Raw genomic sequence first — 122,353 nt, 5'->3', positions numbered from 1 at the left:
TTAGTTGAAAAATCATCGAAGGGAATGGGACTAAAGCCCATTGGAAATTAAAAATCACTACAGTGGATACCCAACCTAGCTGACTGGAGATCCCAAGATCTAGGTTCAAAAGGGAAAACCAAACTGTAGAGATTAGTTCGGATCACTGTGGGGAGTTCCCCAAGTCCATTCCTATGATAAAAACCAGTGATACCCGTAAAGGATGAGGTTAAGTTAAAACTTTTAATGATTCTTATGCGTCGAGAAATCGAGCAGAGTAATGCGGGTTACTCTTAATTAAGAGATCACCTATGCAAGAGAGAAGTGGGGCCGCTTCTAGGGGAGTTAATGAGGGCATAACTCTTATCAAACTACTTGCAGAACCAGACGTGTGTTCCATGGCCAAAATGGGCACAAAAATGAGAACCGAAGTGTACCAGGGAGACTCCTGTGTAAAGTATGTTATCATTTACACAAATGACGAATAGTTCAAAGACATCACGTCTACTATTTAGTTAGTAAAGTAAGCATACTTTTATAAGGGAATGTTCAAAGGGTCAAACCTACCTATCCTATGCAGGTTTCAACCGTAGAAATCTATCACTAAATTCTATCGAGTCTTTGGTGGCCAATTTCATTCATGTGGGGAATTGTTGGAAAAATAGTTGGAAAAACCATTTAAAACCAAATTTTAATTGATTAATTAAATTAAGTTAAACTTATCATTAATCAAAGATGAACATAGATTTGAGTTCTCCATAATGAGGGCTACAAGATCATATGTTTCTTTGTGTAATTTAGTTTGTGGGTGAATAAGAAATTGTCACTCAAAGATGGCTACTTAGAATGAGGAAAAGGTATTTGTCCCACATTGGAAAAGAGAAGTGTTGAAAAGACTTTATATAGAATCCATTGTGTATGGATTGTAAAGTGTGTAAGCCCCCTTATACCCTCTCGCGCACGCGCAGGGGGGGTGCAAATCCTAGGTCGCAAGGGAAACTCGTGTATGCCCGTGCGACCTGCGGACACGAATGCAACACCGAATTGAGGGTCGGAACGCAGATTCTTTTTGCATTTCCGAAAATTCGGTTTTGACTTTTCAAATTCTCTTGACTGTTCAAATTCTTCTTTTGTAACAACTGAGTTATTGTGTGTTATGGAGAATTATAATAGAATTGAAATCAATGTTTGTAACATATGTAACTCATATATGTTATGATTTTTTGATTTCTATAATAGCCATCTTATTAATTGCTGATTGCAAATCCTCACAGTATAAATAGCCACCATCATTTCATTGTAAAATCATCCCATTCGAAACACATTTCTCTCCCACTCTCAAAGTTCTTAGTTCTTCTCTGGTGATTGATAGAGGTACCTTTCGAGTTCGTTGAGGGTTCTAGTTAGTAGTGCAACTTTCTAGAATTGTTTAGTCGTTATATCCTGAGAGACAAGCGCCAAGCATCCTTGCACCGGTAGAGGAGGCGTAAACGTCTTAAGGACAGTGTGGTATCACACACGTCTCGACTAGTTCTTCCATCATAAATCGTTCGGTATTTTTGTTGAATTTCTTTTCGTGTTCTTCATTTCTGATTTATAATTATTTATAATTCAGCTTATTAAATTATGTATGCAATATATCACTGTTTTTTACAACAGCTACATATCTCACTTCCAAGTTCCAGCTAGTTATCATGCATGCATGAAGAACTAATACTAACTAACAAACCATAAACAAAAACAAAAAAACCAAGTTTGAACAGGCTTTTAGGAATGGATGGAAATGGGAAGGAAATCACAGAGTTAACAGAGTCGTTGTACAGCTTGAAGAACAGAGTAGCTAGGATGAGTAGATGATCGAGTTGAAAATCATACTCCAAATTAGGAGGGATGAAGTAGGCATGTAATTGCGTGGTAAGCGACTTAATTGAACTCAAGGACTGAAATATCCATAATTTCATAGATATTTTCGCGAAAGTTTTCATTTTTTGGCATATGGATATATCCGTTACACACAAGCATTTTTCGATGGAAATTTTCGATATATCAGAAAACTTTCGAAATTTTCCGATATTTTCATAATATCGTTACGTGTTAGGCCAACTTTAAATAAAATAAAAAATCATTGGATAAAAGAATCGAACTTGTGATCCATCCTTTTACAAACACAAAGTTATAGTCAACTTTATTACACAAACTTATTGTTATATATAGATTTTTTTATTATATATTGCATTCCATGTCTCAACATTCACCTAAAATTTAAATAAAACCGAACTAGTTGTTAATGGGAATCAAACTCCTTTGGTCTAGGAGGAAGCAATGATGGACTTTACCCTTATGGGGGAAATTAAACATGACTTATCCACCATATTTATTTTCTAATGAGATGCAATCAATTGAAAACATATTGACACAATCTGATGCACAATCTTCACAAAGCGATGGTTATGGACAAAGTCGAGAAATACTTATACCAAATGAGAACTACCAGTACCACAACCCACAGTTAATCACCCACGAACCCTACGGTTGACATATAAGTTAGTATATGCAAAGTTAGAAAGGGTTGGTATCATTTAATGACTATTTTTCACAATATACTCATGATTTTACTCAAAGACATGATGAAAATAGTGAAAATTTTGTACCTCGTAGATCTTTTATGTGGTTCTAAATCACTCATATAATTTTATGTTTCATGTATCATATGTAAATAAGGCGTGATGAGCTAGCCTATTTTTGGGTGTATATATATATTTATATATTTTCAGTAGATTTTTAATAATGCTCGACGATTATTTCACCTCAAATTACTATAAATCACTATAAACTAATAGCTATATAATAATTTCTTATAACATATAGTTGATAATTGATCAAATAAATATTTCTCAAAGTTTCATTTAAAATTTATATGTTTTGATATAAATTTCCATTAATTTACTTAATTATTTTTTTTAATCGAAATTTCCAATTTTTAGATACTCGATATTTCCATTCTTGCCAAAATTTTAGTCCTTGATTGAACTTGTCCCGGCCGGTAACTCGAAAATTTCAAGGGGTAAGATTACGAGTAGCCATTAATTTTCGAAGATCTCCCCCAACGATGCATGGTTTGCCAAATGGTACTTCTTCCCTTCCCTCTCTTATTCATACTTCATAGCCATCTTGAACTGTAAAGACGATGAGGCAGAGAAGAATCAGAATACTAGAAGCAATTATTGTGTGTTTGATCGAGTTCAATAATTTATAGGGTAAATTCCTCTTGTGGTACCTGATGTTTGGCTACTTGGACAATTTAGTACCTGATGTATGAAAACGGACAATTTGGTACCTAAAGTTCTCAAATTTAAGCCATTTTGGTACTTATGTCAATTTTGACCATAATTTCAGGGTTATTTCCGTCATTCTATCTCTAGTTTACTTCATTTTTTCATAATACCTTCAAATTGCCTCTAAATTATTACTAAAAATTTGATAACTCATCCACTTAGTATATGTAATGATTTACGTATATGATTTTTCATAATGTAGTTATCAATCTAAATTAATTTTAATTATAAGTAATTTAAAAAATATATTTTAATAAAAATTTACAATTTCATAAAGGCAATTTATTTCCTTTGCAAAAAATAATTAGGATAGAATAAGTATATTAAGAAAAAAATTTATTTTCCATATATGCGAAGTAGATGCTAAGTGAAGTAGATATATCAATTTAATTATCTCCAAAGAGAGGTAATTATAGGAAGAAATGAAGAAAAATGTGAATTTAATGAGTTTATGGCTAAAATGACGGAAATAACCCTAAAAATATGATTAAAATTGATAGAGGTACCAAAATGGCTTACAAATGAGAACTTCAGGTACCAAATTGTCCGTTTTCATATATTAAGTACTAAATTGTCCAAATAGCCATACTTTAAGTACTATAGGAGGAATTAACCCTAATTTATATCGTATCCAGTATTAGGGCTGCTCTCGAACACATAAAGCACATTTTCATATAAAAAGAACAAATAAAAGGCTAAAAGCCCAATAAGAAAATCAAAGCTTCCAGCTAAACGACGCCGTTCATCGCACCCTTAGGTCCCTAAGTCGAACCCAGCCTCCTCCTCCTTTACTCCCCCTGTCGTCTAAAACCTCACAGAACTTTCTCCAAAACCCTACCGCCCAAGGTAAACCTCCGACCACAATTTCTGATCTCGGTCTAAGCTCAGTGAATTTGAAATCCATGCGATTAATGAATCCTTATAGTTATAAATCATCATCTTTGTATGCTAATTTTTTGGTTTTGTTTGCAGTGAGCTTCAGAGCTCAAAGCTCGATACTATTGGGAAGCCATGGCTCGTTTCAATAATAAGAGGAAGCCATTTGTGAAGCCCATTGCAAAGAAGAAGCTGGCTACTGTGGACCATATCACAGGTGATAAGATTCCAAAGAGCTTTGTGTTCTCAAGAGGGAGGTTGCCTGGTCCTCTTAGGCAACTCAAAGCTGACTTGAAACAGTTGATGAATCCCCATACTGCTCTCCATCTTAAGGTTTTTCTTCTGACCTCATCCGATTATTTCGCAAGTTTGAACATGCTGTCCTACTGATTGAACTTGATAAGTCATGCTTTGTGTTTTGTTTGGTTTGATAATTTGAGGTTGAACTTTGTTTTAGACGTGGATTAACTTCAATTCATGGCAATGTATTTCAGGAGAAGAGAAGCAACACTCTCAAGGACTTTCTGAATGTTGCTGGGCCTTATGGGGTTACACATTTCCTCATATTGTCGAAAACTCCAACTGCGCCCTACCTCAGAGTTGCCACAACTCCTCAAGGGCCAACTCTTACATTTAAAGTTGAAGAGTACTCACTGGCAGTAGACATCAGACGTTCTCAAAAGAATCCTAGATGTCCGAAAGATCTCTTCAAGAATCCACCCATGGTAAACTAAATTTATATGTCAATATATGTAGCTCAATGCTTTTACAGTTCTTTTTTTCATGCTATTTGTTTCCTGCTCATTCATTGCATCACAAAGTGACGAATAATATTCAGCATAGGCAAGTTCCATGGAAGAAACTGGATTCTAATGATACTTTTTTTGTTTTTGGCAGAGTATTCTTTCTGGTTTTGGAAGTGGCGGTGGCCGCAACCAAGAACCTCCACAGTTGAAGCTCATATCTGCAGCATTTCGGAATCTCTTTCCATCTATTGATGTTAATACTGTGAGTCTGAAAACAAAAATATATTGACTTGTTTCTGTTGAAAAACTTGTCTACCTACTCACAATTGTCATGATTTTAATGTTTTAGGTAAAACTTTCTTCCTGCCAGAGAATTTTGTTGCTTCATTACAATGAAGACACAAAACTAATTGATTTTCGACATTACTCTATACGATTAGAGCCTGTTGGTGTCTCCCGTAGAATAAGCAAATTTGTTCAGAAGCATCAAGTACCTGATTTGAGGAATCTTCAAGACGTCAGTGACTTTGTCACAAAGTAAGGCACTTTCTTGTGATTTTATTATTTTGTTGCATGGCAACAGATTTAAGATATTTTGTATGCTTTGAAGAGAATGTAAGCTTGTATTATGAATTTTGAGGTGTTTGGTTGCACTGCATCATGCAGTCTAATGATTATTTAGGATATGGTTAACGAAAAGTGTAAATCGTTATATTGATAGAGTTCATGGTTAGAAATCTTAAACACTTCAGCCTGATGTTGCATTTGGTTTTATTAGGTTCAACAGGGTAGAAAAATCATAATGAAGTCCTTTAGATAGAGAAATTAGATATCTATATATTACGGTTATTTTATCTCATTCAATTTTTCCTTGCATCTGAAGGGCCGGTTATGGTTCAGAAAGTGAAGGTGATGATGAAGCCGCAACGGTAACCTTGGGTAGTGATCTAGGTAGAGTGAATCGGGCTTCATCGAAAAGTGCTATCAAGCTCCAAGAGATAGGACCCAGGATGACTCTTCGCCTGATTAAGGTTGAGAATGGATTGTGTCAAGGCGCGGTCCTGTTCAGCGAATATGGTAAGAACTCTCATTCTTTGTTTCCCCTTTCTTCTCTCAAAGATTGCAGTACTCTATATCAAAACTTAAATTGGGAATCATGAGTGACATTTTACCATCCACTTCTTCAGGTGATGCACAGAGAACCGAAGAGAACCATGTAAAAGCTGAAAACGAAGAAGATGATGACGAGGGAGATGATGAAAATGAGTTAGTTGATAGTGAGGACGAGGGAGACGATGATGAGGATATGGAGGAAAACTAGCAACTCGGTTGAAATATGGTAAGAACTCTCATTCTTTGTTTCCCCTTTATTCTCTCAAAGATTACTCTATATCAAAACTTAAATTGGGAATCATGAATGACATTTTACCATCCACTTCTTCAAGTGATGCAAAGAGAACCGAAGAGAACCATGTAAAAGCTGAAAACGAAGAAGATGGTGACGAGGGAGATGATGAAAATGAGTTAGTTGATAGTGAGGACGAGGAAGACGATGATCAGGATATGGAGGAAAACTAGCAACTCGGTTGAAATGAATTCAGATATTATGTTTGTAACACCAATGACGTTAGTTTACCCCCATTTTGGTTTGTTTAAGTTAAAATATCTGTAGGTTGAGTTGAACAATATGATGTCTTCATTTTTAGGGAATTTTTTTTAGTTTTTTTATTGTTTGGTTACAAAGGGGACATAAAAGGTCCGGATGCAAAAAATATAGACTAAATATTAAAGCAACTCATGTGCGCCTACATCTAGCAACACTGGCCAGATCGTCCAAGAAAGCCTATGCAGTATGTGCAGGGGATCAGTAAACTCAATCAGTCCCAATTCATGAGAAACCATGTTATACTCTAAAAATATGAGAGAGCTTCACATTCTGTAGTTTGGAAATTATAGAAGCACCTAAGGAGATTCAAGAAGATGCATATAAGTGTTATCCCTTTGCATAAGTTGGATAAGAATGGCAGAATCAAACTCAATTTTAACATTTCCACTGTAATGCTTGGCAATGAGTTTCACACAAAAAAATAAGCCTCAAACCTCAGCATCCAAAATATCTTCAATCCCAAGTTCATTTGAAAACCATGAATCTAATGCCCATGTTGATCTCTAATCACCCCTCCATCACTAATTTTCCCAGAGTTAGAAGTTCTGGTGCTATCAATATTCAACTTATACCAACCAGTAGAAGGCCTAAACCAGGAAAGCATAGTAGAACTATAAAAAGAACTCACTTTAGCCTTGCTTAGAGAGCAACTCCACTCTTCAGCATAATCCCATATGATTTTAGCAGTGTAAACATGCATGATAAATGAGGGATCAAAAACATAGTTGTTTCTCCACTTCCATATAAACCAGCAAACAAAGACAAAAATATTGCACCACTGAATGTTATTTTTAATTTTCAAATGACAGTGAAGCTGAGCCGCCAACCAGCCATTCCAATCAAGAGAAAATGAATTAGCAATTGAAACAGGAGGACTTATACAATTCCAAATAGATTTAGATTTGCAACAGTCTCTAAAGAGATGAAGGAGACTTTCATCTTCAGAGTTACAAATATGACATGTAGCACTTGTGGTAAACCTTTTTCTAGCTCTTTGAACATTAGTTAGAATTTTCTTGTGAATCACAAACCAAAGAAAAGTTTTCAGCTTGGGAGGACAATTCACCTTCCAAACAAAACTTCACAAAGGGTTTTGATTACCATTTATCTCAAAAAGAGAGTTGTAAGAAGACTTGATTGAGAAACAACCATTAGAAGTAGGCCCCCAAATAAGTTGGTCAACAACATCATAAAAAGAACTAGTTGGAACATTAACAATTTGAAGAACAACATAAGAAGACAACACATAGTTTAAAGCTGAATATTCCACCCATAATCACACCATAAATCACAAACCATAGCATTATGATCAATAGGAGCATAAGAAAGAGCACAATCAATAAGGGGTAGAGAACCAACCCACACATCATGCCAGAAGTTAATCTTTTTACCATTCTCCACTCTCCACTTAAAAATTTTCCTAAATAAATGAGCACCATGAGAAATACTTATCCAAACTGAAGAACAATCAGAAGGAGCACAAAAATCATGATCAATGATGTCCATATCCTTTAAATATTTCTCCTGAAACATATTAACCCACAGACCAGCATCATTTTGAAGAAATCGCCAACTGACCTTAGCCAACATGGCTTGATTCATCTCATAAGTTTTCTTAATACCAAGGCCCCCAATGGACTTAGGTTGACAAATAATATCCCAATTGACTAAGTGAAGTTTCTTCTTAGCCTCAGTGTCCCCTCAAAGGAAATCTCAGTTTAACTTATCCATCTTCTCACAAAAACTGATGGGAAATCTAGCAGTCTGCATAACATAAATTGGGATGGCAGAAGTAACAGATTGAATCAAAGTGAGTCTACCAGCAATGCTAAGAGTCTTATTTTTCTAACTAGCTAATCTACCTTGAGTTTTATCAAACAAACCATCACAAGTATGTTTGTTGATTCTAGAATTATCTAAAGGCATACCAAGATACTTTCCCAAATCAGCAGTCAAGGGGGAGGCACAAGTCCTACATATATCATTAGCAAACCTTCTATCAATGTTGGGAGAGAAAAATATAAGAGATTTCTCATAACTAACAGACTCACCAGACAAAGAGCAGAATGTATCAAGAATGCCCTTTAAAATAGAAGCTTGTCTAGATGAAGCCTCATCAAATAAATCTACAAAAAAAAGATAAATTCTTGGCCCACATTGAGAAGTTTTAACAGTTTTCCAACTCCCAGAATTAACATCAGACTTAATTATGTGACATAACTTCTCCATGCACAACACAAAAAGGTAGGGAGAGAGGATCCCCCTACCTAATTCCTCTTTGAGCCTTAAAAGAGTCAGTGAGTTCACCATTAAAGCAGATTTGAAAACTAGTAGAGAAAACATAACTCATGATCAATTTAATTAGCATATAGGGAAGCTTGATTTCACAAAGTACCTGCTCAATAAAACTCCAACCAAGTCTATCATAAGCTTTAGATAAGTCCACCTTCCAAGCTAAGAAACCCATGATTCCATTAGACTTCTTAAACTTGAACAACATCTCATGAGCTATCATAACATTATCTGAAATGTGTCTTCTAGGGACATAACTAACATGGTTAGGACTTATAAGCTTCATCATAAGAGGTCTCAACTTTGCCACAATGACTTTAGAGATGGTCTTATAGATGGTGGAACAGATACTAGTTGGCCTGAAATTAATCATGTGTTGAGGATCATCAACTTTGAGAATTAGAGAGATAATGGTATAATTAAGACCAGAAGGGATGCAACCATAAATGAAAGCATTGCAAACAATGTAGTAAATATCACCAGAATACAACTGTCAATAATGCTGATAAAAGCTTGCAGGAAAACCATCATAGCCAAGGGCCTTAAGAGAACCAATAGAAAAGAGAGCGTCATGCACAACCAATAGAGAAATATAATCAGAAAGTTTATTCATATCCTCCTGCTCAAGATTAGGAAAAATGTTCCCAATAATAAACTTGTTATCATCAAGAGAGTTCATAGAGAAAAGATTAGTGAAAAAATCAACATCAATATTTTTCATGAAAGAAGCAACAGTGGTTCAGATTCCATTGTTATCAAATAAACCCTCAATGTAATAATATGAAAAAAAAAATTAGGAAATTATTATTAACACCCATTTTTATTATTAACACACATTATTATTTTTTATCACACACCTTTTAATGCACTCTATTACTTTTATACGGTTTCTTCTTCCAAGACTAGACTCTTATTTTCCGGCACTCTATTACTAGGAAGTGACAATAGTCGAGCCGAACATGAAGGCCGTTCAATGTAATAAGAGCACAATGCGAAAGATTGTTCAATAAGCCAAAGTATCATTGATCATCATATGGAAAAGGAGTGAGAAATTTGAGCACAACAATGGCTCTAGAATAACATTGAAAGCTTTTCAGCACAGAAAATAAAATTAAGCAACGCCGCCATGTTCCTCAATTACTTGTCTCTGATTGTTCATGTTGCATTGAGATTAAGATTTGCGAAGGATTTCTTCAGAAAGAATCTCAAGCGTAGCTCCGGCAGGAACCTTTTCCGGCTTCACTCTGCAAACCATTTTCCAATGTAAAAATCAGTTCTAGTAAAACCGAGGAGTTCATTTCAAACTGTAATAGAGCAAGGTTGAAGTTTACCGTAGCCGCGGCGGGAGATGAGCTTGGCCTGAACGATCATGGTGGAGATGAAGCTGGAGGCCTCACGAGCCTCGCCAAGGAGTCTCTGGATCTCCGCCTCTGACATCACGCCCCTATTCTCTTCGAATTTCTGTCAGACCTCCGCCGCGGATCCCTTCAGCATCACCGTATCTCCGGCAAACGATTTCCGAGTCGCTCTGGGCAGCGATCTGTCGGCCTGCAGTGCTTCTGCTGTCGCCATCTCACTTCAGCCTCTCTTCTCCAGTCTAAGCTTTTCTCTGAATTATATTTTCAAGCTAACAACATCGTTCGCTAAATGGATGTATATTTTAGTGGATTTCAGGGTTTTGGGCTTTTACCGAACCAAGAAGACGTGAGGTACAAGCATTTACTGATACATGTTTGGAATAACCACAGACATGGCTTCCTCAAAGAAAACTTTCTTTCTGCTTCAGCTGCTGTTTGCATTTTAATCAGTTAGGGGTTTAGTTTGCAGTTACTTTTCTTTTCCCTATCTTGTACAGTAATTGAAAGAAAACAGAAAGGCTTTCGGAATTCATAGTACAAGATATAAACATTCGAACATAGAAAGAGTTCTCATCTTACATTTGATAAGTATAATGCACAATTGCACACTCAGAATCCTTTGAAGCATAAAATGAAAAAGATGTGACATATAGTGGCATGAACCCAAAATTCCGAATCGAATTGTTGATATTTACCAAGAGCTGTCTCTCACTCTCAAAATGATAAGGATGACAAGATGTGGGACTTCATAAACAGATACCCTCCAGGGAACAACTTTCTCAGAATCTTTTCAAATGGGAAATTGAGGCCAAGATGATGTAAAATGAAGCCTTCTGTATCAAGTCTGTCCAACCGATTTGGTCACCTCGGTGAATCTACAGCCATTCTGCAATCATGTTTCTTACGGCGACATCTGTGATGCGATTTTTGATCTGTGAAAGTATTCTCACCCACAACCTCCATCATGCTATCGCTATCTGGAACAAAAACAAAGAAATATTAGTGTATATGCAACTGAACAAATAAAATGGCAAACCAAAAGTTCAAACCTCATGCATGAACAATCTTAGTGCACGGCCTAACAAAAAATGAAAGATGCTGTTAGCATGCTCACATCCATATTTCGCCGAAAGCCCCACAACTACACTCATTTGGCTAACTTTACAACTCCCAAACAATCTACCATATCAAACAAGAGGAGAAGAACAGAAATCAGTGGTTCAGTTTTCACAAAAACAAGTGAACAGCACAATCCACCGACACTGCCAAATGAAAATGGTAGCGCTCTTCTAGTGGCGATATACCTACCCATGAGTTCAAATTACATCACTGAATCAAATGAGTCGAAAATACTTCACTCCTGAGTTACTGAACAAGTGTATGGCAACAATACACCAAAATGTGATCAAACAGAACACCCCCTTCAACTAGAAGCAACCATAAAACAGAACACCATTGATATGTGATCAAAGAAGAAGTGTTAAATTTAAGTTACATCATAGATGACACTGATATCAACACCACACCAACAACAACAAACAACAAACAACAAAATGTACCTACCTCCAAATCGATTGCCCCAAAACAACAAACGAGCATCATCCTCCTCCTCATCAAGTTCATCACCGTACCCGAACTCTGCATCCCCACGGTAACCCGGTTCGCTACCATACCCGGACTCATTCCCCTGAGCATCAAACCCCCCACCCGGCCCAAACCCGGCACCCTGATTCTCCTTATCTCCACTCCCAACTCCCTCCCTCTCCTTCCTCGAATTCTTAGCCTCACTCACATCCGACGCCCAATTCGCATCCCCATTCCCAAACAGCTCCCCACTCGAGTCCGTCCCAATCGCCACCGGAAAATCCGAACACGTCCCGTAAGCCGCCGAAGCCCCGACGGAGCAGCACCTCCGGGTCCCGCTCCGATCGCTGCTCCGACCCGACACCGACCTCGACCCGCGCCGCCGCCTCTTCCTGGCGATGAATCGGAAGCTCCCGTGCCCTCCGGAGATGGTCCGGTCGTCGTCGACCAAAGTCAGCCGGGACATGTCGATGGCGTCGATGGAAAACGACGTCGCGCGGTTGGAGAGGCATGGGCGCTTGGTGTTGTGGTAGGGTTTGGGGTTGGTGGGATCGGAGGAGTCTAGGGTTTTGGGGGCCTGGAAAGGTCTCCAGCTATGGAGTTGAAATGTGCACAAATCTAAGGGGTGCCGTGAATCCAGGGCTTTGTGGGGATGAGACATTTTGGGGTTTTGGGAGAATCTGAATTAGGGTTTAGGGGATTAGAGGCTTATTTACAGAAATGAAAGATGAAGATGAGCTACTTGGAGTTGCTCAGTTTTCAGATTTTGGAGTTGCAGTCACAGTTCCGATTTATTAGGGGAAAAAGTGTGTGAATTCCCACGCGCAAGATTTCTATTGGGCCCCCGACCCGTACCCGAGTATTACCCACGGTTTTGAGAAACACGTAGCGGGCCTTGGCTTCCGCGTAGCCCACGGTTTTCTTTTATTTTTCTTGAACTGATAATGTTGTTGACTATTCTTCAGACATGGAGCCCTTCTTTATCCTTCTCTCTCATCTCAGAAGAAAATTGTGGGACTAGAAAGCGACCATGGAGGACGGTCATCAAAGACTGAATACTCGAGACAAAATTGTGGAGAAATTTAACTTAGTTACTGATAAATACTAGACAACAAGTTTAGGAGCTCTAATCTGCCGATCCTGCCATTAAGCTAGCAAGGGGGGCTAGACTGGTTCATCAAAATCACCATGAAATCTAAGTTATGCACAAGAGCATTTAATGATGTTTTTCTTTACATATTTTTCTGGACATCGCCAAGAGATTCTTGAAGCAAGGTTGCATAGTTACCAAACTGAAACTCTGAAGGTGGGTGTAGGTCGAAAATATAGGAGGTTGGTCTTGATGTCATCATTGGCTTCTTTGTGCTGAGCTTGTCTGGCAACTCTCCGAAGGTGATCTCATCAAATGGGAATGACTCTGTAAGGAAGAAAAAGCTATCTCTACCAAGCTTCTCCACCTGAAAAGAAACAATCAAAATCACACTTTCACAATTCAAGTTCCTGCCATATGACTCATATCACGCATCATTATAAACCATTACCTACTACGGTTATCATCAACAAACAAAAGATGTCACACACCAAATGATGATTCAAAGATAATGAAAAAAGGAACATGGAAGTGTGCATGCCCAAACAATTGATAGGGGTGTCAGTTATTGGTCTTATCTGTACAGATTTAGCAGAGCATTTGCAGAATGTGAAGACTTTTGCAACATTAACTTTTTACCTGCAGCTGTGAAAACCTGATATTGTTCATGGTGAGAATGACTCGCATTTCCAGGTCATCACCCAACATTCGGATGGCAAGATACTCAAAGAAAATCTGCATTAGAGCTTTTTGTCTATCCAAATTCTCACTGAAGCTTTCAAGATCAGGAAACCAGAGCACGCATTTAACTTCTTTCCAGGGGATCTGGTTATTTCCGTCTTTGGAAATGATGGTCTGATATGGGTGACTAAGACCCCAAAATATTCTGACACCTGTCAGTGAAGGGTCAAATATGGTTGTGTCTGACAAACTCGTAGTAGAGATTATTTTGGATCGTTCATAATAGCTAGCAAACTTGGAGGTAAAATTTAGACTGGTGTCATCCAGTAAAAGGAGGCATCTATCTGAAGAAATCGAAAACACTCTTAATAGGGACAGAGATGTAGCATTGCTATCTTCTGGCAGGCAAAAGTTTTTCCTGGATAAACTAGATGAGCTGGATGATGTTGGTAATGGACTCTCATTATGAGAAAACAAGCACGACTCTCCGTTTCGACAACCCTGTAATATTTGCAGAGGAAACAAATGTTATATGATGAGAATTTTGCAGTAAGCTAATCGTGATGTTAATAATCATGGGAATAACTACTGAATCAATGGCATCTAGCATAAAAATTCTCAAATAAGGGGCATCCCCTTGAAAACTAATGAAATATAAAATTTAATTGAAGGCATTCCATTTTTATGAATTGCATGAATCACTCACCTAATTAATATACTCCCAACCTTCATGTGTAAAAGTTGGCATACAATAATTTTACAAAAAGTTAATGCACATCCAGACTGACATTATTCACAAGTTTTTTTAACACATAAATCCAAAGACGACTATATGTTAACTGAGTGTATTACGTAGCAATGCAACTGTAAACATCCTAGGATTCTGAATAAAGAGCATGATCTGAGTAAAAGATGCTCAACTCAACTGTCCACTACAGTTAAACTTTTGGGAGTCTTGATGTAATGCACTAATGCTTCACCAAAAACTTCAATAAAGAAAAACCTGAATAAACTGCTGTCTACAGAAATGACAAAATTCCCATTTCCGAACTTTGCTTAATCTTAACAGGAAGTGCATCCTAAAATTATGTGACTCACGTTAAACCTATTTACATGGCCCAACAGAAAGACGAACTACCAAACAGAAAGAGACACAACTACACAGACATTTTAAGGGGAATGCATGTAAATGACCCACTGTGGTACCTGGAGAGTAAAAAAAAATTTGCACGGGGTTCTCTGTCCTTTGAGTGAATGAGAAAACCTGCATTCACTGCCCCATCTGCAGGATCCATTCATAAAATAAATACAAACAGGAGCCTCCCCGTTATTATGATAGTCATCATTAACATTTAAATCCTGATTACTCCATGCATCTTCACTATGCTGCACTCTCATCTGTGATACATGGAAAGTACATGAACAATCAACATTTGGTAACTGAATGCAGGATCAATATATGGTACAGAAACATATGATTTACTTTTAAGCTGAGAAGAATCCACACAGATTTAGATAAGTACGAAGATAGATGACCTGTTTCACTATCGTTGTCAACTTTTTAGCCACATCATTCTTTTGGAAGTGATCTGAAGCAACAAAAGGTACAGCAACACATTTTGTTGTTTCATCAGATGGCTCAAGATGCCTATTGCCAGTACCAAGAGCATCTGTATCTCCATTTGATTGTGGACTTGTAAGGATGCATGTATGCTCATACTCGTATGGGTCATAGTAGGTTGGTAGGCCATTGGACGTGGACAAAAACTTGGGCCGGAACCGGTGCACTGAATGAAGAATATCTTCATCTGGATGCAAGGTACTTCAAAACATTAATGCTACCCTAATATCATTGAATATTCATAAAGATTCCAGACTCGAATTTATGAGTATTTTATTCAAAGGAAATACTAGTGTAGATAGTACTGTTGAAGTGAAATGCACTACATACATATTTCAGAAACATGATTCAGAGATGAGTGCACAAGATTATGGAAAGAGCACCAGTCTTCCATCTTGGCAAGTTCCAATACAGTAGTTTTTATCACATCAAATTGAAGAATTTGCTTCAAATTCTCAACACGGAGGTTATCCTGCATGACAACACAAAATATTTAAATAGAAACATATATAAACTTACTTCCAGTGGGTTTAGTGAATGTACATATGTAGCAATAGAATTTATATGAACCTTGAAAACTCGTTGCCAAAATTGAAAAGCGCACAAGTTTCCCATGAATGTTGTTTCCTTCTTCCCCGTTAGGCCAGTACTGTCATCTCCACTAAAGTAGCTATCAGCATACTCTGAACACTAAATTATAGAATTAATAAAATCAGAGGTCAATTTTCGATCTAACACTCATTTTAAAACATACATAACATATTTAACAGTTAATACCAGAAGTTCATCTCCAAAAGGACGAAGGATAGGCAGAGGTTGTGTATCCATTAATATGCCCAGAAGAATGCCTTCACGCAGCATTCCAACGTCTCCAAACTTAAGAACAAGCACAGAAGCATCGAAAGACAATGAAAAACTGGCCAGCAGTTGCCCATAAAATGTAGGCTCATACCGACCCCTTGGAGGTGTTCTCTCCAATGCTTGCATATGAATCAGCAGATTCAATGCTTCTTCAACAACATCAGGAGGTGGTGGATCTAATGCCTTCTGCAACAAGGCTGGCATCGACGTTCTTATGTTAATAGAAACAAATTTCATAGAGAAAGAGACGATGTAATATGCAAGTATAAAATATAGTACACTAGATTCCAAATACCACATATACTCGTGATATCAAGTTCAAATCACATCTAACTTGATCTTAAATTCTCAGAGCGACCCTACAAAGCTAGGCAACTAACAAGGCCAGCATATTTATTACAACCAGTGTGTCAATTAATTTCCTGAACTTAAAAGATAAATACCTTTTACTTACAAGATATACTACCGCCATAATCAAAGACCAGATAAGTTGATGCTTCAGATATTCACCAAATTAAATGTTATACCAGGTTCAAGGAGTACCCTAGCCAATGATCAAAATAAAGCAATGTGTTCCTCAACTTTCTCAATTCCAGCCAAAAGAAAACTACAAATCGGAATCCTCTCAATATGCATGCGAAAATCAGTTGCTTTCCAGTTTTCAATTAGTGAAGAACCTCCAATCATTATGATCAAAACCTTATAGCTAAGTAAAAAAAAAACAGCATACCCTTGGGATCATTAATGGCTTTGGAATCAGAGCAGCAAATGTGAAGCACTTGCATCCTCAATGATAACCTCAGTATAGAGGGACCTTCGTAATCCTCAAGATTGCCATAAAACGGTCGAGTAACCAACCGATAAATCTGGCCATCACATGTTCGACCCGTTCTCCCTTTGCGCTGATTAGCCTGCAGCATATATTAAATGTAAGAAATCATATGACAATTAAAATTATCCATCTAGAAGATTTTGTCAGTACCTGAGACTTTGAAACCCAAACAAGTCTTGCAGACTCTCTTTTCTCATAAGAGTTCCAGAAGACTTGTAAGGACCGACATGAATCAATAACATAAGCCACCTGGGGAATTGTTACGGATGATTCAGCAATATTTGTGGCCAGTATCACCTGTGTAGATTACTGGATTAAGAACCACAGCAAGTGTGACAAAAATATAATAATAGCAGTGTGGCATCCTAAAGCATCTCAAACTAATTTGATCGCATCCAGAGTGACAGTCACACTGATGCAAAAAATTAGTGTACACAAAAACAACCGCATTAAGAAAAATAATTGATGCAAGGAATATCAAACATACTTTACGATGTGATTTCCATATCTTCATGGTCATGAGAGCTTGTTCAGTATCAATGCTGCTATGTAAAATGTGAACTTTAAAAGATGAATTAAGCGGCTTCAGTAGGTTCCATTGCTGCTCCAGGGCATAGTATGTTGGAAGAAAAATCAAAATGCTCTTTCCAATGTCAGGCTCTTGTTGGTGAATATGCAACACCAATTGATGAATAATATTATGCACGTCAGGCTTAATATCAGCCTCAGCCAATGAAGGACTTGGTCCTGAACAATATCTCGAAGAAAGTGAATATGAATCGATGTTGAGAAGATCAGCCACCTATTCATGAAAGGATATTCATCATATATACTATCTAGATGGTGTTGCAGGTAACATGCAGTTTCAACAATAAAAGCTGGCCCTTTGACCTACGTAGCCACATTTCTGAGCGAACAACAAAATCTATGATATTTGACACGCATTAAACAAGAGTTATACAATAATTTCCTTCTAAAGCATATCTAATAAGAACGACACTTTACATGGTTACTAAACAAAGAAAGTTTTTTTTTTTTCAATTTAGTAAGATCTTTGGCTTCATAATTATACATTCTTTTTGAGACTCTGTTATACACAACCTATTCCTGTTTTTTTTTTTTTTTCAGACTTAGAAAGTTCCTCCCAAACATATAACCATGGTTATCAGGCACATAACACTCTTGTCTTTCTTGCTTATTTGTGAATGGATCAACACCAATAAGAGTAACCATAGACAAATAATGCATGAAACAGGAGCATTTGTTGAGTTTGTAGTCTAAAAATTCCAGTATAGAAAAGAAGAAATTGCCTCTTCAAGATAAGAAACCCTTTTCTGAAATATAGTTTTCTGGCCGGAGCTAGGGATTGCAAGCACTTCCACTCGTTCATTCCGGCTGAGATCCTTAAAGTAATCCTTGTACCTTGTAATATCAGCAGTTGCAGACATCAACACCACCCTGAAATGTCAAATATATATCAGATCCCCATGTTACTGAAGTCCAAGGAAAGCTTCTGTGCATATCAATTTAAACAGAACATGTCGAGCAAAATAGCTTAACATGTAGAGAAAACAAAAAACAACTGTGTCAGGGTAGGTGTCAACCTCAAGTTATTGTTCTTCATCATAAACTGCTTCAAACAAACAAGAACAAGATCAGACTCCACAGATCTTTCATGCACTTCATCAAGAACAATGACCTTGTAGTCTAGCGCATGCATCCCCTTGTCCCTCATTTCATCCAATAAAACTCCAGCAGTTTTAAAAACAATCACCGACCTGCACAAACACAAAAGGAAATAAAATCATCAACACACTTCAAACAGCTTCCAATGAGAAAGTTAATGTCTTTGAGTGAAGATGGACCATAAATATCCAACCTCTCCACCAATCTCACTATTACGAGCTTGTGCAACCATCTTCGCGACCGCTACTACTGCAAATCGCCTAGGCTGTGTACATAGAATTGGCTTCACATTGGCTTCGACTAAAAACTGCGGAATTTGCGAGCTTTTCCCTTTGATTCACACAAGTTAACAAGCAATCAGAAAACAAACAAAACAGGAAAAATCAACTGAGCATAGTCTGTGTAACAATTCCGGATGAAGCAGCATCTCTATAAGTAAACCAAACGGACTATCATAACCGGCGAATACACCACCGAGTGTTACGATTTTGACGGCAACAAAACAGCAAATACACAACGGAGTATAAACCGCATAACGGCGAATACACAGCGGAGTACTACAATTTCCACGGCATCAAAGTGAGCAAATTCACGACGGAATGAAACAACTACAGTAAAAGTTCATCTCTAATAAAACGGTTCAAGCAGCAGAGAAAGTAAAACCGCAACAAAGAAGAGTGAGAGTGAGTGCGAAATGTACCGCAACCGGTTTCGCCGACGATGAGAGTGACGCGATTATCGAGGATTTTCTCGACGATTTTCTCGCGGAGAGCCGTCACGGGAAGGTCGGAGAATTTGTACGCCGCAAATGTCGACGAGCGCGCGGAGCTGCACGACGACGTTGGGGACGGCGGGGACGCCATTCTCACAACACCTCAAAGAACATTGGAATTTCGGAAAATGGAGTGAGGTTTCTTTTTGGAGTCGAAAAAGTGAGAGAGCGAGACTCGAGGTCACTCCCGCCTCGGTTTCTTTATTTGGGGAGCAAGAATCGGAGACGGTGAGGTTTACGTGTGCTTGGAGAAGGTAGTGTGTTAGGGACTCGTGAAAGACTACTGAGTCAATAGTGTTTCTTAATTTCTCGTTTGACTTTGGTCTAATTGGACCAATCGTGTCAGGGTACAGGGCACGTAGAGTGGACTGGGGTGCGTGGGATAGATTTGATGGCCTTCCTTCACACGCCAGTTTTGGAGGCGTGGGTCCTGGGGACCTGGTGGTAGTAGGAATCTCTGTTGGGCAGTTGGGCCCCTGCCTGGGTGGGTCGTCGTTTCGTTGAAATGGAAATTATGACGAACTTATTGAATATTCAAAATTTGGCATTTCCTTATATATAATCTTATAAAAGAGTCGGTCCCAAATTCTTATGACAAAACTCAAAATAGTATTCAAATTCAGAATTTCCAATCTAACGTAATGTTTAAGACTATTTTTCATTACGTTGTCATTAGTTTCATCACTTGCGCACATGTCTCTTAAAAATTAGAAGAAAAAAATTCATCAACAATTCGTAAACTTTCGTGACAAGGATAATGTGATACTTAGATAACTATCAATGTGATACTCAAATTAAGAATTCCCTCTCAATGTAATGGCATACACTATTTTCCGGAATGTCGACATCTATTTTGTCACGTGTCACGCACTTGCCCGTTAAAAAAAGGTAAACATGACATTTGATGGGGAATTGTGTGATCTCACTTGCCCCTCACATCGCCAACTATTGTTGAGAAATAGGATGAATATCGACGGCGATGGTTGGAGGGAGGAGTAGTCAACGGGTAGGGCGTATTGGATTGTGGTGTATTGATAGTAGAGCTCGTTAGGAAGGTTGGTCTTAATGACAATAAAGTAGTGGGGAGTGAAGTGGTTGTGTTGGTTATAGAAGAGGCGGAGCTAAATATTGGCATTGAAGTCAACGCACTAAAAAGGGTTGGGGACGGCGGATCATATCTTGCACCAAAGGGGCACATAGGCAGCAAGTGAGATCAGACACTTCCCTATCAGATGTCATGTTTACCCTCTTTTTAAGGGGCACATGCGCATCACGTGAAGGAACATACGGTGTCATGCTTGGAAATAGTCTTTGGCATTATGTTGATAGTGAATTTCTAGTTTGAATATCACATTGATAGTTTTCTAAGTTTATGTATCACATTATCTTTGCCACGAAAGTTTGGGATTGTTGATGAATGGGCATGTGCACGACAAATGATGAAACTAACGACGACGTGACATAATATGGTCTCAGACATCACGTTGATATGTAATTTTGAGTTTGGGTACTACATTAGTAGTTTTCTAAGTATGGATAATACTTCGACCTTACCACAAAAGTTTGAAAATTGATGGTGAATTTTTTTCATAATCTTACCATAATTAAGTTTATTTTTCTTCTATTAAGGGTTTTTCTTGATTTTATAAAACGTAAACAACTGAAATGCTAAAACTAGTCTTGAGTGAGTCAAACTCACAACATCTATGTCGCTATATCAAATGGTACATGGTAATTTCCTTTTAGTGTTGATATTGAAGATTTTGGCAATTTTTCATCGTTGATTGCTCTATAAGTTTATTGAGTATTTTATCAAATGCGCAAGCTTGATCCAAAATCCAAAGAAACATTTTCTAGTGATCGAGTAGAAACTATGGGGTTACAAGTTAGACATAAATTGTTTAGTCTTTGCAAATAAGTAGTTCGAATCTATATTGGAAGAAATTTCATGTCACAACTATAAAAAATGATGTAATACGACTGTTATTGATCATAGCCTTTACTACTGAAATACTAGTCTAAGTGTGGCAGTTCGAGGTTCTCTCTGCCTCGCTTGTCATGCTAATTTTCATATCAGTGTAATTTTTATTGACGTAATTAATTAATCAGCAATGTAAGACTTGTTCTTGTGAATCACATGACAACATATATCATATAGGAACTTGAATATCATGCCCATTTTTTATATATGAAAATGATGGATTTTTTATCTATTAAATGAATAATCACACAACGAGTTCTCTCGCATTCTTGAACAATTAAAGGGTTTCGAAGATCACCTATTACATTCGCTGCTCAAGTAGCGCACTGGCTGCACAATTTGACAATGACTCGTATAACTCTTACACCTTGAACAACAATTGTACGAAATTTACCCACAAGTATATATAGCTACCTAAGACCTACACTGTGTACACAGTGCAATATCCTAACTAAACAGCAAGGGCATATAGGTTGAGGGAACACCTTCCGCTCAATCCAACACTATTGAACGAAAAGATCATAGTATAAGCTCTTTCGCTTAATCTAAGAGGTTTAAAAATCATCTGTTACACTCGCTCAAGTAGCGCATCGACTACACAATTTTTCATTATTGATCTAAAGACTCCACACCTTGAACAAAGATTGTTAAACATGGTGCAATTGGAAAAAAAGTGTTTCATGGTTTTTTTTTCAAAGTATGAAGTGATGGTAGGCATTCATGTACCAGTACCGATGTACGTACCTCTATTTATGAAATAGAAAACAAAAGAAACCAGATGACAATGAGTACATCTTTAGCAGTAGATAATTTTTTTTACTGTGAATAAATATTTAAGTTTTAACTGTAAATTTCCATTAGTCTCCACAGCTATATACACCAGGCGTCCAGCCATTTTGGTCGCAGCGGGTAGAGCGAAGCAACCCAAACCACGATTAGTTTGCAACCCATCAATTCATCGCCGCCGCCGATTCAATATGGCTTCCGGCTGGGGAATCACCGGAAACAAAGGGCGCTGCTACGATTTCTGGGTCGACTTCAGTGAGTGCATGTCTGGCTGCCGCGAGCCCAAGGACTGTTCTCTCCTCCGTGAGGACTACCTCGAGTGCCTCCACCACTCCAAAGAGGTCACTTCCTTTCTTCTTTTCCTTTTCAATTTCACATCTGTTACTCAGATCCAAACCTTGCATGATTTAGGGTTTTGTATTATTTGGTAATTCTGGTATTTCTTATTGAATCTCAATTTGAGTAGAGAACTATGGGCTTCTGATTTGAGCTGAAATTGAGGAAACATCGCTGCTTTGTTTACTTAGCTTTTGAATGTACTGCCTATCAGACATTGCCAAGCTAGACAAGTCTCTGTTTTAGTTACCAGATTGATTAGTTATTGGTATATTTGACTTCTACCTGGAACAACACAAACCACAACCAACTTTGATACTGACACCCATATTTCCACTCTGACCCGTAGAGATTATAACCGATAGGGCTTACAGGAGTTCGGGCAGTAACCGGTTTAGAGAAGGCAGGGGATGTTGCTTATTTGATTATAGTACCATCAGACATCTGTTACCTAAAGGAAATAATATTTCACATTCGAATTTGGTAGAACTGAGTTTTTGAGAATGCAGTAAGATCATGATCTACACAGATGAATGAGCACAGGGGGTGCAATTCATTAATTTTTCCCTTGTTGCTGACAAAGGTGGACAGCCGTGGAGCTTTGAGGTTCCTGTAGCCCCCCTGATACTAACTTCTTGACAGGAAATTTGTATATTTGGACCATGATTGGCAGTGCCTTCATATCTCCATGATAATTTTAGTGCCACACTCGTTGTTTGTCTAGGTTTCAAAGTAAAATTAGCTTTATATCATCAGTCATAGATACAAAGATCTACATGCATTTTGAACTTCCTTTTTGGTTTCTGTTCTGCAGTTTATTTAGTATACCTGACAACTGTAAAACCACTTTGGACAATCATATGATTAAATGCATGTTGTAGTCTATTTATCAACGATTTGGAAGATGTAAACAAAGGAGTTGTTTGGATTTAGTCCACTTTGTTATCTATTGTGTGTTAAACTTCCCCTATTTTGTTGATAATGTGAATATCACTACTTCTAAGTTTCATGCACCACAATATAATCAAATGCTAAATATCATCAAGTTGAATGACTTGTACTTCTCTCTGTAACATTTGGAGAATTGGAGGTCATACATGATTGTGCAATGAAGGTATATATGCTGCAAGTATAGAATATGTGCAAAGGTATGTCCTAGAAAGTTTTACACTATGAATGAAGGTCCAAGGGATTAAGAAAAGGCTGAATTTGATCGATAGTTGCCCTCTAATCAACTTAATATCTTATTGTTCGTCAACATTACTACATGGGTGGTTTGAGTGAAATAAAACAACCATATAAGTCTATGTACTTCCTGATTTTAAGTACATCTGGAACCATTGAATAAAGATGGTAATGCATCTCTGACCTGATTTAGCTCTCCCACTGAGAATATGTGCAATGGTTTCTTTCATTGGACCCATGTGTCATTCATCTCAAATTGTAACTACATAAGTACTTCACTATTTTTGGCTCAACTTGCTGCATGACGAGTCATAACTCTGGAATTCACCACTCTATAATGGTCTGGAACATTTATCCGATTAGTATTGGCATTTGCTCATTCAAAATCCCCAAATAATTTATCTTTTACGATTTATTCTGCACATACATTGTAGACTGCTTTCATGTATATCTGTTCTGCGTTGTAATACTGGTATCTCTGCATATGAATTATTGCAGTTTCAAAGAAGGAATCGAATTTACAAGGAGGAGCAGCGTAAACTAAGAGCTGCTGCACGGGCCAAAGAAGGTGGAGTTGTCAATGACCATCATTCGTAGCAGAAATCAATCCTCTTGTGAACTCAAAGAATTAATAAAATGTGTGGAGATCAGATGTTGTAATTTGTTATTTCCAGACCGGCATTTTACTTGATTGTGTTATCTGTTTCGTTTCTCCTGGAATGATGAGTGTAGCCCGCGCTGGTCTATGCAATAAGATAGTGGTCGATCTACCCTTTGCTTTGAAGTATCCCTTGTACATCGACTTGCTTGGTGTATTAGAATGCTGTTTTTTCTCTCCAGACTAACTTGTGGAATATAAGCCCATTTCTTCAGTTTTCGCTGTCTATGAGGAAGTTCTTGGTATGTCTATAACACAATGGATTCTGAATTCTCCTATACTTTTAAGTTCTCTGAGTTTCTGAATTTCCTTCCTTTTGTTTTGCCCCCACTCTTTCTTTAATCTTCTGTTCCAAAAAAAAAGATGAAGGTGAAGACCAAGTGGAGCAACATTCATGATGAATAATTTGTTTTACTGACAGTCAATTAACAACAAATGTGAAGGATCGAAAATAGTGAAATAACAGTAGCTATGACATAAAAAAAAAATAACCCAGGAAATGAATGCACATAGTTTTCAGGCATCCCAAGTCTTGATGCCAAATGATTTGCCATCATCACTCGGGTACTGATATCAGAGTTTCATCATATCCGGGCACGGAAGAATGGAACAGGTATCTGGGAAATGGCTTATCAACCCTATATCGACCGCTGCAGACGACCGCTGCAGACTGGTTTCTCTTCTTCTTGATAGGAGCACTTTGTGCGACGTTCTTAACATGTTTTTACCTCTATTTGTACTTTACTTAGCCCTTATTATTGTAGTGTTGAGTCATTGAGACGAGTTAGAAGTCTTTGGTAGCGTTAGTTGTTTTTGGTGCTAAAACGGGTGTAAAATGCAGAAATTGTCGAGAGTACATAGAGTAGTATTCCTTATCAAACTAGGAAACCTAGTTGGGTTAGGATTTTTATTATTCGACATTTTTCTGTAACATTTGTTATTTATATTTATTATTTTCTTTCTTTATTTCAGAATTAAATGAGAGATAATGACTTGGAAATTAAGGAAAGAAAGAGGAGAAGAAGGAAACAAAAGGAGAAAAAGGAAAGAAGTAATTTAGTTTCTGAATGGGATGAAAAAGAAGAAGTATGCAGCCTCAAAGGAGTGAATGTTCATCCGGCAATTAAAAGGAAAGAAGAAGAAAAAAAAGGAAAAAAAAGATTAAAAAAAAAAAAAAGAGGATCAGTCCATCAAAAACCCTAGCAGCCCCTCTCTTCCTCCTTCCTCTATATAAGGCACGGCCTCCCTTCATAAAATGCATCTCCATTCTCTCACAAACAAAGCTGAATTGCTGCCTAAATACATCCAGAAAATTCAAGCCAAAAACCTTCATCCATCATCACCAAGCCATGCTCATCTTCCTCCTCCACCAATTCGAATTCATCCTTGTTTCATCCTAGAAGGTTTCTAATGTGTGATTCATCCATGACTTGTAATCTTTCTTTTTATTTTCTGCAAATTTCGAATTCATTGTATGAATCATTGGATGTTATTTTCGGTTTCATATATGAAGAACATAAATTCAGACTTCTTTGGTTTTATGTTTTGATCGCATGAACTCATGAAATATGTGTGTGTGCCGTGTGTAGCATCTATGAGCAGTAGGTTTTTGATTTCTATTTAGGTTTTATTTTAATTTATTCCATGAACTTGTGCATCTAAATCAATGCTTGAGGAAGCCAAGGTCATGGTTCTCCTAAGGTTGCGATTTCATTCACCAAAGTGTTCATTGATTGAATATGCGCTTCGTGTTTCAATTATTGATACTTGTTTAGGGTTGTGATAGTTCTAGGAATTTGCATGCTTAATCAAGATGAGTGACGCCATGCTTGCTTACATGTCTCCAATTCGACTTAATGTGCTTATGTGCTACTTTGTTGTTTAACTAGAACGCTTCGTTATGTTGAACTCTTTTTAGCATATGTTTAGGATTGAACGCTTCGTTGATTCTAAATAAATAAGAAGTCTTAACGATTAGATTAACCGCTTCGGACTCTAATTAGAATTGGAATTAAAATGGACTAAGAAGAATCGAAAATACTTGCTGCCTATATGTTGTTCTATACGTGTTATACATGTTTCTTGAGTAGAATCCGTGTTTTGGTTATGTGATGAATGGTTGATCAATTGTATATAAGTAATTTATGATTTATTTTCAGTATTAGTTTTATAATCAATTTCAAAACCCCCAATAACATGATAAGTTTTGAGGCCCTTTTGATTCCCCGGACTGAACGATCCCTGCTTATTCTATATTAACAATGATATTTTGCAGGGTATTTTATAGACGTTTTAACAAAACGCTCTATCACTTCTTTACCGCATTCAATCACGACCAACTCGTCCTTAGAAGGCAAGCTTATAACAACTCTACCTCCGTCCATAACATAGCACGGATACCAATCACGATATGGATCAAAACATCTGGTAAATCAAGCACATTGAGCTGAAAGAGTTTGACCCAAGATCCAGGCACCCCGTACTCCCTTATTGCCCATATAACCCATACTTTGGTATGCTGATAAGGCATCTGATGTAACAAAGGCACCCTCCAACATCCAGGCAACCTTCACGCGTACTTGTACATGTACTCATCAATCTCAATCTCATGTATTACTGAAAGAGGTAACGACACTTGCCGGAACTCCTCCATTACCAAATCAAAGGCATATATAGCCTGATGGCACTCAACTCCCAAATCGTTGGCCCAATGAAAGGCTCCATTTATAAGAGTACCCTGTCCACCAAGGCCTATGGGAAACGACGAGGGAGGAGCAGAGACAACTTTCCAGGACTAGTCTTTGAGCGAGAAGACATGGACTTTAACACAATCACCAGATAAAGTCGATGACACAAATACTACCATGTAGTCATCAGTTGCAGATACATGACCAAAACCGCAAAATTTGAAGGACGAAATTTCTCCAGATTCAGGAGTAGGTATTTTGCGGAGAAAATTTGTTGTTGGATTCCAAATATAACTGGATGGCATGCCGTAATAAGAGAAAAATGATGATGGGCATAGAAACACCAAACCATTGCAGGTGGCCAGTACATGTTGGAATTTATTCTCGGACGGGAAGGTGAGATTTTTGACTGAAGCCAGCACTGAAATTTGTTGAAGATGAGAGATCCCACGTCTTCTGTATTCTGAAATGTGATAAATAATATACAGCTTTATAAGTGAACAAATAATACTCAATTATACCGAGGTCTTTTGAGATTAAAACTCAACACCTTAAATGTGGTTAAATTGAGACAATATCGGTACATTTATGATCTACGGGCCACGTTTGTCCATGTGCAACATGGTATCAGAGCATGTCCATCTTCAATTACTTCTCATAACCGTATGAGGATTTCCTAAGCATGTTTGGCCCAAATTTGGGTTCATCGAATTTCATACCAAGTGTTCGCAGTGGGGCTTGGAATGTAGTGCTGATTTCTGAAATGGGAATTCGAGCAAATCACCAAATCACATATATCGATTTCTAATGTGATAATTGGACCAAACGAATTACATGTGCAAACCTAAAAATTAGGTTGCACGTGAGGGAGAGTTGAAGATGAAAGATCACACATCTGAAATGTGACAAATAATATACAACTTATAAGTGGATAGATAATACCCAGTTGTATCGAGGTCTTTTGAGATTAAAACTCAACACCTTAAAGTAGTTAAGTTGGGACAATATCGGTACATTAGCTATCTACATGCCATGTTTGTCCCTGTGCAACAAAATTATCTTCTAGGGTTTGAAACTGAGGGGGCAGATTCGTAGTTAAACCTGCAACGTATGTGGAGATGAGAAATCTTGAACGCAAGGTTCCTTGCTGCGATGCTAGTTGGAGGTGGGATTTAGCAAACTTGAGGTCAAATATGATAACAGAACGTCACTGTTTCGACACTCATGTAAATCAGAGCAAAGATTTCACCGGAAAACCTCATTAGAATACTCACTACAATATCTTCAGGAAGAACAAACGCCTGCTCATTCGACGTTGACATTATTTCCGTACCACATCCAAAAAACACAGTCTTGATCAAACTTCCTCTATAATTTTTCTCATACCTAGCCGAGTTATATAGAGATACAAGTATATCATACAACTTCACCTACCTCTACTACTATAAAGCGATCATGACAGTACCATATATAACAATACAAAAAATTAATGTTTATATAGCAAGAGCATTCTCTCTCGCTCGGCGGCTTCAAACCATAGCGGGAGGGCTTTGTTCGACGCGGCACCAGATCTATGATCCCCCTTCGAGAGGCCTCTCCTTCGGCCCTCCCGTGGTCGGCCTTTCTTTCTGCTCTCTCCAAGTCTGCCTGGTGTTAGCATAAGTTTTCCGATCTAGATCGGTTGCGCATCGATATGCATTGGGTGCAGTTGGGGTTAGCCTCGCCACTCATATCTCTGGAGTCAAGATGGGTGAGGGCACGACCTATGGCTGGGCAATCAGCGGAGCACGACATGGTTGTCTCGCGTTGGGCGGCGTTAAATTCCTGGATCATAAGTATACCAATTCGGCGGGCTTGGACCTGTATTTGGGATCCATGTTGTTGAAGTTGCACTACCATTGGTGTTGATTGGCGGCATCTCGCAGATCTAGCGGAGTTGGGGGTCTTGAGATACCGATAGTGGTTTTCAAATTTGGTGAGGAGGATTTCTCTACCGTATGGTGGTGATCGGAGGGGTGTGGAGAGGCACCATGCGGTGGTCGAACATGCTCTAGGCGGCGGCAGTGTTTGGGTGCCCAATTGGGTGGGTGGACTAAGGACACGTTCTTGGGCCTTTTTCTTTGGAAGGCCCAATTGCTTGAGTTTGTGGTTCAGAGCTGCTATGGCTTGGGCTCGTATTATGCTTCATTTTTTTTTGGGTCAGATCTGAATCCGTATATGGGACACAAGACACATTTGTCGTCAGATCTTGCGTCCGAAACAACTGCTCATATTGTTCTAGAATCGGTTATGGTTCTTGTTTGGTCGTTTGCGAACCTTTGAGTTGTCACTCTTAGTGTTTCTCATCTCCTTGGTTACGGTTACAGTTACGGTTACTCTCCCTTTTACACTGCTTTTGTGACATGTGAAGTGTAGCGATGCCTTAGTGCATTGATAGGAGCATTTTGTGCGACGTTCTTAATATGTTTTTACCTCAATTTGTACTTTGCTTAGCCCTTATTGTTGTACTATTGAGTCATTGAGTCGTAGTAAGAGTCTTGAGCGGTATTGGATGCATTTTTGTGCTTACATGAGTTAAAATGCATAATTGGTTTAGATTCCTAGTTTGACTAGGAATCCTTGTTAGGTTTTGAAATTAATTATCTCTTACTTATGATTTTATTTTCTTATTTTCAGATTGGATTGAAGAGATAATTAAAGAAAAAAAAGATGGAGCCAAGTCATGCAACAATTAAATAGAAGATGATCATTAAAGGCATAAAACATGGCATGTTTTAGGGAATAAAACATTGCATGTTTTAGGGATTAAAACATGCCATGTTTTAGGGAATACAACTTTCCATGATTTAAGGGATTAAAGTATGGCATTATTATAGGAAGAAAGAAGCAATTTCAAACCCTCCATCTTTCCTCTATATATACATGGCTTCACCTCTCAAATATCATCACTTCTCATTAGCATTCAAGAGTCAAAACTCTACCAAAACACCACCATAAATTTCCCTCACAAATTAGCCAAGCCGTCCACCCCAAAACTATCATCATCTCCACCGAGTTTCACTATTGAAGACACACCTCCAAGGTTCCTACAACGTGTGATTCTCGCAACTCATCTCCATGGCTTCGTCTATTTGTGTTAATCTATAATTCTTTGTCTATGAAGATTGTAAGTTGTTATTTATGTGGAAATATTGGTTTTGTATTTGTTTTAGAATTTTCAGATTGTTTTATTGGATTTTTGGATCTTTGCCGAATTGATGGTTTTCTATAATTAATGAGTTTGTATTTCTATTGTTGTGTTATATTCATCTTTCTCATACTTTTAGATAATTTTCAGATATGTGCATATGAATTTAGTGCTTGGATGCATTCCCTAAGATTGTATTTGAGTGCTAGATTCATCAACCATATTGACACAAATCGAATCATGCCCTAAGTAGGTTCGATTTGTGTTGATTAAAAGTGGTAAAAATTCTGGAAATTTGCATGTGAAACCATGGTGGGTGACGCCATACATGAAACATGTCTCCAACAAAGATTTGGTGCTTAAATGTAATCTTGTTTGATTTCTACTCTAAGTGTTATTGAATTCGATTGCATGCAAATTTAGATTAGGCCATAAGTCAATCTAAATGTTAATTGAAATCTTGCATGATTAGATGATCCCCTAAGGCTCTAATTATATTGGTGTCTAAAAAGTATGTAATTGGTTGAATTAGAAGGCATGATAGGTTCGAACTTGTAATTATGTGGTGTAATGGTAAATTTGGTTTAAGTTTGTTAAAGAGAAGTCGATCATGTAAATAGTAATTTAAGTTTTATTTTAGTAGTTAATAATCAATCTCAAACCCTCCATTATTTGTTAACACTAAAAGTTTAGAGTTCTCTTCAATTCCCCGGAAAGAACGATCCCTGCTTATTCTATACTAACGATAATGTTTTACAGGGTTTATTATAGACGTTTTAACCAACGCTCTATCATTTTGGCGCCGTTGCCGGGGAATTGAGAAAATCTCAATTATTTGAAGTGTTAATTTTGTACTATATTGTACATTTGTAAAAATAAATTCCTGTGAATAGTATGGTGAATAGTAATATTCAGTAAAAACAATTATAAGTTTTTTTTTACATCTAAAAAAAAGTAAATCTCCGTAATTTTTTTTTTACTTTTTTTTGTAAGTGTAAAAATGTAAAAATACTTATAAATTGTAAAAATAAAAAGTAAAAAAAACTTTATCTTTGTAAAAATAAATTTTGTGTACAGTAAATAGTAAATTGAAAAAAAATTAAAAAATCAATGTATGTGAACAGTACTAGGTAACAGTAAAATACGCATAGTAAAAATTAAACTTTAAAAAAAAATTTGTGATAAATGTTTTAATTTTGTTGTAGTATGCATATAGAATACTTGTTACACTTAGATAATTTTTAAGGAAACTAAATGTTTATTTATGCTTAGTTTATTGTAAGTTATAAAGTGAACGGAATAGGTAAAGTCCATTTTGTTAATATTAGCCTTAACCCTCCATTTGTACATTGCTAAGGTCACTTGGGGTTGATGACGGCTTTTATTAACACTTTGCGAGCAGTCTAACACACAAATTTATTCCGAGCTGAGTAAGGGGCATGCTATTTTCATTATCCTGGTTCAAGGTTTACAAAATTGGATCTCAGAGGCCCATAGACTGACATACATCTCGGTGATGGAGTCGAGAGTGGAAACATCCTTTCGAGGGTGTAGCCTCCGTGGTGTCCAACAAATGAGTCCTGCCTTGCGACGATCTCTGAATCTAGCTATCCAGCCTTCTGAAACAAAAGAATGAGTTTGTGTCTAGACAACATACTTAGGCCGCATGTCCACCTCGCTTTATAACTTAGAAAATAACTTTGTATAAATAGATGTATATAGTTTCAAAAGAAAATGATATTCTAACTTTTAAGGTATATCAGATAAAGCAAGACCCTTACCTGGGGCTGTTTCAGTCCGTTGCACAGTTAGCTCCTCTGCTCCACGTACCTTAAATGTTAGGATTGTGTGTGAATAAAATCAATTAGACTTAATAATACTTTATGTAGATTTCGTAACATTAAAAATAAAATAAAAAATTAAAAAAAATTAAAAAAGAATAAAAAAACAAAAAAAATGAAAAATAATAACAAAAAAATGATTAGAGGAAAGAAGTTCCAAGTGGGCCAGAAACATCTGTTATTCCATTGGAGGCTTATGTTGTTTCGAGTGAAACTTCGTTCGCGTTGAGTTGGCCCATTTGTTGTTACTAACATGTTTGCTCATGGTGCAGTTGAGATTCAAAATGATAAAACATGGAAGACATTCAACGTGAATGAGCATCGACTTAAGCCCTACTATGAGCCATATGAGGAGCACACGCATGAGAAGACAATTGTGAGAGATGCGCCTAAATGAGAATGAACATGAGAGAGTCTAGGTTGAGAGACTATAAAACTCAAGCGCTGCATGGGAGGCAACCCATTTCAACCGTATATGTGGAGTAGTCGTCTACGAGAGTTTGAATTTTCTAATCCCTTCATTCTTATGGTTGACTTGTATATGTGTTGATATGTGATCTTATTCTATGCTTGTGAATTACATTCTTACTATTGAGCTTACATTGAGGACAATGTAATTTTCTAAGTGTGGGGTAGGGTTGCAAGTTCATTGATTATTTGTGTCATGATAAAAAAAATCCAAAAAAAAAAATTATTGCTTTATTGAGTCTTAGGATGCCCCTAAAGTCTAGGATGATTATGTCTCTAAAATACATAGATGATGGTTTTGCATTCCATAAGAATTGAATTGTAAGTTTCATTGATAATGTGGATTTGGTATGAACATGTGAGATTTGGATTAATTGATTTTGGCATACATGTTTTGGTCAGTTTAAAGTCCATAACAACCTGTGAGTTTTTTAGCCTATATATATATATTTTTTTCATGAGATGTAATTTGAAATTTCGTGGTTATTCATGAACCTCACTATTCTTTGCATATTCAATAACTATATGTCATAGCTTTGAATGGACTCTAGAATTTACTAGAACTCACTTTTGTGATTGTTGAAACTTTTAAGTCATAAAATGCTCTGATTTTGAAAATGATTTATGGATCATTTCTAGGAATACCACCACTTTAGCCAAACAACTATGTATCCTTATATGTGCCCTATTTAGGACTCCTTAGTTTAACCACATTTGAGCCTACATTGAGCCTTTTATTCATCACCTATGTTATCTCCATGCTTAGTATAGTTACATCTACCTTGTCCTATAGATTTGGCAGAATTCTTATTGAGATGATGTTGTGATGATACATGAAATAAGTGTGGGGTGGAAGACATTTGAAAAAAAAATCAACAAGCTTTTAAGCAAGCATTGCCGAAAAAAAAAACAAGAAAAAGAAAAAAAAAGAATGATGAACTCGGCAAGAAAAGAAAAAAATGTTATGTTGTCTTTCATCCGTGATTTGGAGTTGAGTTGTAATTGAAGGTCTAAAAATTTTTACTTGACCTTTGTCCATGTTCACTTTGTGGTTAGAATGATGATTGTGCCCAACTTGTTATATTCGGCCCCTGATGGTGTGTGGTGTCATAAGGATGATGTTTACTCTGCTAAGTCCATAGGATTACCTTTGTGATTCCTTGATATTCCATGCCTTTAGCTACGCCTAAACATTTACCTTATCTAATGATCCTAATGATTCTTAAAATGAGCAAATCTTGGTTTGTGGAGATGATCACAAGAGTTGAGCATATGGTTTTGGTCCATTTGTGTACTTAGTTGTTAAATGAGGTTTTCCTATGTTATTCACAAAGTGCTTTCATTTGTTGAAATATGTAAGTTATTTGATGCCTTAATATCATTTCTCTTGCATATACTTATGTGTGAATGATAACCATGAATCTGAGTGAAAAGAAGAGAGTATGCCTTGTGAGGAGGATTGGATTGACTAAACATGTTAAATGCTTATTGTCTCGTATCTGACTAATTCATAATATGAAGCATGTTTATGAAACTTGGAATTTATGTGCTTACATTCAAATGCTTAGACTTGAAAACTATGTGTTTTGAGATTCTGAGACAATCATTTAGGGGCAATAGTGTCTCATTTAGTTTTGTTTTGCTAAGGGACTAGCAAAAGCCAAGTGTGGGGTAGTTGATAGGAGCATTTTGTGCGACGTTCTTAATATGTTTTTACCTCAATTTGTACTTTGCTTAGCCCTTATTGTTGTACTATTGAGTCATTGAGTCGTAGTAAGAGTCTTGAGCGGTATTGGATGCATTTTTGTGCTTACATGAGTTAAAACGCATAATTGGTTTAGATTCCTAGTTTGACTAGGAATCCTTGTTAGGTTTTGAAATTAATTATATCTTACTTATGATTTTATTTTCTTATTTTCAGATTGGATTGAAGAGATAATTAAAGAAAAAAAAGATGGAGCCAAGTCATGCAACAATTAAATAGAAGATGATCATTAAAGGCATAAAACATGGCATGTTTTAGGGAATAAAACATTGCATGTTTTAGGGATTAAAACATGCCATGTTTTAGGGAATACAGCTTTCCATGATTTAAGGGATTAAAGCATGGCATTATTATAGGAAGAAAGAAGCAATTTCAAACCCTCCATCTTTCCTCTATATATACATGGCTTCACCTCTCAAATATCATCACTTCTCATTAGCATTCAAGAGTCAAAACTCTACCAAAACACCACCATAAATTTCCCTCACAAATTAGCCAAGCCGTCCACCCCAAAACTATCACCATCTCCACCGAGTTTCACTATTGAAGCCACATCTCCAAGGTTCCTACAACGTGTGATTCTCGCAACTCATCTCCATGGATTCGTCTATTTGTGTTAATCTACAATTCTTTGTCTATGAAGATTGTAAGTTGTTATTTATGTGGAAATATTGGTTTTGTATTTGTTTTAGAATTTTCAGATTGTTTTATTGGATTTTTGGATCTTTGCCAAATTGATGGTTTTCTATAATTAATGAGTTTGTATTTCTATTGTTGTGTTATATTCATCTTTCTCATACTTTTAGATAATTTTCAGATATGTGCATATGAATTTAGTGCTTGGATGCATTCCCTAATATTGTATTTGAGTGCTAGATTCATCAACCATATTGACACAAATCGAATCATGCCCTAAGTAGGTTCGATTTGTGTTGATTAAAAGTGGTAAAAATTCTGGAAATTTGCATGTGAAACCATGGTGGGTGACGCCATACATGAAACATGTCTCCAACAAAGATTTGGTGCTTAAATGTAATCTTGTTTGATTTCTACTCTAAGTGTTATTGAATTCGATTGCATGCAAATTTAGATTAGGCCCTAAGTCAATCTAAATGTTAATTGAAATCTTGCATGATTAGATGATCCCCTAAGGCTCTAATTGTATTGGTGTCTAAAAAGTATGTAATTGGTTGAATTAGAAGGCATGATAGGTTCGAACTTGTAATTATGTGGTGTAATGGTAAATTTGGTTTAAGTTTGTTAAAGAGAAGTCGATCATGTAAATAGTAATTTAGGTTTTATTTTAGTAGTTAATAATCAATCTCAAACCCTCCATTATTTGTTAACACTAAAAGTTTAGAGTTCCCTTCAATTCCCCGGAAAGAACGATCCCTGCTTATTCTATACTAACGATGATGTTTTACAGGGTTTATTATAGACGTTTTAACCAACGCTCTATCATTTTGGCGCCGTTGCCGGGGAATTGAGAAAATCTCAATTCTTTGAAGTGTTAATTTTGTATTATATTGTACATTTGTAAAAATAAATTCGGCATGTCATTTTGGCTCTATCATTTCGGCATGTCACAGCTCATGTCACAGACGCTGTCACACCTACTGTCACAACCACTATCACACTATCTATTTACACCCACTGTCACAACCTCTCTTACACTACTTATCACACCCACTATCACACTACCTATTACACTAACTGTCACACCTCCTGTCACACCTCCTATCACACCCACTGTCACAAAAGTTGTCACACCTCCTATCACACCCACTGTCACAAAAGCTGTCACACTATCTATTTACACTAACGGTCACACCCACTGTCATACCAATTTCATTTGAATTTTAACAAAATTTCACATATTTCAACATTTCCTCTCGGCATGTCACAGCTCCTGTCACAGACGATGTCACAGACACTGTCACACCTACTGCTTTGGTATTGAAACAAGATTTACTCCTGCTTTGGGTTCCTGAAGAAGAACATTCTTTTCGGAATAACCAATCTCTTCTAAAAACAAAGAAAACAGCTTCTTCGAAAAATGCCAACACAATGTTAATAAATTCAAGAGGGACTTAAGTTCCTCCAAAATTTCAAGCTGTGTTAACTGTTGGTTGTGTTCTCCACCGAATACACCATCAACTAGTAAGTTTCCCTATAACAATAATCATCAGGCATCACTCTTCCATAAAAAATAATCAGCATTGCCTTAGTCTAACCACGCAACTCAAATATCATCCACGCAACTCAAATATAGAGCAAACCCAACGTGTGAATGCAACTTAAATTCCCATCTTCATCCAAATTTCCTCCGATCCAATTCAAACTCCCATCTTTCCATCTTCCCCCAATTAGGTCTCACCAATTTGACCCCAAAATCCCACTCACCCATGCACCTAACCTCCAAATGACGTCGTATTCAGATCCTCTGCCAATTCAAATTTCAATTTCTAAGGCTCCTTGCTCCAAGACAACGTTTTGAGCCAAAGCTACAAGCTTCGATGACAACCCAGTGCCGCCGCTACTCCTGTCGATCCACTCCTTCCTCAACATCTCTGACTCTCGTCTTGGAGCTCCATGCCTAGTGCAGTGACTTGGATCTAGGCTTAATTAACCTGAATCATAGCCTAAATCTTTAATGCTAGCTTAGGGTTCTGTCGCAGATCGCGCCTCATGCTCCATCTCCGTACGTCTCAGTTTCTAGACTGCCGACGAAAACTTTGAATTGTTTTTTAATTTTAGATCAATGGCACAGTCGTAAATAAATATATATAATTATGGGCAACGTTTTAAATAGTTTTAAGAGCCCGACTTTTTTATAATTTTGTAAACTTAAGTGACTTTTTTCTTATTTTGGGTGTCAAAAGTGATTTTTTTATTAGAAGTCCTAAAAAAAAAACTACATATATAAGCAAAGTAAATTTTACGGATCATTGGACGTAATAACTCAGCTCTGTGCCTCAGAGGGAAGTTCAATGGGAGCGAAAATTAAATACAAAAAATAATGTATTTGGGCGAAAGGCCAAGTTCGAACGCACGATCAATAAAAAAACCAAATAGTTCGAACGCACGTGCGAGTCCACACGGTGAAGTATTCAACGGACGAGATGCAAATGCGTAGAAGCAGATAAAAGGAAGAGTGTGAAATTTACTTATAATTGAAAACCCTAAAAATCGAGAGCCCGATCCCAAATCTCATCATCGCAGGTAAAAAAATCCCTCATCCTCATCGCGCCGACCCTCCGGAGCCATGAGCAGCCGCGCCAGCAGAACACTTTACGTCGGAAACCTCCCCGGTGACATACGCGAGAGAGAGGTCGAGGATTTGTTCTACAAGGTAATCAAAATCAATCCCCAAACTCGATTGAATTGATTCACTTCTACAAATCGAATTTCTTCTTGTAATCTTGATAATCTTGGAATTACTTGCAGTATGGACGCATAGCTCATATCGACCTTAAGGTTCCCCCTAGGCCTCCTGGCTATGCTTTTGTTGAGGTCAGCGACCTCTTCTTCTTCTTCTTCTCTCTGTTTGTTGTTTTCTTTCTGGATTTATATATATATACATATATATATTTATTCTCTATGACAATCTTTAATTACAGTTTGAAGATGCTCGCGATGCCGAAGACGCAATCCGCGGCCGTGACGGCTATGATTTTGATGGCCATCGTCTGAGGGTTGAGCTTGCGCACGGCGGGCGTGGAAATTCTTCAGGTGGAGATCGTCACCGAGATGGCGGCGGTGGCGGCGGTGGTGGTCGAGGCGGACGTGGAATGTCCAGGCGCTCTGAATTTCGTGGTGTGTTATTTGATGCATTTGTTTTTTTTTGTTATCTAATGGTGGAATGTGCTTGATATGTTCTGAATCTGTTTGTGCTTTTTTTGCAGTGATGGTGACTGGACTACCGTCTTCGGCTTCGTGGCAAGATCTTAAGGTGAGGTTTATGTGTATTTATTGGAGGTACTTTTAATATTACAGTCTCTTTGTGTGTCGACTGAAATTGTTATATATTATCAGGATCACATGCGACGGGCTGGGGATGTCTGTTTCTCCCAAGTTTTCCGTGATGGCAGTGGTAAGACCTATAACTCCGTTGTGGCTTTAGTATCAGAATGTGGAATGATAATCATGACCTTTGCAATATGGTAAAAGTATTTGGTAGAATGTTGTATCTTAAGCAGCTGTAGTTTCTCGATTTTTATATTTTCTTCATCAAGTTTCTGATCGGTCGCCTTGGTGAATAAAGTCTCTGATTAGTGGTGGAAGTTGTCAAAATACTGTTAAAGTGCTACTAAACCAAGATACATGAGATGTTTGGACTGAGTTTGCTCTTACTGTTCCAATGTCTGTACGCTTAAGGCCTAGTTTATCTAAATATCTTGGCTGTTTAACCTTCTGTACCATGATCGTTTGCGTAGGCACAACAGGAGTAGTGGACTACACTAACCTGGAAGACATGAAGTATGCAGTAAGTTATTTATACCTCATGGACATTGAAAATTCCATGGGTGCTTGATGCTCAATTTGATTTCCGTTAATTATGTAATGCGTCAAATTTTAATTGAGTAAGAAGACAGAACTCTAATTCTGATGAAATTATTGCTACAGGTAAAGAAGCTTGATGGCTCTGATTTCAGGAATGCCTTTTCCCGTTCTTCTGTTCGGGTATGACATCTTACATTTTGAAATGTTAGTCTCCTTCGTCACTTGTATTTTCTGTTTTTTGATCAATTCTCATTTTAATAGGTGCGGGAATATGATGCGAAGCGGGACTCGTCTATGAGCCCCAGCCGTGGTCGATCTCCGGGAAGAGGTAGAAGCTACAGTCGTAGTCGTAGTAGAAGTTACAGCCGGAGCAGAAGCAGGAGGTTTGGCCAGTTTAAATTACAAAATAAGCAAACTGCAGTTAATCATTTTATTTCTCTTTTTCATACTTACCCTAAACTTTGCAGCAAGTCTCCTAAACCCAAATCTTCTCGCCGCTCCCCTGGTAGATCAAGGTCCGGGTCTCCACCCCGCTCACGATCAAAATCTCGCTCTCCATTGGGGTAAACATATTTTCCTTCAGTTTTTTATTGCATGTATACAGCTGTTGATATTCCTGTTGTCTGGGTCTTCATTGTTCCCTGAAGTAAAGGTATTGCGTTGCAAAAAGTAAATTCTAATCGAATTATGTGCTGTATTGGACCTTGCATCACAATTCGATCAATTGCATTGCATCAGATTTCTCATCTCTTCTTTCGTTTGAGAGTGTCAATTTGTAAACGAAGCTGTCAAACTGGGGGATTGTCCTGTCCTTTTCACTAGATTGACAGGTCTTTGGATATGCAAATATTCTTTAAAGGTTTTGTGTTTTGTTTTATTAGATTCAACTGTCTACTTAAAATTGTAAAGTAACTGTGTTCTTTGTTTTCCATTTTTTATTTCTTCATTCCATGATTTTCTTGGCAAGTGTTTAAGCATCACAGACGTTGCTGAGGAAGTAGATATCCGCCTACTATCATTTTCTTTCCCTGTTTTGCTTGCATGAAAATTACCTTTGTTTTTCTTTTAGATATGGATAATTGCGGCAAACTGGGGAATGGATATTAGGATCTTGTTGGATATGGTGAATTGCATACAACTTTTTCTGTGGAGGTATGCTGTTATCTAGATAGGCAGCTTTGTAAACCTTCATGGTGCCGTTGTTCTAATGCTTTTAGCATTGTAACTGTCCCTGGGTGCTAGATTGGGAACTATGGAGGTCTTGGATTGCAATAATAAAGCTGGATATCTGTGAACTTAGTGCCATTGGATGTGGAAGTCATCAACAATGAGCAGTAGAGACAATTTGATTTTCATTTCCTGCTCCAACATTTTTGCCAAGCTTATAGGGTGCACTATCTGGATTCTGCGCATTCTTGTGTCACAGTAGGGAAGAATGCTCCTCTTCTTTCTACTGGTGTCTTAAAAATATCTTCTTTAGAATTTGCCAATATTTTGTTTCTGAGTTTGTGTCTTTTTTGGTGGGGAAGATTTCGGTTGAATTGCCAAATGTTTATTCTTTTTTCTTGCATCCTTGTTGGATATGCAACTCTCTCGCATGGAAGAGGCATCAAGGACCTTGGATCAAATTGGTAAAGAAATATGGTATTAAATTGAGTTGTTTCTGGAACTTTTGCAGATCACGATCAAGAAGCAGATCTCCCTTGCCTTCAGTAAGCCTTTTCTTCCTCTCATTAGAAGTTTTTGTAACATATTGTTTAATTTTAGCTTTTGGGTTAGATTAAAAACCTCAACCATCACAATAATGAATAATGAAGTCAGTCTTAATTTGTGTACAAAATATATTGGTACCTCTCAAGGGGCAAAAAATGCTGGTGAGTTGGAATTTCATTTAGTAAATTCTAAGAACTGGTAGAATAAAAATTTACTCCATCTAATAGGTTCAATGTTGTGGCACTGTATGGCAGCAATTGAAATAAAGGAAGCATGCATATGGTGTGGTCTTTTCCTTTTCTTGATTGTGATAATGATAGCGTCTAATGGTTATATAGTTTACATGGCAGTCTATTGAATTTATGTCATTGGACATTGGATACAGATTTCACTTTTTTTTATAACAACTTTTATCTCTTTGGCATCATCAGAAGCGCATAAGTAAAAGCCCAAAGGAAGATGCAAGCAAAAGTCCTAAGAAGCGCAGTGGCAGCCGAAGTCCAAGCCGCAGCAGGAGCAGGAGCAGGAGCAGGAGTTTGTCACGGTACTGTTCCTGGATGTATATTTATTTTTCTTATAATTTTGGTTTTATATTTTTATTTTGATGAACCCTCTGCCTCTAGATTATAACTTGCTGCAACTCTGGTTGGCAGGTGATATTTTATCCCGAAGTGAAGCGAGAAGTGAGATTGCATTTTGATTTTGTTGTTGGAGCAGTATTCTATTGTAAGACATACTAGCAGACTTTGAGTTTGTGGATGTTTCTCTTTATTATTTAGCACTCATGTTTATGATCAACTTTTTATGTATGCATTTGAGACTAATATATTGCTGTTGGTACGCTATAATCTCTTTCTGGTTCATCGCTCACAATCTCTATTTCGACATATAGTCCTTTGGTAGCGTACGAGTTCTCGTACCATGTTGTGACACAAAAGTCCTAGAAACTGCCTGCAAAACTTGACTTAATTCTGTGTACCAAGTGAAAATAGTCAAGTGTCCATACCTCAGCCATTATCGTGTAATGACATGTGGAGTTAAGCACATGATGCTGGTATCCAAAACATGCCTGGTTCATGGTATGCCTACCATTATTTGGCACCAGATATTTTCTGTGTGGCCAAAACCTGTTCAATTCCGCATCAATCACATCCACCGTTGCCAAAAGATAAGTCCAGCACTCCGACCGTTTAAGAGTTATCTTCATGAGTCGCTATTGAGACGCTTGATTTCATACCACTTGAGCGACGACTGCTCTTGATTTCAACTTCTGCAGGTTTGACAGTGAAGAATATTATCAAACCATGAACATCTCAAACAATCATGGTCTCCAATTAGCCCTAGATCCATACCATTTAGGAGTATAGGGATTCTTTCTACACAATCATTCTCCTTTCAAATGGTATTGATATCAAAAAACGAGTACGACATTACGACGTATGTAAGTTATACTTTAGAGAATAAAGACGCATGTATTTAAAATAGCATAGTGGTCCTGAATGACGAGTGCGGACGAGAGCCACATGTATTTATTTTTCTCCCAGACAAAAATCCCATAAAAACATGAGGTTTCCATTGAACCAGCCCCAGTAGAAGTAGATCGAGCAAGAACACGAACAAGAAGAAGAAAAGGAAGCAAAAGAGAAACCATCTTTCAGAAATGTTCTTCTCTCGGCTCCCGGACGACGTCGTTTTGAACATCTTCCACAAGCTGGAGGACGACCCCCGCCACTGGGCCCGCCTCGCCTGCGCCTGCACCAAATTCTCCTCCCTCGTTCGCAACGTCTGCTGCAAGTCCAAGTGCCGCACCTCCCTCCCCTCCGTCGTCTCCTCCTGCTCCGCCGACGAGCCCCCCGGCGGATGGTCCTCCCTCCACAAGCTCGCCGTCTGCTGCCCCGGCCTCCTCCACTCCGGCATCCTCTTAGACAATTCCGACTTCGGCCTCGAACGCGAGCTCGGCCCCGACCACCAATCCCAATCCCAATCCTCCTCCGCCGCCCAAATTACTCACGAACAACAACCGCTGCCGCCATCGGACTGCGCTTGGTCTCTCTACGACGATCTCTATTTCGACACGGTCTACGACGACTCCGAAGCCGCAACCACCGCCGCCGCCCCCGCCGAAAACACAACCGCCGGCGTCTCAGTGGTCGGCGAGTTTCCAATCTCGAAGAGACGAAAGATCTGCAGGTCGATGAGGTCTCATTTGGCCTCCGGCGCCTGGAATCTGAGCCGCGAACCGGGCAACAAGCTCCTCCACAGCCGCTTCCGCGGCGACTGCCTCTACATTTGCGACTGGCCCGGATGCATCCACGTGGAGGATAGGCGCAGCTATATGCTGTTCAGGGGCTTCTTCAAGGACTTCAAGGGGTCTCAAGTCTGGAGGAACATCAAGGACGGCAAGAGGACCCAAGTTGAGCTCAGCTGCGCTTACTGTACCTGCAAACACACTTGGGATCTGCATTCCGCCTTCTGTTTGCGGCGAGGGTTCGGCTACCATGATGATGGCGACCCCGTTGTGAGGGCTTATGTGTGTGACAACGGTCATGTTTCTGGGGCCTGGACCGATTTGCCTTTGTATGCCTAGAACAACAATTCAGCCTTTTTCGATTTTTATCAGCATTCTTGTTGTTTTTCGTTTCGAATAAGAGTTTTGAGTTTGACTCACATCTGTGTTGTATGATTCTTCGGTTTTAAGCTTAATACATCTGAATAATATTCAATTATATGATCCTTCGATTTTTAAACATGCCAAATGCGCTGAAGCTCTAGCTGGTGCGAGTTGGGTTTTGTCACAGCTTCAAATGCAAGGACACTCTTTTAATCTTTCTTCTGAGAAGAAGAAACCAAGATGAACAACTTTTATTGAACTTGTGTTTATTAGATGGGCCTGCCAAACAAGAGGTTGCAGTGGGCCCAACAAAGGGAAATTGCGTGGCAAGCAAGTGACAGAGAATCTTAGAAAGAGTCCTAAGGACTTGATCTTTGATCCCAGATTTACAGAAGAAGTTGCAGCGAAGCCCTAGCTAACGAAATTCAGAGGTCCAGCATCAGAAAGATTCGAGCTTTCACGTCAAATTCAACACTTTGAACCAGGTTCCGTCCTCCCTTTTATCAACTTCGCTGTATTCGTTGTTCTTTCTCTTTTTTCTTAAGAGGGTGAATTTTTCTGTTAATGGGTAAAGAGGGCAATGCTAGTCGTGCTCATGATGAAGCTCCAAAGTATGTGTTTGATTTGTGTGATGAGGATGACATTGTAGAAGATGAGGAGGAGGAAGAAGAGGATGATGATGGTGAAGAAGAATCAGAAGAAGAGGGTGAGGGAGATGAGGAAGATAAAGTTGAAACCTTTGATGCTTTGGATTCTTTAGATAATGGTACTTATGCCGAGCAATGTTACCCAGATTTTGTGGGGAAGGATTATGAGACTTTAGCTAGGAAAAAAAGAAAACCACTTGGGGATAGTCGGCCTAAAATTTCAATTAAGAAGACCAGGAGAAACGATGGTTCTAGAGAAAGCTTAAGAAGGGAGGAAGTGACGGAGTTCATGACGATGGGGCATTGCAGAGGGGTATCAAGGAAGACGAAAAAGGGGCATTACAAAGTTCATGGAATTAGGGAACATTTCCGGAGCTTCGTATAGTCTTTCAAGAGCAATATCAGCTGATCCTGATGCTGAAAATGTTGTTGCTCTGAAGTTGGACCGTGCTGCACTCCATATTCAGCTTCAAGATTTTGAACAGGCTGCTGCATTGTATGAACAAATAGTCCAAACCTGTCCTGCTTATGTTAAGGCACTGAAGTTGGGAGCAGAGACGTATTCAAAATGAGGTCGGCGTGAACACTCTATCCATATGCTGGAGGATTATCTCAGAAGTCATCCAACTGAAGCTGACTTGAGTGTGATTGATCTGTTAGTTTCTCTACTTATGGAAAATAATGCACATAATGAAGCTCTGCAATATATTAAGCATGCACAACTGACACTAGATTCCGGAAACGAGCTGCCTCTTCAGATGAAAATTAAAGCGGGACTTTGCTATGCCAACCTCGGAAACATGCGCAAGGCAGCAAGTCTGTTCACTGAATTTAATAAAGGCTTTTTACATTTAAAAATTGCTAGATGTTATTTGTCCTTAAAGTATAGAGTGCAAGCAATTTTCTACTTCTACCAAGCTTTAAATACACTTGAAGGGCATATCGAGGCACGATTAGCATTGGCTTCTGTTCTCCTTGAAGAATCTAGAGATGATGAAGCTATATCACTGCTGTCCCCCCAGAGAAATCTAGACTGTGTTCCCCTCCCAACTGACAAAGCAAACCCATGGTGGTGTGATGGAAAAGTAAAGCTGAAGCTTTGCAGCATTTTCAGAGCTAAAGGGATGCATAAGGAACTTGTGGACGCCATCTATGATTTGGTGCACGAATCATTACAGATCATATCACTAGGGAGAAGGGGTGAAGAGGAAGCTTTTGAAAAAAGAATTATTAAAAAGAGTCAGAGCCTTGGATGATCAGCATACAGGTAATGTATTTTCGAGAAATAGATCACGCGCACTTCCTTTACCAGCTCATCGAAAAGTTAACAGAGAAAAGAAGCGTCTTGAGGAAAAGGCAAAACTAAAGGAGGAAAAGAGAGCTGAGGCAGTGGCTGCTGGACATGACGGACAAAGTGATGATTATTCAGATCAGATGATGATCCTGAAATTGATCCACAGGAGATACAGAAAGAGCCTCCCCTGCCGGATCTAGTCAAGGAAAAAGAGACTCATGACCTCATATTAGATTTATGCTAGTCACTCACTTCCTTGAATAGACATTCCGAAGCATTGAAGATTACTAAGCTTGCTTTGAAATCAACTAAAGGCATGTCAGCTTTCCGGGAGGAACTTCGGACCCTTGGAGCTCAGATGGCATACACAGCTCCGGATCCTGAGCAGGGGTTGAACTATGTAAAATACACAGACCAGAACCCTTACAGCAATGCTGTCTGGAATTGCTATTACAAAGTAATTTCCAGATTTAAGGAGGACTGGTATCGTGATAAGCATTATAAATTTGTGCGCCACAGGCGGCATAGGCGCAACAAATTAAAAGACTGTACACCACCCAGTATCATAACTGGCCATCATTATACAAAGAAAAGTCGCCATCAGGATGCCGCAAGAGAATACCTTGAAGCTTATAAGTTAATGCCTGAGAATCCCCTGGTTAATCTGTGTGCTGGAACCGCCTTAATCAACTTGGCGCATGGACATAGACTTCAGAATAAGCACCACTGTATTGCTCAGGGCTTTGCATTCCTCTACAACAACATGCGGGTTTGCAAATGCAGCCAGGAGGCTTTGTACAACATAGTCAGGGCATTCCATCAAGTTGGCCTTGTGACTCTTGCAGCTTCCTACTACGAAAAAGTTATTGGCATTCATGTGAAAGACTACCCCATACCAAAACTTCCCCATGAAAATCCACACGCTAATCATGATCGTTCACCAGGTTACTGTGATCTTCGCAGAGAAGCCGCTTTTAATCTACATCTGATCTACAAACAGTGTGGATCATTCGATCTTGCTCGACAAGTCTTGAGAGATCACTGCACTTTTTGAGTCAGCAAATTGCAACCGACCTGTTTCTTTTTGGTATCAAACAGGTTAAGCAGGGAAATGGTAAGTCAAAGACATGTACCATTCAGGCATCTTAATGTATTCCAAAGATTGTGAATATATCGCAAAACAAATTTCGTATTTCATCTGACATTGTTCTTTTTAACATCCCAACGCACAAACTTCTTTCAGCATCAGAACCAGCAGAACTGCTGAACAATTTTTTTATGTTGTATGCGGTATTTAACTTTTGACAAGCAATATATCTTACTAACAAAGTTGAAGATACCGCCCTCAATTTTTTCATGGCTTGTGTTTCTCTAAAGCCCTCAAAGAACAATCCTAGCATCCTGGCAACCACATCAGTCGCCTACAATGTCATTAAAGAATACAGGCAAGTAAAAACCAATCTCTTCTGTTCTAATCTAGCTTCACTTTTGCATCTTTCTACTGAATTCAAGTGATACTCTAGGTCCCCGATTATAAGTAGTTAGCATCATAGTACGAAACAACGTGGATCAGTTTCTTTAGATTTGGAGTGTAAGGTCTCATATATCGGCAAAATCCATTGTACCAGGGTTAATATCTCTCTTTTTCTGCAAGATAGGATTACGCCATCACATTGTAGATCAATACTCACTATGACAATAGATATAGTGCAGCAATTCAAACATCACTTGCTAATACATAAGTTTGAGCTATAATCCTCAACTATATGTTGCAAGCCAATCCCAAATTTTAGAGTTTGAACTATCAAACAATTTGAACTGGAGTGATCGAATTTATTCTAGGCACAGTGATTTCACAAACACAACGAACTGAAGGCAATCAGCCAGTAGGCTTTAGTGTTTGGCTTTAGGCTTCTTCACGATCATAACACTGCAGTGAGCATGATGAGCACAATAGTCACTTACACTTCCCAAAACCACCCTGCACCAATATCAAACAGAGCGCATTAACATTTCCGCACAATGATGTACCATCTTCTGCAGCTAAACATTCAAGCTAGGCCATAATGTTAAGCACAATCTTCTTGTTAACATCCTCAATAAAGCAAGCCCAATCAATCACAGATGATAGCGTACAACTGAACTCTGAAACTAGACAACAAATGGAAAAGGCCAGGCCACCCTAAACAAATACCTTTTGATGGCTCCATAGCCATGACTACCCACAACCAAGACGGACGCATGGTGTCTTTCCACAGCCTCACATAAAACATTCCTTGCATCGCCTTCTATCACCTCTATGCCCACATCTTGTATCTGCATACAGTATGAAAAATTCAGAAAAATCACCATATGTATGACCTCGTTCTTGTCAGATTAGAACATAAACTTATTCGTTAAATTTGGATTCAACACTCTGTCCATTTCTGCTCAATAATGGAAACGGCAAAACGATGGGACGAGTTAGCAAAAAGTCATGCGACTCATGCCAAGACAAAATGCAAAAAGAGAAACAATCATAATTCCTCATCACTTGTTCTTCTCTCCTTTTCTGTCCTCTGATTCTCTGGTAAGAAACCATAGAACGAATATTGAAATAGCAGAGTGATCTCAGAAAAAAAAAAACTAAAATTGCATCATTCTGTTATCTAGGGATCAATAAAACTACGCGATCACATCTATACAATAACAATCATAAGGTGCCAGACTTGCAAATGAAGCAAGTCCCTCACAATTATAGGATCATGAAACACAAGACGATAAATAGATCTGTGAAACACATACCGATTTAGAAGCACAAAATTCCTTGGCCTTCTCAACAACGCGAGAAGCCTGCTTCTTCAGATCAGCATCCACAATCGGCAGAACCTCAGCAGCCCCTGCAGTTAATTCATTTCATTTTCATCGATTAATTAAGCTCCCAATTAAGATAGTCAAACACAAAAAAGCATATGATCCATGAAGCATATGATCTACCGGGACCGGCGAGACTGACGACGGAGGAAGCTACGGGCTTGGCGTGGACGACGACGAGCTTGAACGGCAAGTTGGAGCCGAACGGCGTGAAGAAGTGTTCCAGAGTCCACTGCAGGGCGTAGAAGCTGTGCTCACTCTCGTCCGCCGCCACAATCATCACTTGCTTCTCGGCCATACTTGTCTCTCTCTCTCTTTCACTCTCCACCAAAGAAAACTAAAACCCTTTTCTTCTGCTGCCTCTTAGTTTCAGTGGTTGTGTTGGATATGATCGTTTCATATAATATAAAGGAGAGAAAGGTATTAAACGGCGTCGTTCGGCACGTGGCGGCTAGCAGTTATCAGTTAGCGTCAATCCTAATGATTCGCTTCGCCTCTAGAAAGGGCGGGAGAGTCCGCCCACTGATTTCTACGGACGACGGGAATGTACGAGACCATACTAATAACAGGTATTTAGCAAATCAAGGTACATTAATATCCCGATATAGGAGGACTACTCACATCAGAGACCGTTTTGAATGAACTACGAGAGTCTGATCGATGAAATTTGAGATACAAATTCCAATGAACTGTTTAGATATTAGCGTTTAGGATTTAGGGTATTAGACTAATGAATCCGATCGCTCACATACATATTCTGAATTTTATATTGTTATAATTTTACATTTAAATTTTTTACACAGTGTTGAGATGCATCTGTCCCCCAATTTTTAAGCTCCATAACTAGATTATTTTGATGTATTGCTACCTTATATACCTTAAAATTTGAATAAAAGTATTTTAAAATTATATATTTAGCTAAAGAATTGTTTTGCTAAATCTGTTCATCAAATTTATGCTATTTACTTGAAAGGTTTAGGGTTAGTTTCTGCTTATAGAGTAGTGGATGTCACTCTTCAGTGATGTGGAATTGCATTAGATGATATGGTTACTGTGGAAAAGTTCTCCGACACAAATATCTCAAACCATGATCTACGATGCTCTTGGAATTTCATTCTGTTTTTCCTTTCTTTATGTGCTGTACGTTTTTTTTATCACTCTTAATTTAGCACCCTGATATAATTTTCTAGATTTGTTCTTGCCTTGTATTGTAGGTAATTGTGGTGAATTGGAGAAGCGACGGAGCTGACGAGTTGGTATCAATTATGGACTACCATTCTTGCACGGAACTAATGTTTAAATCGTGAGATCAATGGAGGTGATACTAGTTTCAAAATAATTGGACTGATTATCTGTATCAACAATTATGAGGCATTTTACGCATCTGATCCTTTATTTTCTTATTCTCTTTTGGCTTGAATTTGCGTGAAAGTTAACAACACGTGAAACTAAGGGGAGTTGAGGAAAACAAAAAACAAACAAACAAGAGAGATTCTTAAATATGGAAAATGTATTATGATATTTCCTATTTTAAAATGAAACATGTCCTATGGGAACTTATAATTTTGCCCTCCAAGAAGATTAATCAAATAGATTCAGGAAGCCAACTTCGCCGCTAATGCCCTCGCTTCTATTGGCCAGAATGCCTCATCTGCACTCTGTTGGTAGTTGTAGAGGTTTTTTGTGTGTGTAATTTAGTTGTTTTTGAAAGCTTAACAACTTGAGAAAAAATAAAAGCTTTGATATATTGATTATGTCGAATTGTTACATAAATGAAGAGAAAAGCTGCTTATATAGTTAGCTAGCAGATCACACAATGTTTGGCACGTGGAGCAGCTGATCCTATTTATATATGACAGCTAAGACAAATATAATTAACAGAACTAAGACAGAATTAAGACTAATTAATACATGGTTAACAATTTTTGTATATATATATATAATTAATCAAATAGCCCAACACAAATAGTTACCAAGGCCTAAGATCGCTTCATCTCAAAGAAAATTTATGGGCTTTCTTCTTCTTACATTTCTGGAGTGTAAACTGTTTACATCATTGATGGACTGTGGGCTCATTCTCGATGGCCCCAATGGCTTCTCAAATTGGTTGATTGATGCTAATCACTACATTAGATGAGCATTGTCAGATAACCATTTGGTTATTGACTAATTCAGAGTTGATATCCAATGGATCCATGTCCATAGAGAAAGAACATTAGAAAATCCTCGTGCCAATATAAAATTTAGAAAGCAGATCATTGGATAGTTACTAGTGGGAGGGAATAATTTGTCTCTTATAAATTATTGAAATGGTCAAATTAATCGAACCTATAGATCATTGGCTAGCTGTTTAAGCTTCACCAAAACATGTCATTACATTGACTAATAAGCCTGATCCTTGTCCCTTATGATCTCTACTTATACATTGGAATCTTTTTAGTCTCAAGTTAAACTATAAGCATATTCTTCTTCGAAGAAACTAAATATCTTCATATGAGAAATTTGAGAATCTATTTTCGCTGGCAGCCTTAGCTAGATATTTGGGCAAGTGATGGGCAAAACATCAAAACTTGGTGCCTTTTCCCACTCAAATGCTTTTCCAAAGTGGGAAGAGATACCCAATTAATATAAAATCTTTGCATATGAGATTTGATGCACAACCACCCATTATGCAACACCGATAAATTATGCCGTGCGACGAACGCACCATGGCTGGTGCGTCTGACTACTAAAAATGGTATATGAAATATGAAGTGAAGCTACTGAAGCAAGTATCCCACTAGTCTACAGAAATGGTATGTTTAACCATTTGTGCAACGTACGCATGCAACATGTTCTTGTATGAACAGCTTCAGCTTCTTTTTTTTCCTTTTTTTCTTTTTTTTTAGAATGAGCTTCAGCTTGAAATAAACATATCCATTAAATCCCAAAGGGCATCAATAAATCCCAGTTTTGGCCGGCCCACATTTAGTCTATCTGATGCCAATCTGTTTTGGTTTAGTTTTTACTTTTAAGAATTGGTTGGTCAGTTGACTAGGTGGCCCCAGATATATAGTTTGACCGAGTTTTTACTTGATTAACTTACATTATCCCATTGTGTTTGTCTTTGTGTGAGTAACTTGATGATGATCAAGTTAAGGGGATTTAATAAGGAGTTTATTTTTTTAGCAGATGCATCTGAATACGTTGTTCTCGTTTTTCAGGTATATATATGCGGCTGTCTTTCTAGCAAACAGTTTCACTGTGTTTAACGGTTTAAGTACATACGATCGAGAAGAAAATTGATGATCACTTACGTATATACAAGCTTAGGGTGACATCGAGAATTTGTAATAGCCCAGAGTGCAGTTATAATGTTATATACAAACTTGTGGTGTGGGGTTTACGAGAAGAAGAAGAAGACAAGTGAAAGAGTGATACGTACGCAACATTAAACCACGAGTATATTATTGGTCAAGTCATCCTGATTACTTGGCTTTCGCTTTTATTATCGTCATCATACAATTAACGGCGAAGATGGAGGCGAACCGGAGTGGCAGTGCTGTCGTAGACGGCAAGTAATGTTGGTATGGCCCGTGTGGGGAACCTAGCCTTTACTTCCTCTCTCTCAGGTCTCAATTCAAAGAACTGTCAGCCACATTAGGCCGACTCTGAGCATATGAGGGTTTAATGTGAAATTTCAAATTTGAAATGAATCTTACATAAAAATAATTATTAAAAAAAATGGTATATATTTGATTTTTCAGTGGGATTTTGCTCTAAATTAGTGGTTTTATTGACTAATTTTTGTAGTTCTTTAATAAGAAATTATCAAAAACTTTTTTTAAGATATAAATTAGTTCACTGTTTCTTTTCTTTTTCATGAGTTTAGTTGATATTTTTTAGTAGGGTGCGACTATTACTACCCCACAATCTACTTTGTTCACCCCACATTCTCTTTGCACCCTAATTTTATTTTTTTCCCTTTAAATTTATTTTGTTCACCCCATTTCAACACCTAAATTACCATTTTTCAATAATACTTATTTCAATCATTTATGAGATTAACATAGTAGATTGTGGGGTGGTAATAACCACACCATTTCTAGTATGAGCGAGTTATTGAGTATTCTATATGTAATTAACAAGAATATGATTGTGGGGGGTTTCTGGTGCTTCTACTTAAATGTTAAATGAAGGGATCAAATTATCGATTAAAAATTATAATATATACTGATTTAGAAAAAAAAAAGTGTGAGTGTTGGGTCTTGAACCTAAGACGTTTGCAAACTTAGTCAAGAAAATGGAAGCTCTCTTGCCAACGAGACATAAATGCATAATATGTATAAAATGGTTTTAATCAGTATTTATTAGAGTTTTAGTTTTGGGGGTAAAATCTGAATTCGGGATCTTCACCAGATGAGGGGACCTTGTGCAACCGCACAAACGACACTCCCCTATGGCCGACCCTGCTGCCACCGGCTTTGATTGATCCACATAATACTTGACGCAACAAGCCTTGGTTTCTGTGTACGTACATGGTGAAGTTGTAGCTAGTTGACTTTTGTTGTTAGATATGGAGGCTGCTATGTACATAGATTATTATTTTTTTAATGCTACTAGCTAGTTAATATATATATATATATATAAACCGTATCGATAGTGAAGTTCTAATTCTTCAACATTTTTAGATTTTTTTTATCTTGAGTAATTCAATATTTAAATATGCTATTTAAGACCATCTCTACAAAGTTTCATCCAACTTAACAAATGGTTTGAGCTTTAATGGAGATTACACAAACGGTTTACGTTGAACAATTTTAATTCATTTATTAATTTATCTAATTTCAATACCTTAATGATAACAGAATCGGATAAAACTTTGTATATATGATCTTAAATAATATATTTCAATATTGAATCACTCGAGATGAAAAATTTAACTGAAAAATGTGCCATAATTGGTGTATGTGTGTGTGTAGGGTCATTCCCTTAAGAGATTTTTTTGGGGTCTTTTAAAGGGATATGTCACTTAACCAACTTCTTGATCATATTTCAACATCTCAATCGTTTAACTTTTAGAGTCTAATGTCTAGATCAGCTCTGTAAAATTTCAATCAAAGTGGAGGTGTTTAAGACATTTAAAAATGTGATTTAAAATTATAAGCAAAACAGTTTAGATTTGATAAATTTAGTGTGTGCATTGCTTTCACCAAATTTGATATCTTAATGATCACTATTTTGGTTGAAATTTTACATAGGTTATTTAGACATTGGACCCTAAAAAATTCAACGGTAGAAATGTAAATATGTAATTGAAAAGTTGGTTGATAAACTATTCCTTTAAAATACAAAAAAAAATATCCTTTAATAGAATGACCCTTTATATGTATGTATGTATATGTATATGCGTATTTCTAGTTCTATACCAGTTAAACCTGTGACGGTAAAAGGGAGAGGCCTGGATAACGAAAGCTGCGATGGAAGGGCTGGTCACATTAACAGCGATAAACAGAACGTCTATGAGCTAATATGTATGACATACAGATAAACTTGGATACCAGTTAATCTGGATAACCGTTGCAAGAAATCAATAATATAGATATTTTACCTAGCTTCCTATTGGACTTTGGCCTTCACCAATGATCATGATTGCTTAAAACATCATAGATTTTTTTAATTGATTTATGTGTGAATGTGAACACGATTGGAATGTGTAATATGTCGAGTTTGGTTGTATTAGGATTGAAATTGGACCAACTTCAAACAGGTCTGAGCTTTTATGATTAGGGTAGACATTGCATGCAAACCAAACATTTTGAGCTGGTGGGACGTGACTCCAACAAACTTCCCATAGTCCTATTGGTAGGAAATTCACATGATCCTGGTTTACCAGAATTGACAAATATCATGCTTGTTCTTTGTTTTCTTTATAGACATAAAGTCGCTCACGGTTTTTCACTTATAAAGAATAGATTTATGTCATTAGATCAAATTGAACAATTTACCCAATAAAGACGTTTCAATTAACTTGAAAAACATTAAATTCTTGCAAAAAGATCGGTTTCTTTCATTCATACCAAAATGAACATTAAAACTGATTGTACAAGGAGCTCTTATTACCATTGAAATTGTGAGTTTGCGACTTCAAATGATAAAACATGAGATATATTTGGCATATAAAGGGCTTCCAGAAACAAAAGAAGTATTTGAGTACTAGTTTTCAAAGATAGTTTAAAGGTCACATCCATCCATGAATGGTATAGTATTTAGTGAAAATCCAGATTTGGCTACCCATATAAATGATAACCATCTTCATTAGGAGATGTGAATCTAAATTGGATATCTTTGCCCAAAAAGAAAAGGAATAGATGGCAAAATCGGGCCCGAGTCAAATTGCTACCCCATGTTGGTTTTACTTTTCCAAGAAAATCAGTTATGCTTCTATTTCTTGGAAATTAAGTATTCACAATCTGAATTCGTCAGTTCTTTTATATGCGGAAATTAAGTATTTCACAATCTGATTTGTCCTTTATATATGATCTCATCTATATGCGTGGCACAAACCGTTACATCTCATTGAGCTCTTGAGCAACACCAAAACAAAACACAATATTCTTTCTGTTTCTGTTCTTACGTTTCAGAAAGCTTAGCTCAGAATCACTGATATAAAATCTATTCTTAGAATCATTCTCACGCTTCTGTCACAGACCCTTCTCAGCTTTTTCAGCAAAGTTTGGAATTTGTGTGAGGTTTTCGAAAAAGAGAGGGAATTGAAGGAGATATTGATGATCGGAAAATGAAGTTCTGCAAGACATACCAGGAGTACATGCAAGGCCAAGAGAATAAGCTACCTGAGGTTGGCTTCAAGAAGCTTAAGAAGATCCTGAAGAAATGCCGCAGAGATTTTCAGTCCGGAAACGACATTAATAATCTCGCCGTACATGACCCCAGAACATGCCCTGATCATTGCCCAGGTTTAAATCTAATATAAACTTTTGTTTTCTGAAATTAAGGTTTCAAACTTTGATCCATAAGTGACGTGAAAGGTCTTATTGGTTGTGATTTTGATTTGATTTCAATACTATGAATTTTCGTGGTGATTTGATCTGAAAATTTTGTGTTTTGCAGTGTGTGATGGGTCGTTTTTCCCCTCACTGCTCAATGAAATGTCTGATGTGGTAGGATTTTTCAATCAGAAAGCACAGAAATTGCTCGAGTACCATTTGGCTTCTGGGTTTCGTAAGTACATGCTTTTATTCAAAGGCAAGCCTCAAGGAAACCATGTTGCTTTAATCCAAGAAGGCAAGGACCTTGTTACTTATGCACTTATTAACGCCATTGCGATCCGAAAAATACTAAAAAAGTATGATAAGGTAAATACAGCATATTCAAGTTTCTATGAATGCATTTCTTGTTTGCTCCTTGTTGTTGTTGTTGTTGTTGTGGTTAATGTGCTTGAATGGATTCTTGATAATCAGATTCATTACTCAACGCAAGGGCAGGCCTTTAAGTCACAAGCGCAAAGTATGCACATTGGAATTCTTCAAAGTCCTTGGCTTTGTGAGCTTATGGCTTTCCACATTAATTTAAGGCAATCAAATATCAAGTCGAGGAAGAGACCTGCTTTGTTTGAGGGGTGCTCTCTTACGATGAATGATGAGAAGCCGACTCTCACCTGTGAACTCTTTGATTCTGTCAAGGTTGATATTGATTTGACATGTTCAATATGCCTGGTGAGTATCCAAGGTTTCATTTGCTTTAAGCATGTCCTGCTTATTTGATTAAAAAAATTGTCCTGCCTATATCATGTATTATTGAATCCATGTGTTTGTTCACTTGACTTGTTCTATATGCTTTGTGAGTACGAAGATGGCTTTTCTCGTTTGTTTAATTACCCCTACTGCAATCTATTTGAGACATTTGGTCGAATACCTTTGAACGCATTGTAAGAATTGTGTTATGTTGACATGTCTGAGTGATTAATGTGGTCATTTTTCAGGACACAGTTTTTGATCCAGTTGCTCTCACTTGTGGTCATATATTCTGCTACATGTGTGCCTGCTCGGCTGCATCGGTGACCATCGTTGATGGGATCAAGGCTGCTGAGCCTAAAGAGAAATGCCCTTTATGCCGAGAGGTAAGCATACGTAATGGATATCCACATTCCTGTATGTGTTGACTTGATAATTTACAGCCTTGATTTGAAATCACTCAACAAACAATTATGTATTCATTTCAGGCAAACGTTTACCGAGGTGCTGTACACCTAGATGAGCTTAGCATTTTAATCAGCAGAAGGTATGTTTGTGTCCATTATATGTCACAATCTGCATATATATGATAGCGGATAGCCTATGCCTAATTGCTTAATGCAAGAGTCTCATCCTTATTGTTCAAATATTCAACAGCTGCCGCGAATACTGGGAGCAGCGGATTCAGACAGAGAAGGTGGAGAGGGTTCGGCAAGCTAAGCAGCACTGGGAAGAACAGTGCCGGTTATTCATGGGCATTTGATATGATTAACCAGTTAGATAACTTTAGAGCTAGGCTTAGCTTGTAAAAATCCATGAACTTCTTGTTTTTGGATGTTGTTCTGCGTAGAAGTCTTATTGATATCGTCTTAACTCAATTGTTTTTGAGGTGCTTGATGGTTAATCCCATTTTGCATCACTCAACATTTGTGCTACTTTCAATGGCAACAAAAGAAGATAGCTTCTTGCTAGAATTACAGCTCGTGAAGCTGTCACGGTCATTCTCAGTAGTCCTTTAATTTCAGCTTCCTTTGATTGGATAATTGTACTGTGTATTTAGCGTATTATATTGTAACAACTCTGATAAAAATGCTTACATTTTAGTTCTTGATCTCACAGTGAGTACAGTCCCTCTTGAATCTTTGTAATTTTGTTAGTCGAAAACTATAATGGAACCAAACATAAGCATCAGCCGCTAACCAAAACTATAATATACACTAACATGATCCAAGGAATTAGTTTGGGCATTAATATTTAAAAAGAAAAAAATATTTGAGAAAAAAATATCAAATATATAGATGAAAATAGAAGTAAACCGACTCATAATAATAAGGGAGTATAAAAAAAAGAACTGGATTCCTAAATCCCGATAGAAACACAACTGGGCTGTTCCATCATGGAAGAAGAAATCCATGGCTCCAGAAAACGCAGGAGGCAGGAGGACGGCAACGTCGGAGGCCTTGGTCTCACCGCCGGAATCGGGATGCAGATGATGAAAAATATGGGCTACAAAGGAGGCGGTCTCGGCAAGAACGAACAGGGAATGATCAACCCCATCCAACCCAAATCCAGGCCTAAGAATTTAGGCATGGGCTTCCACGGTTACAATGAGACCAAAACCAACCTACCCAATTCGCAACAACAAGAAGAAGAACCAATTCAGGACGAAAGCCCCACAAAGCATGATGGTGATTCTCCTCCCATGCCAACTTGGAAGAAGAACGTTATCAACAAGCAGCAGAAGGATTTCTGTTTGGCAGAGTTCTTAGCCCAGAAGATGGAACAGGAACAGAGAGTTGAAGCTGTTGAAACTTCGGAGAATCTGAATGACGAGGGGCTAAGTGCTGTTTTGAAACGACTGGATGAAGCGAATGTGTTGGGAGAGTTGACACTGGAATCGCTGGCTGAGGGGTTTGCCGACATGCGGAGGAGATGCACTGACGATTGTAAGTTGCTTAACTTGTCTCGAATTGTGCTTACATTTACAAAGCCTCTGTTTAACGAGATGTTTCAGGGTTGGGATCCTCTGCGGAATCCACGGTTTGGTTTCGACATTGTATCCACCTGGAAGGGTTTGCTTCCTGAAGAATGTTGTTATACTCAGTTGGTCAAAGAGGTTGTCTTGTCTGAGGTGAGGATTGCTGGGCTCAATAGTTGGCAGGCGGAGGACCCTGAACCGATGCTAGAGTTTTTGGAGGCTTGGAAAGAGCTGCTGCCCACTTGTGTTGTTCATGACATATTGGATATGGTGGTCTTGCCTGAGTTGAAGTTTGCTGTACAGTTGTGGGAACCAAACTTGGGGACTGTTCCCATCCATTTGTGGGTGCATCCATGGCTGCCATTATTGTTTGAGTTGGGAGACAAGTATCAATTAGAGATGTCAGAGTTGTTTGGAATAATGAGGTTGAAGTTGTGTAATTTTCTTACCCCATGGCATCCGAGAGATGGCTCTGGTTATAACATAGTGTCACCATGGAAATATGTGTTTGATTCTTGCACTTGGGAACTGATTATGAGTAGATATGTAGTCCCCAAGTTGGAGATTGTACTACTAGATGAATTTGAAGTGAACCCTGTGAATCAGAAGCTTGATCAGTTTAATTGGGTCTTGAGGTGGGCTTCTGCTATTCCTATGCATCTGATGGTCAATGTGATGGTGAAGGGTTTCTTTCCGAAGTGGATAGAGGGTTTGCATTTCTGGTTGGAAACCAATCCGAATTTTGAGAATGTTGCAAATTGGTATAGGGGTTGGAAGGAACTTATCCCAAAAGAGTTTCATGCGAATGAAAGTATTCGTTGTCAGCTTGAGTGTGGTCTTAGTATGATGAACCGGGCTGTTGAGGAGATGGAGGTTGCTCGACCTGGTTTGGAAGAGAATTCTAGGGTAGTCGGAAAAGCAGTACGGGCAGCCCGAGAAAACTTGGAGGGCCAAACTAACATGGATGACATTGATCATGAGATGATTTTTAAAGCAAAAAATGTTCAAGTTCTATTTGAGGCAAAGAAGAGAGCAGCAGCTTTTTTAGCCAATGCGAGATTGGGCAGCACAAGTGACATGGATGACATTAGTCATCAAATGAACCTGAGAGATGTAATTGAAGCAGAGGCGCAGGAACATGGCTTGCTATTTAGGCCTAAACCTGGGCGAAGGTATGATGGTCACCAGGTATATGGGTTTGGTAACGTAAACATAATGGTGGACTTTCTAAAAGAGAAGATATATGCTCAAACTGAAGAGACTTGGTCTCTTGTGTCCCTTGAGAGGTTACTTGAGCTACACATGAACAAGGAGACGATGAGTTTTCAGAGGCCTCTACACACTTGATGGAATAAGAGGAACTCAGTTTTGTCCACACCAGCATATTTTATGTATAACATGCTTACTAAGTTACTTTGATAATGCTTTCATTATTGACAAAAATAATAATAATAATGCTTTCATAATTTCAACTGATTTTGGATTGATTCTGCCCTGCCTCTGGCAAATACATGTGAATTGGTTAACTGTTTACTTTATTTAGTTTCTTGATAGTTGATGAAACATGATGGCATTTGAAGGATCCTCTTGCTTGATACAAAAATGTAGATTTTGCCATTTTTCTGTTCATAACATGTAAAATCTAATCCTTTATGGTTAAACTGTTATACTGATAGTCTCTTGGCCTCTTTTGAAGTTTTCTTACCGTTGCAGTCCCTGATGCGCAGCTTTAATTTCCTGATCACCTCAAATTTCTGCCACAAATAGATAGTTCATAAATTTGCTCAACTGCTGTTGGTTTACTTTGAAATTAATCTGGTTAGTGCATCCATATCTTGAATTCTTCTGGTAACATTTTATGTCCTATCTGCACACTCTTTTCTTTTAGAACGATGCTCAAGCCTGTAAATGGAGTCCAATATCTGCCAAAAAAAAGAGTCCAATAGGCCATCAGCATTTCCCTTAAATTGTTATTGCAAATTGCTTACAGTTCTGCATGGATGCAGATACCTACCTATATCCCTGCCGATGGCTTCTATTTGGAATGTTGAGAGTTGAGACCATCTATTTCATGGATGTGAAGCTAATAGCAAATTGATTATACTACCTTTTTTTTTTTGGCAAGTAGAACTTTATAAAACACACGGAACAAAACAAACAGGAGCCATGAACAAGCCCTCATGGGGAGCACTAACTGCATCACACTGTAAAACATGAGGATTCTGAATCTAACTCCGATTGAGAAGCTAAATGAGCTGCAACATCAGCAGCACAATCAGCTTTTCGACTGATCCACGACCAGGTAACAGAAGGAAAGGACAAGGAAGAATTCCTGATTCTAGTGATCCAAGGAGCAACTAACCAAGAAACCAAGTCCTTAGGGTTTATTTGACAAAAAAAAAAGGTCCTTGGGGTTTTCAAAGCTGAAATAAGAGAAAGACAATCAGCTTCCAAAGTGAGAGATTGTAATGATAGAGACTGAGCAAGGGTAAGACCCAACAAAACAGCTTTAGCTTCAGCCACTTCAGCAGAAAGGGCAGAGCAGATGGAAACCGGACCATAAGCCAAAACACCATCATAGTTTCTAGCCAAAGCAACCACCGCAGTGATCAAAGACTGAGAGTTCCAAGTAGCATCTGTATTTATTTTCAGAACAAGACCAGAGGGAGGAATCCAAAAAGAAGGAGGTTCAACTGCTTAAACATCTTTTCGAGAAGGAGAAAATAAAGAAACTGAAGCAAGAAATTCTTCAGCAGCACCAAAAGCCTTCTGGGACACCAAAACTGGATCCGGCTGCGAGTGTAGAAAAACAAAAGAACGCTGCTGCTTCCACAGATGCCTCATGTTTCAAGATACTGAAAGTCCAGTTTAGACAGAAAAGGCACACCAAACAGATGAGAAATCCAGCTATCCAAAGTAGTAATACTCTGAGAATGAACCATATAACTCAAAAGATGAGTTATTTTGTGTCCGAAACTCCAAAATCTACATTTTGTGGTATTATTTTTAATTTAACAATTTGATGCAATTTTAACTTTAGTTTCTCCCTTCACGTTCCAAGATTGAATTACAACGTACAAATTGTCAAGTGATTGAACATCTGAACCTTCAATGTCAATATCGTACATTTGTTTAACATCATACATCTGTTAATAGACTGTTAACACATCATGAGATATGCCCAAGACAGATCATAATAATCAATTTCGACTTCGTCGTAGGGCTGCACATCCGCATTGAAAGCAGAAACCTCTTCCCCTGGCTCTTGTCCCTCAACGACGTCCCCCAATTCGTCATTGAGATTCTCCTCAACGTCCCTCAATTTGTGAACTTTAATACCGTACCGTGCTTATTCAAAAACTCGTCAATATCGTTCGAAACCTGCTGCATAAACTTTGGGGTGAAAACCTCTTCACCATTGAAGGAGGCATGTCCCTTCATATCTCCCACAATGATACACCGGATGAAAGTCCTTACTTGCAAGGGCCAGTTGTTGAGGCGAGCGAGGAGCACGGCGTACTTTCTCAGGGCGTCGGCGTCGGCGTCGTCGGTGCAAGGGACGATTGTGAAGTCTATTGGGACCTTGAATTTAAGGTTGTCGGAGGTCTCGACCTCGACTTAAAGTTGTAAGTGACAGGAGAGAGGTCGACGGGCGTGTAGGAGTTGTATAGACCAGAAGAATACGTAGTCTTATTTCGGATCTTCAGGTCGTCATGAACTCCTGCGCCGGTGATCACCTGATACTCATGTGAAGTAACTGAGTCTCTGACCGTGGTTACTATCTTTGACAAGAAGGAATGCATGGCTGTTAGTTTAGGGTTCTCAAAAGGTAAAATGATATGGTTAGCTATGAAACTAATCATGTTTATTTATGGAGAAGTTTTACTCTAAACGCGAACGAGATCGAACTCTGTCACAGAAAACGGACTCCTAATGAAACATGCTACTCCTAATTAAGCAGGGACTCCTAATTAAACTCACTAACGCAGATCGATATTACAGACTATATACACAATAAGAGAAATGGAAAAGTTTATGGTGCAAATCTTTTACCAAACGTATTGAATCCATGCATAATTCATTTTGTATTTCGTTGCATAAAAATACATGAAAATCATATATTGTACATGATTACACGATCTGATATATCATCCATTTACATGAGGACTGGATATAAGTTGAGGTGACTTAGGGAGGTCCATTGTAATGTATGTAAATAATTAAGATGTTAAATGAAACTAATGTAGAGCAGGTAGCATGCATGTGTTGAATCTATTAAGTTGAATTTATTTTCTTCAGTACTTGATAGAAGTCAGGTAAACCTTTTAACTAAGTGCAATGTCTTCAATGTTAATAGCAAAACAGAACACAATATCCATTTAGAAATATATCTATCACTATTATAATCACTTTATGAATTTATCTCATTACAATTTTATGATTTATCCATATTTTTCTGTAAAATATTGTGCAAAATGAATACAAGGATAAAGTGTAGTGTCCAAATGAGTCCTGGTTTCCTACTGTCATGTAGAAAAAAGAAAAAGAAAATCCTTCTCGTTTTTATTGCTTGCCGCTAGTGTTCAGGACTGAAAAGATGCCTGAACGAATACATATAAATGTGTTCACTACTGAAAAGAAGTATGAGATAATACACAAACTAACAGCTTGATCTACTCGAATTTAGATGACTAGACACAAGAAACCAATTGGTCCACACCATACCATGCATGTTGCCACCCAGTTGGCTACACTTTTCATAGAATAGATAGCTTGCAATAACCACAATACTCGACACTTCCAAAAATTGTTGTATCCATCATCTAGAGCGCCTCAAATAAGAGGACTGTAAATAACTATCACAGTCTAATTAATTCAAAATAAACAAGGGAAAACATCAATAATTAACCAGTCTATTTTATAAGTGAGTACCATTGTAGCATACATATTGAGAAGAATACACTATCTTGGAATCTCGGAATACCAGCTTCAGTGTACATAACATGACTACCAACATGACTATCTCAACGGGTCAATATCAAGGGATTTTGATCTTTATATGTGTGATACCTTCTGCATAACTTCTCCAAAGTTGCAACAGAATGCTGCATTGCATTTAGTTTTGTATCCATGAACATCCTCTGCAAATGCACAAGTCAAAGTTAATGAGAAGAAGAGCAATTGCACAACTTAAACATGAGAAGAAGACCTTGTATTCCACCTGATAGTCATCTCCATATTTATCAATGAGCCGACTGACATGAACACGTTGGATGGTGGTCAATGGCAGTAATGAAGCAGGTCTCCCATCTCTCCGTTTCTTTCCTAGGGTAGTTTTCAAATCTGTATAACACAAGTTCTGAGCTTAGAAGAGCTCATATCCACTCAATTAAGGAACCACCCAGTCGTGCCAGAACACTGTGTCGACATTCTAATTTGTCTGGTAATGTTTTTGACATTGCGGAATAGTCAATAAACTGTAAAGAGTTAGACCACCAAAAATGTGAGGGGTCTAGCTCTATAATACAAACCTCACACCCTCAAGCATAATTCTCTATCCAAAAACTAAACCAATTTGAACTTCAATTACAACCACTCAACATTCACTATCAAACTATATATCATCTCATTAAACCATTCCCAAACAACTTCATGACAAAAAATAAATTCCCAAAATGTAATATCCAATCAGAGAGAATGAACTAACCGTCCTCTTCGAGATCGCTACCGTCGTCGTTGGGGTCCATCGCGGCGGCCTCGGCCTGGTCGGGAGGGACCTGGAGAGAGTCGCTCTCGATGATGTGAGAGGTGCGAGATCGACCACTGAGCAAGTTAGGGTTGGAGAGGACGCCGAAGGACTTGTAGTTCTGGATGACGGAGCCCTCGGGGTCCCATTTAGGGCGAGAAGCAGGGTCAGCTTCGTCGATCAGGGCCCGGAGCTTTGGAGGGAGACAGAAGTTCGGCTTGAACACGTTGGGCTTCCGCTTCGGCAGCGCCACACGGACCTTGGTCCGGGATCGCTTGTACTTTCTTCTTGAACCTCCCATCTCTCTGGGTTTGGCGGCAGCGAGAGGATCTAGGGTTTATGATTCGGGGTTTTAGACGCCGCGTCCTCTACTAGTAAGTAGATCGCCTCTAAACGCTGCGTTTTAATATTCTCCCTTCTTTTTTATTCTTTTTCTTTTTCTTTTTCTAGGGGTTGGGGGGTTGGTCTTCAGTATTTGTATACTAGCTCGAGCTAGAAATAATTGGTTCGATACGGAGGTAGTATGATTGTATATAGAGTTTATCTATCGTATATACCAATCAATCTATTTGATGTGTTGTTAGATCAACATTTGTAGAATTTTTAGGTTTTTCTCTTTCTTTTCGTTTATGTCATCTCCTTAATTTTATTTTGAATACAAAACTTTATTGATATTCATACGCTAAAGCCGAAATTATTAATTCAATTGCTTGGAAGTCATGTAAACGACATAAATCTATTGATATCAGGTCTTTAACCTAGAAGCATTTCATTCATGATCCTACTCCTGCTAGGTAACAAACGGTCCAGAACATGTTTATGTTTTTCTAATCTTAATTGCAATCTACTCAAAATACACTACTGAAATATTTCACTTGAACTTTCTTTTTTTGTTGATATTTCAAAGAAAAATGTTGGTCTTCTAGCAGAATTGCAGGCAGTGATGTTGAAAATTTGCCAATATCTGTATCAATGCAGCCACTTGAATCAGCAACAGAAAACCGAGAGATGCAGAGTTCTTATTGCTTAAATTCCTTCAGAGCGGTTGGCATACTCCTGAACCAATGCCCCAAACAGTGAAGGCCTCTCGAGTAGGTGTGATGGAGAATCAAACTCTTTAGCCCTCCCTGTTAGAAAAACATAAACACATGAATCATTTGAAACCTTGAATTTAGAAACTTCATTGTAAAGCTGTTGGTACGTATCCTCAAAAAAAAGCAAACTAGCAAAGCCAAGCATGACACTGAAGATTATCAATCAAACTCACCTGCATCTACTACCAAAACTCTATTGCAATCCATCACTGTTGGTATTCTGTGAGCAATGCTGATGATTGTACATGCAGCGAAGTCCTCTCTTATGATCTTTTGTATCGCAGCGTCCGTCTGTGAATCAACAGAAGCTGTGGCCTCATCCATAAACAACAGCCTGCTGCGCTTTAACATAACTCGTCCCAAACAAAGAAGCTGTCTTTGCCCCACGCTCCAATTATCTCCATCATCAGCCACTGTTGAATTTAAATCAATGAAATTGTTCAGTACTAACAACTATATTGTGCAAGGATCATTTGTTAGGTGAGAGCCACATACCTAAAGCATCGAGTTTTCCAGGTTTCGCAGCAACGACATCTTTAAGTCGGCACCGCTCCAAGCTCTACAAGGAAACAAAAACATTGATGCAAAATAAGCACACAGTATTTTATCTAAGAGAGTGAATGATGAAATAATAAGCATCCAGCAATCTTCAAGTTACCTTCCAGATCTCTTCATCTGAATACACCCCAATTGGATCAATGTTGCTTCTGACAGTTCCTTCAAAAAGGACAGGTTCTTGAGGAATGATCCCAAAGCTAGACCGGAGATCATGAAGGCCTACAGTGCATATGTCGATGCCATCAATGATAATCTTTCCCGCTGAAGGTTCCACCAGCCTAAAGAACACCTGAATTAAAGTGGATTTCCCACTCCCAGTTCGACCAACAATACCAACCTTCTCACCCCCATTAATGCTCAGACTAATGCCTTTGAGAACCAAGGGAGTATTTGGACGATATCTGACCTGCTCACCAAAATATTTAAATAATAATCTAAACGGAACAAACTACTTGACAAAGCCAGCTTAGCGTGTGACAAAGTAATGCATTCATCTAACCACTTAGCTGCCTATATAAAGAAATGTGATTTTACCTGCAAGTCTTTCAGCTCAATGTTTCCATGAGTTGGCCAATTCGTAGGAGGGATACGATCTACTATCTTCCATGCTGCTTCTGATGGAATGTTACAGAACTGCTTTATTCTCTCAACTGATACCATCCTATTTTCGACAAAGCAGCTCATGTATATGGCCCAAAATAGTACACCATTGAGGGATAATCCATAGGAGAGTGATAAGCCAATGTTCTCTGCATCATAGAGAAATAAGAAGCTATGTTAAAATAAGGGTACTTACGGCAAATATTATCAACTATTGGCACAAGAAAAATGAAAGGAAGATTTAGGTACCTGGCTTTACTATACTGCTTGGCAGCAAGATCATGAACAAAGTAGAAATGCAGAGAATTAAGCTCCCAAGAAGTTCTAGACGGAATCCCAACCACTCATTGGATCCATTATTGTGGAAATCCATACGCAAGTTGTCATTCACTCTCCTAACATTTTCCTCGGTAAACTTGTTCTGGTTTCTGAAAGATCGGATTGTCATAACTCCGGATATGCTTTCTGAGAAATGATGGATAACAGGCGCTTTCGTGATTGAATCAAGTCGAGTTAATTCACGAGATGATGCAAGATAGTAACCCTATAATCAAAATAGCACAATAATAATTAGTACATATATCCAACTGACAGATGTTTTTATCATTACAAAAAGATTTGCCTTCTAGTTTGACCTTTCTGCAATCACTTGTATCTGCAATAATGCATTATGTTGTTTTTACGCTGATAATGTTAACAAGAGAATAATCTGAATGAACATACCCGGTACCAGATATTAAGCCAAAGCAGTGGTATCAGTAAAAAGATTGTTGGCCACGAGTTTTGACATACGACAATAAAGATACTGAGCACAGTGATATACATAGCAACGGTGATGCCCAAAATGAAGGGAAGAAACAAGTCGACGTTTGTCTGATCAGTAGATGCCTGTTGGGGAATAAATCCATATATTAGCAAGAGAATACACCATGAAATTTGATTAAAAAGAGAACAGGTATTAGTTCTTACCCTACTCAAAATTCTTCCAGAAGGTGTAGTATCGAAAAATGACATGGGGGCATGGAGAATGCTGTGAAGAATTTGCTTGAAGAAAACTTGAGCCGTTGTAAGTCCCACAATTGTCACAGTAAATGCTCTCAGTAATACGAGGACAAATGAAACAGCTGCGATAATAGCATAGACATTAATGAAGACAGAAGGATCAAATGACACTGCTCGCTTTTCTGAAGTTTCATAGGCTAGCCAATAGTCCCCGGCCATTAGTGATCCCTGCCACAAAAGAGAGAAAGACAACACTAGCACCACACCCCACCATCCATACGCCTCTGTGCAGTAGGTTTTGTAGTTCTGCAAGCTGACTTTGCCTGATTCTTTCTCCTCTTCTTTGATGAGCTTAGATGTTCCTTCTTTGGACTTGGGTTCATCCAGCCCGCCATTGGCATCTCCATGCTTTGAAGATGATTGCCTAGATATCTGTGGTTTGGGAGAAGTACTTTCACCAGGCATAGCTGTGCTCATTTCTACAAGCTCCATGGAGCTTTCGTGTGCAACTACAAGTGCTTTGAAATCAAGGCTTAGCAAATCATTGTACTTTCCGGCTTGTACTATCATTCCCTCTCTCATGACCTGATAGATTATACATGTAAATTCAAATAATAGTTTATTCAAGTAGTTAAACAGACAAAGAAATTAGAAAAGAATGATCTGACTACTTACAACAATAAGATCAACATTGTGCAAGAAGTCAACTTGATGGGTTACAAGTAAAATCGTCTTGTTCTTAAGCGCTCCACGCACACATTCCTGTAAAAGAAGCATATAAACGAAAATGATGAGATCAAAGATCCAGTTCAATGCAAAAAACCATAGTAAACATCAGGTTCAGTCGTTCAGAACATGTAGAAGAATATCTCTAGTGAAGTTACCTTGAATATTTCTGATCCGGTATGAGCATCAACAGCACTGAAGACATCATCAAGAAGATATATGTCACAGTCCTGGTATACTGCCCTGGCGAGCTGTATTCTCTGTTTCTGTCCACCACTAAGGTTGATGCCACGCTCTCCTATCTCGGTTTGATCTCCATACTCCATCATTTCCATGTCCTTCTCCAGGCAGCATACCCTCATAACTTCCTGGTATCTCGCCCTATCCATTGGCAAACCAAATAGGATGTTTTCTTCAATTGTCCCATTCTGAATCCATGATGTCTGAGCCACATAGGCAGTTGTCCCGCAAACTTTTACCTGTCATTGAAGAATGCTTCTTAGTTCAACAAGTACCTCCAAATTCTAAAAGACATTTCTAAAGCTATTCATATATGCATACCTTTCCAGATAATTTGTGCATCTCCCCAAGGATTGAGGCCAGCAGTGAAGACTTTCCAGATCCTACTGTCCCAACAATCGCAGTTAGCTCGCCTTTGTTGACAGTCAAGTTTATATGCTTCAAAACTTCTTCATTGCTTTCATCATCCCAGCTAAATGCACCATTCTTAACCTCCACAGCAACTCTACTGTCACAACCGTCTTCTCTCTCAACCGAACCCTCCACCAGTTCCCTACTACTCATGTACCGGTCCAACCTCCCAAGCGAGATCATAGCTTGAGAGATCGAGATCATAGATTGTGGGAAAGTCCTAATAGGCTCCTGCAGGATTTTGAATATGGTTGTGGTAGTGAACACAGTCCCAGCATCAAGTTTGACACCCAAAAACAAGGCAGTGGCAAATGTGAGAGTTGATATAACTATGGGAGTGCACCACATGACAACAACATTAGCCGAGATGGAGTACATGAACTTGGTCAGCCAGCTAAACTCCGACTCACGAAAAGTCTGAATCCTCATGTTGAAATGTTCCTCCCAAGCCTGGAACTTGATCACCCTCATGTAGTTAAGCATCTCATTCGTCGCCTTCATCCTCGAGTCCCTCTGCTTCATCAGATTGAACTGAAACCTATTATTCCTCCTCGTTCCAAACACCACAAACACAAGCACACAGATGATCCCTATCACTGCAGTGATCACTGCTGCGCCGAGGCAGTTGTACAGCAGGACTAAAGCAATGGTGAGCTGCACCGGCATCATCCATATAGCATGAAGCTGCAGCATCATGTCAGAGAGCTGCTGAGCATCAACAGCCATGTAATTCACAATCTGTCCAACACCATGAGCTTGCCGCGCCGAGCACGTCAGCCGCAGGCCCTTCTTGTACAAAGAAGTAATGAGAGTCGATCTAATAAGCATCCCCAGTTTTTGTGAGTTGAAATTGAACTGATGAGTGCTCAACACCTCAACAAACTTAGCACATAAGAGAATCAACACCAGGTAGTACCCCTCAAAAGCCGAGCTTCCCTTCCCGGCAGTGAAATCCACAAAGCTCTGAATCAGCACAGGCCCCACATACATTACACACAGCCTGATCACCGCAAGACTAGCTGTGAAGGCAATTTCCCTCCAGAAGCACCGCAGCAATGCGGTTCGAACCGGATGCTCTGACTTCTCCTCCGGTTTAGGCCAGTTTGCTTCGAAAATCACCGACATTCTCTCTGCTCTGTGCTCCGGCGCAAGCGTCGGAACTTCATCTACCTTAAGCGGTGATTTGTACCCTTTACTCAGCAGAGGATTCATCCAAATCCAGAACGTTTTGTTAATAAACGAAGCAGATGCAAAGCCAGTCACATTGGCTTTGCTCAGTAACGGATCATACAATACAGTCTCTTCTCCACTCATGACTCTAATCCCAGTGGATCCTCTAACCGCCACAACAGCCAGAACAACCGTTAAAGGCAAAGACGCAATGGAAACCACGTCATCCAATCTCAGAACTCCTTCATCGTTAACCAAACGAGTCACTGCAGAAGCTGTAAACAGAGCAACAGCTACGAAATTAGCCACCCAGTAAATCCGAAGCGAAATCGGGTGCTTAACAGCTTCGAATCTCTTCTCATGCGCCACTAGCACAGTAATAACTCCGTGAGTTACTGCTTGAGTTACCCAGAACAACCCTTCTATGAGCTTCCATGGCGAATCAGTACGACTTCTTCTCGTAAACACTAGAATGCACACAATGGTGTAACACAGCGTCAAGAAGAGGCTCACAGTCAGCGAGAGCTTGAAGCACAGCGTTGTTCCGGCGCGTCCAGCTCTGCTGTTGGAGACCAACGGCTTCTCGAGCTCCGAAGTTCCACGTCGGCCGTTGAGCCTGGAGTAGAGCTTTTGGACTGAGAAGGCGATGAGGGTGAGGAGGAAAAGAGCATCAATGGAGGATAACAGAGCTCTCTGGGGACACGGGGAGAGGAAGATGAATCGCAGCCATTGGAAGACGACCGGAGCTGACGTGCCGTCATGGGAGAGAATGAGGGATGACGAACACGAGGTGGACGTGATCCAAGAGGGCGCCATGTTTAAGCTGCTGCACCGTTTTTTTTTTTTTGCGGTGGTTATATATTATAGCATCGTCTTCTTCCTCATAAATAAGCCCCTGGAAAAATGAAGCAGAAAATTCAGCGACAGGTGTTGGGATAACGGCCAAATTCAAAATCGTATATTACAGTGAGAGAGATTCTGAAATCACTAGGAAACCATGAGGAAAATCATCGAGGAAGACTTGTTTAGGAGTCACATTTGACCAAATGGAATAGAAAAACACTAATCATTGTTGACTCTATTTGTAAATAATAGGAGGAAAAAATGACGAAGGTAGGTGGATTTGAAATTTCCACGGGTTCTCCTTGTTGGACAAGAAACAATAAAAAAACATAAAGAACAGAGGAAAGGATTGTAGATGTAAGCATTGAATTGAACGATTCACTGCAATAATTCACTTTTGCTGCTAAAGACGAACAGAACCGAACAAAATACTCTTTCCAATATGGGATTTGATTCCTCCTTCCAAAATATATATATATATATATATGGGATTTGATTCCGGGGACTGGGGTGAGACTACACGGGCAGGAAAGAAATGAAGGATTCACAGCCATGAAATAGAAAAGGAAAAACCCAGAAAAGAAAAGAAGGAAGACGAAAACTGCACCAGACTATATACGAAGAATTAATAAGGAGAAAGCCATTGAAAAGTTGAAAACCCCGTGAGAGGGTTTCTGGTTCTACGGTTGAAGCCTACTTGGGTTGAAGGTGACTATGTGGCACTGGGCCTCCCTCTTGGTTAGTATCATCAGACAGAGAGAGAGAGAGATGAGTTTTTGTGTGATGGAATAGTCTTCTGGGTAAACCTGTGTCGAATTGATTGATATGTATAGGACAAAAAGACCAAAATCAAATGGCGTGGAGAAATAGTAGCTTACCAATCGGCAGTCTGCATTTCAAGGGAGTGAGATGCAGAGAAACAGACACAGAGTTTGTTCTTTCTTCTGTATGGACTAGACACCCTACAGTCCCTGCTATAAGTTTTTTTTTTTTTTTAAACGAGAATCATTATAGAGGTTGAAGATAAATTATTTTTTTCCATAAATTCAAAATGCTAAAAAATAATTCAAAGTTGCCTATATATAGACGTGTTTAATTAGGAATTAGACAAAGATCATTGACCAATTGGTCATTAGAAAGAAAAATAACTTATTAATTGACATCTAAAGAAGAATAATAGAAAATAGTAAATTAATTAATGGGTCATTAAATCATTAATTACAATAATTCTCTCTCTCTCTCTCTCTCTCTCTCTCTCTCTCTCTCTCTCTCTCTCTCTCTCTCTCTCTCTCTCTCTCTCTCTCTCTCTCTCTCTCTCTCTCTCTCTCTCTCTCACTTCACCTAATGTAGGGATCGCCAGCCTGACCCTTATTTATACTGAAGCTGCCAAAGTTTCAACAAAACATTTAGGGTACGTTTACTTAATGGAAATGTAATTGGAAAAATAAGGGAATGATTCCGGAGATAGAGAATTACAATGTTACTTACACGTGGTGGAATTGTAAAAGGTGTAGATCCTATGGCTGGGTTCAGTACATTACTAATTCGTTTTTGTTATTACCATTTACCAACCAATTGTAATTGGTAATGAGAAAATTTGTACCATTACTGACTACTTAAGCCTATGTATCAAGTTTTCGGTATACCGATATTTTCAGTTGGTAATGTACTTTTACCAAGATATAATATCAGCCCAATTAAGTCTAAGACCCAACCCTAATTTCTCTGCTGACAAAAGAAATTTAAACAAACTTCATAGTTCATACAATAATACGATTACATATCCAACAAAATGAAATCGAATTTTGCTAACAAATATTGCTACAAGAGTATATATATTTGGTTGCAGTTTAGCAATGTTACCTGAAATTTGATTCAAGCATATTATCTTCCTCTTCTGACAAGCACGAGGATACGACCAGCAACAGTTGACGAATAGATTTGGGAAAGACAAAAAGGTTATGATCTCCTAGCCAGGAGGACCTGCAAAGATATTGATGCAAGATAAATGCATATATTCATACCCACAACGCATCATACCACTCAATGAATTTCAAATTGATTATAATGAAGATAAATGGATCATGGATGCAACAACAGAAACAGAAATGCAATCAAAACAACTTGCTTGAATGAAATCAATGAATGTAATTAGATTGTTGATGCAACTACAGATACGCAATCAAACTTGCTCGAATCAAGGGAAGAGGTTGGGCAAGTTTCAGGTTCACAAATTGAAAGAGAATGAGGGATCGATTCAGTTTACCTCAGCCCTGATATTGAGAAATGGAGAATGAGTCTTTGTCTCTCTCATCCAGTTCAAGAGTTTACGTCTTCACTAGGGCTGGGTGTTCGAGTCTTCGACGAGAATGAGGCGCGCAAGTCGGCAATTGTGGGCTGTGTGGTATTAAGATAGGGTGGGTGAGTGTGACTGTGTCTGTGTGAGAAAGATTTGTGAAGGTGTGAAATCGTTGAAATGGGGAAGAAGAGAGGTAAAGTTTCAAAATGGGGATAGAATGATAGATGCGGCAGACAAGAATACGAGTTTGAACTTGGGACTTAGGAGTAGGGCTGAAATGTTCGAGGGTTGAGATTGTGTTTGGATATATCAATGGCTAAGATCAATATATGTAATAATAAATTAAAAAATAAATAATTAAATATAAAAATCTCGGTTGGTACGGTATTACCAACTTTCGTCAAAATCATTACCGTTACCGTGCCAACTTATGGAAGTTGGTTCGGTACTACCGTACCGAAGTATCGGTTACCAATATACTTGGTAACCAACTTAGTTGGTTCGGCTGGTAATGGTTTGTTCGGTTTTGTTTGGCTCATTTTTGCCAGCCCTAGTAGATCCTGCCTCTCTGTCATAAATTGAATTTTTAACAACCCAAAATTGAAAATTGAAGGTGAGATTGTGATTGAAACATCCAGTATCGATATTTCTTCTGATAATACAATCTATTAATATAATATATTTTCCAAAAAAAAAGATGAGAAATATGTTTACTTTTGTTGTCTAACCCTTGTAACTTTCTTAGCTTAAAAAAATACAAAAATAATTTTGACAAATTTTGACACAAAAGAGATACGAAGGAAGCTGATGTTAATATGTAACATCATGATTATAATATATATATATATATATCAATATATAAGTTTACAATGAGAGTTTATGTTTATTTTAGCAATCAAACCATAATTAATTCAATTCTTAATTCTAATTTTATACGGTAAATAAACGCTTGATGGAATTCAAAATCATCTACTAATTATATTACATCACTTATTCTTTTAACAACTTATTCTTAATAAAATCTATTCCGAGCAAGTAAACATGTCTTTATTACAATACACCAAAGTTGGTTTATGTGTCGATTCATAAAGCAAATATAGTCCACCCATGTGATTTAAGACCCAGTTTGGCCCCGAGTTGAGATCAAAAAAATTTGCGTTTGCATATTTAATCAGCAACAACTTCTAAAATCTCCATTTTGTAGCTTTCATAATTTATCTAAAAGTTGTATTGGATTTCGTGAACTTAGGAAATAAGTTTATTCAACAAACACCTTAGTCAGATTATTTAAAAATTTAATCCCATAACATGGCCATACATAGCCTTAATTGAAAAAAAAAACACCAGCCATGTATTAAATATACAGTCCAACAAATTGGTCCAGGCGACAAATAATTGGTCCAGCCAGTAGTTGAATGCTTATGTTCTTAATCAATCAATTAGGTACTTCACTCATTCCTATTGGTAATTAAGTTGATTATATTTCACAATGAAGGAGCTTAGTAAATGTCGGTCATTAGTTTCGTTTTTAATATCTCCAAATATCACAGTTTCTAATATGTGAACTTTATTTACCGGTCGAGTTTGTAAGAATTTAGGTTTGAACCCCACCAATTTTCATTATATATTGAAGTCTTAAATTATTCAATAAATCTTCATAGGTGGACGTCCTCTCTAGACTTACAAACAGAAAAAGGTGGAAACAAATCATGTCATAATGCTCTCATTATGGAAAGCCTTTAATAAAACCGTGTGGTGACTGTAATCTAGTTCCAAAATCTCTAATTTTTCATGTTTTAGATGCACATCCTCTCAAGCCGTCTCAATCAACCTCATGGTTCGTTTAACCATCATTTGGTCTGTCAACGTTATGGATTGTTCAATGATCATTTGGGTCCCCGATTCAGAAGATGTTTCTATTGAGATTTTAAACGGGGTTTATCCGTTAGAGCACGTAAACCCGATGAATGCGGTAGTGCAAAAAAGGTCTATTCAATCATGTATTGCATGTCCCTTTGATCCCTCTGTAGATCTCTTTTGTTTTTCTTCTCTTGTGTTACTCTACGAGGATGTTTTGTATGGTTTAGAGATTTGGGTTTTAGAGCTTTTCTAGATGGAACTTGTGTTGCTCTTTATGTGTTGGATGAATTTGTTGCAATTTCTCGACGACATATCTGGTGACGTTTCTGTGTCATGACCGGGCTTGGAGTACGGTGGCGACGTCTTTATCCCACCCCATGGGTCTGCTCCTGGTTTGAGGATTGTAGGAATCTTGGATTTTATTGTACTGTTTGCTGTTTGTTCATGTATTTCTTCCCCTTAGATCCTTTTGGATTTGTGTTTGTTCCTTGAGTTGAAGTAATATATGATATCTCACTACCCAAAATAATAATAATAATAAGCGAATAAATAAGATTGATGAAGTATATACTTTAGGCAACATGGTTCATGAATATGTTCTATTATTCTAGTTAGTTGGATTTGAATATATTCATATCGAATATTTCTACATCGATATTCAATCATAAATAGACAGTACTATGCCATTGACGTACACTGATGTGAAGTTAATAGAATCAGATTAATTGAACCAACCATATTACATCCTAAGCATGAAAACATATCATATGAGCTAATGGTCCCCCCATACCCTAAATTGTGAGAACACAATTGTATACGACTTCCTATTTCCAAATAAAAGACAAATCAATTTATTTGATGCATGTTATCCTTCCCCACATGCATTGATCCTTACGTACGTTGTTCCAACTCATTTTGCTTGGTGTCCACGAATTCCATCACCCCTAATAGTTAGAAGGCTCTAATCATGCTAAGTCCGAACCTAGGCGAATACATCAGGATCGACGTCACATGTTACATACATTTTTTTAGACAAACTTAGGTCAATTCAGATGAAGAGTGTATTCAATTTGGAGGGGAATTTGTTAGAAGAATAAAAACTACATTAAGAGGAGAAAACAAAAGATATCAACATTAGGCAAAAGGACCACACTGACTTGAGCATTATATGGAAGATCTCACACACCGAGCTATCCCTATTATCTCATTTATTAGTATGAATTATTCCTCATATTGTTTGTTTCTCTGTTTCGTGGATTAGAAGAAACTAAAGAAGTGTTTTTCGTATAAGCTGCCAAGTGAGAAGATGACTAGATGAGCGTCGAAAAGGGTAAAGGGCTCATCAAGGGCTCTTTTTTCTCATACGAGCATCCTGGATCTCATTTGGTTTTCTAAACAGCTTAAGAAAAAAGGGAGATAAGTTTGTGTAACATTAGAATTGGCTCGTGCGTTCATGTATTTATATAAGTCTAATGATGTACGATTCAAGGAGGTTTAGTCTGTGATTAGAAAAAGTTAGAATCGAAAATATATTACGAAGAGCAATAAGTTCCTTTTTTTTAATAAGCCCCTAAAAAACTCAATTTATTTAATAAAAATAAAATCTCACGATGAGAAGACATAGAGCCATAACCCCTATATACAAAAACATTATTACACATATCCTCATATAGAATATCCTGAATAATAACATAAGTCTCCTCTAACCAAATATCATCAAGATAAGACTTACAAATAAATTGAACTAATCTATCCCGTGCACAATTTGTTTCATGAAAAACATGTTGAAAAAGAAAAAAAAAGTAATACAATCAATTGAAAAAGAAAAGTTATGAGACGCAATTATAACATTAATGAGGTAGGAGGCTAAGAAGTACGTTGGGCCGATAATTGTCTGGTTATCATTGTCAGTTTGTCACTAGACACAACTGAGCCTCATAATGTACTAAATTATTCTCACGTTCGAATATGAGTGTCACTTGACACTTGTTGTCAAACGTCACAATTAAGACAACTATCACACTTGGAAGTGTCACATAAGAATTGAATGCTTTGTATCATTTGAGTTTCATATGATTAATTTTGTATTTAGTAGCTTCGTTGAGAAATGCGGATAAATGGTTAAAAAAACTAAATAAGAAAGTAAAAATGCTTCTAAAAAAGAAACTAGAGTACAAATGTACAGTCACAGAGGAGGCGGCGGCGGTGGAGCTACCTTTCTAGGCGAAGCTCAACCTGCCTTGCTAAGATGGGTTGTTATGGTCTCACCAACCAATAAATGAAGAGTGGGTCAGCCCAAGGGGTTGACTAATAAGCCCAATGTTGTACTGTGGGTGGAAGTGGAGGTTAGCTTTGGAAGATGGTGGAAAGCCAAAGGCCAAGCAGGTGGAAGTGGAGACCAAGATTACTAAGGATACCCTTGATGAGTGTGGCTTTTGCTTGATCGGTTCATTCTGGCTTTGGAATAAGTTAGCACTACTGTCATAGTTCTTTTGTTCCTCATAGATTCAACATAGGGATAGTTAAGACTCAAGTCTCAAGTTTTTTAGTTATTCTGTATGGTTCATTTTTATCATAGTCCGTAAAAAGCGGAATGTGTTTATATTTTTTTATACTTTATCTCTTTATTAATATAAGACTTTGTGTCATTTAAAAAAACATGCAGTGAATTTGATTCATGCTAATCTGAGCACGGAGAAGAGGTTCAAATCGAGGGAGGGAGATATAGAGGTGAGGAGGCGTGAATTAAAAATGGAATGGAAAAGAGAAATATTGGTTTTTCAGTTTTTACTTTTAGGTTCGATTTGTTTAAATGGAATGTGAGAAAATGGAAAAGATTTGATTTCTTTTCCATACTTATATGGAATAAAAAAAGGTTTTGTTAATTACATACTGAGTGTTTGTTAGATATGGAATCTAAAATGTAGAATTATTTTGGTAAGTCATTAGAATGGAATATTTGATCAAAATTGTCATTAAAACTCATTTATTTAGAAATAAAATATAATTTAAGAGGAAATTAGTCTTTATGGTTTGAAATGAAAATAAAATACTAGGTAGAGAATTAATTTCAGACTCTAAGAGGGTGTCAATTTTCAATCAAATCATTTTTTTTATTTCCATTCAAATATCAAATGACAACCAAACAACACATAGAGATGAAAAACTGAAATGAATTCATTTTTCATAGCATAATTTCATATTAACCAAACAGGAGCCTTAAAGTGGTAATTGAAAATGGAATGGGATGACCAAAGAGAGTGAAGCTAAGTAGTACGGACACGGACACGAGTGTCCGTATTGGACTCGATTCGATACGTAGACACGACATATAGAATTTTTTTTGGATACGGACACGTGGTGGACACGTTAATTAAATATTTTTTTTAATATATATATATATTTATTAAAAAATTATTTTATAAATTTGAAAGTATTTAGAATTTTAGATGTATATATATGTCAAAATGTGCATTAAAATGATGAAAACATAACTTGTTAGAATGGCTAAGGACTTGATAAGTACCTTGGATAACCAATGTTCGAATCTCACCACAAGTATTCTTATTTTTATCACGAGTTTCTCTCCTTATATATATATATATATATTAAAGTGTACATAAATATAACAAAAACTGAATCTGATGGAATGATTGATGAGTTGTTGAGTGCCTTGGATGACCAAGGTTCGATTCTCACCATAAGCACTTTCACTTTTATTATGAGTTGGTGCGTGTCCGCGTGTCTGATTTGGACACTCGCGTGTCCGATTCGGACACTCGCGTGTCCGGCGCGTATTGGGCCGTGTCCGGCGTGTCCGTGTCGGACACGCGATACGCCACTATAATGGCGTGTTCGTGCAACTTAGGAGTGAAGTGATTTCCATTCCCAAAACTTAAGTGCAGTAAACAACCGAATTACCCAAAATGGGAGTGACTGAAATTTACTGCTGCCGTAAAGTTTGGAAGTGTCTGTCAGTCTAGGCCAAATAAAGGCCGTATATATAAAAACGTCACAGGCCCATTTGAGATCACCACTCTTGGCTCCCGAAAAAAGAAGGAAGACGAAGAAGAAGAGGGGTTTTATCTCCAGCTTCTAGGGTTTTATCTATTAATTTCCACCTAAATCATGAGGTAAATCTCTTCTCTCTTCTCTGCAACTCTCATCATCTCTTCTGATTCATCCCTCTGATTGCTTATATCTACTTGATTCTCGTATTTTCGTATTCAGTTTAGCTACTATGTATGATCCTTAATGCTCTATATGATTCGTAAAAAGCTATGCGATGTTTCAATTTGTGCTGGGCTGGTTCCGCTAAAGCATCAAGACTGTGACTTTAATTCGATTATCAAGCTTTGATTTATTTCTTGTGTTGAATTCTTGCCAGTTTACTGTGATTAATGGATGATTGAATTTGTTGCAGTCGTCATCCTGAGCTGAAGTGGGCCCAGAGGGAGGACAAGGTCTTCCTTACTGTGCTTCTGCCCGATGCCAAGGACGCCAAGGTTAAGCTTGAGCCTGAAGGTGTGTTCGTCTTCTCTGCTAGTGCTGGCGCAGAGAATCATCAGTATGAGCTGAAACTCGACCTTTTCGACAAGGTTAATGTAGAGGTGAGGAGAGAGAACTAGTTTACATGATCAATAATGCAGTTTGTAAGATGGATTTGATGCTTTCTCATTCAGTTGCGTGACAATTTTTTCATCATCGTGTTGTAGGAAAGCAAAATAAGTATTGGAGTTAGGAGTATTGTCTGTATTGTGGAGAAGGCAGAGAATGTTTGGTGGAGTAAGCTGCTGAAAGGAGCTGGGAAGACACCGCATTATGTTAAAGTGGATTGGGACAAATGGGTAGACGAAGATGAGGATCCTCGTATGCCACCTACTAACCTGCTCTGTTTAATGACCTTTTAATTATTAATTTCACTGAGCTGCATTGTATTATGTAATTAATTTAAACCGCTTTTTGTTTCACAGCAGCAGCTGCTGATGACATGGGTATGGGAGGCATGGATTTCTCGGTTAGTATATGTGCGGGATAATTCAACTTCTAATTTGGTTTCTCGTAATAGTTTTTTGTTCTAACTCACCATGCGCTGTGCAGAAATTTGGTGGCATGGGAGGTGATGATCCAATGGGCGGAATGGGCGGTATGGGTGGTATGGGTGGAATGGGCGGGATGGATTTCTCGGTCAGTATTAAGCTTATACTTTATTTTCTGATTTAGTTTCAATCATCGCAGCATTGCTCTAACTCTTAAACTGTGTATGCTGCAGAAACTTGCTGGCATGGGAGGTGAAGGTGGAATGGGTGGGATGGATTTCTCGGTTAGTAATCATTGAGATGTACTTTCCAATATCTGAATTAGTGCAAGGTCCATTGTCATAACCCATTTACTCTGCAGAAATTTGCTGGCATGGGAGGTGAAGGTGAAATGGGTGACTTTGATGATAGTGATGATGGTAAGACAAGTCAGCTTAATCATAAATTTCTTTGCGACAAGTTGAGAACATCACAGCAAGTAAATGTCTAGAATCTAAAACAACAGTTCTACCATGTATAGAATCTAAACTCCCATGGTCTGATGTGTGCTGTGATTTTCTGGTGCATCACTTGGGAACAAGCCTGGCATTTCCAAAAAGTCTCTATCTTCCACAACCAATTATGTGATACTAAACTTAGATTCTTTGTAAATATATGTCAAGTAGTTATTATTTGAAGGGTAAAACTACTGGTATTTGGAACATAATTATTGCATACATATAGCTAGCTGCAAGAAAGGTATACTCCAAGCGGATATAGTTAATATTTCTGGTTTTTTAGAGCATACCTATTGCATACATATAGGTAGCTGCAAGAAAGGTATACTCCAAGCATATATAATTTGTGCTAGTATAGTCTATTCGAAGCTAATGCAGAAGCATAACTAGAGCTGCATAGCAATGAGATTATATTTTGGCATTTGGTCTGTTAAGTGAAACTTAAATGCAAAAAATTGGGATTAACTGACAGGATAGGATTCACGCTACCAGGATATGCAACACTGGTTATTTCCTTGTTTAATTGGAAGGGTGTATTATTTTTAGCTGCATCTGTACTTGATGAAGTTTCAGTGTGGAATTTCATCAGCATTGAAGCTCTGTTAGTCAATAGTTGGTAAATCTGTCAAAAGATTTCAAGTGTAAAGCAGGGCACAGGGTTGACATTGACTCTGACTCTGACGTGGCTGTGTGTCTAGAAATGTCGAGTTTGGTGAGGAATACTTGCACCATAGTGGTATTATTGGAAAGTCTTATTATTTTCCCACACCAGTGGTCAAGTTGAAACTATACGTCTACATTGTTATCCATAGGGGATGAATTAGTTGTTTTTAAAGATGTGAAATAAATAGGTGCACCATATTGCTTGAAGTAATCACACTTGTTTACAGAGATGTAAATTAAATAGTTGCTGAACTTTGTTGTCCTATTGCAGACCAAGAAGTGTCCAAGCCAGGAGAACCGGATGCTGGCAAGAGTGAAGCTGCTTCCTCAGGAGAGAAGAAGGAAGCTACACCAAGCACATGATTTTCGTGTTGTTTCCGTTTTTTTTTTGGGTTTGGTCTACATAACTGATGCCTGCTTCATGGTTGAAGCCAGTGGTTTTCCAGCATTAGTTACTTCGTGTGTTTGATCTAACTTGTGAAGCTATTCTGCTAGATCATGCTTATAGACCGACAGATGCCTATGTATGTGAATTATGGATTTATCAATATCTGTCAAGTGTCTACCTCTAAAATGATCATGTTGATCTTTCAAATCCTTGTTTAGAAAGCATGATGAAACTGATAGAAAGAATAATGATCTACCGTTCAGGGATCATGACCAAAATCTATATTCAGCCCTTGTCAAGTGCTCCTGCATTTGCTGCTATTAATCGATTACTCAAGGAAAATTATTGGCAACCCGACGTCGTACCCAGCCATTGGATGATGGAAATTACTTCATATGAGTGAGCTATCCCTAGTGATTCCGTGATGACTTTATAATGAGAATGATTTTCCATTACCGAGTTTTAGCACCCATTTTAGCCACATTTTAGCACCGGTCTCAACATAACTAGGGGTGGGCATAAAAAACGGAAATCCCGATCTCGTCTCGAAATTCATAAGGATGAGACGGAAGTCTAAAAACGTTCGTCCCGTCCCGTTTCATAATAGTGGGATGAGACCTGAGACGAATATTTTCTATCCCGCTTCGTCCCGTCATGTTCACTTTTAATGAAAACTTAAAAATTCTTATATATTTGTATCAAAATAAAACTAATTTATGTTCTTAATAACTCCAAAATTATATCAACTCAAATAATAATGGTAAATTATAATATTTTGAACATAATATGCATTTTTTTTATTATAATTTAATTATTGAATGTTATTTTGTTATGAAAAAGTAAAAATATAGGTTTTTATTTAACTTAATAGGAATGTGGGATTTGTCCCGTCCCGACTCAACCGGGATTAATCCCGAGTGAGATGTATTCTTAAAAACCCTCATCCCGTCCCGATTTAAAAGAGTGAGACGTGACGTGTGATGAGCCCCATCCCGTACCCACCCCTAATCATAAGTATTAAAACCAAAATTTTCTAAAATTATAATTGTTTATAATCCCCGTTTTAATTATGTTAGCAAATTAATATCAAGAACATAGTCAGTGCCCGCAAAAACTAACATTTGACGAGTGTAAACTGGTAACTACGGGCTTAATACGAGGAGCTAACTTAAAAACTTACAATTTTACGGTTAGTTTTACATACAATCTCAAAATTTATTGTTGAGATGGATATCAAGTTTTGCATTATATTTCATCAAAGTAACAAAAGTAAGAATCTCATTCCCCTTGTGTTGGGCGAGTAAGAATAACAAAAGTATATACCCAAAATGGGGAATGAGTAGGAGTTACTCCAACTCCGGGTAATAAAGTCCATTGCTTTTCCTCGCCTCTATTTAACTCCCCTCGTCTAGGTCACGACTCTCAACACAGGGTTTTATTTCCAGCTGCTCAACTCCTCAGTCCGCTCCTAGGGTTTTTCACTCCATCTCTCTCTCTCTCTCCCTTTCCCCTAAATCACCATGAGGTACATCTCTTCTTTCTTCATCTCGGAATCATCCCGTACTATATCTCCGATCCATTCTCTTCCTGCTCGTATTTCAATTTCACTTCATCGTCTCACTATCAACTGTTCTATTTCTGAATCGTAAAACTTACTAATTGAATCTTGTTAATTCGTTTTGGGCTGTGTAGAAATGTGATATTCGATCCATTCTGATTGTGATTATAGCGTTGTGATGAATGAATATGCTTTTTGAATTCGTTGCAGTCGTCTTCCTGAGGTCAAGTGGGCCCAGAGGGAGGACAAGGTCTTCCTGACTGTGCTTCTCCCCGATGCCAAGGACGCCAAGGTTAAGCTTGAGCCTGAAGGCGTCTTCATCTTCTCGGCCAGCGCCGGCGCCGGGGATAACCAGTATGAGCTCAAACTCGACCTTTTCGACAAGGTTGATGTGGAGGTATGAGTTGGTTTATCACTCGATGAATTAGTGACTGTGTTTTTATGTTCAAGTGTCGAGTTTTGATGGGTTTTGTTGTTTGTGTTGTAGGAAAGCAAAATTAGTATCGGAGTGAGGAGTATTGTGTGTATTGTGGAGAAGGCCGAGAAGGTTTGGTGGGGTAGGCTATTGAAGGCGGAAGGAAGGACGCCGCATTATGTCAAAATAGATTGGGACAAGTGGGTTGATGAAGATGAGGATCCTCGTATGTAACATGATATACTGTTCTTTATTTGCACTTCTTTAACTTTGACCAAGTTGAGTTATTTTGTGTGATGGATTATTGTTCTTACCACTTGTTGTTTAGCAGCAGCAGCTGGCGCCGATGACATGGGTATGGGTGGCATGGATTTCTCGGTTAGTAACTTTACATACTAGCTTACAGGCATTTTGACTTCTGACTTTGTTTTTTTCATATTGGTTTGTTGTTCTGAATTTAATTGTGTTGTGCAGAAATTCGGTGGCATGGGAGGTGATGATGCAATGGGAGGCATGGGTGGACTTGGCGGCATGGGCGGCATGGGCGGCATGGGTGGAATGGGCGGGATGGATTTCTCAGTGAGTATATATCAGTTTGTGGGATATTTCATCTTATGAAGTAGTTTCATTTATCAGTTCAACTCTAACTGTAACTTTAATGTACAGAAACTTGCTGGCATGGGAGGTGAAGGTGGAATGGGTGGGATGGATTTCTCAGTAAGTAAAATTGTATTTATCATTTTCATTTTGAAGCATCTTCATTATCAGATCATTGTTTTGACTCTAAACTGTATTCTACAGAAACTTGCTGGCATGGGAGGTGAAGGTGGAATGGGTGGGATGGATTTCTCGGTTAGTACTGTTTTGGCTTGTTTTCATTTTCCACTATCTAAATTAGTGTTCAACTACCAGTCCAATTGTTCTAACTCACTTGCACTATAGAAATTTGCTGGCATGGGAGGTGAAGGTGCACCGGGTGACTTGGATGATAGTGATGATGGTAAGAAAACTATTAGCTTATTGATTAGTTGAGTACATGATAGGGAGTATAAATCTACTATTCACTATACTGGTTCTGCATTGGCTTCTTTGATGCAACCCCCAAGGTCCAATGTATGCATCAATATAGGAGATACACTGTATGGGTTCAGATGTCTTGGGTACTTCTAAAGCCAAAAAAATGAAGCTTCATGAGCTTTTTGAATGATGTGTTGATCAGATTAGCATTTAAATTTGTTATACAAATGATTTATAGTCAGAAAAGTAAATGTGAAGCAGGAACGACTCATACTGTATGGGTTCCTTTTGTCATGTCTAGAAAAGTGGTATTTGACATTCACACTATTTTAGTCCATTTAAAGACTTCATGTGTGAAGTGCTATACATAATTATCGAAGGGTCTTTAGTTTGTCTTGCGTATGAATTTACAAGCACAAGAATAAACAAGCTGCTGAAAGTTAGCTTCTTTTATTGTAGACCAAGAAGTTTCCAAGCCAGGAGAATCAGATGCAGCCAAGAGTGCAGCTGTTCCCTCGGGAGAGAAATAGGAAGCTGCATCTAGCAACACATGATTTCGTATTGGTTAGCATTACTGATGCGGTCAACAAACAATGGCTTTGCAGCTCTTTGGTTTGGGAGCTGATTTAGATCATGCTCAGACTTCTGACATATGTATTTTAGTTGTTTGTTTCAATTTTCATAAAGTTGAGCTATGGATTTCAATGGTTTTCTAGCCAGCTTTATTCTCGTTTTTCCAGCTGTATGGATTGATGGATATATTCATATATCATATTTGTTTGCACTAGTTGAATTCAGATTCTGTGGCTGAAAGTAGAAGGTTGTGAAAGAGATGCCATCTATTCTCAATTGATTCAGATCATCATTATATGTTTTTCCAATGATTGTGAACGTAGATCGACTGTTGTGCAAGTAAGTTGAAAGAGAACCAGTAGATTGTCCAACTCTGCTGCCATCCGTCATCTGTTTGCTGCCCAACTTGGTGATCGGCTCTCTGTAAATATTCTTCATTCCTGTACCCACACCTGGGATGCCAAAGTCTGAAACGAAGAAAAGACTGGCCTTGTGTTGGTTACGGGTTATGGCAAGGTAACTGATGACTGGACAGAAAGAACCAGAATACAAATGTAAATCTGTACAGATACCTTGCCGTCACCAGTAACATTAATCGGTTTTAAAGCCTAAGCAGGTTGTAAGTGTAATTGTTATGTCCGGTGAATGGTGATGGCAGGGCATCAAGGAATTCCCAATAAAATGATGCTACTTGTTAACTCACTATGCTCTCTTATAGCTATATGATCTCGTAATTGGGTTCTAACAAGAAGCAATCTCATCCTCTAACCCTCTCTTATCCCTACTGGTTCATGTTCTTCTTGTTCTCGCTAACAATCAATTAATGACGTGGCAAAACCTGACTGGTGGGACTAAAAACCCTAAAGCCCCAAATATTCAGCTCAGCCGAAACTTAGCGCGAAAGAGAGGGAAGGAGGAGATGGAAGCCATGGACTTGGATACGGAGCCTCAACCTCAGCCTGAGCCTTCATCCAATCCCAACTCGCTGAAGCGTTTCGGCCTCAAAACCTCCATCCCAACCAACTTCGGAGACGACTACGTTTTCCAAATTGCCCCCAAGTAAGTGTTTTTTTAGCTTCCTTCTGAAATTGTGACGACTCTGATAATGAAACCCACTACTGAAATGTACAAAATTCCAATTGGGTTTTGCCGATCTCATAGAACCCATCAGTTTGTTTTGAGCAATATGTACTTAAATTGGTTTTGTAATTTGCTCATTTTGTGGGTTGTTAAGGGATGACTGGACAGCAATGGCGGTGTCACTGTCTACGAACGCAGTGAAGCTCTACTCTCCGGTGACGGGTCAGTACTATGGAGAGTGCAAAGGCCACTCTGCAACTATCAATCACATCTCATTTGCAGACTCATCATCTCCGCATGTTCTGCACTCTTGCTCTTCCGATGGAACCATTAGACTTTGGGACACCCGCACATTCCAACAGGTGTTATGAACTATTGGCATTTTACATAGAGCAGAGTTCTCTAGGCGTGTGCTTGTTGTTTGATTTGGGTGGTTTTTGTTTGTGCTGCAGGTTTCGTCTTTTCACTCCGGTTCGAGTGATGAGATATTCAGCTTTTCTTTTGGTGGATCATCTAATAATCTTCTAGCCGCAGGATGTAATCCTCAGGTGCTTGTGAAGGAATTTCCATCATCTTTAGCACATTGATTATGAGATAATATCACTAGTCAATTGTCCTCTTTGTTTTCGGTTTACCCTTTGGATTGCTAAAACTGGACTTACTATACTCAGATACTATTGTGGGATTGGAGGAGCGACAAACAAGTAGCATGCTTAGAGGACTCTCATGTGGAAGATGTCACTCAGGCAGGTTCTTGTGCTTTTATGATCATGCAATTGTTAGTTTAGCTGTAGCTTTTTTTGGCATTTCGTTCCTTCATAAAGTTATTAAAGTTGAGCTACATTGTATATTTCGATAGGTTCACTTTATTCCCGACTATCAAAACAAGCTCCTCTCTGCTTCTGTTGATGGATTGATATGTATATTTGAGACAGATGGAGATATCAACGAAGATGATCATCTTGAGTCGGTAAGTTCAAAGTTGAAGAGCTGTAAAAATATTGTCTTACATTACTAACCTAGAACTATTCTATTGAACTTTCTGGAAAGCTTCCTGAGTATTTACATTTCCAGTTTTCAATATTCTAGGTCCTGAATGTGGGCACCTCCATTGGGAAGGTGGGATTTTTTGGTGAGACATATCAAAAGCTTTGGTGTTTGACCCATATCGAAACCTTAAGGTAATCTTTCCATCCATTGATCATGGTTTAACTTCTGTTGGTTTCTGCACATCTGCTGTTTGTTTGCCTTATAATTATGGTGGTCCATTGGTGACTTGCATAAGCTTGAAATCGCGCATATTTGAAGAGATTACTGAATGATGCTATATATTTGGCTCAACTGTTTGATTGATGCTCCTGTTGTAGTATCTGGGACTGGAAGGATGCAACTGAAACAAGTTTTCAGGACACTCGTTCTTTGGCTTCTAAATGTTGGACTCTAGGTGATGTAAGTTCTCGAACATTTTTTTTTTGTATGAAGTTCGTAGAGCTTAGTCACAGAACTAGACTTCATCGAGATTTACAATATCCTTCTATTGAAAGTAGGTTATAATTATGGCTGTCGAACTTAACACTACCAAAATTGTGTCTGGATGAGTAATTTAAAAGCTCATTGAAGATCTTGGTAACAATGTATATAATTCAAGGACTTGGTAGAGGCATAATCAATGTTCTATTAAGCATATTTCTACCTTTAGCTAGGCCACTGACCAAATAAAGTTTGTTGGGCAGGTTGATTACTTTGTTGATTGCCACTACTCAAGAGAGGCAGAACAATTATGGCTTATTGGTGGCTCTAACACTGGTAGTTTAGGCTATTTCCCTGTAACTTATACAGGAACACAAGCCATAGGATCCCCTGAAGCAATTCTTGAAGGTGGCCATACAGGTGTTGTTCGAAGTGTGTTGCCTATGTCGAACATGCCAGGTCCCCAAGGCCAGAGCATTTTTGGATGGACTGGTGGTGAAGATGGCCGTTTATGTTGCTGGTTATCAGGTGGCTCTCTCGACACCATAAACCGATCATGGATTTCAAGCGAACTTGTTTTGAGATCACCAAAGACCCGCGTGTCAAAAAGGCACAGTCCCTACTAACAGCAGGCTAGAGAGGATGTCTCAACTATCAGTCTGTTGCCATCGCCTTGTAACATTAAGCTTTTTGTACCGGAGTTGGTTCCCAGAAAATGGGAAATTTTGTATGATATATCCAGCAGAATTTTTTGTTTTGCTAGTGTCAAGGATATAATTCAAAGTAAAAGCATTCCCGGCTTCTGAATTCCTCTCATCAGTTTGGTCTTAGTATTCCCCTATTTAGAGACATAAACTAGCACGAGCACTCCTTGGAGTGGCTCAAATTGAACATGGTCCAATAACCCCAACATCAAATAGGAAATAGCTATCATTTTTGCTTCGAAAAACAATGTTTAATCAGTAAACCGGAAAACAGGCATCTCAATTCTCAAGCAACTTATCCTCACCATGAAAGATCGAGAGTACCACGCAAAAAGTACATAAATATGGATCTATTTCCTTGAGAGGAACACCAGGCCAACAATGTTGAACAACCATTCCAAGCATCACATTACCATACATAAAAACTTCTGTCATAGCTAGAAAAACCCAAGATTCCACAAAAGCATCGGGCCACAAAAATGCCTTTAAAAGTGGCAACCTTGCCCATCTAAGTTGTTCCACAAGCTCAGCTGAATCAAGCTCGGCCTCGGCCTCCACCTGAATGGCAAATTAGATGATACCAACGTGTTAGTTTGGAGTCCTATGAGTTATTAATGGAACATCTCATTTTCTCTCAACAGTCGGCAACATTAAGAACCAATTCTACTTGATGAAATAGAGATGGGTTAACAAGTTTACCTCTTCCACCAGCCTTTCCACCTGGTCCGCCTCTGCCACGACCTCCACCAATACCCTTAGAACCATCATCTAAGCCACGTCCAATGCCTTTTGGCTGTCGTCCGCCAGGAGCATCCTCCCTACCTCCTCTTCCTCTTCCACGTCCTACTCCAGGTGGTTTCCTATCTGGAGAAGTTCATCAAAACAAATAATATCAGCGCAATTTCTACTCATCTTAATGAACAAAAGCCCAAGTCCAATGTGAGTTGACATATAAACTATAAAGAAAAACAAAGACATGTTTACACCATTGGTTAGAGGGGGAGCAGAGAAAAAGACTTCCGAGTTTGAATACAAGTATCAAGATAATTAACCAACACCAGTTCAAAATATTTCATTATACCTGTTCTCTTGGTTTCTTCCTGAACCTTGTCAATCACCTGATATACCAAAGCAGGCAATAGATTAGACCCTATGGCAAAGCAATGGTACTGAGATCAGAAGAAATAAAAGAAAAATGATGCTTAAGAGAGCTCCCAACTTAAGACTATGGAACTCATGTATCAAACAAGCCAATGTTTCTGCTAACTGCTATGAAAAATGCATCCACAAACATTATAAATATACACATGGTTCCCCCCACAAAGCATGATGGAAATCTATCATAGTTTCTAGAGTTTAGGGACAACATGGCAACCACGAACCAAATTAAAGTCTACTTATGGAAATTACTACATGATATAATTCCCTTGAAAAGATAAAACGAAAATAATAATCCTGAAACATACCTCATCAGGAACTCTCAGATATTTGATAGTGTTCCCACGGATATAACACTCGGGCATCCTCCAAAACCTGTCTCCGTCCTACACAGTACCATAACAACACGCGATAAGTACATTACAAGAGTTTCATCTCTCTTTTTCCAAAAATCCAGCTCTAAAAACAGACGAAAAAGTGACTCACTTTGGAAGTGCAGATGACTTCTCGAAGATGAATGTTCATCCAAGTGTCACAATTCACCAAATGGCCATTGTAGGTCTCCCCATTCTTGAGCTCCACCAACTGTTACAGCATGCCACAACACGCAAATCATAAATCTGATAGAAACACCAAACCAACCCAAAACATGATGGTGCATTGACTAGTAATTTCAACTCGAAAATTTTACAACAGAGGACCACGATCTTACCATGGGGTGCCCTTGGGCTGTCTTGAGCAGAGATAGCGGAAGCTGCAATAGCCAATAATTATTCACTCAGTTAAAAATAAAAATCCAAACCCTAAATTACGCAGTCTAGTGAATTCCTAGAGCTATTTCAGTTCAGTTTCCTAAATTCTCATAAATCGCAAAGAGGCGGTAAAGTAAATTAACCGGGAAGAGGAACGTACCATCGTTTAGGGTTTGGAGGTCGCCGCGAAAATCAAAAGTGACCTGAAACAAAAGGCAGAGGAGGATTTAGAAGACGAAGAATAAAAACCCTAGAAAGTTTGGTATTTGAGTAAGTGTTGTAGTAGCCGAAAAACCCGAGCTGAAGGATGAAGAGGGTTACCGGAAAGTTGGGTGGGATCGCGAAGCTCTACGCCGCTTTGCTTAGCTCAGCCTCTCTTCTTCTCTTTCTCTGTTTCTAAGAGTATCGAGCGCGCTTCTGAGCTTTTTAGTGTTCCCAAAGTTACAATAATAGTGACTCTTAGGACCAATAATACTGAGGGGTGAAATAGGATATATATATATATATAATTTTTTTATTGTTTTTAATTATTTGCTGTTTAAACTCAAAGCAAATTATAAAAAAGTATCTCTATGAATTAATTATAAACATGTCATCATATTTAAGTAGAAATTATAAAAAAATCAACAAAATAAAAAGTCACTTTAAATATATTTTCTGGACTATTTTGACTTTTTTACTATTTTTTTCATTCTTTTTCTAATTTCGACCATAACTTTCTCGTCCGGCGATAGATTTTGACGAAATTAGTACCGTTATAAAGATCTCGCTCCCCTATTTTATTTGATATACTATCCACTCCGAATAGACCAACCGTACAAGGCGCAACAACCATCACAAAGAGTTGCCGCCATCGATGACAGTGCTCCAAGCAATTCTGGCGAAACCGAAGCTTAAGGTTCCCTAATTCTAGCTATTCTCTTCATTCTGAGCATACTTATACCAATCTCATTTGAATTTTAATAAAATTTTTCATATTTCCACATTTCCTCTCGGCATGTCACAACCACTATCACAGACATTGTCACACTAACTATCACACCCACTGTCACAACCTCTGTCACACTACCTGTCACACCTTTTGTCACACTACTTGTCACACCTTCTGTCACACTACTTGTCACACTTTCTGTCACACTACATGTCACATCCACTGTCACACCTTCTGTCACACTACATGTCACAATCGCTGTCACAACCACTATCACACTAACTGTCACACCTGCTGTCGTAACCGCTGTCACAATCACTGTCATACAGTTATACCTGCTATCAAAACCGATGTCACACTAACTTTCTGCTGTGACAGGTAGTGCGATAGCTAATGTGACACACAATGTGATAGCTACTGTGATAGCAGCAGTGGTAAATTCGTTCAACATCAGCATATGTGCATCTTCCGCAGTGAACATGCGCCTCCACCCTGCATCTCCACCCCGCGCCTCCATTGTCAAACCACAACTCACGCACGTCTCAACCCCGCGCCTCTACCATCAAACCATGACTCCATCTCTTGCGTCTCCCTCTCGCGCCTCTACCCCGCACCTCCACTGCATCTACAAACCACGACTCCACCCTTCACCGATGATCTGGTGCCTCCACTCAAACCGGCCGCCGACTAACCCGTGCCTTCACCCTGCGTCGCTGAACTCTGCACCTCCTCAGTTGTTTCAGGTTGAGAGATAGCTATAGTGGCATTATTGTAAATACTTCCAACTTTAGTGGCAACGCTATAAGAGATTTAAGAATATGACTTTTTCCTAATTTTGAAATCTTACATGACTTTTTTCTAATTTCATGTATGAAATGTGACTTTTTTATAAGAAGCTCTAAACTTAAATCCACCGGAAGTGATCGAGTTGGTAAGCTGTGAAACTTTAATACATACATTCGAATCCCGCAATTTATGACCAACAGTGATTGATCCCAATTTATTCTTAGTAGTTAGGAGGGAGGATATGAAATTCTTTCGACAGACATTATGATTTATCGACATGAACTAGGGATAAACCAATTTTGGGCTCTGTCAAATTCAATAATGCTTTAATATAATTATTTTTGAGAGGAAAGATTTTGATGGCAATTAGAACACGTAACTTTTAATCGAAGAAAGTGTACAGACCCGACCATACAAATTTCCAGCCTAACTATAAATAAGGTACAGGGTTAAATCATTTACAGAGGAGCTTCCTAAGTGCTTAGTGTCTCAGACTCTCACCCAACCCCCAAATATGCATACAAAATTCCGAAGTGCCAGACTTGGCGGGGGTACTGTTGTCATAAAGTTATGAGGTCGATACATGATAAGTTTGGCCTTGCCTCAAAAGGTTAGGGAAGTTCATCAAGACTCTGCATCATCGTTTTCTTCAGATCTGTGAATGGTTTTCAAGTCAATCAAATGTCGCATGGTTGGCCTGCCATGAGGACAATTCCAAGGAGACTTCAGACCGACCAGATGCTCAAGTATCTGAAACAGACGATTCTCAAGTCAGCATTTGAATCTGTATTCACAAGGAAAACTTCCCCCTAGAAAGTGAGGACCAGATGTAACTAGAGAACATAATAGAGAGACCATACATGAGAACTTCAGCATTTTAGAAACAAGGGGTTCACTATGCAACATTGTGAAGGCTTGGAAGGGTAGAAGTGGTTGTGTATCAGGTGCGAGGATCATAACACATATAAAGTTACGAGATGTGGTTACCTTCCGCATCTCATTTTTTCCAAGGGCATCTCCAATCATAACAGATGATCTGCATGCCCGTGATGCCAGCATTGCGCGAACTCTGGAGGGGCAAACGGAATCAACAGTGTCCATCTTATAACTGCCAATGATTGAGCATTCCCCATGACCATCAGCAAGAGTGGAAATCAAGTCCTTAACATCTATTCAAACAAACAATAAGTTACTGTCTGAGGACTAATGTCTGAATGCACCGAGTGCTTATTAGTTATTACTCTCCAATTAACAACATGTGCTATTTTACAACAAGGGATGCCTCATACCTTCTACTCCAAAAGTTATGTTTTTGCTGAATGGAACAGCTTTCAATTTAAAATGGTGACCAGGTGGAGCATGTGGATCCTCTTCCAAGGAAAATCCATTTTTCCTGAGATTGGAACCAGTTCACATGATTATCAGAGACAAGATTAGATTTATAGAATAAATATGTTATCAATGAAATTAGTCAAACTCAAGTTCACCTGATTATGTCTATGTGCATTGAAGCAACAACTTCTTCTTCGGGGGATAACTCCAACCTCAATGGCCTACGTAATCAAAGAAGTAAGCTTTCAGACCTTGATGTTTGATTTAACAAGGGGAAGAAAAATAATCAGCAAGGAGAAAACAATCAAGGTTTAAGCTAATTTTCAAAAACCTACGCCGTCCTTTCTTTACCCACGAGTCTATTAATAACAAGTGACAACCTAGTTAACCTGAAGCTTCAACTAAACAAGTTATGAATTGTTAGTGCACTATCAGTTCCCATATTATATGAAGCAAAGACATCTGAATTTGCCTCTACCACAGCAGGAGATGGCATTTTTCCATGTGAATTTTTTTAGGGAAGACAGCAGCTTGATCAGGCTCTCTGCTAGCCACAAAATAAAAATGAGCAAAGCGTTTGACAAAGAATGTAAATATTGCCTCAAAAACTTCAAGGTCACAAAAAAATCGATTTCTGAAGTTAATGAATCAGCTACTACTCTGAGTCCAAATAATCAGTACGGAAATATGTAAACATGCATACAAATTTAATTTCGATTCTTTTTCTATAGAAGTGGCAAACCAATAACAACAGGGAAAATAATAATGAAATGGAACCATACAAGGAATCCTCTACTAGGGACTATTAAGGAATTAGGACACTCGAATGATAATAGATTTTAATCAGGAGATAAGTTTAATACAACTCATTGAAAACCATAACTCACCTAAGCAAAGGCTGTTGATTTAAAATGGTAGATTGTGACAGACGCTCAAAATTGTACTTCTCATCAGCTGCATGCTGGAAACAGAAAAGACTTGTATCAAGAAGGTACCACTTTTCAATTAGGTTTACATATGTAAATGCAAGATATAAAAAGAAAGAATTGTGATACCAATAGAAAACAGTATGAAAACTTGAGAAGCATGGCTACAAAAGTACCTGATCTACAATAAATAAATCTTGATCTAACTTTCCAATAATGAAGCCAAGATTGAATTGCCCAATCACCTAACATAACCAAAGAGTCGATTCATATGCAGAATATTAGGAACGGGTAGAGTTTAGGATATTTAGTAAGAAAATTAAAATGAATAAATAATAAAATTAACCATAATAATATAATATATATAAATGCAATATATAAGAACATTACACAAATAATTTTATTATGAATCCAAAAGTACTGCAAACAAAAATGAGTTGAAACATGCACCGACCTTCATTCTACCAAAATCTTCCTTTCGGAAAAGTCTTTCCAACTCTGTGGTAGCTGCAGCTAAGGCCCTTGCTTTCCGCTCCTCATTTTCTGGTTGAGAAAGCTCCAGTGTTGCAGCTGTATAGCACCTGCTAGTGACCAGAAATATCAATTCCATATTAAAACATATTGTACTGCTAGATTGCAGAAGATGTTACGGCTCTAAACCTTTGTGCTTTTACTCCAGGTAGGCTTGATTGCAATCTAGAAAAGATTTGCTGCCTCCTTGTCTTTAGGTCTTGGAAACTAAATGTCAAGGTTGAACACATCATTATATCAGAAGAAGGCTTTGGAGTGCTTGAAGATATACAAGAGGAAGGTGATGCAGCTGGAAGATCTTCAGGCATATTTATATCCCTGCTAGGTGAAGCAGTTGGTATCATATCAACAGGAGTCACTGTTTCCTCTTGAGCCTGTAAATCCTGTAACAAAAGAGTGAAGTTGAAAACAAAAATTTAATCATTAGGGTTTCAAGAAATTTCATGCACAACAGTGTCCTGATAAAGATACTAATCTGGTTCCACCTTAAGAAAGTGGAACCAAAAGCAATTAGCATGCAGTGTTCATGGTGTTAGTAATTTCAAACTACATGCATAGAACATTGCTTCTAAACGACTAGAACATTAAAGTAACTCAAGAGTGTATAGATAAGAGATGAACTTTATGCACAGAACAAGTAAAGAAACTTGATGTTCCTTAAGCAGTTCATTGGTCTTCTTTCTTACGTAGTTTGTTTAAACAGACTTTTACTCATGTTCTATTAACGTGCCATTTTTTAGGCCCATAATTTTATGAATAGTGGTGTTTTTCTTTTTGTCATATCTACAAAATAAAATTTTTCTTTAATGATGAATAATAACGTTAAAAATAAGATCACAAAAAAGCCATATAATCCAAGAAATTTGAACCATAAAACATTAGACAGGATTGCCTCAACCTTCTAATAATGTAAGAAACTAACAACTATGTCCATGTTTAAGCTCAATCAACCAAAATCAGAAGAAAGAAAAAATAGAAAGCGACTTACTTCTCCAAGTTCTTCACCCTCAGTCTTGCTTCCAGGAGAAACTGGAACTCTAATTTTATTGAGGATCCTATCTGCTCTAAAATACTTGGATGACTGATTCTCACGACTTACGTCTCCAAGTTCTTCATCCTCAGTCTTGCTTCCAGGAGAAATTGGAACTCTAATTTTATTGAGGATCCTATCCGCTCTAAAATACTTGGATGGCTGATTCTCACAAACTTCAGAACGATTATCAACTTCAATAGAATCATCAATCTGGTGATGACTAAGTAGGGGTTTTGAAACTGCATCAACAAAATCACTCTTGGATTCAGAATGAAGAGTTTGGTTCCTTAGGACAGGCATTTCAGACAAGACTGAGCTAATACTATCTTGCTTTCTTTTAGTTACAGTTACAAACTCATTAAGTGATGCTTGTACAGAGCTTGAGCGACCACTTGAATCTACACTCACTGCAGTTTGATCAGCTTTCATACTACTGAGATTCTTTCTCAATTGACTAGTTCCATGGGACTTCTTAATGCTGTGTACTCTTAAAGCGAAATCCTTCCCCTTTGAATTTTCATGGGTAAACCCTTCTTCATCATGAGTAGATTCAGAATCAGTATCCACAGCTTTCAGAAGAGCGTCGCCTTCTGGAGAGCAATCCTCAGGAATAATTTCTTTAGGTACAGAATATATAGATGGCTGTTTTGAAAACTTATGAGACCTGTGACCAGGAAAACAGAATGGGGACCTGCCTCCTTCCTTAGTAGGCTCCTCAGCTTTATCGACAGCACAAACTTCTTCAGGGACATCATCATCATCATCCCTATTTAATCGTTTACAAGACCTTTGATCTGGTGAGCATAACTGAGACCTGCTTGCTTCTTTGGGAAGCTCCTCCAGTTTATTAACAGAATAACGAGCATTACTAGTGGAATACATCTGCTGCAGACCCTCCCTTAAGGAAACCAGTATGGAGCTCTCATCAGAAAAGAACACTTTCCTTTTATCAGGAGTAACATTGACATCACACGCTCTTGTTGGAACAATGAAATCCAATATGGCAATGGGATGCTGCTGGGAATTTGCCCCTCTATACAACTCATTCACAAGCTTTGTGACTTTCGGCATATCCACAGGTCGACCATTCACAAAAAAGAACTGCCTATCTCCCATGTTCCGACCACTACCCTGTCCCGACTTGGAAAGAAAGCCATCCACCTTACAACTGTCCGAAACAGATATACTCACCGGCTCCAAACAACTGAAAGTGCTCATCCCAAACAATGTCACTACATTATCCTTCAGTGAACCACTTCCTTGCGTTTTAAGCACTACAGACTTTGCATTTCTACCTATAGCATTCGTGCACACTAATCGAACCCCTTTCGCAATAAGAGCATAGGCCTAAAATTGACACATCAAACTACATAATCTAAACAATGGCATACAAATTTCGGCACGAAAACAAAGCGAAAATCTTTGAAAACTTACATACATTCAATAAAGAAACAAGCTTGCCATACTCCTTCCGAATGTTGCGACTGAACTCCTTGCACCTCACCGGTAAATTCACAAACAGATTCTTCACCGTCACTGTGGTCCCCACTTGCCGCGCCGTCTTCTTCTCCGCCACCAACACGCCGGCGTGGTCGAAAGTCAAGTGCGAGGCGACCTGCTCGTACTTGGTCCTGGTTTCCACCGTCAAGTTCCCCAAGGCACAAAGAGAGCTCAAGGCCTCGCCGCGGAAGCCGAAGGTCGTCAGAGACTGGAGGTCAGGGAATCCGGCGAGCTTCGAAGTGTGGTGCTTGAGCGCCAGGACCTTGAAGTTGCTCGGCGAGATGCCGCAGCCGTTATCGATGACCTGGAACAACTCCTTGCCGTAGTCTTTGAGGGCGATTTCGATGGTGGTGGCGCCGGCGTCGAGGCTGTTCTCGACCAGCTCCTTGACGGCGGCGGCGAGGTCGAGGATGACTTGGCCGGCGCAGATTCTGTGGACGACGGACTTGTTTATGGGTTTTATGGATGGCGAGTCGGACGGAGGAGTTGTGGCCTCCATCGGAACCCTAATTCAGACTAGATGAGACTGTTTATGAATTTCAGAGAGAGAGCCCTAATCCCAAATCCCTGGCTTCTTCTAATTTTGCCGCCAAAACAGGAGAAGAGCGCGGATTAGGCAGGTGAGTGTGGAAGGCTTAAACAAGTGCAGGATTTAACTATTCACCAAACGGTAAAAAATGATTGCAGGATTGGTTTTTACAGTTTCAAATTGCCAGGATCTGAAGGTCACCTTTGTATTCCGTGAACTGTAAGGTGATTTACATACTGTAATAATATAATCTTCACATTTGCAACAGAAGTTGATCCGTCACTGATTTATAAATTATAGTCTCCTAAAGTAAAAACTTTGAACATTTACTTTAGCAATTGAGTTCAAACTGATGCGTGAATAATACAAATTGCAATATCGACTCTTGAACATAATTGGTAGTACAAACTGAACAGATAATGCAACAGTTCCGACTGTTTTAATGGGATAAAGATGCTAAAACAATACAAAATCCAATCTAGCCGAGCAGAGACCGTAAAGGAATTCAAGAAGGGGCAACAGGTAAAACTAGATGCAGATTGAAGGCGAACATCTAACTATGAACACTGCTAACTCGATGAACCATGACAATGCAGGAAAGGAAATGAGGTGATCTGTTAGCTTTTGCAACTCATCTCCATATGCTCTGCACTACAGCCTTTTTATGGTTATAGTCCAAAGAAGATCTGAATCAGATTGAACTGTTATTTTGTCTTCTTTGACAAGATTTGAAGTACTTATCAGACCACCAAACCTCATCTCTGTTTCATCTGGAAAAAACAAAGTAATAGCGGGTCAGATTCACATAACAACTGAACCTAGAGAAGTCTATAAGAAACTCAACAAATTGAGTACTACTTACTTAGATCCCATTGAAGCCCGGTGGTTGTAGTACTTCCAGATGGAGTTCCAATGGGTATAAGTCCACAATGAGGACCTTCAACTGAAGACTGAATGTGTATCTCATGACGGTGTGTATGTGGGAGAAGGTGGATGAAGCAATCATCAGAAAGAAGGATTATCCGAATGGTCGAGAATCGACAGAGCACGTTGATGTTTCCTATCTCATGGTCAAACCTTCCACCGAGCGCTCCAGCAACCAGAATGCACAGCTGGTATACCCAAAGAAGCAAATCAGCAGGTACAAGAACATGAGAAACAAACTCCCAGACAATGATAGCAAACATCAATATCTCCCACCAATATTTCTAACTTTGACACAACGACAATGTAAAGTTCAAAGCAGATGAAACAGAAAAGAGCATAACTAACATCAGACTTGTCGTAGTTCTGCGCCCAGTCACATACATATGCCACACACTTGTGAAGATCTGTTGTGTCCTGATCATCAGACTCATCAACTATCTTTGTTCCCTGCAACAACGGATTCAGGGATATACCAAAGTGATAAAATCTAGTTAAAACTTCATACCCAATTTTTCATGCCTGAATATCCAGGTCGACGTCATCAACCTAATTGTTTGCAATGAGATAGAAGCTCAGAAGGGATCCACTTACCATATTAGCATAAAACTCCAAGACATCCTTTCTGATAGAATCCAAGTCACCTTTGATAACGTCAGGCTTGTACCTGTCAGGATTACCATCCCCTAATATCAAAATCAAATCCAAGCCAGCAATCTCATCTTTTCATTGCAATATTAAATAGATTAAACAAATAAACCGAATCTGCAGCGTCAATCCTCCACTGAACAATGATCCATAAGCAAAGCTCCAAGAATGATTCAAGTAGCTTAATTCTAAAATATCAAAAGCTGAGTAGAGTAAACAAATCAAACCTTTTGCGAACATCGGAGGCGTCTTGATGAGGCAAGAGCAGAGGCATGTCGTCATAAAGCCGATTCGCACCGCCGTCAGCGCACAACCGCAGCTGTGCTGCTCTAAACAAACACCAACAAGTCCTTAGAGAAATCAATCAAAAATCCAAGTCCATGAAAGTGCAGGATAACTACCGTGGCTCCACAGCAGTGGAGTGGACCTCAGGAGGCCTTGGTTAAGCACCACCAGCGCATACGTCGGCGACGGATTGGACGTCAACAGCGGCGGAAGGAGAAACGTGGAGGAATGAGACATGAGCTCCATGACGACAAGAACTGTAGAACGACGTGCCGTATGGGGCTACTGAGGAGGGTCCGAGTCTCCGAGTCTCTCCGAGCCTCTGCTAATGTATAAGCTGATGTCTCTAGTAATTTTATTTTTTGGTTACAAATGTATCTAGTAATTTTCACCACTATTTTTTCATGAATAATTAGTATATCTACAAATTCATCCATACGGAGTTAAGGGGGGCAATTAAGTCTTATTACAAATCTGAATGAACAAATACTTAACGATGTGTCAACCGGCAAAGAGTGCTCTAAAAACTACTCTAATTGTTTTAGTATAGCCGTATTGGTGTGACAATTTGGACCTTTATTTGATATGCCAGAAAATGGTAAAGCAGCACCACCTCGAATCCTCGATATCCCAGTGTTGCAAGGTCAAACGCAACAATCTTAGCCTCACGTTTAATATGCCGTGCATTTCCTAGTCACTTAGCACTAGTTTTATTTTGTGGTACTTGAATGTATTGAACTGCTGGCTCCCCTGCATTCACATCACTTCACTTCATCACTTTCCTCAGTTCCTGTGTGAAGATAAACGTGTTGCAGTCCTTCAAAATTTTGCTAGAGTTCATGTTTACCGAACTAAACACATGCCAACTCACACGTATGTCGGCAAGGCCTTAGCTTATGTTGCACCAAGTCTTCAATTTTCAACAAAGAGAAAAATTAACTTGCAAAAGTTATGCGATCACTTGCTTCTAAGCTTTGGCAAAATGGCAAAGAGATTGTACATTAATTAATTAATTAGTATGTACAGGGGGGAAGAAGGCCCAAGAGAAATGGCAAAGGCTAAGTCAGATAATCTGATTATGAGATTCCTGTCAAGTTGATGTAATTTAATTTGAAGAGAGGGGAAGGGAGAGAAAAACCTATATCTATCATACAAATTGGGACAGAACCCTCATCTAAGGGATTGCCAACAGTTACCTGTATGCCGCGCCTTTTAGCTGGATAAGACAGACTGAACAATAAGGACTTTTCTATACAAACAAAAATTTCTACTCTACATGAAATAGCTCAGGGCCTTCTTCTTTCTTGATCCACCTTCTCCGTACAAGTCATTCCATTGGAGGAGCTCATTCATATTTGTTGACTCAGATGACACACTAGCACAGACCTGCATACAGTTTTAATATTTAAACCAAATTAAACAAAGTACTCCCAACATTCAATTCCACACTCGGAGGACACCCATAATGAGCATGCATACATTCCACTGATTCCTTCATGACATGTTATTTATAAGCCGAAAAAAAAAATTAAATCACATACTGGGCCCAGCGCAACTGGATAATTATTAATGTTGATTAGTCACAGCATACCTGTTCATGCGCATGTTTAAAATCCTCCATCTTTAAAGGGCGAACGTCAGCACTGCAATACAACGTTGGAAAAGGTCTGTTCTCCTCCAAAGCTAAACTTCTCTCCTGAGATAAGTTGGCAAATGAATGCGTATAAAACTTATGACACTACCAGTATCAAACAGTTCAATCCCAATTTTAAAGAGAGAAGAAAGATTACGTGTAATGAAAAACATACACTATTTGCCCAAAGTTTAATAAAAGGAAACCAACCTTCTTTTCTTTTTCTAAGATTTCCCTGATGGGACGGTGGGCTGCGGTAACACAGAGGTTCTGCAAAAAGGAAAAAGGAGAAACCACCTCATTAGGTTCCAAGAGAAAACAGACATTGAAAGAGAGATGGAAGACTGTCGGAAACTCAATAGGCAACCTTTAGGTCACTTCCAGAATACCCATCCGTCATACTGGCAACTCCTTCCAAATCAACGTCAGGGTCTAAATCTTCTTTGGCTAATATAACTCTCAGTATCTTTTCTCTGTTTGTAGTATCTGGCAAATTAACCATCAACCTGCGCATGATTTTGAAATCATATCAGCATTGTACAAAGGTGATTAAAAAAACTTTATGACACAAGAACTTAAGGATAAAGAAATGAAATCACTATTAAACCTTCTTGGAAGCCTCCTAATCACAGCCTCATCAAGGTCAAAGGGCCTGTTAGTAGCAGCAAGTACTAATACACGCTCTGTATCCTTTGTACGTAGACCATCCCAATTCACCATGAACTCATTTTTCATTTTACGCATAGCCTCATGTTCCCCAGGATTTTCACGTCTTCCTAGCATGCTGTCAACCTACAACAGCAGCCAAAAGGTACTAGTTATCATCACCAGCAAAAAAAAAAATTCTACAGGAAGAGACAAGTGTGGGTCCAACCATGCCACGGGATAGAAAAAAAAAAGTTAAATATACATAATTCTCTTATAAATTGAAATAGTTATCTTGCATGACAGTAGGGACTTCAAAATTAAGAAGTGCCAACCAAATAGATGGGTATAAGCCATTTTCCAGCCTTATCAGCTTGTAAATACTGATTCTAGAGAACTATGCAGTTTAAATTCAATTTCCTATAAAGAAATTTTTCTTACTCAGAAACTTAAAAGCAAAAGAGGAGAAGGTACAAGTTATAACTACATCGCATAAACTAACCTCGTCAACAAATACAACACTAGGAGCAATTTTACTAGCTAAAGAGAACACTGCTTTAACATACTTTTCTCCTTCCCCAAACCACTGCAACACAAATTAGAGGCGTCAGAACAATTCTAGAGATCTAAATAAACATATGCCCAACAACTTCAGTAGTCAGTAACTTGCATGTTTACCTTTGAAGTAATACTTGACATTGATATGTTAATAAAGTTTGCACCAGCTTCAGTCGCAACAGCCTTTGCAAGCATAGTTTTCCCAGTACCAGGAGGACCAAACAACAAGATTCCTTTGCAAGGCTTCAGAGTAAAAACAATAATCAGAAAACAGGCATGCAATAGAGACTGTACCATGCGGTTGAGAAACGATGACGAGATATAAAAATATATATATATATATATATATATAATAATAATAATAATAAAAGAGATCATTGGACCTTAGTCAGCTGTCCTTTGCTAAACAGTTCAGGTCTCTGAAGAGGAAGCATCACCAACTCTTTCAGTGTATCCTTCACATTTTCCAAGGCACCGATGTCATCAAAAGTGACCCCAATGTCACTTGGTGGAATAACATCAGCAAGCAGCTTTTTCTCAAACTCGTTTCCAGTTACCACATCCTGCAAACCCATGAAATTAGGTCCAATACAATTACAGTAAAATAAGCATTTGCATTTTCCCTTAACCAAGCAGGAACCAAAACTTCAAGCACCCAGAAATCAATATACAAACCTTCAGTGACTTCTTTGTGCTTTTGTTTTCATTTTGAATACCCTGTAGAATGTCCAGTCCATATTTAAGACTGAAATATAAAAACACATTATTAGCATATGAGAGAACAGATAATGCACTGAGATTATATAAAAAGGGAAAAAGTACAACCTTTCAGTAGAAATGACAAGTTTTCCTTCTTTAACTTCAGCCTCAGAACAATGCATAGAGTGATAACTCAAAGCCCAGCCTATTACTTTCTCAACACCTACACACACAAAAGAAAAGACAGGCAGTGAAATATTTAGATATTCCAGTCATGATCATCTGCAAAATGTCAAGCATTAAACAAATCCAAGTCAGGATTACGCACTTTCAATTGTGAGAGCAGGATCCTTAACACACAGGCTTTCAAGGTCAGGGCAATCCAGATTGATTCGGTTAAGAACCTGAAATATGTCATTATAGATTAAAAACCGGCTAAAACTAAGCCATTCATGGATAAACCAAAACAAACGATTTAAATGATTAGAACAACTAAAATAAAAAAAATACATATCTTCATGCAGATGCATTTCAGATATTAAATGTGCAGAATCCTAACTACTAGTAGATTTCTTTTATGAAGAAAGATCACCAACTAATAATTTGATCAAGTAATTTTATAGCTGATAATCATAAGAGAAGCACCACCAGCATAAATAGATAGAAAATGAGATCAGATATACTCACTGCATGAATGCTGACAATATTCGATTGTGCTTTCAAGGTTTCAACATCACGATCCAACTTCTGCTTCCAATCCGAAAGTAAAGCTTCGTCCTACCAGGAAAGATGAAAATATGCTACTTCACAAATAACTAAGTATAATCAGCATAATAAATATATAAGCAAGCGGCTAGTTACCAGAGGCAGCTGTATTGTGACCTTGTTGGGAAAAATCCGAGAAAGATTCTTCAACGATTTTGGGGTTTCTTTGCTCCTATCTTGCAGCCTACCAAGGTTATCCTAATCACCAAAAGTAAAATTGTCATTTTTGATTCCAAAAGCAACAGCTTACTATTCAAAAATAATCATGTAACAAGTTAATCTTGCCCAGAAAATCTCAAACTTCCCAGTAGGAATTAAATTCTGTACTGCTCTGCTGGAACAACCACAGATTTCAAGGTAATCCGGGATGAACCTCTCATTTAGAGAATTTCAAGTTTATAAGAAGCAATTGAGAGAGAGAGAGAGAGAGAGAGAGGATAAAAAAAAGAAAGATATCAAGTAGAACTCATGAAATTTTTTCAAGCACATAACAGAATTGATACACTAAACACAAATTTTAGTCAACAGTCGGAGTCTAATCAACATAATGACCGATAAATATAACATAACCAAAACCAATCCATCATGACATATAAGCCAACAGCAAAGAAGAGAAGGGAAAAGATGGGATCATACCGGAAAAGCAAGATCGAGCAAAGCTGTTTGGCTGAAACCGAATTTTGTAAACAAAAGACCACCAGGATGGGACTGGAAGATGTAATATAGTTAGATGAAACTGCATATATATAGTACAAATTGTACAGTATAAAGTTAAAAAAATTGAGAAAAAAAAAACGAAATTCTCAATCTCTTACCTTTTCCTTGCGATTGTCCAACTGAGTATGGGAGCCAATTATAACAACATTCTCTGGTAAACTTTCAAGCTTACTCTTTGCATCTGAATTACCAACCATTGCCTTCTCCACATCTTTTATAAACAATATTAGGGGCATACTTTTACTCTCGTTTGATGCAACCTGCAAACGAGTGATTGCATATCAATACCAAGAAACCAACAACTACCGTGGTACAGTGCAATGCGATAAGTACCTCAAGAAGTTCGCTAATAGCTATGTCATCACCTCCGGAAGCATCCATGCGAAGTAAAAGATTAGCTGCATAATAACCCAAACTAAAAATAAATGCATATAACTTCCATAAACATGAATACAGCAACAATATAATTGGCATGCCAAATAAGAACATATAGTCTCAGAAAATCACCAGGACAGAAAAAACCATGATCTTCTTCGCAAAGACCACCAAGATCATTACCATCTGGTATAGTTTTGTCAAATCTAACACCGATTTTAGACAACCCATTTTCTTCAAAAGGAAGAAGAACTTTGCCTTTGTACCCATATTGTGGTCCCCTGCACAAAATATATATTTAGTGTAACGGATAAAAAATGATGGCATCTGGAAATTGCACGTGCACAATCTTCTTACTTCAGAACATGATATATACGTACATATATCCACACTTATGATGGTGCACAAGCAAATAAAATCTTATATCATCTTAAAAACATAAGAATATATCATCACACATGAAAATTACCTTAAAATAGGATACAAAGGATTCTGCAGTGAAGAAAGCCCATTACCGACAAATTTGACCTTATCACCTGCACATATCATAGACAGCTAAAGTACTATTTTACAGATTAATAAAAGCATATAAGACATAAGAAACCATATAAGGATCATATATTTTATGGAAAAAGAACATACCTTGTTTAAATGTAATGCCTTTGGAGGATGCAGTAGATGTTTCCTGCTTTGGCAGAGCTTGCGAGCTGAGAGTGGATCCACCTGTAATTTCAGCCTCAACACTGGAGGTTGGTTTTTTATGCTTCAATCCAGCTGCATATGCAGCTCGTTTAGTGAACATGGAAACTCTTTCAGCCCTAGCTGCTTCTTTAATAGAATCAGCATTCTGAGGTGATGGTCCCTGGATTTTTGGTTAAGATTTATAATCAAAAGAAAAACATTTTACAATTAGAAGTCTGATTAGTAATTTGATTAAGCACAAAATGAGACCTAGTTAAAAGAAACAAATAACCCCAAATAGATATGTCAAAAACATACACCAGGCATAACAAGAGATTCGACAATCAGCAATTTAGCACCAAAATGTTTTGCAAGTGCCTTTGCCAAAGTCTCCTGGTATATCTCCGATCCTGGAAAAGCAAAAGTAACACATCTTTAGGGCTTCATAAGAAAATTGAGAAGAAACTAGTCTAATGACCAATATCAATAAACCAAAGAACTGGAAGACAGTGCAAAACGAACGTGGAAAACCAACCTGCAGGACCAGACAGTAAAATACGCGGGCTTCCAGTTGGGAGGTCTGAGGCATACTTTGCAAACTTATTACACTTCAAATGAATGTGGATGGAAGCGATCATAACATTTTTGGTTGTGTCGCTGTATTGCAAAAGATTACTATATGAGTGGCAGATTGATAATGCAATTATGTCACTTCCCCACATGTGATAGATGGAGAAAGATCAAAATTGAAGAAAAGAAAAGTATATTCAATGAAGTCGAGAAGTAAATATCAATTACAGCATATAGCGCACCTTAGGTAGTATGGGAAATTTTCAAATGTGACTTCAATATCAGAAGGATTTAGAATTCCTTGTTGCAGTTTATCTCTAAAAGCTTGTCGCCTAGTTGACAGCAAAATTGGGGGATCAAAATCTTGGAGCAGTTCTTTAATTTCTCTTGGCTGATTAAGAAATTTTGAAAAGGTGCCACTGAAGTCAAACTTGGCACCAGAACCCAACATTCGGAGGAGTGGCCATCTAGCCTCAGAGGCCTTCCCTGTTTCAGTATCCATGTCCAACGCAAGGCTATCAAGATTAGGGTTTTCATTGGCAGTGTCAGGGTATGAAACACTATCTTTATCACCATCATTAATGTTCGTTCTATCCTTCATCTCAGTGTCCGGAGTACGATCATCTGAGCCTCCACAACCAGAAGGAGTAGAGGGCATATCGGCATCTTGTTGCATGTCTCCAACAGCTTTAGCAGATGCTGGAAGTAGTGATAAGTTGTTTGGCACATTTGACATAGATGCTAATATAGATGCCCCATCAACTGAGGGGTCCCTTGATCTTGCCTCAATATGTAACCCATTAACTGGAGAGCTCTGGGTCTCCAATATGCTAATTGACGGAATGCCTTGAGCAGCTATGTTACCATTAGTGAGCTGGATGAAAATCTGATTCACTGTCAAGGAATCTATTGAACATAGAGGAAGGTAGGGTGGCCGAAAAAAATTAAAACAAGGAAGTACACAGGAAAATTAAGGCTCTGTTCAACCACATATGTAAATAAGTATGTCTTAAATGCTGTATACTTCAACAAAAAGGATACATATGCATGTTTCCCTGATGAACCAAAAACAACCTCATCACCTCCAATTAGAATAACCTTAGAATCTTGTTGACACATCTTGCCATTGACTTGAACATAACCTTTCGCCCCTGTAATTTCCATTTCTGCAGTTGACGAACCTTCACCCGGCTAGAAAACACATAATATCATAGAGTTGATCATATCAAAACAGCAAAAAGAAACCAATAAGTTTTACGTACAAGTGATATAAGAGGCAATACCTTGAGTTTACAGAGTGTAGTACTAACGGATGGATCTTTTAGACATAGATTGCACTCACGACTTTGACCAACAGTGAAAGTATCACAAAGAAACTGATGCGGATTCTGGCAATGATCACGAGCATTAGTTTAAAAATATGAACACCTAGGTATCTTCAAATGAGAGAGAAACCATCATACGTCAGCATGAATATCAATAACTCTGTTGTCTTAATCACATTGTCAGTGAAAAAAAAAAAACATTAACAACAATCCCTTCAAATACAGTATCATTTCCATTGATGATAAAACATTGATCCCATAAGCCATAGCCAGATACTTCCAAGCATACAAACTTATCGAAGGAAGATTCGTAAGTATTTGCAGTTTAAATCTTTTGTGTGTGTGTGTGTGCCGGGATAGACAGAGAAATATAGTACATCACAAGCCTCTCTCTCTCTCTCTCTCTCTCTCTCTCACAGCTACCCGTTGAAAAAGAAAGATATTGCATGCGAGTAATCTGCATTTCTAAATCTATACATGGGAGATGTAGTTTTAACTTTCTTATGTCCTTTATAAAACCTAACATTTTAAACTATCGCTCGCTCTCTCTCAGCTCCCCGTTGTAAAAGAAAGATATTGCATGCGAGTAATCTGCATTTCTAAATCTATACATGGGAGATGTAGTTTTAACTTTCTTATGTCCTTTATAAAACCTAACATTTTAAACTATCGCTCGCTCTCTCTCAGCTCCCCGTTGTAAAAGAAAGATATTGCATGCGAGTAATCTGCATTTCTAACTCTATACATGGGAGATGTAGTTTAAACTTTGTTATGTCCTTAATGAAACCTAACATTTTAAACATGGAAGTTACCTATGCCTGAACAAATTCTCAAATTCAGAACCTACAACTCTACAACTTTGTTCAAATGCACTCCAAAGTAAGCCTATAAATAACCTATCTTTAAACACTATAACGCATCGTACGTGTACACTTCTATCAAGTTGTATAATTAAACACCCACTGTGTTTGATTAGTACACATTGAGGGTGGAGTGACAAGCAAGAAAACCCACCTTAGAGCACTGGGAAAGAAGCTGTCCCCATGCTAACTTCGGAGTCGATTTCACACTCTTCTTTGGAACTTTCCTACTCCTCTTCGGCCCAGAACGCACTGCAGTCTCACCTGAATAAACAAACCAAATATTCGAAAATTCAAACTTCAAACTAAAAAAAATCCAATTCAACCCAAAATCAAAAGTCCAAGATTCCAAAAAGCAAGAGTCTTACCCAAAGGCTGCGGCGACCCCAAGGCGGCGGCGGTCTCAGCTTCAGCCACGTCATCAGGGGCCCTCTCCGCCGCATCAGAGCCATTAACGGCCTTCAAAGAATCAGCTGTCTGCGGATCAGGGGATCGCAGCTCAAGGTCCGGTGAATGGTTCTCCGATTCCTTTATCGGACCCAGAGGCTCCGCCGCAGCCCCGGTCCGGACGCCGTTGTTGGACGACGAAGCATCAGAGGCCTATAAGGGTTTGCCAATTCATAAACAAAAAAGATCAAAACTTTGAAAACTCCAGATATCAAAAACCCAGAAAAGATCAAATCTTTGACAACAAAACCACACATGCAACGAACGAAATTGAAAACCTAGATGAGAAAACAGAGAGATGGATTGGAATAATAATTAGGGCTGAATTGGGAATCATCAAAGTGTGTACCTTTGAGCGTTTGGGATTGGGGGGAGGAGAGGCGGATATGGCGCGTTTGGATGAGGAGCTGCGTCTGGTTTCGACCATGGTGGGAGGTCGTCTTCTTCGTCTCTGATCCAAACAAGGTATTGGGTGCAGAGAGAAAGAGAGAGGAGGAATGAAATGATTGAAGGAGGAGATATCAATCGAAATTGGTTTTTTTAACTTTTTTATTTGGTCATTTATTTTGTTTTAATTTTTAACCTTTTATATAGTTTTTGGGGTCTTTTGGAGCAAAAAGAGGGAGAAAATTGGAAGTGGCTTGCCTGGCCTGGTTTGAGACTTTTAGTTGGAAACTACTATGAGTATTATTTTCCAAATGTTCTTGATTTTATTTTTTATTTTTTATTTATTTTCATAAATGCGGATCAGATTTTATTGAAAATAATAGGGTGGTTTTGGATTTCCAGACGTTTTGGAGATTGCATTTGAAATGAGATGGGATTCTGTAATATGTATTGATGATGATGTATCTGTTCACCTGAAAAGGGTTTTCATGTCTGGCATGGAAATGTTGAAACATGGTAAAAAAAGGAGTAAACCATCGTCAGGCTATTTTCTATTTTGGTTAGTGGGACAAGATTCAAGTGACCAGATCTGTTATTCAGTTGGTCTAGGTTGACCAGAGCAAAAATGCATAGGATTTCATGTCAAAAAAGATTATTGTGGTAGAGTGAGATGATTGCCTTTCTCTAAATGAGTATGAAAACTGGTTATAATTTGTGATGAGGTGAATTTCAACAATTTAACCGTAATAGATTAAGATAACTAGACGTAACAACCTTTCAATAACTAGGGTAGTAAGATAAAATCTCAAATATTTTTATCAGAATGTGTAAGTTTTGCATTGTAAAACAACTTGATGGTAATGCTCAGGTATCAAGTTTAGTTACCGCTATCAAAATTGAATCAAGCGATCAAAAACAGCTTGGTCACCACTTCACCAGGCTATAGAGTGAAAAATAAATAAATAATGTCACCAATAATAACCATGTCGAATTGTCGATCACACCTATAATGACCTATGCCTTACTGTGTGCTGAAACCAAACCGTTTCTTTGCATAGATGAACATGTGTGCTATAGCATGCATGCATGTTTTGTTGTCCCTTTTTATGATGCAAAATTAGCCTAATTGCATTATTCGGGGTTCAAAACGATTGATTTGAAGTTTCCTGGAGATCGATACGCGTCCAGGTCATAATGCATATAATCGACTTGAGACAGATGCAGGGTACCTTTACCAAGAACAACGATAGATAGCTAGAAAGAAGCGTGATTCATTATTCTGTAACAACTGCCGGGAAATTAATCAAAATAGTTCGTGGGTGAGGATGATCGTCTATGCTTTTGATTAATTAGGTTTCTTATTAATGATTGTCAAAAACGATCAAATACACTAGTAGAGAACAGTCCAATCATCTCATGGTCTCCATCATTAACCAAATTAGATTCATTTTGGGATGTAGGTAAAGAGGACGACTAATCCACTAAATTAGATATTACGAAACACTCATCAATTAATACGAGCATGACATTATAAAGAGAATCACACAACATTTGAAGGATAACTTTTGAGTTCAAACCTCCCTAATGAGATACGCCATGAACATTTGACTGGCCGAGAGACTGTTAATTTTCCATGTACAAATAGTCAAATATAATTTCCCAGAAAAGTGACGAACAGGGACGAAGTTTCCATGATCCAATAAGAAAGTGAAACTGGGCCAAGCCCAACCCCAGCAATCCAGCTAGAGACCTGTTCTTCAAGAAATGGCGTAAACTTACCAGGTTCTAGAGTCTTCTACGATAGAAGAATGGTACCATCTGCAACTCGTTCATTGTCCCAGGCTACGAGTGGAAGATGATTTTCAGACTCGGACTATCCAGCCAAAGCCAACTAACCCCAAAATTAGTCTAAATCGGATTGTTAGGGATAATCCTAATAATCTGTAAATCTGTGATTCGAAACCCAGAATTGAGCTACAGAGAGTTTTGAGCCATCGGATTGAGATGAGAAATGAGAGGGTGCAACTGGGAACACGTATAAAATAGTGACATCAGAAGAAGCAAACGAAAAGCTCCGAGAAAATTACAGAAAGCCAGTCCTCGACGTCATCTTTCGAATGGGAACAAATGAGTGAGTTTAGAAGACGCAACAACAAGTAGGTCTGACAAGAACAAGGAGATCCTGACCTTTGGTAACATTTTCTAAAAAAGGCCTTGAGTTGGGTCTAGTCGATTTACAGTTTATTTCTTTTCGTGTTTGGTTTGATTATCAACTTTATTCTGTGTGATCTGTGTTGGTGGGGGCTGTGTTGTGATGATAGTTTGTACTTTTTAGTAGTCTTGGAGGATGTTTTGTGGTTTTATTATCTAAAAAAGATTAATATAATTGTGAAATGTTACCGCTAGATATTTTTTGGTAATATAAAACAAAGACTGAAAAATATTCAGAATTTTTTAGATATTTTTGCGAAATTTTTTCATTTTTTTTACATATGGATATATCCGTTACATACAAGCATTTTTCGATGGAAATTTTCGAAATTTTGCGATATTTTTATAATATCGCCACGTGTTATACAAACTTTAAATTAAATAAAAAAATCAATGGTTAGAATAATCGAACATCTAATTCATCATTTTACAAGCACAAAGTTATAGTCAACTTTATTACACTAATTTATTGTTATATATTGCATTTCATGTCTAAACATTCACCTAAAATTGAAATAAAACTGAACTAGTTGTTGAGGGGAATCAAACCTCTTTGGTCTAGGAATAAACAATGATGAACCTTACCCTTACGTGAGAAATTGAACATGCCTTATCCACCATACTTATTCTCTAATGAGATGCAATCAACTAAAAATATATGGACACAATCTGATGCACAATCTTCACAACCTATGGTTATAGACAAAGTTGAGAAATACTTATCAGTTGATCCAAATGGGAATTACCAGTGCCACAACCCACAATCAATCACTCACGACCCATATGGTTGACATATAAGTTAGTGTATGCAAACTTAGAAATGTGATGTATCATTTAATGATTATTCTTCACAATATAATCAAAATTTTACTCAAAGATATGATGAAAATAGTGAAATTTTTGTACCTCATATATATTTTATGTGGTTCTAAATCACTTATATAATATTATATTTAATGTATCATATGTAAATAAGACGTGATGAGTTAGTCTCCCTTTGAGTATATATATATATATATTTATTTTTTTCAGTAGATTTTTAATAATACTCGACGATATTTCACCGCAAATTACTATAACTCACTATAAACTAATAGCTATATAATAATTTCTTATGACAAATAGTAGATAATTGATCAAATAAATATTTCTCAAAATTTCATTCAAACTTTCCATATTTTTATATAAATTTCCATCAATTTACTTAATTATTTTTTTAAACCAAATTTTCCCGAAATTTCTAATTTTCGGATTCTCGATATTTTCATTCTCACCGAAAATTTAGTCCTTTATATAAAGTTACGTAAACTATTACTTGTTCCACAATTGAAACGAAATCAACATAGATTTGCCTCTGTTTGCATATGAGTATGTATACACACTATTTCCATCGTCATGACTCAAGCATGCAATTAATCCAATTGTACAAACCCGATTCTCACAAGTATTGCAAAATAGTGCGTTTAAAGCCAACCATTTTCAAATGCCAAAATCAAGAATTTGTCACAAACTGTAAGTGTTTAATCACATATTGTCAACGGTATCCATGAGGCTTTCCAACTCCGATTTTAGACCACCGGAATCCCGCACATCTTATTGCAACATTATAATTTAACAATTATATTCTGAATCGTAGATATGTGAATTACACATAAAACGACTTCAGGACTGTTTATTGCTATTGAGTAAACCTGTGTAAACTCTGTCAAGCTCATCTACACCAAAATATCTTACCAAATGGTGGGAAGTCGGACATTAGGTCAAGATGAAGTAAAACAAGAGGAAAAACAAATGGAGATCATCCTAAAAAAGAAGAAGAAAAAAATGCAAAGAAGGAGAAAGGACAATTAGGTACATTGAGGAGTCGAAGGAACACAGTGGAGACGGAGCAGACCCGCCTCTAACCCAACAACCCGTGAGGCTCAGCCTCTCTCTCTCTCTCTCTCTCATAAACCTTATCCTCCTCCTTCCCTTGCCCGTCCCCAATTCCCCTTCACTTTCCCCAAAACCCAATCCAAAACCCTATCCCACCCTAATCCCCGCTCCCTCTATCTATCCATCAATGGACTCCCCCAAGCCGCACCTCCCCCACCACTCCTCCGCTTCTGAAATCAATGTCAATTTAGCTAAAACCTCTTTAAATTTTGATGATGACGAAACCGATCCCCGGCCAGGTCTCGGCTCCGACGAGGAGGAGGGCTTCGCCAGCGGGGAGGAGGATTTCGGTCCTGTTGTGGATAGGGCGTTTGTTAGAGGAGGACCAGCCCTAGCTCCGGAGGAGGAGGTAGAAGTAGTTGAGAATGGTAAGGGTGTTAAGCTTGTTAGCTCTTCCGAGTTTTTTCTGAGGCCGATTGCTAAGGTCTCGGGCGATAGTGATGATGGCGAAGAACAAGTACAAGGTGAGGAGGTGTTTGAGGAGGCGGGTGAGAGTTCTGTGGCGGAGAAGGGTTTGAGTTTCGCCGAGGTGGTGAAGGAGAATGGTGGTGGTGTGGAGAAGCCGAAAGTTGCGGCGGAGGAGGGTTTGGGGTCTGTTTTGGAGGTTGTAGAGGCTAATGGTGCCAAGGAAGTTGTCAGGGAGAGTAGTGAGAATGGTGTGGGGTTTGCTGGTGGAGGTGATTCGGTGGTGGAGGCTGTGCAGGTTGGTTTGACACACACCGGCGCGGCGGTGGTTGGGGATGTGGAGAAGAAGATTGAGGAGTCTGAGATTAAAGGGTTGGAGGTTCCGGCGGGGGTGAGGTTGGAGAATGAGTTTGATAAGATTAGCAGTGAGGTTGAGGAGCCGAAAGAAGCAGAGGTGGTGGTTGCTGAGGCTGAGACTGATGGAGTGGTTATTGCTGAACCAGAACCAGCAGTTGAGAAGTCGGTTGAAGAACGTGGTGTTGATGTTGCTGACTCGGTTGTGGAAGCTGTCCATGTTGATTTGACGCATACAGGGGCGGCTGTTGTGGGTGATGTGGATAAGATTGAGGAGTCTGAAATTAGAGGGTTGGAGGTTCCCGCAGGGGTGAGCTTGGAGAATGGATTTGATCAGATTGGCCGTGATTCTGAATTGCCAAGTGATACAAATGTGGTGGCTGTGGATTTGGAGTCCGAAAAAGTGGTTGTCGCTGACTCCGCAGATGATGAATTGGTTGAAGAAGAAGGTAGCGAGGGCGATTCAGTTGTGCAAGCTGTACATGTTGATCTGTCACATACAGGAGCAGCTGTTGTTGGGGATGTGGAGAAGATTGAGGAGCCTGAAATCAAAGGCATTGAGGTTCCCGCAGGGGTGAGCTTGGAGAATGGATTTGATCAGATTGGCCGTGATTCTGAATTGCCAAGTGATACAAATGTGGTGGCTGTGGATTTGGAGTCCGAAAAAGTGGTTGTCGCTGACTCCGGTGATGATGAATTGGTTGAAGAAGAAGGTAGCGAGGGCGATTCAGTTGTGCAAGCTGTACATGTTGATCTGTCACATACAGGAGCAGCTGTTGTTGGGGATGTGGAGAAGATTGAGGAGTCTGAAATCAAAGGCATTGAGGTTCCCGCAGGGGTGAGCTTGGAGAATGGATTTGATCAGATTGGCCGTGATTCTGAATTGCCAAGTGATACAAATGTGGTGGCTGTGGATTTGGAGTCCGAAAAAGTGGTTGTCGCTGACTCGGCAGATGATGAATTGGTTGAAGAAGAAGGTAGCGAGGGCGATTCAGTTGTGCAAGCTGTACATGTTGATCTGTCACATACAGGAGCAGCTGTTGTTGGGGATGTGGAGAAGATTGAGGAGTCTGAAATTAGAGGGTTGGAGGTTCCCGCAGGGGTGAGCTTGGATAATGGATTTGATCAGATTGGCCGTGATTCTGAATTGCCAAGTGATACAAATGTGGTGGCTGTGGATTTGGAGTCCAAAAAAGTGGTTGTCGCTGACTCCGCAGATGATGAATTGGTTGAAGAAGAAGGTAGCGAGGGCGATTCAGTTGTGCAAGCTGTACATGTTGATCTGTCACATACAGGAGCAGCTGTTGTTGGGGATGTGGAGAAGATTGAGGAGTCTGAAATCAAAGGCATTGAGGTTCCAGCAGGTGTGAGCTTAGAGAATGGATTTAATCAAATTAGCCATGATGTTGAATTGCCGTCCGAGTCTGACAAAGTGTTTGTTGCTGATTCCGGGAATGTGGAGGAGAAAACTGTTGTGGCTGATGAAGTTGATCTTGAGGGGAGAGAGGATAAAGAACTTGAACTGAAGTCTAGTTCTGCACCTGGACAGGAAGAGCCCTCAACGAAGGTAAGTGCTGCGGAAGTAAAAGTAGTGCCAGATGAAACTCTGTCCGTGAATCATGTTTCTGAAGATAGTGTGCTGAATGCGGCTGAAAGTGTTGAAAAGATTGCAACTGACCGAGAAATAAGGCTAGAGGAGGAAGAGAATTCTCTCAGTGAGAGTGGCATTGGATCTTTGGAACCAAGTACCATTGCACAACAAGAGATAAGTGTTGAAGCTGAATATGATGACGATGATGATGAGGATAAGGATGATGAAGGGGAAAATGATGGTGTGATATTTGGGAGCTCTGCAGCTGCTAAACAATTTTTGGAAGAGTTGGAACGAGAGTCGGGTACTGGTTCTTATTCGGCTGCAGAGAGTTATGGTGAGCGATCTCTGAGTTACCGTGATGAGTCTCAGAGAGTTGATGGGCAGATTGTGACAGACTCAGACGAAGAAGTAGATACTGATGAAGAAGGGGGTGGAAAAGAGTTATTTGATTCTGCTGCATTGGCAGCTCTTCTGAAAGCAGCAACAGGTGGTGGTGCATCAGATGGTGGCAATGGCACATTTTCTTCCCCAGATGGATCCAGGCTTTTTTCTGTCGAGCGTCCTGCTGGTTTGGGATCCTCAATGCGGCCAATGAGACCTGGTGCACGATTAGACCCTTCTGCCCTATTTTCCAATGCTATGGCAGGGGGAGATACTGACGACAGCTTGACTGAAGAAGAGAGAATGAAACTGGAAAAGTTTCAGCAGATAAGGGTTAAGTTCTTAAGGCTTGTCCAGAGATTAGGTGTTTCTACAGAAGATTCAATAGTGAAGCAGGTCCTATACCGCCTAAATCTTGTTTCAGGGAGGCTAAGGAGTCGTGAGTTTAGCGAAGAAGCTGCAAAGACAACAGCCCTCGAGCTTGAAGCAGATGGGAAGGACGATTTGGACTTTTCCTTGAACATATTGGTTCTTGGGAAAACAGGCGTGGGGAAAAGTGCTACCATTAATTCTATTTTTCGTGAAGAGAAGACTCCAATTTATGCCTTCGGACCAGCAACAACCACTGTGAAAGAAATTGTTGGGGTAGTCGATGGAATCAAGATTAGGGTTTTTGATACACCTGGTCTTAAATCTGCTGCAATGGAACAGAATGTAAACCGCAAAATTTTATCTTCCGTGCAGAAGTTCACGAAGAAATGCCCCCCAGATATTGTCCTCTATGTGGACCGTTTGGACACCCAGAGTAGGGATCTCAATGATGTGCCAGTGTTAAGATCAATTACTAGTGCTTTTGGCCCTTCAATTTGGCGAAGTACTATTGTCACTCTAACCCATGCTGCTTCTGCTCCTCCTGATGGACCATCAGGTTCTCCTCTTAATTATGAGCTGTTTGTTGCTCAGAGGTCACAGATCCTCCAGCAGACCATTGGACAAGCTATGGGGGATATAAGATTTTCAAATCCAGGTATGATGAGTCCAATATCTCTTGTAGAGAATCACCCCTCTTGTCGAAAGAACAGAGAAGGTGAGAAGGTGCTCCCAAATGGTCAAAGCTGGAGACCTCAGCTGCTGCTCTTGAGCTCTTCTATGAAGGTCTTAGCTGAGGCAACTAATCTCTCAAAGCCTGCAGAATCTTTTGATCACCGAAAGCTATTTGGTTTCCGCACACGTTCAGCTCCTCTTCCATACTTGTTGTCTTGGCTGCTGCAGCCTCGTGCGCATCCAAAACTCTCTGGTGATCAAGGTGGTGAGAATGCTGACTCAGACATCGACTTGGCCGACTTGTCTGATTCTGATAATGAGGAAGAGGAGGATGAGTATGATCAGCTTCCATCATTCAAGCCTCTCAAAAAATCTCAGATTGCTAAGCTTAGCAAAGAGCAGAAGAAGGCATACCTTGAGGAGTATGATTACAGGGTTAAGCTTCTCCAGAAGAAGATGTGGAGAGAAGAGTTGAAGAGGATGAAAGAAATGAAGAAGGGTAATAAGGCTAGTGCAGATGAGTATGGTTATCTGGGTGAAGAAGATCCCGAAAATGGAGCCCCAGCAGCTGTGCCAGTTGCATTACCTGATATGAATCTGCCTGTTTCTTTTGATAGTGACAATCCAGCTTACAGGTACCGCTTCTTGGAGCCAACTTCTCAGTTCTTGGCCAGGCCGGTATTAGATGCCCAAGGCTGGGACCATGATTGTGGGTATGATGGTGTCAATGTTGAATTCAGTGAAGCCATTGTTAATACTTTTCCTGCTACTGTTGCCGTTCAAGTTACAAAGGACAAGAAGGAGTTTAATCTCCATATGGATTCTTCAGTTGCTGCAAAGCATGGGGAGAATGGATCAAGTATGGCAGGTTTTGACATTCAAAACATAGGAAAGCAACTTGCATACATTGTCAGAGGGGAAACCAAATGGAAAAATTTGAAGAGAAACAAAACTGCCGCTGGAGTGTCTGTGACATTTTTAGGTGAAAATGTATCCACTGGAGTCAAACTTGAGGATCAGATTGCTATCGGCAAGCGCCTGGTGTTGGTGGGTACTGCTGGGACTGTCAGATCTCAGGGTGATTCAGCATATGGAGCCAATTTGGAGGTGCGGTTGAGGGAAGCAGATTTTCCAATTGGCCAGAATCAATCAACATTGGGTCTGTCTCTGGTGAAGTGGAGGGGTGACTTGGCCCTGGGGGCGAATTTGCAGTCGCAGTTATCCCTTGGACGAGACTACAAGATAGCTCTTCGTGCAGGATTGAACAACAAGCGCAGCGGACAAATCTCGATTAGAACAAGCAGCTCTGAACAACTTCAAATTGCACTTGTGGCTGTAGTTCCAATCGTAAGATCCATCTACAATCTTTTCTTCCCTGGAGCTTCACTCAGTGATAATTACTCTGTCTACTAGATGTCTTTCTGTTAATTCAGTATCCTTTTCTTTGGATTATGTTATATTTTGTGGAATAAACTCAAGTTTTATTTGATCTAGTACTTGCTATAATCTTTAGTCAAGTTTAGATTGCATGAGTTGTATTAAATGAGGTGATACTTTTGAGGGAATTCAGTATTTACTTTGTTCAAAGAGATGTTTCTCAGTTTCTGTCTTGATATCACACATTGTTAGTGTTTGCGACTCATATTCGAAGACACGAATTCATGGTTGCTGTTCTGTTATATAGTAGAACTTGGATCTAGTGTTACATCGCAAATATTTCTCCTCCTTTGAGGGGATTCCTAGTCCCCTGGGAGGTGCTACCTTTATGAACACGGTGTCATGAGTTGATCAGTTCGCTCCAGAGTTTTTGGAATCCTACTTGTTCAAGAGTTTCTTATGCCATTTTCCATATGCTTTTAAGTCGAGACTTATGCCCCTCTTACGGTATAAATGGGCATCCGTTTGCAGATTTCTGTAAAATATTAGATTGAGAGCTCTCAGTTCTGTCACTTCTGTGTAGTACTCCTACCAGGCTTACTGTTACATCAGTCTTATAATCCTCCCTGTTGAACCTAAGTAAAGAGAGTGATTGTGTTAACTGTAATGTAGAGAGGCTCATTTTGTTCGCAGCATTCATTAGTTTCCCATTTCGAAGTGATACCCTCCCAGTTTCTCCATCCTTCTTCTGTTTCTTGATTTGATCACCGGCAACGGCTGGTTCGCGCCGAACGGCGACGTTTGTTGTTGTATGCGGAACAGTAACGCCAGTTAATCCCGATCGCGAAATTAGGGTTGAGGGCGGAGCGAAACCAATCGCCACTATCCAGATCGAAGGAAGCCCAATCAACATCCGCTGCCAAGTTGTGGCTTCCGACATCTGCAGTCGGGGAGTGAAGAAGCGTATTTGTTATTCCGTCGAGTTCCACTCGGCAAGCTCGCACTTGGACCACGACTATACGAAGTTGAAGATGGAGAATTTTGGTCGTAGATTGAAGACAGCCCAGGGTACATCCCGGCCGTCGCTCGAAGCAGATCGACGAGTAAGGTAAAAACATAGCCAGACAGTTTGTATAGTAGATCAATCATTCCCGCCTTTAAATGCCCCGTTTTAACTCTACCTCCACCACTACCACTACTACTCTCTTCTGTTTCAATATAACTACTTTTCTTAATATTTATTAGACTTATTTGCTGATTGATATGAGTTTGCTTGCCTTTTTTCAGCTTTAGAGTTGATAATGTATGATTGATGATAGTAGTATAGCAATTGAAATCGGGATCGCGTTTGTTTTCTGTATCATATGTTTGTTCCATTCATGTTAAATACCGACTGTTTGGCTCTAGAGTTGATTATGCCATAGATCTGTGTTATAGAAGCATTGAATTGGGAAGAAATAGGATGTGTTTGGTGCAGCTGTGCTTATTGAATAAGCTGACTTATATTTATTTTTGAGAATAAATAGCTGATAAATAAAGTAGCTAAGTGTTTGGTAAACTGACTTTTATAAGTGACTTTTAGTAATAGAAATAGTGACAAAACGTTTGGTAATCTCAAGTTGGCTTGTGCTTTTAATTTGTCAAATGACCAATTTTGACATGTAATAATTTCAAATTGATCTTATTGAATTATAGTGTTTCATATGATTAAATATTGGATAGATTTAAATTTTATTAATTAAATGTATTCCATTACAATTTGTTTCTGATCACGTAACTACATAAATGTATTATTTCCTTACTATTTTTTCTCAACTCTCAAAACTTAAAAGACATTATGATTAATATGTGACATTTGAAAATAAACATATGATATTGGACCAGCATGTACAAATAGCTGCTTACAATTTTTAGTCAAGGAAAAAATGGCAATAAATAATTAATGATTTTGATTTAATACATCTATTTGAATATGAATGTACAATGAATCATTTCATAAATAGATAACTTCTCTTCGTCTACTATAAATTCTTGTTATAGATACTCTAATAACGATAACAAAATTTATTTGCAAGAAGATTGCCCTTGATGGAATGACAACATATGAAGTTCCTGTTACAACACCTGTGAGAAAATGCCACAAAAAAGGGTAGGTAACTGTCAATATTGACATCGAGTACAAAAGTTTTATATTGCCAATAAAGTGCTCTAATCCTATCAGCATAATCCTCTAATGTAAATCTATTTTCAGATCAAACACAGGTCCGAGAACAAATTGATACACCAATTTATTGATTGCCGAAGCCAATCAAGGAGCTTGGGAGCTACTCGCATATGTCCTTGATATATAATTCTATCACTTACAGCTAAATGATTAATTTGCATGATTCCGAGATTTCCGACTTTAAAACCAGAGTACCACATTCTGTTATGATGAATTCTAACAATATCCAAGTTCAGAATAATAGCATCTAGAATATGGTAAGTTAACCGCAGAATGCTGAGAAACAAGCATAAATTTCAAAGTATGGGATTGCAGAATCAGAAGATACTGAAGATTATTAGACACTCAATGCTCTTTTTAAAATAATTTCTAGGAATTACCAAACACAAATATACTGCCAAGCAAAAACACACAAATCAAAATATGGTTGCAACTAGGCATCCGAACCTGAAAAACCAAATAGGTACACCCCCTTAGTCCAAGATTAAAACAACCTAAGAACAGAAGGTCATTTCAAGAATAAATGAATAATAAACTACTGTCGAAAGAATAAACCATATACGTGTGTGCAGACAATTTGCAAAAATGCATAGCATCGATGTCGTTGCAATCAACATAATTTGTATTGTTTCAATCAAATGCAAGTGTAATGTTTGATAGTTAGCTTTTGTTTCAGGTATTTACTCGGGAATTTCTACAAAAGTAGGTCTACTGTGAAAGGTGGAATGAGAAACATACAGATAAATTGGGAGCACATATCTAAAACAAGTGAATGAATATGGTACAGTGTATAACTATTGATTTTCGTAGAACTCTTTTTCCTTCACTAATGATTCTGATATATTGATAGGCGTTTGTTAAAACGTCTATAATAAACCATGTAAAACATCATTGTTAGTATAAAATAAGCAGGGATCGTTCTTTCCGGGGAATTGAATGGAACTCTAAACTTTTAGTGTTAACAAATAATGGGGGGTTTGAGATTGATTATTAACTACTAAAATAAAACCTAAATTACTATTTACATGATCGACTTCTCTTTAACAAACTTAAACCAAATTTACTATTACACCACATAATTACAAGTTCGAACATATCATGCATTCTAATTCGACCAATTACATATTTTTTAGACACTAATACAATTAGAGTCTTAGGGGATCATCTAATCATGCAAGATTTCAATTAACATTTAGATTGACTTAGGGCCTAATCTAAATTTGCATGAAATCAAATTCAATAACACTTAAGAGTAGAAATCAAACAAGATTACATTTAAGCACTAAATCTTTGTTGGAAACATGTTTCATGTGTGGCGTCACCCACCATGGTTTCACATGCAAATTTCTAGAATTTTGTTACCACTTTTAATCAACACAAACCGAACCTACTTAGGGCATGATTCGATATGTGTCAATATGGTTGATGAATCTAGCACTCAAACACAATCTTAGGGACTGCATCCAAGCAATAAATTCATATGCACATATCTGAAAATTATCTAAAAGTATGAGAAATATTATTAAAACACAACAATAGAAATACAAACTTCAATAATTATAAGAACATAAATTCGGTATAGTCTAAAAAAATATCAAATATAATCTGAAAATTCTAAAACAAATACAAAACCAATATTTCCACATAAATAACAACTTACAATCTTCATAGACAAAGAATTGTAGATTAACACAAATAGACGAAGCCATGAAGATGAGTTGCGAGAATCATACGTTGTAGGAACCTTGGAGGTGTGTCTTCAATAGTGAAACTCGGTGGAGATGATGATAGTTTTGGGGTGGACGGCTTGGCTAATTTGTGAGGGAAATTTATGGTGGTGTTTTGGTAGAGTTTTGGCTCTTGAATGCTAATGAGAAGTGTTCTTATTTGAGAGATGAAGCCATGTATATATAGAGGAAAGAATGAGGGTAGTTGCATCTTTCCTCATATTATAATGCAATGCTTTAATTTCTTAAATCATGCCATGTTTTGTTCCCTAAAACATGTCATATTTTATGCCTTTAATGATCATCTTTAATTGTTGCATGACTTGGCTCCATCTTTTTTTCTTTAATTATCTCTTCAATCAAATATGAAAATAAGAAAATAAAATCATAAGTATGAGATAATTAGTTTCAAAACCTAACAAGGATTCCTAGTTAAACTAGGACTCTAGACCAATTATGCGTTTTAACTCATGTAAGCACAAAAATGCATCAAATACCGTCCAAGACTCTTACTACGACTCAATGACTCAATAGTACAACAATAAG

The 122,353-nt window shown here is 38.4% G+C and overlaps 20 protein-coding genes across 41 annotated transcripts; 11 read left to right on the top strand and 9 right to left on the bottom strand.

Annotated features, from left to right (window-relative positions):
• The first annotated feature begins 4,031 nt into the window (after positions 1 to 4,031).
• On the top strand, positions 4,032 to 6,646 carry LOC126783283 (peter Pan-like protein). Of its 2 annotated transcripts, none has more exons than XM_050508726.1 (8): positions 4,032 to 4,160; positions 4,287 to 4,523; positions 4,685 to 4,915; positions 5,088 to 5,198; positions 5,286 to 5,473; positions 5,820 to 6,013; positions 6,124 to 6,235; positions 6,496 to 6,646. In XM_050508726.1, the coding sequence occupies exons 2-8, from the start codon at positions 4,326 to 4,328 to the stop codon at positions 6,512 to 6,514; spliced, it is 1,053 nt and encodes a 350-aa protein (XP_050364683.1). In that variant the 5' UTR covers positions 4,032 to 4,160; positions 4,287 to 4,325; the 3' UTR covers positions 6,515 to 6,646. The 2 variants fall into 2 exon arrangements, with proteins under 2 accessions (XP_050364683.1, XP_050364682.1); XM_050508725.1 differs by having other exon boundaries at positions 6,124 to 6,275; positions 6,382 to 6,646.
• A 3,238-nt stretch (positions 6,647 to 9,884) lies between these two features.
• On the bottom strand, positions 9,885 to 12,592 carry LOC126783287 (uncharacterized). 2 transcript variants are annotated; one of them, XR_007670857.1, is made up of 4 exons: positions 11,816 to 12,592; positions 10,832 to 11,229; positions 10,226 to 10,683; positions 9,885 to 10,138 (listed from the first exon to the last, which is right to left on the bottom strand). XR_007670857.1 is itself a non-coding variant. In XM_050508731.1 (2 exons), exons 1-2 carry the CDS (start codon positions 12,495 to 12,497, stop codon positions 11,114 to 11,116), a joined length of 798 nt encoding a protein of 265 aa, XP_050364688.1. In that variant the 5' UTR covers positions 12,498 to 12,592; the 3' UTR covers positions 10,803 to 11,113. The 2 variants fall into 2 exon arrangements, 1 of the variants encoding a protein (XP_050364688.1); XM_050508731.1 differs by lacking the exons at positions 9,885 to 10,138; positions 10,226 to 10,683 and having other exon boundaries at positions 10,803 to 11,229.
• A 285-nt stretch (positions 12,593 to 12,877) lies between these two features.
• On the bottom strand, positions 12,878 to 19,546 carry LOC126782350 (DExH-box ATP-dependent RNA helicase DExH8). Its single transcript, XM_050507576.1, is given in 13 exon segments — positions 12,878 to 13,293; positions 13,566 to 14,108; positions 14,814 to 15,005; positions 15,144 to 15,415; positions 15,559 to 15,700; positions 15,799 to 15,918; positions 16,006 to 16,286; positions 16,820 to 17,000; positions 17,072 to 17,218; positions 17,409 to 17,723; positions 18,232 to 18,379; positions 18,526 to 18,937; positions 19,308 to 19,546. Coding segments are annotated over 13 exon segments (3,141 nt in total). The 5' UTR covers positions 19,471 to 19,546; the 3' UTR covers positions 12,878 to 13,068.
• A 2,689-nt stretch (positions 19,547 to 22,235) lies between these two features.
• On the top strand, positions 22,236 to 24,538 carry LOC126805511 (NADH dehydrogenase [ubiquinone] iron-sulfur protein 5-B-like). The gene is made up of 2 exons (XM_050532285.1): positions 22,236 to 22,487; positions 24,166 to 24,538. Exons 1-2 carry the CDS (start codon positions 22,338 to 22,340, stop codon positions 24,262 to 24,264), a joined length of 249 nt encoding a protein of 82 aa, XP_050388242.1. The 5' UTR covers positions 22,236 to 22,337; the 3' UTR covers positions 24,265 to 24,538.
• A 12,902-nt stretch (positions 24,539 to 37,440) lies between these two features.
• LOC126805509 (serine/arginine-rich-splicing factor SR34-like) lies at positions 37,441 to 41,337 on the top strand. Of its 3 annotated transcripts, none has more exons than XR_007674132.1 (12): positions 37,441 to 37,625; positions 37,721 to 37,786; positions 37,894 to 38,089; positions 38,179 to 38,225; positions 38,309 to 38,366; positions 38,710 to 38,759; positions 38,900 to 38,956; positions 39,038 to 39,159; positions 39,244 to 39,339; positions 39,846 to 39,928; positions 40,019 to 40,488; positions 40,921 to 41,033. XR_007674132.1 is itself a non-coding variant. In XM_050532284.1 (12 exons), exons 1-12 carry the CDS (start codon positions 37,539 to 37,541, stop codon positions 41,144 to 41,146), a joined length of 930 nt encoding a protein of 309 aa, XP_050388241.1. In that variant the 5' UTR covers positions 37,441 to 37,538; the 3' UTR covers positions 41,147 to 41,337. The 3 variants fall into 3 exon arrangements, 1 of the variants encoding a protein (XP_050388241.1); XM_050532284.1 differs by lacking the exon at positions 39,846 to 39,928 and adding an exon at positions 41,143 to 41,337 and having other exon boundaries at positions 40,455 to 40,488; XR_007674131.1 differs by having other exon boundaries at positions 39,846 to 40,488.
• Positions 41,338 to 41,896: 559 nt separating this feature from the next.
• On the top strand, positions 41,897 to 43,213 carry LOC126783509 (phytochrome A-associated F-box protein). Its single transcript, XM_050508989.1, has one exon. It carries the CDS (start codon positions 42,150 to 42,152, stop codon positions 43,074 to 43,076), a length of 927 nt encoding a protein of 308 aa, XP_050364946.1. The 5' UTR covers positions 41,897 to 42,149; the 3' UTR covers positions 43,077 to 43,213.
• A 408-nt stretch (positions 43,214 to 43,621) lies between these two features.
• LOC126783781 (uncharacterized) lies at positions 43,622 to 46,158 on the top strand. Its single transcript, XM_050509312.1, is given in 4 exon segments — positions 43,622 to 44,071; positions 44,073 to 44,946; positions 44,948 to 45,176; positions 45,179 to 46,158. Coding segments are annotated over 4 exon segments (2,427 nt in total). The 5' UTR covers positions 43,622 to 43,664; the 3' UTR covers positions 46,096 to 46,158.
• A 543-nt stretch (positions 46,159 to 46,701) lies between these two features.
• Positions 46,702 to 48,267, bottom strand: LOC126782972 (universal stress protein PHOS34). The gene is made up of 4 exons (XM_050508339.1): positions 48,018 to 48,267; positions 47,826 to 47,920; positions 47,236 to 47,357; positions 46,702 to 47,022 (listed from the first exon to the last, which is right to left on the bottom strand). Exons 1-4 carry the CDS (start codon positions 48,190 to 48,192, stop codon positions 46,935 to 46,937), a joined length of 480 nt encoding a protein of 159 aa, XP_050364296.1. The 5' UTR covers positions 48,193 to 48,267; the 3' UTR covers positions 46,702 to 46,934.
• Positions 48,268 to 54,453: 6,186 nt separating this feature from the next.
• LOC126783035 (probable E3 ubiquitin-protein ligase BAH1-like 1) lies at positions 54,454 to 56,670 on the top strand. Its single transcript, XM_050508416.1, has 6 exons — positions 54,454 to 54,850; positions 55,005 to 55,249; positions 55,355 to 55,609; positions 55,876 to 56,013; positions 56,116 to 56,174; positions 56,285 to 56,670. The coding sequence occupies exons 1-6, from the start codon at positions 54,673 to 54,675 to the stop codon at positions 56,388 to 56,390; spliced, it is 981 nt and encodes a 326-aa protein (XP_050364373.1). The 5' UTR covers positions 54,454 to 54,672; the 3' UTR covers positions 56,391 to 56,670.
• Positions 56,671 to 56,978: 308 nt separating this feature from the next.
• Positions 56,979 to 59,090, top strand: LOC126783362 (septin and tuftelin-interacting protein 1 homolog 1-like). The gene has a single exon (XM_050508820.1). It carries the CDS (start codon positions 57,024 to 57,026, stop codon positions 58,950 to 58,952), a length of 1,929 nt encoding a protein of 642 aa, XP_050364777.1. The 5' UTR covers positions 56,979 to 57,023; the 3' UTR covers positions 58,953 to 59,090.
• A 3,247-nt stretch (positions 59,091 to 62,337) lies between these two features.
• LOC126784410 (nucleolar protein 16) lies at positions 62,338 to 63,710 on the bottom strand. Its single transcript, XM_050509876.1, has 3 exons — positions 63,313 to 63,710; positions 62,827 to 62,948; positions 62,338 to 62,746 (listed from the first exon to the last, which is right to left on the bottom strand). Exons 1-3 carry the CDS (start codon positions 63,650 to 63,652, stop codon positions 62,630 to 62,632), a joined length of 579 nt encoding a protein of 192 aa, XP_050365833.1. The 5' UTR covers positions 63,653 to 63,710; the 3' UTR covers positions 62,338 to 62,629.
• A 341-nt stretch (positions 63,711 to 64,051) lies between these two features.
• Positions 64,052 to 70,902, bottom strand: LOC126784742 (ABC transporter C family member 14-like). Its single transcript, XM_050510234.1, has 12 exons — positions 70,874 to 70,902; positions 67,893 to 70,047; positions 67,490 to 67,810; positions 67,281 to 67,367; positions 66,573 to 67,190; positions 66,327 to 66,491; positions 65,853 to 66,147; positions 65,538 to 65,752; positions 65,104 to 65,409; positions 64,941 to 65,004; positions 64,619 to 64,858; positions 64,052 to 64,478 (listed from the first exon to the last, which is right to left on the bottom strand). The coding sequence occupies exons 2-12, from the start codon at positions 69,966 to 69,968 to the stop codon at positions 64,378 to 64,380; spliced, it is 4,488 nt and encodes a 1,495-aa protein (XP_050366191.1). The 5' UTR covers positions 69,969 to 70,047; positions 70,874 to 70,902; the 3' UTR covers positions 64,052 to 64,377.
• A 7,284-nt stretch (positions 70,903 to 78,186) lies between these two features.
• Positions 78,187 to 80,903, top strand: LOC126784747 (uncharacterized protein OsI_027940-like). 3 transcript variants are annotated; one of them, XM_050510244.1, is made up of 8 exons: positions 78,187 to 78,287; positions 78,578 to 78,764; positions 78,870 to 79,023; positions 79,128 to 79,171; positions 79,255 to 79,341; positions 79,427 to 79,477; positions 79,555 to 79,612; positions 80,625 to 80,903. In XM_050510244.1, exons 1-8 carry the CDS (start codon positions 78,283 to 78,285, stop codon positions 80,714 to 80,716), a joined length of 678 nt encoding a protein of 225 aa, XP_050366201.1. In that variant the 5' UTR covers positions 78,187 to 78,282; the 3' UTR covers positions 80,717 to 80,903. The 3 variants fall into 3 exon arrangements, with proteins under 3 accessions (XP_050366201.1, XP_050366203.1, XP_050366202.1); XM_050510246.1 differs by lacking the exon at positions 79,255 to 79,341; XM_050510245.1 differs by lacking the exon at positions 79,427 to 79,477.
• A 1,217-nt stretch (positions 80,904 to 82,120) lies between these two features.
• Positions 82,121 to 84,528, top strand: LOC126784746 (uncharacterized protein OsI_027940-like). Of its 3 annotated transcripts, none has more exons than XM_050510242.1 (9): positions 82,121 to 82,266; positions 82,510 to 82,696; positions 82,787 to 82,940; positions 83,049 to 83,092; positions 83,189 to 83,293; positions 83,381 to 83,431; positions 83,516 to 83,566; positions 83,657 to 83,714; positions 84,191 to 84,528. In XM_050510242.1, exons 1-9 carry the CDS (start codon positions 82,262 to 82,264, stop codon positions 84,259 to 84,261), a joined length of 726 nt encoding a protein of 241 aa, XP_050366199.1. In that variant the 5' UTR covers positions 82,121 to 82,261; the 3' UTR covers positions 84,262 to 84,528. The 3 variants fall into 3 exon arrangements, with proteins under 3 accessions (XP_050366199.1, XP_050366198.1, XP_050366200.1); XM_050510241.1 differs by having other exon boundaries at positions 83,043 to 83,092; XM_050510243.1 differs by lacking the exon at positions 83,381 to 83,431 and having other exon boundaries at positions 83,043 to 83,092.
• Positions 84,529 to 85,058: 530 nt separating this feature from the next.
• LOC126784744 (WD repeat-containing protein GTS1) lies at positions 85,059 to 87,649 on the top strand. The gene is made up of 8 exons (XM_050510238.1): positions 85,059 to 85,363; positions 85,539 to 85,746; positions 85,837 to 85,932; positions 86,056 to 86,130; positions 86,244 to 86,354; positions 86,474 to 86,565; positions 86,752 to 86,833; positions 87,118 to 87,649. Exons 1-8 carry the CDS (start codon positions 85,128 to 85,130, stop codon positions 87,478 to 87,480), a joined length of 1,263 nt encoding a protein of 420 aa, XP_050366195.1. The 5' UTR covers positions 85,059 to 85,127; the 3' UTR covers positions 87,481 to 87,649.
• A 242-nt stretch (positions 87,650 to 87,891) lies between these two features.
• Positions 87,892 to 89,931, bottom strand: LOC126784749 (probable U6 snRNA-associated Sm-like protein LSm4). Its single transcript, XM_050510247.1, has 8 exons — positions 89,790 to 89,931; positions 89,629 to 89,671; positions 89,429 to 89,470; positions 89,203 to 89,301; positions 89,025 to 89,102; positions 88,640 to 88,676; positions 88,258 to 88,422; positions 87,892 to 88,116 (listed from the first exon to the last, which is right to left on the bottom strand). Exons 2-8 carry the CDS (start codon positions 89,629 to 89,631, stop codon positions 88,094 to 88,096), a joined length of 447 nt encoding a protein of 148 aa, XP_050366204.1. The 5' UTR covers positions 89,632 to 89,671; positions 89,790 to 89,931; the 3' UTR covers positions 87,892 to 88,093.
• Positions 89,932 to 91,551: 1,620 nt separating this feature from the next.
• Positions 91,552 to 97,157, bottom strand: LOC126784743 (DNA mismatch repair protein PMS1). Of its 2 annotated transcripts, none has more exons than XM_050510235.1 (10): positions 96,446 to 97,157; positions 94,963 to 96,354; positions 94,104 to 94,357; positions 93,898 to 94,024; positions 93,620 to 93,688; positions 93,405 to 93,478; positions 92,673 to 92,738; positions 92,475 to 92,578; positions 92,173 to 92,354; positions 91,552 to 91,935 (listed from the first exon to the last, which is right to left on the bottom strand). In XM_050510235.1, the coding sequence occupies exons 1-10, from the start codon at positions 97,004 to 97,006 to the stop codon at positions 91,810 to 91,812; spliced, it is 2,955 nt and encodes a 984-aa protein (XP_050366192.1). In that variant the 5' UTR covers positions 97,007 to 97,157; the 3' UTR covers positions 91,552 to 91,809. The 2 variants fall into 2 exon arrangements, with proteins under 2 accessions (XP_050366192.1, XP_050366193.1); XM_050510236.1 differs by having other exon boundaries at positions 96,442 to 96,559.
• A 232-nt stretch (positions 97,158 to 97,389) lies between these two features.
• LOC126784745 (thiamine pyrophosphokinase 1) lies at positions 97,390 to 99,256 on the bottom strand. 2 transcript variants are annotated; one of them, XM_050510239.1, is made up of 6 exons: positions 99,010 to 99,256; positions 98,836 to 98,932; positions 98,555 to 98,627; positions 98,309 to 98,410; positions 97,899 to 98,148; positions 97,390 to 97,806 (listed from the first exon to the last, which is right to left on the bottom strand). In XM_050510239.1, exons 1-6 carry the CDS (start codon positions 99,137 to 99,139, stop codon positions 97,688 to 97,690), a joined length of 771 nt encoding a protein of 256 aa, XP_050366196.1. In that variant the 5' UTR covers positions 99,140 to 99,256; the 3' UTR covers positions 97,390 to 97,687. The 2 variants fall into 2 exon arrangements, with proteins under 2 accessions (XP_050366196.1, XP_050366197.1); XM_050510240.1 differs by having other exon boundaries at positions 98,836 to 98,937; positions 99,010 to 99,152.
• Positions 99,257 to 99,866: 610 nt separating this feature from the next.
• LOC126782190 (uncharacterized) lies at positions 99,867 to 108,684 on the bottom strand. Its single transcript, XM_050507399.1, has 27 exons — positions 108,518 to 108,684; positions 108,090 to 108,321; positions 107,876 to 107,985; positions 106,820 to 106,924; positions 106,578 to 106,727; positions 105,779 to 106,422; positions 105,502 to 105,623; positions 105,285 to 105,376; positions 104,928 to 105,147; positions 104,755 to 104,821; positions 104,418 to 104,566; positions 104,244 to 104,308; positions 104,009 to 104,170; positions 103,830 to 103,901; positions 103,290 to 103,391; positions 103,116 to 103,205; positions 102,757 to 102,832; positions 102,555 to 102,651; positions 102,405 to 102,474; positions 102,113 to 102,292; positions 101,850 to 101,972; positions 101,674 to 101,757; positions 101,134 to 101,318; positions 100,894 to 101,032; positions 100,737 to 100,796; positions 100,485 to 100,589; positions 99,867 to 100,279 (listed from the first exon to the last, which is right to left on the bottom strand). Exons 1-27 carry the CDS (start codon positions 108,593 to 108,595, stop codon positions 100,166 to 100,168), a joined length of 3,693 nt encoding a protein of 1,230 aa, XP_050363356.1. The 5' UTR covers positions 108,596 to 108,684; the 3' UTR covers positions 99,867 to 100,165.
• Positions 108,685 to 112,667: 3,983 nt separating this feature from the next.
• On the top strand, positions 112,668 to 118,079 carry LOC126782188 (translocase of chloroplast 159, chloroplastic). Of its 12 annotated transcripts, XM_050507398.1 has the most exons (4): positions 112,669 to 113,485; positions 114,023 to 114,073; positions 114,356 to 114,437; positions 114,702 to 118,079. In XM_050507398.1, exons 1-4 carry the CDS (start codon positions 112,829 to 112,831, stop codon positions 117,890 to 117,892), a joined length of 3,981 nt encoding a protein of 1,326 aa, XP_050363355.1. In that variant the 5' UTR covers positions 112,669 to 112,828; the 3' UTR covers positions 117,893 to 118,079. The 12 variants fall into 12 exon arrangements, with proteins under 12 accessions (XP_050363351.1, XP_050363344.1, XP_050363343.1 ...); XM_050507394.1 differs by having other exon boundaries at positions 112,668 to 113,485; positions 114,023 to 114,437; XM_050507396.1 differs by lacking the exon at positions 114,023 to 114,073 and having other exon boundaries at positions 114,287 to 114,437.
• Positions 118,080 to 122,353: the final 4,274 nt, after the last annotated feature.

Source organism: Argentina anserina, chromosome 2, assembly GCF_933775445.1.
Source record: "Argentina anserina chromosome 2, drPotAnse1.1, whole genome shotgun sequence".
Classification (NCBI taxonomy): Eukaryota; Viridiplantae; Streptophyta; class Magnoliopsida; order Rosales; family Rosaceae; genus Argentina; species Argentina anserina.
This window is presented reverse-complemented; position numbering and strand designations above follow the sequence as displayed.

Bases quoted from the DNA above. Each gene is read 5' to 3' on its own strand.
- LOC126783283 (XM_050508725.1), top strand. From the start codon at position 4,326: ATGGCTCGTTTCAATAATAAGAGGAAGCCATTTGTGAAGCCCATTGCA. The intron at 4,524-4,684 runs GTTTTTCTTCTG...AATGTATTTCAG, and splicing joins ATACTGCTCTCCATCTTAAG to GAGAAGAGAAGCAACACTCT. The intron at 6,014-6,123 runs GTAAGAACTCTC...CCACTTCTTCAG, and splicing joins GGTCCTGTTCAGCGAATATG to GTGATGCACAGAGAACCGAA.
- LOC126783287 (XM_050508731.1), bottom strand. From the start codon at position 12,497: ATGTCTCATCCCCACAAAGCCCTGGATTCACGGCACCCCTTAGATTTG. The intron at 11,230-11,815 runs GTAGGTACATTT...TTTTTGTTCCAG, and splicing joins TTGGGGCAATCGATTTGGAG to ATAGCGATAGCATGATGGAG.
- LOC126805511 (XM_050532285.1), top strand. From the start codon at position 22,338: ATGGCTTCCGGCTGGGGAATCACCGGAAACAAAGGGCGCTGCTACGAT. The intron at 22,488-24,165 runs GTCACTTCCTTT...GAATTATTGCAG, and splicing joins GCCTCCACCACTCCAAAGAG to TTTCAAAGAAGGAATCGAAT.
- LOC126805509 (XM_050532284.1), top strand. From the start codon at position 37,539: ATGAGCAGCCGCGCCAGCAGAACACTTTACGTCGGAAACCTCCCCGGT. The intron at 38,760-38,899 runs GTAAGTTATTTA...TTATTGCTACAG, and splicing joins TGGAAGACATGAAGTATGCA to GTAAAGAAGCTTGATGGCTC. The intron at 38,957-39,037 runs GTATGACATCTT...TCATTTTAATAG, and splicing joins TTTCCCGTTCTTCTGTTCGG to GTGCGGGAATATGATGCGAA.
- LOC126783509 (XM_050508989.1), top strand. From the start codon at position 42,150: ATGTTCTTCTCTCGGCTCCCGGACGACGTCGTTTTGAACATCTTCCAC.
- LOC126782972 (XM_050508339.1), bottom strand. From the start codon at position 48,192: ATGGCCGAGAAGCAAGTGATGATTGTGGCGGCGGACGAGAGTGAGCAC. The intron at 47,921-48,017 runs GTAGATCATATG...AATTAACTGCAG, and splicing joins CGTCAGTCTCGCCGGTCCCG to GGGCTGCTGAGGTTCTGCCG. The intron at 47,023-47,235 runs GTATTTGTTTAG...ATATTGGTGCAG, and splicing joins GGCTATGGAGCCATCAAAAG to GGTGGTTTTGGGAAGTGTAA.
- LOC126783035 (XM_050508416.1), top strand. From the start codon at position 54,673: ATGAAGTTCTGCAAGACATACCAGGAGTACATGCAAGGCCAAGAGAAT. The intron at 54,851-55,004 runs GTTTAAATCTAA...TGTGTTTTGCAG, and splicing joins ATGCCCTGATCATTGCCCAG to TGTGTGATGGGTCGTTTTTC. The intron at 56,175-56,284 runs GTATGTTTGTGT...AATATTCAACAG, and splicing joins AGCATTTTAATCAGCAGAAG to CTGCCGCGAATACTGGGAGC.
- LOC126783362 (XM_050508820.1), top strand. From the start codon at position 57,024: ATGGAAGAAGAAATCCATGGCTCCAGAAAACGCAGGAGGCAGGAGGAC.
- LOC126784410 (XM_050509876.1), bottom strand. From the start codon at position 63,652: ATGGGAGGTTCAAGAAGAAAGTACAAGCGATCCCGGACCAAGGTCCGT. The intron at 62,949-63,312 runs GTTAGTTCATTC...TGTGTTATACAG, and splicing joins TAGCGATCTCGAAGAGGACG to ATTTGAAAACTACCCTAGGA. The intron at 62,747-62,826 runs GTGGAATACAAG...GTGCATTTGCAG, and splicing joins AATATGGAGATGACTATCAG to AGGATGTTCATGGATACAAA.
- LOC126784742 (XM_050510234.1), bottom strand. From the start codon at position 69,968: ATGGCGCCCTCTTGGATCACGTCCACCTCGTGTTCGTCATCCCTCATT. The intron at 66,148-66,326 runs GTATGTTCATTC...TTTTGATTATAG, and splicing joins GGCTTAATATCTGGTACCGG to GGTTACTATCTTGCATCATC. The intron at 65,410-65,537 runs GTAAAATCACAT...TTTGGTGAGCAG, and splicing joins TTGAGCTGAAAGACTTGCAG to GTCAGATATCGTCCAAATAC.
- LOC126784747 (XM_050510244.1), top strand. The intron at 79,172-79,254 runs GTTAGTATATGT...TGCGCTGTGCAG, and splicing joins TGGGAGGCATGGATTTCTCG to AAATTTGGTGGCATGGGAGG. The intron at 79,478-79,554 runs GTTAGTAATCAT...TTTACTCTGCAG, and splicing joins TGGGTGGGATGGATTTCTCG to AAATTTGCTGGCATGGGAGG.
- LOC126784746 (XM_050510241.1), top strand. The intron at 82,697-82,786 runs GTATGAGTTGGT...TTTGTGTTGTAG, and splicing joins TCGACAAGGTTGATGTGGAG to GAAAGCAAAATTAGTATCGG. The intron at 83,715-84,190 runs GTAAGAAAACTA...CTTTTATTGTAG, and splicing joins CTTGGATGATAGTGATGATG to ACCAAGAAGTTTCCAAGCCA.
- LOC126784744 (XM_050510238.1), top strand. From the start codon at position 85,128: ATGACGTGGCAAAACCTGACTGGTGGGACTAAAAACCCTAAAGCCCCA. The intron at 85,364-85,538 runs GTAAGTGTTTTT...TGGGTTGTTAAG, and splicing joins GTTTTCCAAATTGCCCCCAA to GGATGACTGGACAGCAATGG. The intron at 86,834-87,117 runs GTAAGTTCTCGA...TTTGTTGGGCAG, and splicing joins AATGTTGGACTCTAGGTGAT to GTTGATTACTTTGTTGATTG.
- LOC126784749 (XM_050510247.1), bottom strand. The intron at 89,103-89,202 runs GTGAGTCACTTT...GGTACTGTGTAG, and splicing joins AAGTCATCTGCACTTCCAAA to GACGGAGACAGGTTTTGGAG. The intron at 88,423-88,639 runs GTATAATGAAAT...GAACTTCTCCAG, and splicing joins GGAAGAAACCAAGAGAACAG to ATAGGAAACCACCTGGAGTA.
- LOC126784743 (XM_050510235.1), bottom strand. From the start codon at position 97,006: ATGGAGGCCACAACTCCTCCGTCCGACTCGCCATCCATAAAACCCATA. The intron at 96,355-96,445 runs GTATGTAAGTTT...TGTCAATTTTAG, and splicing joins AGCTTGTTTCTTTATTGAAT to GCCTATGCTCTTATTGCGAA. The intron at 93,689-93,897 runs GTCGGTGCATGT...TGGTTATGTTAG, and splicing joins AAGATTTTGGTAGAATGAAG to GTGATTGGGCAATTCAATCT.
- LOC126784745 (XM_050510239.1), bottom strand. From the start codon at position 99,139: ATGGAGCTCATGTCTCATTCCTCCACGTTTCTCCTTCCGCCGCTGTTG. The intron at 98,933-99,009 runs GTAGTTATCCTG...TGTTTAGAGCAG, and splicing joins TCCACTGCTGTGGAGCCACG to CACAGCTGCGGTTGTGCGCT. The intron at 98,628-98,835 runs GTTTGATTTGTT...TAATCCTGACAG, and splicing joins GCCTCCGATGTTCGCAAAAG to GTACAAGCCTGACGTTATCA.
- LOC126782190 (XM_050507399.1), bottom strand. From the start codon at position 108,595: ATGGTCGAAACCAGACGCAGCTCCTCATCCAAACGCGCCATATCCGCC. The intron at 104,822-104,927 runs GTATGTTCTTTT...TGATATGTGCAG, and splicing joins AGGCATTACATTTAAACAAG to GTGATAAGGTCAAATTTGTC. The intron at 103,902-104,008 runs GTAAGAGATTGA...TACATCTTCCAG, and splicing joins TGGACAATCGCAAGGAAAAG to TCCCATCCTGGTGGTCTTTT.
- LOC126782188 (XM_050507386.1), top strand. From the start codon at position 112,829: ATGGACTCCCCCAAGCCGCACCTCCCCCACCACTCCTCCGCTTCTGAA. The intron at 114,438-114,701 runs GTAGCGAGGGCG...TTGAAGAAGAAG, and splicing joins TGAATTGGTTGAAGAAGAAG to GTAGCGAGGGCGATTCAGTT.